The sequence below is a fragment of the Falco rusticolus genome, chromosome 12 (genome assembly GCF_015220075.1).
Source record: "Falco rusticolus isolate bFalRus1 chromosome 12, bFalRus1.pri, whole genome shotgun sequence".
NCBI classification, from domain to species: domain Eukaryota; kingdom Metazoa; phylum Chordata; class Aves; order Falconiformes; family Falconidae; genus Falco; species Falco rusticolus.
In genome coordinates, this window is record NC_051198.1 from 25,723,293 (window position 1) to 25,864,994 (window position 141,702).

Below are 141,702 nucleotides of genomic sequence, written 5' to 3' on the forward strand. Positions count from 1 at the left end.
CTTTATTATGTTTTTAATTTCTGATGAGCCAGCATTTTCCTACGCATTACTGACCAAAACATATTCAAATTCTAGGGCAGGAAGTGTTTCTAAGCTTTCTCTTAGTCATTGGTGCCATGAAACACGTTTAGAAGACATATGAGTTTATACTCCTTTCTCCTCCAACCACTAGCACGTACACAAATCCTTACCACGACGGGCTTGCATCAGTGGGAGTTTTGACCAAGTAAGGGTTGCAGAGTCAGGCCCCACGCAGAGCCCCAGACACAGCCTTGTTCTTATTTGGGATAAAAGTGAATGCACTTTGACGAGCTAAGCAACCAAACTGGGTTAATATCCAGTTTGTCAACAAACTTGTTTTGGCATGCTAGCTAGACCATGGCTGTTTACCCTGAGTAAACCAATTCTTGGATTATTTTGTTCCCAGAAGAATGAAGAACCCTGACATTCCCTCGCAGTCGGTAGTGCCAGCTGTGTGAGAAGAGAACTAGGAGCTCACAGAGGCCCTTGCAAGGATTTGGGAGGCTTTGAGCTGAGGACTAGCTGGGAACCTCTACCTTTCCAGACAGGCAAATCATGCATGCTCAGAGCAACGTGGTGCTGAATGTGCAAAGAGCGATTCCAGTCACACTGCTCATACAATGCAGGGATGTGCTCTGCATCAGCTACAGGGAAAGAGCTGCTTTCCCAAACATCTGGAAAACTCCACCATCAGCTGACCAGTGCTGAGGAGCTGGGGACACCTCTTGTATCACGCCAGCGCTAACACAGCCAGAACTAAATATACTCTATTTAGTGTGTTCACCTACAGATATAAGCACACATATGGAGATATATACATAACCTATAAATAAAAGAAATAAGAGCGCATGCCCTTTCACAAGCACATAAAGGCTTCCTGGAGACGAGACATACAACCCATCAAGTGCCTTCCAAAGTGTTTTTCGTAAGGAAGGTCTTTCAGAACAAGGACTGCATTCACAGCATTTCTGAAGATGTTCACAGCCCCAGCTACAAAAATCTGTCAAGGTATCGCAGTGGAAATCCAGGCACATTGCTTGTCTTCTGGTTTTGGTGCAGGGGAGGGTTTTTTTGTTAGGTTTGTTTTGTTTTTTTTACAGATTATTGAAGGGTTCGACTGGTTTTATAGCAAACACTGCTGCCATATAAACACTAGTAACTTCTCAAAGACAAAAATATGTGTATGGTTCTAATTTTAAGCACATGAGGTCATCGGTTTAAGTGTTCGAGGACTGTGTGCCGGTCAGGCACGGGCAGATGGACATGTCTCATAGTCTTGTTGATCCGCTCCCAGCTTTGAGCGGGTGAGGGAGGCTGGTGCGGGCCTGCAGATAAGCCATGCCATGTACGCTGGGCTCCGTGTACCCTGGGTTTCACCACTGTCCACCAGGTCTGAGGCCAGCGGCCTCCGCACTGTGACAGAGACAGGCTGGGCTGCCCCACCGCCCCTTCCAAGGCCGAGTCCCTGTGGTAACCCACTCGCCAAGATGGAGCAGGCCCCCACACGGGCCCCGTCCCGCGTCCCCTCATGCTGGGGGCTCCCCGGGCGACTGACTGACTGACCGCCCGAGCCCCGCCGGCCTCCGCCCAGGCCCGCCATCTCGGCAGCCTGAGGGATGCGGCCGGCCTCGCCGGCGGGCCCTGAGGCAGGGGCACCGGGCCGCCCGCCCCCCTCACGAAGCCGCACACCTGCCCCAGCCCGCTTCACCGCGGGCCCGGGCCCAGCGCGCCCTCCCGGCCGCCTCCCGCCCTCGCCGGGCCCGGCGCGGTGCCACCCGTCACGGGTGCCGCGGCGGGAGGGACGGCGGCACCGGCGGAGCCCGCCCGCCCGCGTTTGCCGCGCCCGCCCGCACCGCCCGGCGCTTCCTGCGGCGCGGGGCGGCGGAGCCTGGCCGGCGGGGCCGGGCCCGGCGCGGCTGGGCGGGGAGGGGGAGGAGGAGGGGAAAGACGGGGAAGGGAGCGCGGGGCAGCGGCGGCAGGAGGAGGAGTCGGTGCCGCCGGATGCTGCGAGGAGGCGCCGCGGCCCCCCTGCGCTGCCGGCCGCTCACCTGAGCGGGCAGGAGGGAGGAGGAGCCGGCGGCCGAGCTGCGCGGAGCCCGGCGGCGGCGAGGCGGGCGGAGGGGCGGCCGGGCGGGCGAGGCCATGGCGCCGGGCGCCTAGCGGGGCCGGCAGCGCGGCAGGAGGCCCGCGTCCCGCCGTGTGCGCCCGGCTGCCGGCGGGGGCGGCCGGCGGCCTCCGCCGCGGCCTAAACAGAGCGGGCGGCCTTCCCCTCAGCGCGCCGGGCGCGGCGCCGCCGCGGCCCACAAGATGTCCACTCGGACGCCGCTGCCCACCGTCAACGAGCGGGACACGGAGAACGTGAGTGCCGCGCCGGGCCTCCCTCCGCCGCGCCCCGTCCCCCGCCCCCCCCGCGGCCGCCTCTCCCCGGCACCTGGCGGCGGCCCGGCCTGCCCTGCCGCCCGGGCCAGGTACCCGAGGGGTGGGCGGGCCGCGGCCGTCCCCAGCGCCGGGCCGTCCCCGCCGCCTGCCCGCGCCTCAGGCTCCTCCGTGCGGCGCTGCCGGGGCGGGTCCGGCGCGCTGGGCTCCACGTCGCCCCAGCCCGCCCGCGGCCCGGGCCTCCCGCGGGGTCGGCGGCCGGGCAGCCCCTTCCCCGCGTTGCTGGGCGGGCCGGGCCGGGCTGCCCTTATATGTACTTGGCTGGAGCCGGCGGCTGCGGGCGCGCACGGGCGCTTGGCGTCGGGCCCCCGCGGGGAGAGGCCTCCGGCCCCCGCGGGCTGCGGGCCGGGCCCCCCAGCCCCCGCGCTGGCACCCCGGTGTCGGGGTCGGGGCACCCACCCCTGGGCTCTCTAGCTGCCTGGCACTCGACCCCGGCTCGCCGCCTGGGAGTCAGCCGTACTTGGCTCTTTGTTTGCACCTCGAAGGTGGTCCCCGGCGTTGCTGTTTTCCTCTGGTTTTGCTTTGTGTTGCGACTGAGCGGGGCTGTCGTCGTGTGCCCTTGGTGCCTCCCGAGTTGATTGTTTGTTTCTTCCTTTGTGCTGTTTAAACATCTTTCTGCTCTTCCTCTGCTCCACCCGGACTTGACGGAGTAGGAGCATGGCGGTGTTCTCCGTTGTGGTGGTCTTCCCGCAGAAAATAACCAGTCTTGGTGTACCTGAGAAATCTTAAGATCCTGGCCCGTATCTGGTCCTATCTGTCAGTGGTTTTTATTTAAAGAGAGGGTAGTATAGGAGGTGTGAAATTTTTGTTTTAGGTGAGGGGACCAGTATTAAGCGGTATGTTTGGAATGTGTGCTAGGTATCGTTAGTTGCCTTTGGGAAACTGGCAAAATGCACAGGAGGGGAAAAAAGTCATACGAGATTTGGCGCGTGCAGTCACACTCAGCTTCCACTTGGGTGGAAACTGATCAGTAAGAAACCTGGTGGGTTGAAATAGGTTGAAGAAGATGTATGCTTGCATTGCATCAATCTGAAGAGGTCAACAGTAGGAGCTCATAATGTTTGTTACTGTACGAGCCAAAGCAGCAGTGCCTGATGAATAGGTTACTGAATTATATGAAAAGTGGATATGAGAAGAGAATTTGGAAGACAAAGGTAACAAGTGAGATAATATAGTTAAAGAAGTGAAACCCTACCTTGGTGTCTTCATTGTAATGAGCTTTTAGTATCAGTCACTCAGTGGAAGTTTAATTGACAGCAATATCAGCCTGGGCACAAGTTAAAGCAAGTAGATGCATTTGGTCTGTCCTTACTCTTCGTGGACTGATGAGTCCTGTATTACTGTCAGAATGAAAACAAGTCCTTGAGATGAAAAAGAAAGTTTAGATGTAATTAAATGACAAAGGCCAGGTTTGAGCGATACATGTTACTCCTGAGTGTCCATTCAAGCATGTATAGGAATGTAGATGAGAGATAGAAGACAGGAAGGGAAATATTTATGCACATATCCAGTAATATAGTACATAAGACTCGCAAAGTACATTTACATAAGGCAAAAGGAAATATTCTCAAACATCACTAACTTCTGTAGAATGAAAACTTCAGCTACAGTGTTAGTAGTTCATTTAGCAAATGTTATGCTACTTTTGAATGCTCTATTTTGATACCTAGAAATAAGTAAGGATTCTTTTATTTTTATTATTTCAGAGAGTGTGTTGGGTATCTAAAAAAACAGGTTTGTACAGGATATCAAAATACTCTAAATTGTACATTTGCTTCTGAAAATCTTGGTATTAGTCTGTAACCGAATACTAATGAATATAATCCTCCGGTCAGATGAACAGTAAAGAGCTGTGCAGTAGTAAGTTCCCAAATCTGCACAAAGTAATTGTAGTGCTGCTATTAGTATGGCATCTGCTGGGTTTTGGAGCAGAGATCTGGAGGTTGTTGGTTCTGCCTGTCAGGGAGCCTCGGGAAGCCCCTCTTTGCTACCTGAGGTCTTCCTTACATCAGACCTTCTGCTAAAGTGGCAAAATGTGGGTGGAGGAGGTGGTCCGTTGTAGCGTTTGTTGATTTAAAATGGACTCTGTCAGGGTGAGGTGAGACTCTTAATTTACTTTTAATATGCTTCCTCCTGCTAATAAACGCTAATGGACTGGCAAGTGTTTATGCTGATGGGTCTTGATGCGCAGAGTGTAGCTAGTAAGCTCTGGGTAACTGGGGTGGTAAGAACTTGGAAATAAAGGGAGAAGTTATTGGAAGGAGTGAGGAGAGCAGAGTAAGTATGAGTGGTTTTGGCCTGGTAAGTAAATCTATCTTCATAGTGCATATTTGCAGTTCCTGAGTATGTATATTAGCAAAGCTCTCCCAAGTTCTACAGCTAATGGTGATCTTCAGGAGATCGCTCTTTTCTTCCATCTCATACGCGTGGCCATCTCAGCAATGTTGCTCCATTGTGTGACTCTCAAGGGACAGACTGTAGCTCTGTATCCCGGAGAGAGCTGATTGATGGTTCTGAGTACAAACCTACGTACGCGTCCAGCTGTGCTTTGCACGTGGCGTGAGGTCGTTGCATGAAATCATGGCAAACTAGCCTACCACCCCCCCTCCCCGTCTCTTGGCAGCTGCTTTCAGTGCTCTTTATAATAGAAAATAAAAAAAATGTCAGTGTGTGCTTTTCTCAGTGAGTATGCAAGCATATGTTCTGATTTTTTGAAAAAAAAATTACAATAATTGCATATATCACCTATTATAAGAATATACGTTCCTTGAGGAATTACAGGAGTTCCTGGTGGGATGGGTGAAAAACATGCTTATTTCCATAATTCTTTGTACCTTTTATCCCACAGGACCCTTTGAAAATAGTCTAGGAGGGGTAAGATCATGCAACAGATTACTTGATAAGTCTTATCAGAAAGCTGGATGAAAGGTACAGGGACTTTTTGCCGACAATGGACAAACAACAGGTGGAGGGAAACAGCAGTTGTGAAACAGTATGTGTATAACTGATAGGTCTGCGTTACAGAAATTCACACCCTTCTTTTTCTTTTCCTTTTTACTATTCTTTACATCTCCCAGTGCTATATTTAACTTTTCTAGCATACATCCGTAAATATTTTTCATTGAAAATGTTATTTCTCTTTCATGAAATTTATGTTTGGGGAAATGAAATAGAGTATGATTGTCAATCATTTATTCCTGTTGAATGGTTTATTAGGAAACTTGGGGAAATTAATGGGTGGAGGCAGTTTGGTAAAGATTATTTTCATGCTTGTTACTGGATTTATTTTTTTCAAGTGAGGGGTGAGAGTAATATTAAAAATAATAATTTTTCTGTGTTTTGATTTTGTACATGTAGCTATTTACAGCTTCCTCTTGATACATTGTAAGTAGGCTGCGGTAGGTATTGTTTCAGTGCATTCAAACACTTGCAGTTGGGGTGAGTTTAGGTAAACTGAGCTTCCCATTTCTTCTGAGGCTGGAGAAGGAGAGGGACACAAATCAAAAGCTTTGAGCTAGAGTAGCTCTTCTGTTTTCATTGAGTTGGTATTAATTGACGAAAGAGAGGCTTTTATGTTTTTCATACTGTGTTGTATCATGTCATTAAGTCGGGGAATGTTTTTTTCTGAATTAAGGGAAAAGAAAAGAAATAAGCTGGTAATACATTCTCTGTATAAGGAAAGACTAGAGATTCAACAGTCAGCTACATACAACTTTAGTAAAATTAATAAAAATGAGAATGTTGTAGTTAGCTTTTTGTGACATAAGGACCTCTTAGTCTGGCGTAAGAATACTATTTTTTTTTTCCCTACAGTGAGTGTAGTTTAATCTTTTGAAGGTATTACTATTATTTGTGAAGGTATTACTCTTTATTTGTGTTGTGATGTCACCCATTAGCTAAGTTTTAAGGAATTATTTTGCTTTGTACTTTTCAGACACATAAAAGTCTGTTAATTCCGTTGCAGAGATCTTGCATGTTTACAGCGGAAGAAAGACCAAACGAGGCAGGAGTGCTGGCTGGTAACACTGGCCAGGGCTGAGGAGGAATGTGGGAATTGTGGTTGGTCTTACCTAGCCAGTGCCGTATGAGAGTGATTAAGAGATGTCATGGCAAAGGGAGTTTTAAGGAAGGATAGTACAGTGACCGATGATCATGTGATTTGCTTAATTATCATACAAATAATTATAATTTTGACACACACACACCCATTTGCAAGCTAGCGAGGGAAGGGCGATGGCTGGGATGCCAGCTAAAGTAGGTGTGGTTAAAGATGACTTTCTGATAGGGGAGGCTACTGGACAGCTGCATTTTAAAGGGGAAAAAAATTGAACAGGGCAAGAGATGAGAGGATGGAATGGAGTGGTCAGGTCGGTGTAATAATTAAACTATGTTTAATTTCTTTCTCTCTTTTTCTTTTTTTTCTTTTTCTTCCTTCTGGATTTGCTTTTGCACAATAAGAACACATGGTTTTGATTTGGGCAGAGGGGGCGTGGGAGAAAGTATCTGACAAGAATTCTTTCGTTCAGTGCCTTAAGCAGAAGAATGGCCTAGTTTCCAAGCCTTATGGGTTCAAGAGTACAGCTGTATCTTTCTTATCCACAGGAGATGGGCCTTAGCAAAGTAGAGAATGCCTGGGTTTTTTCGTTGTAAGATTATTTTCTTTGATCATGAATACACCATTAGGTGTATGTTTGTTTGAATGGTGTGAACTGGGTATGTTCTTCTAATCTTTATTTTGAAGGTTTGTGTTTTCTCTGTGCAGACTTTTTGGTTTGGTTTGGTTCAGGTCTTGAGCAAGCTCCGATGTTGTGGGGAAAAACGCATTTAGCTAGAGTATTGTGCGCAGAGAGAGCAAGGTTCATTTTGTTATGAAGTATGTTATCCATTTTGAAGTTAATCTTCTGTGTGAATCATAGAGAGTCACGGAACAGGTGGCACAGATGTTTAGTTTCGTTTTCCTTCTGTAAAGAGAAATATTTCAGAACAAACAAGTGAAAATGTAGCTTCACATTTCAGTGTTCTTTCTAGGTGTCATAAAAGACTATAGTGTTGAAGTTCAGAAAGAGTTAATGCAGTTTGATTGTAGTACTTTTTAAATTTCATACTTCATGGGGTTTTTGAGGTTCATAGGTAAACATAGATTGTGGTTTGTGTTCTGAAAACTACTTACACGGTCAGTGGAGTTAAACGCTGAACTAGAACAAGGAGATTATGTTCCATGGAGCCTTGCTGCTATTGGTGGGGTCTCAGCTATCATTTTTCCAATGATGTGGATTTACTGTTTATATTAATATAGCTTTTAAAATTTTCTAAGTCTGCACTTAAAATGTTTTAAACATCAGTAAAGGCAGGATTCCCCCCCCCCCCCGCCCATGGCTCCCTATTATATTTTGAAATTAATGTTTCTGCTATAAATGTGGTAAGTTTCTATCATCACAATTGCGGTTGTTTAGCAGAGGGAACTCCTGCTAACTTCTAATTGACACCAATAGTTTAAACACAGAAAAAGTAGTTATTTAAGTGCAGATAGTGATTTCTGTTAAATTATGTTGTTGATCAATTATTTGTATTTGCAGTTGCAGAGGTTTTTTTCTTGTTCTCAGAATTCAGTATAGACCTAGCCTTTAATATCTTACTGATGTTTGAGAGAGAACTTCAGACACTATTGTCCAGATTCATTGAGAAACTATCCTTTAAAAAGGAGAGATTATTTTACTACTAATGTGGAGCTAGAAATCTGATGCAGCTAAAGCCCTAAGACATTTCTTACAAATCGACCTACTAACAACTTCAGAGTTTGAGCAAACTTTTCAGATTTTGTGATATCAGAGAGAAAGCATTTTATTGCTTCTGTTTAGAGATTATCTTTTAGTAGTGTCAACCTCTCTCTCTCTCATATGTGTTTATGCTCTGTTTTGCCCTCCAGGTTAAATATACTACTTGTAAACTGTTGCAGACAGTGACATGTTTCAAACTTAGCTTATTTGTGTTGTGGTCGTGAAATGATCTATTAAGTTGTTGTTGCTGTTGGAAATGTAATGCTTGCTTTTTGTGGCGTTCTTTGGGTTTGGGGTTTTTTTGACTTTCTGGAATTTCAGAATCACAAAAAAAAAAATCTTTTTTTTTCACAGTATTTTCTGGGTCTTCATCCTTGAATGTTTACTTACCTCTAGGTAGTGGTAAATTAAGAAATGTTCTCCACAGCTGAATGTTTCTGAAAACAGCTATGAAAACAGGAAAGTTCTATTGAAACATTCACATTGTTCAGTGTAATGGATATAATGCAACTCAATCATCTGAGTTTTAATAAGCTCTTTCTCAACATCAACTACCAAGCCTGTTTAATTGTTAACATTTTTCTCCTTTTTTCACATTGAAAATTAACATTTTTTTGTGTGCTCTCTCTGCTCAGTGCTAAATTAAACTTTAAATGGGCCAATTGTATCTCATTTAAGAAAGAAAATTTCTCCTTTTTTGTTTTTCTGTGAATAATTTAGTAAAATAGTAGAATCAAAGGATTGGTGAGATCTCGAGGTCCATTTAAGACTTCATAGCTGTATGTGGTGATACAGTTTAGTCTTGGTGAGCATCCTAGGAAATCTAAGGTTAAAAATTCCAAGGGGATAAGATGGTCCTTGTTAAGGCAAGTTTCCCTGTGCTTGTTTCAGCTTTTTTTTTCCCCCCTCTTCTCTCTAAGTACTGACCAAACACACTATAGCTATCGATGTAAAATAGTTTGAGGCAGAAGCACTGAAAGGCACTCTCTGTGCTTAACATAATCCTGCTGCTTTTTGAACTGATGGCAATTGGAAAAGTTTGGTTGTTTGTTTTTGGGGATTTTTTGGTTGGTTTTGGGTTTTTTTCAGATGAGCATTTTTCCAGGGATTTCTTTATGTATGCTTTCAAAGAAAACACCAACTTATGCTGAAAGACAGATGTTCGTAGTCACAGTAACTGTGTCTGCACAGTTAAATTCAGCTGGGCTACAATTAACCTTTAAAGCAATGAACTGGACGTGCTCATGGAGCAGTGCCATGGCTTAGGCTGTAATGATTGATCAATAGTGTGTATTTATGTAAAACCCAAAAGCACAGGTTTTCTGTGCATCTCTGTAGAATAGAAGATCATTACATTATTCTGAAATTCTCCATCTTAACAGGACAGCTGATTGACAGTCACTTTACATCACTTGAATCATTGTGGAAAGCAGGCACTCTTCTGTTGGAATGAATGAATGCATTGTCTGTGTGTTTTCAAGTTCTGGTATTCTGCAGTTTGTTGTATACGGATCCCAGGAAAAAGGAATTTTCCTTATCTTGCTGTTCCTATGCTTATGAGACACCTTACTACACTTGTTTGGTTAGCATTAACGTGGCTTACTATCAAGATGACTTTTGTAAAGACTCCTGCTGAGCTGTTCAAGATTTAAGTGCTCAATACCAATGACTCTTGGTCCTTTTGTGTGCAAACTATTTCAAGTTTGCAATGTTTTAGAAAAATGCAAGACGTGTTATAGAAACCTGTAATCATAGTACAGTAATAAAACATGGTTTGAAAGGGAAAAAAATGCGTTCTTTTTCTTTGCACTTGCATTCTTCAAAAGACTGGTGGCAATATGTCAGAAAGAGGACTCTTGGTTACAGTTTTTAGCTGTACAGGCTTTAGCCATTTTCATTGTTTAAATTTCTAATCTGTATACCAAATCTAAAGAAGCACTTGCAAAAAAGGGAGCAGTAAAACATTCTTTAAATTGTTCAGTCATTTTGAATGCCCAGTAGGTATAATACCTTGGTATGTGTTCATAGTTCAAATGATTTCTCAGATAAAGGTTGATAAACATAGTTAACTTAACCTGAGGAGAGAATGAAACATGTTCATGATTTCACGTCAAGTGTCTGCCTTGTTCACCATGACCCTAATGGTGTGTTGGCAGTAAGTACAGTAATAATCCTGTTTTACATTTAAACATGTGGCCTGTAGAATTCACAAAAGTAGAAAAACATAGAAAAGCAGAGGATGATATCCAAACTTATTGTATATTTTAATTGATTCAACATAAGGAGCTTTGTCCAGTTGTGTTGCTACATAGTTGTGATATGAATAGGTTGAATAATAGGACAGAACTTTATTTCACCTCTGATGAAAGCACTTGTGTAGTACATTGATGTTCACAAAACTGAACATACAGAGTTACTGGATAGCCCATGGCAATCTTTTGCAAGAACAGGTAATGATAATATTACTGGTGACAAAGTCTAATTGTTTTTGTATTATAAAGTAATAGTAGTGCATGATAACTTTTAAAATCTCAAGCAGAGACAAAATTAGGCAAGGTTGTTAGAGGGAAGTGGTACCTTTCATTAGGCAGATGTGGTTGGAGGAAATAGATTAGATTTTGATAGATTAGGCTTTAGCAGGGCTTGCTGTAAAGTCTCCTGCCCAAGGCTAACCTCATGGTAAAACCTGTAGTGCCTCTGCTCCACTGTGCTTCTGTAGGAGGACCCACGCCTTACTCATGATGCAGTAAAACATGCACCTTCTTGTAAGTGGAGGCACAGCCTTAGTCACTGTGATAGAGAGCTATTTTCAGCTCTCTTGGAAGCTTTCCTCCCAGCTTCCGCCTTTCCCTACTGTTAGTTCTTATCTTTGCCATCTTAACCCAATACTTGGGAAGAAAGTTAAAGAAAAATAAAGTAAAATATCTTTCACTTGTCTCCAGGCACCCCCCTTTTTCAGAGGGGAAAAAGGCCATTGATTTGTAATCTTAATGTTAAAGGTTATCACATAGACCATTTTTCTTACTTAGTCCTTCAAATATTTGACCAATTTCATTTTAAACCTGGTGATAGTCTATAACCTGCCTCCACACCAGCTTTATCCTTATATACGTAACAATATTCATCTTTCTGAGATTCCATTTACCCATTGTGAAGTTGCTGGCCATTTAATGTCTGTAATTTCCTGGCCTATCACATTCTTGCCCCTCTCCCCCTTATTTTCCCCCACATTTTGCTTACTAACATGCTTTTGTGCTTGTGCTTGCATACTTGTTGCCAGCTTCCTTATGCTTCTCACTCTTTCTGGGACCTTTTCCAGTTTTGCTCATTTAATGACATAAGCAAAACCAATACAAAGCTTTACTAAAGCTATGTAGTTGTAGCTTCTGTTTATCCTTCAAATAATACCCTTGTGTATGAATCCCAATGAACATTTTAGTATGGGAATAATCTGAACTGTAAAGCTAAAGAAAGTGAAGAAATGCTTTGCTGTGGGTGGGTTGAGCGGAGCTGTTTCTGTTTTGGAGGCTCTTCTTGAAATTATTAGCAAAAAGGATTGTTACAACTTTAAATAGTCATGTTAGATTATGTTTTCCTCACTCTACCTTTCCTTCCCTCCCCCAGTAAAGTTACTGTGCTTTCTTCTCTCAGATAACAGCAGAGAGTAACCAGAGCTTTATAATGTTTATTTAGAAAGGACATACAATTTTATAACGCTCTTTGTAGAGAGAGATTGTCTTAATAAACTCAGTAGATCCACAAGGAATTTAACGTGCAAGAATTGCAGAGTTAGGGAAGTGAGGTGTAGGGTGTACTGCAGTACGTGTAGCAACAGCGTAAATTACTTGCGCTTAAACAGTAAATATCTGAAATTCCTCCTGAGAGTGCGTGCTTGGCTTCAGTTGTATAGAAGTATCTTTCTAATTCTTAGATGTTTCTGTCATTACTTTAAAAAAGCAGAGGCATAGCTCAAAAATTTAGAGAATCATGTGTGTTAAGAAGAGTCCGATTTTTGCCATAGAAATTACCTTATCCTGTTAAATGCTACCTTGAGCTCTTGCAAAGGATATGGTTGTTCTCCACAAATGGATTACGTGTGTAATGTATTTACTCGTATCTCTATTCCAGATAATATCATCGATTGAAGGTAATAGAATTCCTTAAAGCATTTGGGGTTTTGTTTAGTAATTCTTCTTTTTCCCCAACAGTAATCAGATTTTCTTCCCCTTGCAATTATTACAATAAGGACTGTCTACTGGTCCTTAAAAAAAATCAGGAAAATGTCATTACTTGGTGAAGGACTAAAATAGCATTTTCTCCGTAAGATCAGACTTCAGAAGGAGTAACAATTGTAATCATTCAACACAAGGAGATATAACTAGAAAATATTAATAATACTGTCTCTGAGTAGTCTTTGCCAGGTGTACCTATGAATAATAGTTTTTCAAATTTTCTTTTCTTAATTTGATATTAAATGAACAAGGCTGGCTGATTTTAGAGTTCTTCCAGTGATGGACGTAAGATGCATAGGAACAAAGAACATTTATGAAAGCACTTCACAATGAAACTCTTGCTCCATCTACTGCATAGTGCAGAGAAATCTTACCTACAGAAAGTTGGTATGAGCAATGAGGGTCGATCTAATATAGATACTGGAATTAGTCAGTGGAAGACATAATTATTAGAGAATGTATGCCTACAGCAGTGTTTGTAGACAGGCTAAGGGAAATCTAATCCTTCAACCTGTGCAAAGTAGGCTGATAAAATAAAAACTGCATTTAAAGGTCTTAAGAAAATTATTCTTGCTTATCCAGTGATTGCAGAAGTATAGCACTTATATAAAAATAAAATTGGGGGGCTTATAAATACTACAAGATAAAATATTGATGATGATTATTAATATTATTATTGCTGCTGCTATTTGTGAGTGTGTGTGACCTTTTGTAAAACTTTATATTTCAGTACTGTGTACAAGGCTCTTCACCATTACTCATTAAACGTCTTTCTTAGTGGCATGTCATATATTGTTTTGATAGAATTATTTTCAAAGTGAGTGGTGTCAGGCATTCTGGAGTAGCATAGAAGAGAGAAACTGGATTCCTGTATCCATCTCTGTTGTTTTCATTCCCTTCACATAACAATTGTTAATTTGAAGCTGAATTAAATGTAGCGGTTGACTGTTACACTAAAGTTACTATGATAAAGTGAAATATTAATGGTGCATGAGCCATTTTCCTAATATTGTCTTAATTGAAAAGATTTCTAAGACTGGCTCAGTGGGTGACAAACAGGAAAAAAAGAAAGCAAACTGGGAGACTGTTGGAGTTAAGTTTACCTCCAGATAATTCTTGAGAAAGAGGAGAAAGCTGTGCCTGACTTCATGTCGGCTGTTGGGTGGTAGGAAAACAGTAGAAAATTAATTTATTCTTTGTTAGCTGCTTGGTGAAATGAGAAGGATATTTAATGCGATAGCTCTCATCCCCTGGGATCAGAAGGGTTCTAGTTAGTTTGGTAAATTAAGGAAAAATATTACAGACGGAGCTTCCAGTGAGCCTGTGATAATTCAGGGATCATAACATGGCACAAGGGGATATGTGATCGTCTCTCTTACAGTGCTGTGGATTTCCTCATCTCTTACGAGGCAGAGAGCAATCTGAGGACTGAGAGGGGCCCTTGGCAGGCTGATGGTGGAAGAAAGAACATAACACTGCTGTCTGACCCATCCTAAGACTTGGAATAATTCAGTGATGTCCATTTGAAGTCTGCATAAGGGTGACTTTCTTTTAAGGTTTTGAGGATGGATTCTCAGTTGCTGGTACAGAGATTGATAGTCCCTGTCACCTGCTGACATTGTCCTTGGGTTCCTGTGACTTCTCTGCTTTCCTGCCTTTTCTTTAAGGCTGAATCAAATTAATTCCTATTTTAATATGAGAGAGCATTGGATTAGGTAAGTCACCTCAATTTGAGATTTGCAGACTGTAAGACTTGTTGCTTTAGTGTTACCCAAACTGTTTTGATGTCCGGCTCAGGCCAGAACCAAATTACCACTGCTAATGGTGGGCTGGAGGCCACCATTGCTGCTACTGGTTATTTAAATCAAATTAATTTAAATGGAATTTAAACTGAAAGAGGGTAGACTTAGATTAGATTTGAGGAAGAAATTCTTTACTGTGAGGGTGGTGAGGCACTGGAACAGGTACCCAGAGAAGCTGTGGGTGCCCCATCCCTGCAGGGGTCAAGGCCAGTTTGAATGAGTCTTGCAACAACCTGGTCTAGTGGAAGGTGTCCCTGGCCACGGCAAGGGGGTTGGGACTAGGTGGTCTTTAAGGGCCCTTCCAACCCAAACCGTTCTGTGATTCTCTTTGCTGTACCTCACAGTGTAGGTAAAGAAGTCTGGAAATGCCTGACTTTGACAGCTTGCAGGCTGGGGTACTGTCTAAGGACCATAGCTGGGCATCTGGGATGCCTCACCCACTGATTGTCAAGGACTCAAGAGAGAAAGTCATACTTTTTGGTTTTATTATTTTTTTTACTTTCTGTTGGATTGGCTGCTTGTTTTAATGACTATATATTTTGAATACATGTTAGTTTTTGTTCAACCCTTTAATCATGAATTCTTTTGCTTGTATTCTTAAGCTTTATCTATATACATGTACATTATTTCTTCCATATTTTCTGACCTTTTTATTTTAATGGGCTGGGGAAATCCAGCATCTATTGTTTTTAGGATTTTCTTTGTATCCTGTGATGTTTTTTCTTTCAATTCCTTTGCTGATTTACATAACGTAGAGTATTTCATTTGTTCATTCTTTTTTTTGTGCTTGGCATTTACATCTCAGCTATACTCACACATGATTTCTGTTTATGGTTTGAATTCAGTACATTGACAGATATCTGCAGTATATGTGTGATTGTCAGTGTTAATTATCTACTGTATTACCGTGTTTGCCGGTGTAAAACATACAAAGAAATATATTCTTTTTTTCTAGCTATGTTACATACTTCGCAAAATCTTTGAGGCATGTTGCTGCTGTTTGCTTTTTCTTTTCCTTTTTTTCAATTTAGCTTCCCAGTTGCATATATTTCTGAAGTGCTAAATCATGGTAGTCTGTGATCATAAATAATTGAAGCTCAAAGGTTAAAATAGGTGGTTGAATAGGGCTCTGAGGAGACTGTAGTCTGAGCTCTCTGTAGAGCACACTCTTTGATCATAAGATATGAGCAGGTCCAAGGGGCATACAGTGTTTGGACAGCTTAAAGTTAAGCATAAATCTGTGCAAGGCTGGGAATGTGTTTGCTGAGTTGAAATGTGGTGTAGCATTATCCACATAAAGGTAAATAGTTACTACAGCCCAACTAAGGACATTTTATTTGTTCTGTTAATTAACACTTATATCAAAAACGGGGCAGAGAGCACTCAGCAGAAGACTGTCTTCATCTTGCTTTGGTTTTTTTCCTTTGAGTTCACCATGTCCCATTACATCAGCTTGCTTGGATACATCATCGTAATCTTGCTCTGTGTGTAAAACATGGGTTATGCTTTCAGAAGACCAAGTTTAGTGAGGTCCTTATAACTTACTTCACCTGTGGCTCCTGCTGTCAGATCAGACTCTGCTAGACTGTTCTTGGTAGACAAAACCATTGTAACTGAATGCTGCTTGAGTGCAGGCTCATCAGTAGAAGTGTCCTACACCATCTTAAGGTGTTTCTTCCTCTTACGAAGGTGGCTGGTTTTGTGTGCCAAAATATGTGTTACTACTCAGAGGCAGCCTTTGTATCTATGCTTATGAAAAAAAACCTAATGTCTGCAGAATGCTGAGTCTGATTGTATCCTGGCTTAAATATTAAATTGCATCTCCTTGGCAGATGGGGTCCAGTAGGCACTCTGCACTTCAGCCTTCTGAGGTAAGACTTGTTAATGACATGAGGAGGCCTTGCTGCAGAGAGATGGAACAGAAAATATTATCAGGCCTTGAAGGTGAAGAAACTAAGCTAGTATGCTCTAGTGCAAGAGGCCATCCCTGAAAGTGCTTTCCAGGTGAGGAAGAATTCCCTGCCCCTCCCTTGAAGGCCGTATCTCCTGTGGAAGGGATGAGAGAGGCCCTGGTAATTTACTGTAGGTCCATGCATTTTTTTTCCTCTTCTAATTCTCAAATTAACTGGTTGCCCAACTACTTTAAATACATTTGTGTTGTATGTACTGTATTGTATGAAGGGAAATATTAATTAAGATGAGTCTCCGTACCCTTTAGTTTAGACTTCCGAGATCCCTATGTCAAAAGAATACTGGAAAATCCTCCTGAATATTGGGTAACTTTGTTTGAAGCATAGCTTGACATGTTCCTCAGAGTCCTGTACTGCCCCACAGTTTCCTTTCTAGGACATGTGTGCATCAATTAGGTTATATTGCTATCAGGTTGGATATGTTAATTGATCATCTTATCACTTTTTAGAAGCAGGCTTTACTCCAGATAGTTAGTAAGACCTTGAGGTAAAATAGTCTGCAAAATAAGATGGTGATCTGTCTCGATGGATGTATCATTGGATGAATCCAGTAATGGGGCTGTAAAGACTTTGGAAATGCTGTCCACTTTGCTAAGTAGTAACTTCATTTTCTCTTTTATGTAGTGGAAATGTTACAGGTGCTTTGCCCATGCATGTCACTTCTAAAAGGTAGCTTCTTAAGCTCACATTGTCTGCTCTTCTGTCTCACACACCCAGTGCAGGTAAACAACACAAACAAGCAAGTCTGCTAACTTGTTTGTGGTATTTCTTTTGTTTGGTTTGAGGGTTGGTGGTTTTTGTTGGTTTTTTTTTCTGTCGTCTTTCTGGGGTTTTACCTTGTTTTAGAATGGGAATAAGTATCTCCTAGCTAAAGTTTCACTACTGGTGTCAATTTGCCTCTGGATTATCAAGAAAAGCGGTGTGATCAGTTTTCTTTCCCATGTTGTTCCTGTCCTGACAGTGTGGTTCCAGCAGAGCTTAACATGTGGCCCTCTCTTCCCAGTACTGGATGTTCCCCTTCCTCCTTGGGCCTGCACCGGTGCTTGGGAAACTGTCTGTGGGTACACATGCTCAGGGAGCTGGAGGTTACCCCGGCAGAGGAGTTGCTATGTTTTCTCTGGTTTGCCTTTCCGTCCTGCCACCCCAGTGGTAGTGTGCTTGTAAGTGGGTGCAGGCATGTGAGCAGTGTTGGGTTGGCTTCAGCAGCCAGCTGTCATGGATGGACTGATGCACTTCACTCAGAAGAGACAAGTAGCAATATATTTATTGGTATAAAACAGTGATTCAACAAAGTTTGATAGTAAATGCAACAGTGGTTTAACAAGATTTGCTGGCAAGGTATACTTGATTATTTACTGCACAGAGGACAGGGTCAGACAGAACTGTCAGGGAGGTCCTCCTGTTGAGTCCTGAGGTTCAGAAAGGACGCCCTTGTGTTCTAAACTCCTTCTCAGAGGGGAGTTTAGGTGTGGCTAGGTCCAGACTTAGTCTTAGACTTGGTCAACAGTTTATCAGTCCTCTATGTTACTTAGCTAGGATTTCAAAGTTTAGCATGCTGTTAATCACTTACAGAGAATCTGTTGCGGCAAGGAATCTCTCAGCCTCAAGGAGTAACCCTGGGAGGCGTCCCTACGCAAGGGGAGATCATGGCCTGCAGCCTGCTGCCATGCAGGAGTGCTCAATGGTCCCTGGGCTGTCCACTGTTCATGGAGTAATGGTCATCTTTGCATACTGACTACAGAAGTTAGTTTCTTTCAAACATGGCTTGAGTCAGACCTTGACCAGCACTGTTAAGTGGGCACACTGTTCAGATTAGCCCTTGGCTAGCTATCGTATCGTTATCTATGTCCCCCTGAATCCACTTTGAGTCAGATACAGCCATCCCAACCAGACACATCCATTTTGATGGCCGCAGGTGGTTATCATTTGAGCATTGTCACAGAAACAAAGGTCAGGATGGAGAGAGGGGGGGAGCACACCACCACACTCCACCCCATGACTATAGTCAACTCATCTTACCCTCACAGAGTGGTGGTGTGGTCACCTTTTGCCTCTGTGCCATAAGTAGTATATTCGTAGTTTGTACACTTACAGACCCACAGTAAGTAGATAGTCAAGCACTGCTCTTTGTAATGTGCTAATTTGCATGGTTTGGATGGTTGAAGTTGGATTATATGTTTTATGATGTAGCAGATCTTTATATATAATATATTTATAAGTAACAGACATACTAAAGTCAGAGTTAGTAAAATCATGGCTGAGTGAAACGTGAAATTAAAAAGTCCTGTTGCTGTCAGTGACCATCCAAGAAGCGTTTCCCACCAGTGTGCTCTCCATCCTTCTTCACTCTTTCCAAGACACAGTGTATCTCTTCTGTATCATGATGAATGTTGATTAGAATTTTGTGTCCGTTGTTTTGGACATGTTCTAGCAGTTTACACAGATCATCTTGTTGCAGTAGTTTCTTCATCGATGTAAGGTTCATTCTGATGGGGGTAGGCAATAAATCTTGACTCAGTGTATAGTTAGATTATAATAATTGATAAGAAGCAACAGGGGCTGAATAATTAAGTCACCCCCCATAATTTTAGTAAAGCTACAAACACAAATATTTACCCCCCATAATTTTAGTAAAGCTACAAACACAAATATTTGAGTGATTACTTGTATCTACAGTAATGTTATCTACAAGTATAAAATCACAAAGGGTTCTCATACAAGCACGTGTTTTTCCAATATATACAGGTACAGTTCCAGGGGTTTCATCAGGATGTATTTCTAAATGACACTTTGTTCAGTATGAAGACAAATGTCTTGGGCTTTGATAGTGTTGCTCTCACAAATAAATCCTTGTTGTTCTGTACAATGCGGGCATTAACATCAATAGTTTGCCATTTGTTTCTGTTTCATTGGGCCCATGGTCTGTGTTCTAATGGATGGAGTATAGCTCCATTGTGATTTAATCCTAGTGCAATGATTGCATACATGGTGTATACCAAAGCACTGTGTACTGTTAAGACAAAAGATATGGCCTTATTGTTGATGGGGTCATAAGTGAAAATGAACTAGATACCACCAAGACCATCATGCCACGTGTGGACTCTTCCAGAGTTGTTTTAGGTATGCAGTCGGCAAGGAAGAAATTCCCATTTCATAAACTTTGAGAGAAAGAATGAGTTAGAATTCAGAGCCTGGTCCCAATTAGCTGCATGTACGCTTTCCTTCTGTAGAAAGAACCTCAGCTGGCCCAGAAGACTGGTTGTTTGATCATGAGTGTCAGAGACACTTGGTGCTATAATCAGGTCACTCTTTTGTGAGTAAACCTTGCCTCTTGCTGCTGTTCTCGTCTGGAGGCAAGCCTCAGGTTTCCTGATTGTAGTCTCCAGACTGAAGAAACAGCTTTTCTTCCCTCTGTTTTGAAGTTTGATATTAAAGTAGTCTCCACTTCTTGTATTCCTGCAAATGTTTGAGAAGCTCTCTGAGCTTGACGTAATCCTGAACTGTAAATTTTTTCATGTCTCTCTTCTCCTGCCTTTCATCAGGCCAGTTGAAAAAATGACCTGGCTGCATCATTTGTAAGTGCAATAAAAACTCCTGCAAGCTTCCTTTGCCAGAAGTTTCGCTTTCTGGGTGTGTTCCTGTTCTTGTTTGGTTGGTTCAATTAACGATCAACACTAGCATTTCTTTTTTGTTGTTGTTGTTTTACTGTGGGTTTTTGAGAAAATTGTGAGTGCTGTGGCATTCAGCAGCAGCGCTCTGTAGCTGCCTGTGTTCCCGGGTGCTGGCAGGATGTCCTGGGTCAGTTGGGAACACGCACTGGGAGCTCTGTGCTGGCAGGTTTGAAGATGCAACAAAAAATAGTCAAAGACTGGTGAGGTTAAACTGATCACCTCTTGAGGAAAGGCAAAAAATATTGAAAGAACTCTCTCTTTGTGAAGGGCAGTGTTCAAATGCATGCAGGAGGCTGGAGCAGGAATAGCTTTTCTCCTTCCTTCCCCCCCTCCTGCAAGTGCTGTTCTTCAAAAACACAGGTTCATGTAGGTTTCATGGGTGAAGGATGTGAACTGTTTTATTTTGACAAGAAAGGAAATGTTTTACTCCTTTGCTTGGTAGGGCTGACTGTAGCTTCTAGTATTATAGCAAATGACAAAAGTGAGTAAATGGAAGAGGATTTTAGGAAAAAAATAAATATATTTTTTGCCCCCACGCAGTTCCGCCTGTGGTTTACTGCAGCAGCTTTTAGCTGGCCAGTTTCATTTTTCACCAGGGCTACAGGGAGGGTTCAGTTTTTGTTGTAGCAGTTAATGGAGATGATATGGGCTGACTGTCCTGAATTAGTCCTGGAAAATCTTGTTTGTGTGTTTGGGATGAGTCAGGAAGGAAAGTGCCAGGTTGAAAGAACTGTGCCAATTCCGAGTGAAATGGAACAAAGGCAGGAAGGTCCTGTTCTTCTGCACCTGCCCCCTGGCCAGGCTGAGGGCTGCGGGCCCAGCCAGAGGAGGAAGCGTGTTAGCTGAGTTCGGTGACCAGACCTGATTTAATGCTGTGAAGGCATTTGTTTTTCTGAAATGTTTTGACTGACTTTTCAGGAGAGGACCAGTGCCTTTTTTTGTTTGTGTTTTTATCCTTGAAATAAAAAGTATCTGTCATTCTATGTGATAATGAACTCCACCCTTCCATGAGACATCACTGCTGTGCTTTAAAAAAAAAAAAACAAACCAAAAAACAAAACCGGTGAGCAAGCTTACTACAACATGGACAGGATTTTTGACAGCTTAGTGTCACTGTATGGAAATTGCAAGTATTCTGAAGAACCTTGTGTGTAAACTCTTGAAACAATTAGCTGTGTCTGGCCCTGCACTGGTAGATCATGGGCTCAGTTTTCTGTCCTAGATTGCTTCAAGTACAGAGTTGTAAACACTGCATGCTGTGTAGTTTGTGATTAGAAAAATAATTCTGTCTCCAAGTTAGCAAACTTATTTCTGATATGTCAAAAAAAAAAAAAGCTATGTTCAGCACCTAAACAAACAAACCCCCCAAACGAAACAAACAAAAAAAAAACCCATCAAAACTTCTAAGGGGCTTAGGTACCATAGTAACAAGCACAGGATAAGATTTACTCGGTGCTCAGTGTAATTTTGCCTATCACAAGTGTGTATGTATGCTTTTAGAAAAGAATCTTCATTGTGTATTGACGTTAAGGGATTGTATTTCACCTTGCTATAGAAGTGTTTTACTATTAGCTTTGAAGATGTTTTGTTGTTTGTTTTTTTTTTAAATACAGGCTATTACAATTGGGAAGAAAAGGAAAGAGATTAAAAAAAAAAGGAAGAGTAAGGGGAAGTTAATTTGTTTAATAACTCACTTGATACTATATATTGAAGTCCATGGTTATAGTTTGGATTTTAAAAAAAGTTTTACAAAATGCTTTTCAGAGTTACAGCGTCAGTTAATTAAATGTTTCCATATGCTTGACTGAGGCCAGCTTTATTCAAAGTCTTTGTTTCTTATTGTTGATAGCTTCAAGCACTTTCAAAAGTTCATGCCTGGAATTCCTACATATTATGTAAATCTGATAGAAACAGCAAGATGCACATGCATGTGTGTGATTATTTTCTGTGTACACCTCTGGAAAGCCTCTGTGAATAGGTTCAGGGTATGCATGTAAGTTAAAGACAAACATCACGGTTTTGTCTGATTCTGTTCTGTCTGGCATGCGTTGACCTTGGTATCTGATTTAAAATCTATATATACTTTTTCCACTCACTCTGTGTGTTTGCTTGTTTCATGGGGTTTTCTGAGCCAAGTCCTTCATATTATCCTGTTTCAGTGGAGTAGGTTGATTGCTTTGGCTTTGGGGTTTTTTTTAATAACCAAGTTTCTATCACACGTTCCCAGTCTAACATGCTTTTAATTGCTGATAAAAATTATGAAAAGAATCACACGTACATGCATTCAGACTTTTAGTTGCCTCCTCCAAAGCACTTTTCACATGTCTCGGAGAGACAAAAAATTAGAGTAGATAGTGATCTATTAATGTTTTGATTGAGATCAGAGGGGCTTTAGTAATTGTAGTATGATGCAACGGGTACATGTGGCAAGGGTAAGCTGTGGGTTTGTGCAGATGTGAGGTTTACCTGGGAGAGGAGTGAATCCCCTTCTTCTGGCAGTAGCTGATGGATCACGTACCATCATCATCTTGTGCAGTTCAGAGTTGCATGATGCTTCATACCTGTAAACCTGACCCTCTGGGTGCTTTTGGTATGTGATGCAGAACAAGCTGATGTGAACATTTTTGTTGGTTCCTACATTGAGGTTTACTGAGATCATTCAAAAAATGTGGTGGTTCTACTTTACTTTGATTGTTACTTCAGAGGGGGAAAAAAAATATTTGTTTGAGGTGGTTTGCTAGAAGTTCCTGGGTCCTAAAGGAATAGTTAGGGATAGCAAGCAGTTAAAACATGAAAACAGCTGGACATCCAGGACATTACTTCTCATCTTTCTCCCCTTTCCTTCCCCTGAATTGTGAATCAAAGCTGTGGCAGATGAGAGCTGTTCAGAAGACTGTCTTCTAAACTCTTCAGCCTCCCTCTGTCTGGGCTAGCTGTTTTGATTACCTTGCAAAACATGACAGCTGTTACAAATGCTCATGTGTATGGCACATGCTTGAAAATGTTTGGAGCTATGAATATAAAAATTGGCTGTAAGAAGCATAAGTTCAGAACTGGAGATAATACTGAGAAGAGGAAGTGTGATGATGTGCTTTTTTTAGCACCTCATGTGCATACTTTGCTTCCATGGGCTGACTGTACCAAGGAATTTGCCTTGCAGTAATTCAAGAAGGGGAAAATTCAGGACTAAGATGTTTGCTTAATCATATGAGGTGTATTTGTAGGCAGGTCAATGTGTAGAAGTTATCCTATTACTCAGAAGGACTATAGAGGCGTTTGGTGTTGTTTGATTGAGAAAGGCTGTGTCGTTTGGTGGCCAGAATGGTTTGGGGGACTATTTCAGACTAAGCTGTAAGCGCAGTTAATATATGTGATGATATAAGTTTAATTATGGTGTATAATCTGTGAGAATACTACTCCAGTGGCTAGGTGAGTGACTAAAGGACGCTGAATAAGTAGTAGACCACACGTGTTGTATCTGCTTGGTGCGGGTATTTATTCTGCACTTTCTCAGAGATAATGTATTGGGCATTGGGTCATCTTGCTTTCGCAAAACTGCTTTGGGGAAGACGATAGCTTTGAGTCTTCGGGAAGCAATGGGTCAATCTCTTGTGATTTTAATGCCACTGACTTTCTGTAATAACACTAATGGAATGTGTCAGAAACAACCTTAGTTAGGAGTAATAACTGTTAATTGAGCTCTCTTCAGTCGCAATCTAAAATTGAATACTAGAATTACTCTTCTGAGATTTCTGAAAAGGTGGTAAATGTTTTGTATGTGCTCTTCCTTTATTTTTTTAAAAACACTTGACTAATGTGAAAAATACCTAAATTGCTGTTCTAATGTACTGTTTCAGCTCTAAACTTTTGTCACTACTGCACCTTTTTTTGTTTAAAATTGCATTTTATTTTAAGAAACATCTAATTTTTATGTGTTTATTTCTAGACATTTTATTTAACAGTGACATAAACAACATACAGGGAGTCATGTTTATGATATCCTAGTAAGACAGTGTTTCCCACTACATTACATATGTACATATAAAGATATATTATCAGTGTAGCTAGAGAAATATCAGAATCCCTAATTAAAATCCTGTGTAGGAAATGAAGGTTGTTAGCTGGAATTGGTTTAGATGGCAGTGAACTTCAAGGAGCATGTTGGTTTTTACAGCCCACTTGTTTCCAGCACCCTGAAAAACTTCTCAGAATTCAGAGTTTTTTCTTCTGAAATGGCGTTTTTAAATAGTCACGTAGTAGCTGATGTGTAATGAATGAATGTATTGTAATGGACCAGAAAGATCTTAAAACTACGTAGCCTGTCTTTCTAGGCAGTGTGGATATTGCATGCTTCTGTGGAATTCAGCTTTAACATTGTTTGGAAATAATCTCTGAGATACCGTTATTTGACCTAACTTGGTTGGTTTTTTCAACATCTTAACTTTGTTATGTTTGGATTTTGTTGAATGCTGATTTCTAGAAGTTCATGAGTTTCTAGTTTAAATTCCTCCGTACTTTCCAACAATAGCAAGCTGTTTATGTGCAAAAGGGAGGCCTGTTGCAAGACTTAAGAATAATAATTGGAATTTCATTCAGTGCTGTTCAAATTCAGAAATGCTATATATATGTGGCTCACAAACTAAGAAACTTGGCTGCCTTTATGCATATTTTCTGTCATCCTTGGGCATAGCTGGGGAGAATGGTTGACTCTGAAGATAAGTCTGTCTAAGAGGGAATAATTAAGAAACTATCCAGAGGGCTTCATTTTTTCTGTCCCGTAAAGACCAAAATCCAGAACTGTCATGACCATGAACCTTCTTTATTTTTTTTCTCTTTGGATTTTGTTCTGTGTTACATTGTCATCATGATTAAATAACTGCTTTCCCTGTTAAATCTGCGTGAAGATGATCTGTCCTGTGAAGCCATCTTTTGCTTTGCCTGTGGCATTGGTTTTGCTTGCCTATCCAACTGTTTATCTGAAAGATACCTTCAAGTATCTACTGGAAGTAGGCTAATCCTCTGAAATGTGTGAAACTGGCAATTGGTATTAGGGTTGCTAGTACTTCTGGTAGGCATTTTATTTCAAGTAGTGAAGATCTAATTCTGTGCATGAACAGGCTTAAAGACTTCTAAAACTTGTTTGTGTAGCATAGTGCTGTAGCTCTGGATGGGGTTCTAGGTACAGCTATAATATTCATTATTAGCACCATACAAATATTGATATTGCAGGGTGTTGTCTTAGGCAAGACTTCTACTTGGGCTCTGGTTTATTGCATGTACGACTAGTGTCCAATGTTGAAGGAATGTTTCAAAGCCTCTTTGCCTGGAGATGTCCTTCTGATCCTCTCTTTCCAAGCCCAAAGAAAGTATTTTAATTATGTGCTTCTAAAGGATAAATACTATTGCTAGCATGTTATTTCATGGTTGAATAAATTTGTCTGATATGCTGAATCTAAACATGCCTGGCTTGCTTGGTTCTGCAGTGATTTGGAAAACAGTTTATCAGTGGGGGTAAAGTAGTATTTTGCAGAGACGTGGGTAATGAAGACCAACAGAAAATTCTATTTAGGACCCTCCTTCTGGCATAGTGAATTAATAATGCTGGAGGTGATGTAAGCAGTGTTGTGCTACATTTGGGAAGAATATTCAGGTTGTGATATATTCCTTGTTTTTTCCGGTTGTGTTGCAGCTGTTTGCTAGTTTTCCCAACTCTACTAGTCCTTATGTCCTGAAATAACTCTGCTTGGCTCAGTGGGACTATCTGTAAGCATGGGTGTTTACAGGAGAGGATTGACTTTGGTCTATAATAAATACACATAGAAGTTGGAAGCAGTGCTTTAAAATGTGTTTTGTGTAAGAAAATAATTACTTGTCTAAGGAATGACAGGTGATATCAGCATAGACCAGCGTTAGGCTGGGGTACTGGGTGGAACAGTGGAACCTCCCAGTGCTGAGGCGCTGAGTGCTCCTCTGACTCTGCTCTCAGCTTAAGGTCAAAGATCTTGAAATCTTTGGTCTGTAAAGGAACAGGCTCAGTTAGTGCTCTGCACAGAGATATTGAGATACCCACTTTTTGATTGAAGCAGTGAATAATGGGAAAATATGAAGGTGCCTTGAGTTTTGTTGGTGCTTGATGCTTAGCAGGAACTGAGTGGCCTAGGAGTAAGCATGGCTTTCTGTTACAAATCTAAAAACTAGTCTGAGAAGACACTGTTTCTACCTACAGTTTTTGCCTGCCTTAAAATCTATAAGATTAGAGGCTAAATTTTACTTGTTAAACATTTGTACCCATCTGCCGCTAATCATAGAAAGCATTTGAAATACTGAAACACTTAACACCCCATTGACATCTTCCTTTACTTTGGTTTCTCCTTGGAACATTTCCAAGCCCCATCTCTATCTTGCCTCTTACATACTTGGAAGTTAAAAGAGTACAGAAGCACTGCTGATTTTGGTGACTAACATTTAATGTGGGATGATGGGTTGGCATGCATTAAAAATAACATCCTTTTAGTTCTTCAGACTTTTTGAGATTTAAAGTATGTTTTCAAGATATTGTGGAGTTTTCTTTTTAAGAATAAATTATTATTTTTAAATAAAGATGTAAGTTATTTGTCACTTGAATGAGAACTTCTGTGACTTCCAAGGTTTAGGGAGCAAAACTTACCTCAAAAAATCTTTCTCGTAATGTTGTTCAAGTGAAGAAAGTTAAGAAAAAAAATTTGAGTGAACCCTTGTTTCCAAATATGCCAAAGTACAAGTATTTTTTTGTACTGTGTATTTTTAAAACACTAAATTTGGTTATGATTAGACAAGTTTATTTGCAACATAGTGGTATAGTGTGTAGCTTGGCATAGTTCCATATTTAAAAAAAGTCTGCAATGGTTTGTTGATTACTGCCTAGATGTTCCTTGTTTTACTTTAGGAGCTGATAGAATCTTTCTGCAGACTTTTTTTTCTTGAGACATGCATCAAACTCAGCCCAAAGACAGCATATTCTGCTTAGGCTACCATCCAAAATTAGTAATTATATGGTGAAAGTAAATAAATTACTTCCCTTTACACCTTGTTATGCTTTTAGTCTATTCTGCTGCAACTGTCTAAAATCCAAGTAGCTAAATTTGCAACTGTTTTATCTGCTTTCCAGCATACCTCTGTGGATGGATACACTGAACCACATGTCCAGCCTATCAAGTCAAGTAGCAGACAGAACATTCCCCGATGTAGAAACTCCATTACGTCTACCAATGAAGAGCATCCTCACATTGGAAATTATCGCTTACTGAAAACAATAGGAAAAGGAAATTTTGCCAAAGTGAAACTGGCAAGACATGTACTTACTGGAAGAGAGGTAAGCCTTCCAAAAAAGAAAAAAAAAATACTGACAGTGTTTTTTATATTCTCTTTGGCTATCTTTATAATAAGTATTTCTGCTATTGTTTTACCTTTCTCTTCTGAATAGAAAAAGCACATTTTTTGTCATCATAAAGGAAGATGCAAAGAGGCTGTTTCAGGATATAGGAAAAGTTACCTGAGGTGCCCGAGTTTTCTCCCTCTAACCACTCGCCTCTTTTTTTAAAATGTAACCTCTTGGTGAAGAGAACAAAAAGTTTGATGCATATCAAGGGATATTTTGGGCCTGGGAGGGCACCTGTTCATCCCCAAGTATTTCCAAAACCAAAGAGAAATCTATTGATAGATAATTTCATTGATATTTATAATCTATAGAACCTTGATATTGAAATCTATTGATACATTGATCTTGTGTTTGGGGGGCCTGGTTTTGCAGTGGACAAGATAACATTGTTCTGTCCAAACACTGACAGAAGTATAAAACTGATTCCTTGGTGGTATCATTGGGTGGCAAAGTTCTGAGCTCCTGCTGGTAGATCCCAATAGGTGAGGAAATTTTGTGTGGTAAAATACATAAAAGCAGATATATATGCATGTCATAGAGGCACATCCATGCTTTTGCTTACAGAGGTGCAGTATATTTTTGTTCAAACTTTTTTCTGAGTTTAATAATCCATGGTTGGTTGTTTTTTTCCTCAAGGTTGCTGTGAAAATAATAGATAAAACCCAGCTAAATCCTACTAGTCTGCAAAAGGTAAGAAATACACCATAATATCTGAAATTCTATAAACAGTTGAACTGTGATCTTTTATTTACTTGACAAAAATATTTGGTCCCTTTACTTTGCTAAACACCCATCTTTGTGTACATATGGCCTTGGGAGACAGCAGTATGCTACTGTCTTTGCTGTAGTGTGCATGTGCAGTTTTTCTGAGAGCAGTTATTCTGTGTGGTTCCTGTCTAAGCATTGCTTCTTTGCTCTTCCTTCCTCCAAAAGCTTTACTTTTTGCAGACAATAAAATTTGTATCTAATTAGGAACATAAGTAGTTTGTCTTAATACTAAATCAAGATGTAATGCTGTTAAAGATAGTATTTTTCTTGGGTTTTTCTTTAATGTCGTAATTGTTTTTTGTGGACTTGTAAGAGTGACAGTTTTCATGGCTTTAATGTTTGGGGGTTTTTACCTTTGTTTTTATATTATTTCAACTTGAATAAAACATCTGTCAGACTCCAGGGACCTTTGGCATTACTTTTCATGTACTAAATTGACAAAATGACTGAATGTAATCAGAACATTCTTGTTCATGCCTGTAGATAGAAACTCAGAATCCTTCATAACCATTACAGTAACTGTTTTGACAAAACCTTGGGGGTTTTTTTGTTTGATTTGGAGTTTTTTACTATTTAACTATACATATGTTTGGTTTTAGCTGAAGCACAGAAATGTTATACTGGAGGGTGCCTATTGGAAAAATTTGGGATATTTTTTGTTTACAAATACTAGGCTGCTGCTGTCTGTAGCTGTAGAATGAGAGAAAGAGGCTAGGGCTTAATGCTGTTCTTTTATCTCTGCCTGCCATTGCATTTATTTTATTGTGTAACTTTGGTTATGGGGAGTTATAACCAACTTGGCTTTAATTTCTCTTCTGTAGAATTTTTGTTTGAGTATGGGTTCTTTAGGATTATTTTTTTAATTCAACCTGCTGTGCAGAGTCCATGCAAAAGCTTTGCTATCCTTAAGTCCTATATCCCGTATTAAGCAAATCTCTTTGCTAATATTTGAGCTAGTGAAGAGGGACCCACAGATGCAGTACGTGACAGAGCATATTGGGGAAATCCTTTGCTGCTCGTGTAGCTTGTTTCCTGCCTAGCTTGGTATTTACACTTGGAGAGCTGGGTGAGTTTGTCTCATTGGTGAGCAATGAGAGGGTAAAAAATAATAAAACTTTCTGGAAAACTAAGCATGAACACCTTACTTCTGGGATAATTGATTTAATGATAAATATATTGTATTTTACACAAAAATACTAAATAATTCAATAAATCAATCCAAGTATCAATGAAACTTTCATAGCCTGCAAAAGATGCTGTCACACTGTACAAGTAGCGCACAAAATACTCATGTAATAGGACATTGCTGCTGTTAACTTGTTTTTTGAGTGGGAAGTTGATAACGAGAAACGTTTTTAGGTACAGTTAGAAGTATCTTATGGCAGAACTAAGGACAGAAGTTAAATTTAGTCATTTAACCACAATTCCATTCTTCTTCAATAGCTAATAGAAATATTTATACCATGCATCTTCTGCTTACACTGGAAAGTGATAGTTTGTTGTACAAAGTTTTCCTTTGTAACATTTTGATTGTAATTTTCAGAAAAAATAATCTTTGTTTTGAAGCTTTAAATGTCTTCAGCTTCCTACAATTTTCTGAGAATTCTGAGTGAAGCTGAATATTGATTTCCTGAAAGCTTTTAAGTAAGCTTAAGCACAGTTTTTTGCACAGTCATTCAAGCAGCTGTAGTTTTTTAAAGCAAATAAGGGTGGGAGGGTGGTTCATCAGCATGCTTAAAATTACTTCTGCTAGTATTTTGATAGGTCATTTGTGTATTGTAAATAAAACAATAAAAAATTCTTATTCTGTTCTGTGAAAGCAGTCATCTGTTTTTCTTTCTGCACTGAGCTATTATATAAAGTTTGTGATCATGTTCTACATAGTATCACTGCAATGTGAAATTTTATAATTTTGTCATCAGGTTTAACTGTACATAGGATTGTTAAGTAGTCGATTATTTTTTTTTATTATTTCAAGAGGTAATGTTGAGAATACTACAATAGTAGTATTGTTTTAGTAGGAACAGACACTTTTCTAAGGAATGTCTGTAGGGGAATACTGGAGTGTGTTACTGCCACAAAAATACCACTCCTGAGTGTGAACCCATCTAAATTAGCATAGTTGAGAGGACAGTCTCTAGAACTTCAAAGCGGGTAAATTGTATGCAGGTCAGCAAAACGTTTAGGCTTTCAACCACTATTGGTTATTGTTAATCAAACAAGACAAATATAGGGATCTTTGGTACAGGGTCATTCACAAGACCATCCCCTTTCTGCTCACTACAATATAAAGGATGCCAAGTGCAAGTAGGTATCGCCATAGTACTTGCTACTGACCTAATTAAGTAAAATGAGTTGAGGCATCATAGCTTCTCATGCACTGTTCTGTTTTGTAAACAGAAATATTTGAGCACATACGTCAGTTGCTGCAAGTGTCATACAAGCTGGGTCTGTAGTTAGTCACGGGTATGAAAGCAAGGAAAGTGTTTAGTTTGTTCTTCACCACTCCAATGTTGTTTATGCCATATAGTATGGGCAGGGCACTTCACAGATGCAGTTATTTTAACTTAAACCATCAAATGTTAGGAGACAACACAAGTAAGCTGACCTCGTGAATTTTTAACTTTGCATCCTTGTGCATGCAATGCGATAGTCTTAAGTTATATTACATTTCTTGCTTCAGGACCTCTATCTATTTAAATAGATAAACAATGTTGAATTAAGGTCACTGCCTTTTATTTTGTTTTCAATTTGTTCAGTATGTGGTTCCCATCTTACTCGGTGAGCACCTGTTTAGAAGACAAAGCTGGCTTTTTTGTGAACTTGCTGTCTTGATAGTAACATACTGTACTGAGTTAGCTTTTTCCACTGTCATGATTGTAATTTTTACCCAAAGGTAAGTATTGGAGTTTTATCATAACTGGAATTTATATCAAAATAGCTGTTCTATTTTCTGCATGTCTGCTACTTTTACAGTGTCGTCTTGTACTGGCTTCACTAGGGATGTTTCTGAAATAGCATTCCGTTGGTCTTCTGCAGACTGCTAGTGGAATAGAAGGTGCTGCTTTCCTAATAGGTTTTATTAGCAAGTGGCATTTCAAATTTTCCCTTTTTAGGGGTCAGCAGGCTTCTTTTTATTCTTTAAACATATCCAAAGCCTCAAACTTTGGTTCTTTCTGTTGTTAAGAGAAGCAGAACAGAAACAAAGAAGTAGAAGGTTTGGAACAACTTCAATATGTTACCTATTGAAAGCTATGCTTTTTTTGCAACAGCCATTCTCAGTAATGACTTGGAAACTAGAGACATATTCAAGCACATCTTTCAAAGCAAGAAAAAACTTTGGTTAACTGAAGATTTTTATTTTGATTGTAGTGACTTAAAATAGTAAATCTTAAATGTAGATGTCAACCTGACAGCATTTAGAAGTGTTAGCAATGGTGTGACAGAAGGTCTTTGTATTTCTGCAGTCTGTGCCCTGGAAAATGAAACTGGAAAAGCAGGAATCAATTGTTCAAGCCTTGTGCCTTTTCCATAGGTCCAAGTTCTATGAATTGAGTATGGTGCTGGCGGTCCTCTACTGTTAAGTGAAGCTGAGGCTACAACCCATTTGCAACAAGGAGATACTTGTTCGAAAGCTTTTTTGAATGGTAGCACTTGGTTAAGAATGAAGAGCAGTCCTATAAGTGTGTGGTGGGATGGGGGGACAATAGTCAGGGAGCACTTGCCACCTTCAGAGAGAGAAGTATGCTGCTGCTCAAGAAAATAGAGGCATGTGAATTCTGAACACACTATTTTTTTATCAGTAAAATAGAGCATTTTATAATCCTATGGTTTGCCTTGTCGTGAAAGGAGAGCTAATCTCACTGTTCTGTCCAGATTTCTATAAAATTAACAAACTTTTGTAGGAGGTAGGCATGATCTTGTTTTAATACCACTGTACACAAAGGAAGAGATGTATCCTGGGTGTTATTGAGGGGTGTAGTGGCTATTGTGTAAAGATACATCTATTTGTAAATACATAGTTATTGACATAACCAGTGTTAATGACCAGCATGCTTCTACAAGAGGAAAGGTGGCAGCGGGTGATTTCCCAAAGCAGTGCTCCACGGAATGCAGAGTTGTAAAGTAAAATAATGTACTCTGACACCTGAACACCATTAATGCTTTTATTCAGGTGTTATCCATTGTTCAGGGATTTTCTAGATTGTTTCTCTGTTGTGAGAGAAAATTGGAGGACTGAATGCCGGCATTTTTTTAATTTGTATAAATGTGCATTTATACTGGACCAAATAAAATCCTGAATATACACCAGGACTCCAGAGCACAGTTTGCCCAATTTCCATCCCACTCCCCCTCTGCTGTCTGAACATCTGTACTGAAGTAGGCTTCTGTGATCTTTCTCCCCACTCTGCATTTTAGAGACCCTTACACATCCCCTTGGACTGTATGGGCCAGGAACTACACAAGGTGTAATGTGGCTGTGTTTGTGGTCTCTGCACAGTGCTGTTCCATTATTTCAGTTCTTTCAGCCTTTCAAGTAATTTCTTTCTTCCTGGGTTGGAAGGTATTTTGGAAGGTATTTGTTACACCAAGCAGCTTTAGCAAAACTGCTTGACTTAGTGATGTAGCAGTATTACGGAATACCTAAATTACATATGCCTAATTTGCAAGGTGCCTAGACCTGAGTTACTTCAGAAAAAGATCTGAAAATGTCGGTTTCAAAGTGAGCAGCTGCTGGGAACTTGTTAGAATCCAGTAACAACTGCAAAATACAAATTCTGAGGAACATAGGTCTCCCTGTGAAGGTGGCTGCCTTGTGTGCTGTAGTTTCAGCAGTGGGCAGACAGCTGGGAGACGAATTTTGTTTTACCTAAAAGACTTAGGGTCTTTTTTTTTAATCTTTTCTCAGGGCAAGGGATTTAGTCAGCCAGGTACCTGCAGGTAGATTCCAAGATTTCAACTATTCTTTCAATTCTTACTCTGCTGATTTCTTTATTGCCCTGCTCTTATATGTTTGTAGGGAGGCTGAAGCCATCCCCTCTGTAAAATAAAATAATCAGTTTCCATTCAGCTTATGATTGACATGATTTGTGTGGATGAGCATCACCTAAGATAACTTCAGCTATTTCAGCCTTGTCCAGTTCTTGCTCTAAGCATGCAAATGCATTTCGACCAGCATTAAAAGTGCCTTTGAGTCAAAAATCCCCAAAGCAGCAGCTCACCTCTGAGCTGCTAACCAGCAAGAAAATACCCAAATTCACCTCATGACTTCGAGTTCGTTTAGAATTTGCCTTAAAATAGCTGCTCTCTTTCGAAAGACTGACGAACAACTTCCTCTTGATGTACCCATGGTGACCACCATGACTGCGTACCTGCTTTTATATGAGAACATACACTTCAGCTTTCTGAAAAATGTCTGTTCAACAAGATATATAATACAAGATGTTGTAAAGAATTTTATTGGCATTTGTGCAAAATAAACCTAAGCCCATACTTTGGGTCTTGGTGATGACTTCTATTCAGAACCAGAGCAAGTAAGTATTTTTTTCATATAACAAAGTATCTGCATCAGGCTAGAGGTCAGTATTGTTCTGTCTTGAGGAAAATAGACTTATGTCCATTTCCTAGTAGATTTTTTTCCTTTATGGAGGAAAGAATTTGCATACTGTGTGGAACAAACTATATCACTGTGAAATCAACTTGAATCTTAAACCAATAGTAAACTTAAAAATCTGTGAGAATATTGATTACAGTAACGCACTTTTTTATTTACTATGTGCTTCACATTACACGTAAAATTGCTTCTTAAATGATCTTTTTTCTAAATATGAAATTATTTTTTATAGAAGTCTAATATTTTAAGCCTGCTTATGAAGACACATACTCATTGCTGTAACTTTTATACCAGCATTAATACTGTTAATTTATGAAATAACTTTCCAGTCCTCTGCAGAAATTGCAGTTTTCCCCACACCTGCTTAGAAGCTGTTCTGAAGCTGTGCCATCTATTGGTTTGAATTTGTTAGTTTCTGACTAACTGATACTGATTTAGCTGAGAAACTTTTTCTTGTGCAAGACTTTCATATATTTAGCAAAAAAAGGAAAAAAAATGCACAAAGAACAGCCTGGTATGATGTTTTTTTCCTGGAAATAACTGACTTTATGAGGCAACAAGAATTTGCTGAAGTTAATTCTAGTGCACAGTATTACATACCCATGTGTTACATTTTGAACAAACTGCATCATACTGTTCATGTTTTCTCAGAAAAATGCTTTTGTAGTCTTTGCTTCCCTCTGAAATTGTTTTAGTGGCAATTATAAGGTGAGTAGTTAGTAACTATCTTGAAATAATTAAATAATGTAAAACAATAACTGCAATATTACTCTATCAAAAGCTGGATTTCAAAAAGGTTTTGCTCTATAATCTTGTAGAATAACCACAGAATTTTAGAACTGTTATGACCAAGTTGTACAAATGGAGTAAAAAACCATCAATGTTGTCTAAACAAGAGTTTTAATTACTTGTTTAGACAAGTAGGCTTGTAGCCTCAGCTGTCATAAAATAGAAACTAAAGTGCTAGTCTTTGAGGAGGTGTTTGCTCTCTGGCTTGCATCATTGTTTTGCAAAGGTAGCATCCAAACAAATGGGACTGATTTTGAAAATGGAGAGAGTTGTCTCTGAGACATCATTTCTGCATTGAGCCTTTTCTCTCTAAGGAGGACTGTAGTGCTAAAATGTTTCCAAAATGTAAGCATTACGTGGAAGCCAGTGGGCTTTTCTTCCTTCCTTTCAGCATCTTCCTTCAGCCCAATGCGGGACTAAAGAGCATGCAGCAGAGTAAATAGATTTGATGATGGGGATATGCTGTTCACTTGAAGTAAAACAGTGCAAGCTTATCAGTATTGACAGCCTTAAGTATAGAGTAACAGAACTATATAGTCATTTTGGATTCCTTTTGTTTGCCTTCTTCCCTCTGAGCACCTAGGTTAGTCTTGCTTCACCTCTTATTTAATCAATAAACCCAGGAGTACTAGAAATTTAAGAGCAAAGACCTCTTGTTTCTGGTTTAAAAAAAAAAAAGTAAACCCACCATTGTCTTAAGTATATACACTTAAAACTATAAGTTTGTCCAGTTGTTCTTAATTATGTGACTTGGGATCATAAAATGGTCTTTCATCAATCATAAATCTTCAGGACATCACTGTGAGAGACCCAGTATAAAATCTGGTATTTGTGAGAAAAGCGAACTTGCCTGCTTCACCTCTGTGGAGTGGTAGGACGGGGGGACATCAGGGTTCCTGATACCCCATTCTGTTTTAACAACTGTGCATTTGACTTTTTTGTAGTACTACACCTTGTATTTTCACCCACAGTTATGTTTGTGTTCAGGAGTAGTTAGTTAGCTGAACTTGCAAGTCACCAAAGAAATTGAAGCAGAGATATAACAAAAACTTACGTGGATGATCTGTTGGGTTTGGTCAATGTGAAATTCCAGAAGGGGCTATAAAACTTACCTGTGTCTATGTAAAGCTTAAAGATCGGTGTGGTTTTGATACGCAGTTGGTAGTGGTTATTTTTATGTGACATATAAGATGCAGATTAAGTTTTCTGAAGTTCATTGCACTCTATTTATCTGTATTTTATGCTAATGCCATTTTCTGTGGGGTTATGTTGCTTCTTTTTGCCATCTAAAATAGCATATCTTGTGTAACTTTTCCTTAATAAACACACTAAGAAAATTGTCTTGCTTCCTTGACAGTTGTTTCGAGAAGTACGAATAATGAAGATACTGAATCATCCCAATATTGGTAGGGACCTTACATTTCTGCAAAGTCTTTTTTTTTTTTTCTTCTTTTTTTTTTTTAATTATCCTGTTTACATTTTATTCTCTTTGGCTTTATTTGAATGTACTTTACTGTTATGCTTTTGTTCGTTAAACTTTTTTGAGATAATAGGACAATGAGCATTCAGTAAATACTTCATTGTCACTCACCTCTTTTTATTGACTGTGCTTGAAACAAGAATTTTGCTCAGAGGAGATAAACTGCTCAGTCCGAAAAAGCTTTAAAGTAGGAGATGCTGAGCAGTCCAGTCTGTTGAGGGCCCCAACTCCCCTCTTCCATTTAAGTTACTCTGGAGGCCAAAAAGCATGAGTTTCTTGGGTGAAAGTAGCAAAACTCCATTAGTTCAGTCTAGGAAAGACTCCCGTTGACTGATATTTCCAGAAAATTAGAATTACAAAGTATGTAATTTTCCCTTTCTGCTTTAGTTCTTTCACCTACCCCACAGCTTCAGGGCCCTACTTTGTGATGACAATTCTTCTGGCTGAGGAGGGCTGGACAGTCTTGTTCCAGAGACAGTTAATGGTCCTGAATTGGCCAGAGGGCTTGTTGCATACAAGGTATGGATGAGGTGTACAAGTTATTACATGCTAGGCACTCCCTTCTCATCCCTTGAATTGTTTGTTGCTTTTCCAGCATTCTTAGCTTCCGCTGTTTTTTGTTTTCTTGGGGGTGGCGGTGGGCGTGTGTGTGTTTTTAAATGAGTGGTTACTATTACAATCTGAGGAAAGTCTTTCAGACTTAACGTTTCTGGTATCCACTCAGTTTTCAGTTGGTCAGAATCTCAGATTTCTAACTGGGAGCAGTTTACTAGTGAATCCGGGAAGGTTTGTATAATCTTAAAGATGTCTGTGTCAAATTAAACCCTAATTTCAGCATGACCTTGTTTGTACAGTATGCATAAACTTTTGAGAAAATGATGAATTAATGTGCCTTATTGTCAACCGTGATTTAGAAATTAATTTTGTTTTTTTCCCCCTCAAAAGAATGCTAACCTAAAGGATTAAAAGTTTTCCTATGGTTTAGTGTTATCACTGGCCATAAAGTATACTCACTTAATGAGTATAGGGGTTTTGTGCTGTGCTTTTGCTCCCTGCTGCAATCTCTCTCTCATTCATTTTTCTTACAGTAAAATTATTTGAAGTTATTGAAACTGAAAAGACGTTGTATTTGGTAATGGAGTATGCCAGTGGTGGTAAGTAGATTGTTAATTCTGATTTAAGGATAAACTGCAATATAGAAAACTGTGCTAGTTGCATGCCTAGGAATACATGATTTAAGGATTTTATGGTTAAACAGTTATTCCTGTCTGGCCTTCACAACAGTCCTAGCAGACCTCCCAGGGCACACTTGCTTGCTTGCATCACGTTCTGTAACCTATTAGGCTTGTGCTTAAGGGTAGTTCATATTCTGTACTGGAATGCTGGGAGGTAATCTGGTACTGATTCCGGCAAAAACTTGGCTCAGTATTAATCTGCTACATTTAGGCAAGCACCGATGCCCTGTTTTATTTTGAAAATGTGTGCCAAAGCACTTGGAGAGGCAGGCTCGAGGAATGAGAATAAGGAACACTGGAAGGGGGACCAGCAGGATCATAAGAGTGTAAAGGATAGTGGGTGCCCGCTTGAGAAGCAGCTTAGCATCTGAATGGGGAATGTTTGAGTGTGGGAAGGGAATCCACCACAGGGCTAGTGACCAGCTAGGAAAGGCTACTCATCAGACAGTACAAAGATGGGGATCTGAAGGGCATATGAGCAGCTTTGTTAGAAAGAGAAGAAGCAGGAAAAAACAAAAGTAATACAGTTAATTTTGTTAAGTGAAGCCACTAGAGAGATGTGAAACAAATCTGGTACATAAGAAGTTGCCTGTTTCCCAGTGTGTCTTATGCAGTATGAATGGGTTTTTGTGATTAAAGTAAATTATTTTTTTGTTTCGCAGTGTTAAGTAATTTTAAAAATTGAAGAAGCCTTAGTAGGGAGGGTTCCATTTTTATATTTCTTGACATGTCTGAAAAATTTAATGCAGTGCAAACAGTAAAAAGGAATTTTTCCTGGCTGCTTCTATTTCCTTTCTGTTGAAAAAGGGGGTTGGGGGTGGGGGGTGTTTTCAAGCATGATACAGTTGTGCATGACAGTCAAAAATAAAATAGGACAATAGGACTGATGTTTTGTCCTTGTCGTGGTCAGGAGAAGTGTTTGACTACCTAGTTGCACATGGAAGAATGAAAGAGAAAGAGGCTCGTGCAAAATTCAGGCAGGTATGGAATTAACATTCAATCTTCCTTTTGTTTCTATTTATGGTGTTTTCAGATAGAGATGAGTGTGAGCATACTTCTTTTACTTTTAAAAAAATATTCATTGTTGTGATAATGTTTATTAAAGCTAGAATGGAAAAAATCCCTGAAGGGAAAAATAACTGCTTCCTACGTACTATCTAAAAATAGTAACACTGTTGTACATTCTTTTTTAGTGGATGTTCCTAAGAGCCACGTTTTTTATTGTGACTCACTTGAGGTTTTAATCCTTTTCTGAGTATTTTAGAATTTTAACAGATGTTCTATCTAGAGATGTTGATACAATGACATGTATTGCTGTGTCATGTCACACTTTTTATATGAAGGGAATTCTGTAACAAGTTTTCATGTTCTTATTACAAACTTTCTCATCTTAATCTTTTTCTTACCCTGTTTTTAGTGATTATTCTGTGAAAAGCTTTAATTAGATAAATAAACAAAATTGGGTATTTTTCAGAATTAAGTTATGTAATTAGCATGTAAAGAAACTGCTTTTAACTTGCTGTTTCGGACTTGTTTTTTGTTATATATATGCAATGCATGTATAGGAAAATGTTGAAGGAACTGTTCTGTTAAGGATGAATTGCAGAGGTATGCTGCAAATGTTTCAGAAGATAAAATCTGAGACAGTACATCTGGCTGTTGGGTTGGGATGGAATAATTTTCTTCTATAGTTATTGGTATTGGGTGATCCGTATTTAAAATAGATGTTTCTCCTATTACCTTGAGGAGTATGTATTAAACTTTTTTTTAATAAGAAAATAAGCTGCTTTTAGGGACTTCTTAATTTTATTATTTGGGCTTTAATGAAACTTCCATGAATATTTTTCTAAAATGCAAGCTGTTTTTATTAATTCCTTATGTCCTATTGGATCGTATCAGGACCAAAATTACTAAATTATGTATGAAAACTTGTACCGAGATTGAAATAAAGTATTTCACTGATCATCTTGGTGTTTCAGATTGTATCTGCTGTGCAGTACTGTCATCAGAAATGCATAGTTCATCGTGATCTTAAGGTAGGCTGTTACTTATTTTTCGTTTTTCTATTTGGCAGAAATTAATGACTTAATTTCATTCTATATACTTGTCCTTGCTACTGTCTGAATGCCTCAAACATGTGAATGAGGGAATTATGACTTATATTTTATTCTCAGTTTTCTGAAGCACAAAAATGGTGTAGTTTGCCTGGTAGAGCAGGGGAGACAAGAATAGAACATGTGTTACTTTCATTCCAGTTTTGGCTTTAAGAAAAAGACTTGCTCTCCAGAGAATTATAACTGCTGGCATGCAGATATCTACACTGCGAAGCTACAGAAGTTCGGTGATACCAGTCAGCACTACTTAATTAAAATATTTTCAGTTAAAATATATTGCAAGATACTTAAAATGATCTTTTCTTCATGATTCGTAAGAAATATATTAGGTTTTTAATCCATTTGAACTTCTGGTTTATGCTCTAGTGTTTAATTCAGACAGAAAATAAATCAAATGTAAACAGAAATAAGTTGGACTTCCTGGCTGGTTTTTCTTTTTTTGATGCTTTCTGATATATCTATCTGTATAAATGTACCAGACCCTGTTAAAGAGTTCAGCCATTGCAGGTACAACCTAAGCCTTCAACCTGAAGTTGTCTTAGTGCCAGGTTTAGAAACCATGGGACGTGGACACAAGAGCTTCACCTGCTTAAAAGTTGGCTTGTGCTCTTGCTTTCGTCTTGTACATTTACAAAGAAGATATTGGTGTAGGTTCTTTTTTTACTGATGTATCTAAATACTTGTGAAAAACTGAGGTTGAATAATTCCTAAGGGAGTTTTTTTTCACTAGTATCTTTTGTCTTAACTTGCTTTTAATAAACTGCAGCATGCTTACAACCTCTTTCTCACAAATCTGTTCCCTAATACCTGTCAATCTGCCAGCTCCTGCGTGTGCATATGGTGCTGGATAATGCATCTTTTTCTGCGGAGTCCTACCTGCCCCACGACCATTGTCATCTGACAATGAAGGAGGTGCCTGGCCACTCTGAAGTCAGAATGCAAGGAAGGAAAGGGCTGGATCTCATTGAAATCTTAATTAAAAAAATTCCTCCCCAACTTGCATGGTGGTTTGAAGCCCATGAATGTTTTGTCAAGCTCCCTGGAGCTTACTGCAGCCACTGTTGTTGAGCTTTCCAGAAGGCTGCGCCTAGGGACCTATTGGCTTGGCTGGATAAGCCGCTTTCACTGGTTGTCTCAGCCCTGTGCTTGGCTGGCAGTAGGGAGCTAGCCCTCTCTGCCTGCTTATCTGGCATCGGCTTGCTCAGCCCAGCTATGTTAGTGAGCCTTACTGCACTAAACCCTGCAGTTATTTAGCATCCTGCATCTCGCTCTTCCTCCCAGAGCCCGTTACAACCTCCAACCCTTCTCTCATTTCTTAGTTCCATAGCACGCGTACAGCTCACCGCGTTGGTCACAGGACTATCCAAAACCGCTTCGCAGTGTTCGCACAGGATCCCTTTTACCATCTGTCACGAGTCCTCTGCTGCTGAACTCCTTCCTATTTGCAAGACAGGCAGGCAGGCTCCAAAATAATGTCTTTGCCTGCTTTTCTCTCTCTGTCCTCTCTTGGATGGAGTTGTGCTAGACTAATTTGAAAAGTTAAGCGTGGTGCTGTGATGTGATTGAGAGCCATTCAGCCTAGCCAATGAAAAATACATTACCCAAAGAAAAAAGGCCTAAACATCTGGCTTTGAGGAGGTGTTCTCACTTTCTCTTCTTTTCAAATGTTATGTGTTATCTCTGTTTTACTTAAAACTCTTCTCATGGAGCTGCAGAGAAGGCAGAAGCAACTTTAAAGTTGTGTCTGCTTTTGTATCTGCCTCTGTTGACTTTCTCAATGCTATCAGCATGCCGACCAATTGACACTGTTGGTATCGCAGGGCGGATGTCTGGCAGCACTTTGGAGATTTTTGATAAGCCTTTTTGGCCTTAATATCAGAAAGGGTAAATTCTATCAAATGTAAGTTACTTTAAACTAGGAAGAAGCACAAGAAATTGTGGAAGCTTGTCCAGGCTATTCTGGCAGAAGAGGAGTGAGTGCAAGGCCTGTGGGTACTTAAACTGTGTCCTTTTAATTTTCTGTGATGATAAACAGCTTGCATAGAAAGGCCTACAACCAATTCCAACTTGGCTTATCCTGTGATGCACAGAACTTATCTTACCTTTTCAGTGACTGTTAATATTTTTTGCTCTGAGCATGTAACCAACAAAAGCACAGTCTTTGTATTTGGCATATTAAAAAGGGGGTTTTGGTATGTGTGTTTGAAGTAAGAAACCTAAAAGCATGGGGTACTTGGGTAGCAGAGTACTGTTGAACTGGGAGGACTATTGTAATCGCAGAGCAGCTGCACTGACAGTTATGTTTTCACCACAAGGAGAATGAAGTCTTTGTGCAGTAATGTAGAAGGCTGTCAAATCTGGAAAATATCTCTGTGAGTCTGTCTGCAGGCACATCAGCTGGAACCAGCTGAGATTACAGGTCATGAATTGAGAAAATAAAATATTTTCCAGGAAAGTTAGTTTGTAAAAATGGGCTGTGTTTTTTTTCCTGATAAAGGCTGAATTCTCACGTAGCTATTGCCTTGATATACTGGTAGCCAATTGTCTCCTGTTCTGTTCATTGAGTGCAAGTGAAATTTTTAAAAATAAAAACAAAATTTTAAAAAAAATGCATGCAAACAAGATTGTTTACCCTTTTAATAAAAGCAACTAACAAATTTATTGCTGCTTCTCCGATCCTGACCTAAGACTTTTTTTATTTTGTGAGCTCAATTCTGAGTGCAACATCCAATGACAGGTGTCTGTGTTTGCTATAAAACTGATGTTTGGCAATTAGGTGAGTCCTCTGCTCTGGTTAAATGTCTCTGTCCTCTTGCTGAAAAAGAAGGATTCCTGCACTGCTCAGTGCTGCTCCTGTGTTGCTGATAAGCAGATCGGGAGCTGGGTCCCAGTTATACGAGTGAACATGGCCCAGTTCTGCTGCGCTCCTTGCATAGCATCCTTGCGCTGTGAGAAATGCACTTTGGTTTTTTCCGGTAATGTATCAGTATTTCTCTGACCTAGCTCTTTTAATCATCTGACCTACCTTTGATACTAAGTATAAGATTCTGTTTACTGATTCTCCAGGTTCCGGAATACTTGCATCTGTGTGACGCATTGCATTCACATGGTGATTGCTGCACAGGCATTAATATTCTTAGATGTATAATACGTGCATTTTTTCATACACAATGTAATACTTGCGTGTTAAACACCTTGGTGGTGTTACTGCTAAAGCAAACATTGATAACAAAGGGGAGAGAATTTTCTGGTACAGAATGCTAAGATACAGCACGTAGCTTGAAGTGTTTCATCTTGTAAGCAGAAGAGATTTTCTTTCAAAGTCTTAAATCCCTTCTAACGTTTACCCCACCAAAATGGTAGGTGGTGTTTGGGATTAGATTTATGCTCCTTGGCATCAGAAATTGGCATGAACCTGTCAAAATCTGAAACTGCTATTCTGAGATGCCTAGATACTTCTGTCTAAAGCTGAACTAAGTTACTTCTTCCAGAAAAGAAAATCTTCCTAGTTGACTCACTAGCTGACTTAAGTCTGTTTAGCTGCTTTTAACACTTACATTTTCCTGAGTAAACATAGTCATTTTCAATCTTTGTAATGTATTCAGGGGGATTAATTTCTTTTGTTCTGCAAGAAGGATACAGATGTGAACCACTTTAGAAGAAGAAACATCTTTGCATTTAGTGGTAAATGATACACTGTAATATATTGATGTTATTCTGATACATAAATTGTCCTTTTCCTCTTTTGTTTTTCTCTTAGGCAGAAAACCTTCTGCTTGATGCAGACATGAACATTAAAATTGCAGACTTTGGTTTTAGTAATGAATTTACAGTTGGTAATAAACTGGACACGTTTTGTGGAAGCCCGCCTTATGCCGCTCCTGAACTTTTCCAAGGAAAGAAATACGATGGTCCTGAAGTGGATGTGTGGAGCCTTGGGGTGATTTTGTACACGCTAGTGAGTGGATCATTGCCATTTGATGGTCAGAATTTAAAGGTACAGTTACAATATGAAAGCTTGGCTTTTACTCTCTTTAAAACTTCTATGTCATTAGAAGGCTCACCTTTTAAAACTTTGTTTTAAAGGAACTGAGGGAGCGAGTACTGAGGGGGAAGTACCGCATTCCATTCTATATGTCCACAGACTGTGAAAATCTACTTAAGAAGCTACTAGTACTGAACCCAATAAAACGAGGCAGCTTGGAAGTAAGTAATTTCATCTTGGAAAAAAAGGGGGTTCAGATTAAGAAAGGACAAAACAGGATAATTGCTTAAGACTTCTTTATTTTTCACAATAGGTACCTTCTTCCTGTTTTAAGGGCCCACAAGTCTTGTTGAAAAAAATTGAGGAAATGTCCCAGAAACAGTGCAGCTTGAAAATAGAAAGTGTTAATGAATGAAAGTCTAACCTTAATTGCAGCTCACTAAAGACTATCATTTAAGAGTGTTTCAAAGTGCAAACTTCTCCCACTTGTTTCAGTCAGATAATGAAGCTAGTTCAAAATATGTGGAAAGTAGGACAAGATTGTAAATACCTTCTTGGAGTTTTTCAGAAAAACAAAAACCAGCAGCAGGCAGTACCATAGGCATTTATGAATTAACTTACCACTTCCAGCATGACTTCTTAAAAAGGATAGATGCAAGAAGAACAGCTGTGATAGAAAACTATGTGGGGGTTTTTGTGAGTGTTTATCTGTATTATGGCACTAAAACAAAGAACTCTTTGAATGATAAGCTAATAACTGCTAGTTATTTCTGTTCAGTCCTTTCTTTTCCCCCTTCTGGTATCTGTTTTGAGGATTTCTAGGGAGTTACAGTTATTATTAATTTTTTTTGTTAGTAAATTGGGTTTTCTTTTTGTGGTATGCAGAGAAGATCTGTGCATAACTTGTGAGGTGTCTGAAAGGTTCAGTGTTTTTAAGGGGCTGTTTTGTTCAGGATTGCTGTAGTGGTATATACTTGCCGGATAACTCTGAAGCTGATAACAAATATTTTGTGTAGAGTTCACTCTAAATGCTGCTGTGTTCTATTTTCTGAATTCTTTCATGAAGAGAGACTTTTAAATAACATCTATTTACCATAGAGATGAAAGTAGAGCAGAAGATAAATAGAACGGTTTTAAAATAGTATTTGCATGAGTTAATCACCAGTGACTTTTGTTTCATCTTTCTGTGCATACTTGCGCAGCAGTGGATGGTGTTCCAGAGAATAAATCCCATTTAAGCAGCTTTTTATTTGTAGTGGCATGACTTATGCTTCCTGGCATGGATGCTACCTGTGCAAGGAAGCATGCATTCACTGAGCTCTGTCTGCGTGTAACATTTCGAGCTGATGCTGATTTGTTACTTGTTATAAATAGTCTTAACTTGGATAAAATCTGTGCTGAAGAGAATAGTGAATGGTGGCTTCTACTTTACTGATATTCACTAGTTATGTTGCATTTATTACTGTCTAGAGGTCAAAACGGTAAGAGCGTAGTCACTCAAAGATGGTGAAAGATCACTTGTTTCCTGTGGTGTGTTTAAGTTTTAGGAAAATAGATTTTCCTTTTATTGACCTTTCCTCTGGATTTTCAGCAGTTTCTCTTCAGACCTGATTTCACTTTCATTATAGATATTACAGTGTTATCCAGTTCTTCTAAAATTCCTTCCCATCCCTGGAAAAAGGTGTTGGATAGCAGCTTCACTGGAACGGTGTAGTTGTCAGATTGAGAGGAACTAAGTGTTATGTGTAACAGGGGGTCTTGAGCCAGTACCAAAATGCTGATGATAACGGGTATTGATCAGTATGCTAATCTGAGGAAGAGAAGCATCATAAACTTTTTTTAAACTAATGTTCCTGAAATCACGTTTCTTGTATTAGAATGCTATGATGCATGCTTTAGAAAGAAATTACTATTTCTTCTGTCTGAGCACTTCCTAAAAACGCATATTTACAATGAAAGTTCATATTTATTAAGTTTCTAAAGGTAGAAAGACAACATCACCTTAGGTAGGGGGACTTTTGTGCTTTGTCTTTTAATTACTTGCTCAGTCCCAGCCATACACCTGCCCAGTTCCCATTCATGTTTTTCGCAGACCAATACAATGTTTGTCAGTCACATTAGCCTCAAAGCTGAGACTGACACAGGATCAGTACCGTATGAGTTAGGCTTGGCACTTTTCCTCTGGTAAGGACCAGGCAAATCTTATTTAAATGGTTTGCCTAGTCTTTTTCATGGTTGTAACAGAGACAAAACATTTCAGAAGCAAGAGAATGTTGTTGTAAAACAGTCAATCTTCACAGGAAGAGATGGGAAAAATGCATTGACAGAAAATATGTGGACCTCTCTTAATTATCAGCATTTCAACAAATTCCTCCCTGCCCGCCCCCGCCCCAGTCTTCTGAAGCAACACAATGTGAAATACCTACAGAGCAGATTTACGCTTACAAAGAGTAGTAAAGCGGGTAATACTGAGACAGACAGGTCTTGAGCAAGTCCAGGTCTTTATTAGACAGTTTTCCTGAGAATTGAAGGAAACCTCATCAATAATATCTGGTTGGTTGAAATTCAGTTTGGGTTGATCATTAAGGAATACAGTTTGGGTCGGACCTTTTAATACCCTGACCAAGGCTGCTAGGCTACTACTTTTTGATCTGCTGACTGGAAGCCCAGCTGAACTTACACAGACGTAGTAGTGAACCTGGAATGGGATCATTTCTGTCACTTCAAAACGCTTGATTGTAAGAGCCTGTTGTAGGAGTTGTACAGTAACTTAGTATGCCTATGAGATCATGTATTTAAAAGACAGAAGCTAGCAAAAGTTCAGATGTTTAGCAGGTGGAATGCTAGAGCAGATTACATTGAATTATAAATCCACCTACCGAAGAGACATGAAAAACTCTTAAGTGGGAGCTGTTGGGTTAACCTATTAGTTCCAGAAGGATCAAGAAAGGGTGGCAGGATTTGAGCAGTGTGATTCCTGTCATCCAAACACCTCATTGTGCTTAAACTTCAGATTTAACAGTATCTTTAAAAAAATTTGTAATTGTAGATACTATATAGTACTCTTTGGTTACGGATTTGTAGCCTTGCAGTAACATGATAGATTCCCCCAAAGTCTATTGTTAAATAGATTCGTACTCTGTGTGTCAGAAATGCAATATAGCAATGTGTATTCACCATCCCTTCCCCTTTAGCCTCCTCAAGAGCCAAAAAACTCAGTTCTGTGGCAGAACTTTGAACAAATCTTGAAGTCTTACAGTCAGCAAAATGTTAACTGGGCGGAGCGCAAAATTCTGTATTGTTCTTGTAAGGATACAGCTATTTGGGTCTGTAATTTGGCAGCAGCACTACATACAAAGAATTTGGTTATATCAGTGGAAAACTGAGTCTTTTGCTCTTTGTGAGAAATAACTTAATTCAGTGTTTGCGAGGCATATTTGGAGCCTGTGGGAAACTTGACTTGCTGGCACTTGTTTCACTGTTCTGTCAATCTAGTGAGCAATATTAGCATCTGTCCCTAAAGAGGCATGTGTTCCTGTTGCTGTAGGAGGGAAATTGGTTTTAGCTGTTTTAAAGATGAATATGTCCTTAAGGAGAAATTCTGGTGGTCAGAGATTCCAGCTGATCAGTCTTGCAGGCATATAAAAGATCCAGGCCACAGCAGAAGGGAAACTTTGCAAAGAATGCGGGAGAAAATTTTAAAGTAAATATCTGCACGGCATAGATAGAGTTAAGAGGCCTTTCTCCCTCCAGCCAGACTGTGAACGTATTTAGGTCAGGTGCAGTGAGAAGATCCATAGGAAAAAATGACCAGTTGGCATCACAGTCTTGAAATTAATGACTGTAGGAAGCATTGGCACACTCCTGAAATATTCCTTAGTTTCTAAATACTTCCTTTGTTATTATTTGAAGGAGTTATTTATTGTGATAGAGTTGGTATTGCAGTTACATCTATGGATCTTAACCAAGATTAGGGCATGAGTGTCAGGCACTCGGCAAGACAAGATTAAGAGATAGTGGAAGTGGAAGAGTACAAAATGAAAAAAAATTTGTGTGCTGGAGCTGCAAGTTTTTTCTCTCAGTAGTTTGGGTTTTTTATATTTTTGGTGGAGGGCTTGTATTGTAAAGGGTAAATAGTAGGGGGGAATGAACTAATGGCAACATAATTATGTGAAAGATAAGAGGAAACTGTAAGATGTGAGGAGAGGAGCAGCATTCAGATCATTGTGAATTTTAAATTGGTTTTCCCCAGACCAGCTAGTACAGATCTAATCAGGTATGGTAAATGGCACATCAACCTAAAGCTCATTTCTTCTCTTAGCAAATTATGAAGGATCGGTGGATGAATGTTGGCCATGAAGAAGAAGAACTAAAGCCATATACTGAGCCTGAACCAGATTTTAATGACACCAAGAGAATAGGTAAGACTTTAACAAGGATGTTGCATCTGATGTACTTACACAATTTTATCTTCTAAGTCAAACTAAACTCTTTTCTCGAATTAGAGATACAAACTCATTGTACAAGTAAAAGGTTTTCTTTTTATTTAAATGAGAAATTTCATTACAGTGCCCTCCTTATAACTATTGTTGTGACTTCACTGAGCTGACGTGAATCTACAAGCACAGAAAAAGGCAAATAAGATTACAGAATGCAACAGGCAGAAGGAAACAGATTTTTTTTTCGAGGGCAACAGTTTTTATCTGCCGTGGCCAGAGAAAGATCCTGTGTTGGCCCTGTAGCTATTCATAATTCTATTTGCCAGTGTTTTACTTGTTGAACTGTGTTGAAAAACACAGTTGAGAGCTTTCAAAAAGAAAATAACAATGAGAGGAGTTGTAGCCTTTTTGCTTTTGCACAGCAAAGATGATGCTGGTTGAGTTGAATCCTAGTTACCTGTTAACTTACAAGTTTTTCTCTGTTTTCATTGTTCTGAAGTTGTCAGTAAACCCAAGCAATTATTCTGCTAAATTATCTAGCTCTTTTTATTTTTAGACATTATGGTCACAATGGGCTTTTCAAGAGAAGAAATCCATGAATCTTTAGTAAACCAAAAGTACGATGAAGTCATGGCTACTTACCTGCTTCTAGGTAGAAAACCACCTGAAGTAAGTGCTGCCTAATTTACATCTTCTATTTTGGACTCTGTATCTGGCTGAGTTGAATATTCTGGTTGTCAATGTTTTTATGAACTATTCTGTAACACCTCTTTTTAAAAAATTGTGATTGATAACTTATTAATGCCTTTCTCTTCTCACATCTTCTTGGATATGTAAATGCTGAGTGTTCTTCCTGTCACGTGTGTTTACAGTTAAAATCTGAAGTAGTGAATTTGACGAGAGCAGTTACTCTTCTCAGATGTGACATCCTTTATTTCCCAGAAATGTACTCACCCTTTCTCACTCGTGTACTGTTTTATAGTATATTGCATTATTTAATAAATAATTGCATCATAGTCACTAATAAATTTGTGATAGAAAATCTTTTGACTGGTTTGGAACGAGAGGGACCTGTAGATTTTGGGGGGGGAACCACAACGTTTTTTCAAGGAATCAAGCAGAGACCAAGGGATTTATTTTTATTAAGGACTTTTTTTTCCTGCTGCTTCCTTGCCCTTCCTTCATTTCCAGGATAGTGTAGATCTGATATGTGCGTCCTTGAGTGCATTTTCCCACAACATCTCTGAACCAGAATTCCCTTGTGATGGCAGAGCATGAAGGAAATTGGTCTAAAATTATTTCTGACTCAAACTTCTTGGAAGAGGATATTTGTCTTTTCCACTGCTCTTGCTTACAGCTTAGGCTTCTTAGATATCAGCAAACTGGTGGCTGAGTTACATCTTATAAATATGTGTTCAAGGCAGTAAAGAATACTTGAATCAGTAGCACTTGATTTTTTTAACCCTTTTAACTCAATGCAATGCATTTTGAAATTGTTCTGAAACTATAAATGCTCTTTAAGCTTTTTGAATAAAAAAGGCAAAAGGAGACATTCTTTGGCTTAGGTTTTAAAATAGGCTTTTGTCATGGTCAAGATTCTTCTAATTTTATTTTGAGCATTTATTAACTTCTTAGCTTTAGCTGCGTGTTTTTAAAGCACATTAAACAGAGATGAAGTGATAAAGTTAATCCTGAAGAAAATTAAACTCTAGAGACAATTTTAAATTTAAAAAATAAAAGGCCTTTGATTGGAACTCTGGGCTTTATTTTGCTGTGAAAGTACCAATAATGTTGAATTACTTTTTTTTTTTTTTTTTAATGCTTTGAAAAACTTTTTCTTGCAGTTTGAAGGAGGTGAGTCCTTGTCCAGCAGCAACTTGGGTCAAAGGTCTCGTCCTAGCAGTGACCTTAACAACAGTTCTGTGCAGTCTCCTGCTCACCTGAAGGTCCAACGGAGTATATCAACTAATCAAAAACAACGGCGGTTCAGTGATCATGGTGGGGATGACATTCCAACAAGTAAAGTAACATACACAAATTAAGTCTGAATGTGCAGTGTTTTGTGAACCTGGCAGGTCCACCACTCTGTGCATTTGTTGTGTATCTCATCATGCTCCGCTGTGATGCTTTTATTTGTATGAATGCTTCAATGTAATTTACAGATTTGATTTTTCAGACTTGTTACTTGATTGGCTCACTAAATAAGAGCTTGAAGATGTTTCCTGTTTAGGAAGTAATAGCAAAATACTGGTCTGGATAAACTCAAAAGAGCAAACCCTTATGTTTATCAGTATATTTGGAGTTGGGGCCAAATTGTTGGTTTCCAAGAGACAACAGTTTTACCAAGTATTCAGGAAGCATTTTCAGGTGAAAGTGGTTACATCAAAAAAGAGTGCCTATTTAAAACACTGAGGGGAAAAAAATCACCTGTCATTTAAAGAAAATTATCAAATTACTAGAAATACTTCTAAAATCTTTGGCCCTTTTCTTTGCCTAATTTACACTGTTATTTGTAATTCTCTCCCCCCCCTTTTTTTTTTACTATTCTCTGTGTTAGTGTGGTGGTGTTTTTTCCAAAAAAGTAACCAATATTGTGAAGATCAATAGCTGATTTGATTTTATTTCAAGGGAATGTAAAAATCTACTGATGGAGGATTTGCCTCAGTGCATTTTAAAAAATGAGGGGGAAAGAACTGTTGTTTTTCCAAGTATAAACATGCTTTTAAACAAAGTAGTTCTAGGGTTTTCAGGGGAAAAGGATCTTTCATAGTGTTCAGAGAAAAAAAAATGCAGCAAAAAGTACTGAAAAAAATTGAAAAGTATCGATGAATTCCTTTATTCTTAATATTGCACAAATAGCATGAGCTTAAAATGAGGATGAAGATACTATTTCAGGTTTTACATATTGATGTAATATGGGAACTAGTTCTGAACTGCAAATTGGTAATGAAGAGAGAGTGGGTAAAAAGAACGTAGGCCATCAAAGCTCAATTTAATAGGTTGGTATATGTGCTGAGTTTGCAGTCATAGCTATTCAAATGCTTTTTTTGGACTCGGGGAATTATATTTAGACTATTTTGGCCAAGGAAAATGCAGTGATTATTTTTAGGTATTTATTAATACTGTTTTTATTTGGCAGTTGGTCCCTCAATTCCTCCTGCTGTGTCATACACAAAAAGGGCTCAGGCAAACAGCGTGGAAAGTGAACAGAAAGAAGACTGGGACAAGGATGTCTCACGCAAACTCAGCAGCACTACAGTGGGATCCAAAGGAGAAATGGCTGCAAGTCCACTTGTGGGTCCAGAAAGAAAGAAATCAACTACAGTTCCCAGCGTGAGTGTGTGTGCTTTTGGCTTGTTATATTTATTTTTCCCTATTTAAACAAAATCTGCCACATAAGGTTACTATAGACATAACGGTTACTGAATAAGCCACTAAGTCTATTTCTGGCAACTTTTACTGACGGACAGAAATAGGTTACAGTGGATGTCTTTTAAAATAAACCTTTCCCTTCCCCCCACAACTTTACTTTTTCTAACACTGACATAACAGTAAGCAGGAGAATGTCTGCACTTGGGCAGACTGAAGATCTCTCAAGACAAACTGTGGATATTTAGGGAAAGAATGAAAGAACAGAACCAATGTAGAGTCCTCTTTTTCTGGTTTCTGATGTATGTCTATCTACAAGGAAGTCGAGGGACTTCCTGAATCAGAGATTTCATCTTGAATAATCCTGCATAATATCCCACATGCAGTTTTTCTCTGTAAATTTGTCTGTTTACCCTTCTGAAACCAGTTCATTTTTTTGGACTTCAGAAATGGGGTGAGGGAGAACAGCACACTTGTTCCCTCGTGTGTATGCGTCTTGACGGTATTAGTTACAACCTAGCTCTTGTATTAAGAAATCATTAATTTGCTAGTTCTTCTGTTATAATATAATTTGTAATAATGTTACAATATCATTTGTAGTTTTGTAAACTGCTATAGTATTACTGCCTCAGACATCTTTTTTCCACATAGAGGAATCTCTCTCTTCTGATGTGAAAGTATCTATTTTGCCTTGTGGAAGTTCGTGTGCAGTAGTATCAGTATTTAGGATACACAATGGAAAAATATTTTTTTAAGTGTTTGGGTTTTTTTTTTAAGTTTTAAGGTTTTTAAAGACCTACCTGGGAGCAAGGTTCAAGGGGGGGTGGGTCTGGGCAGAAATATGAATGAATCATAATTTAAGATTCAAGTATACTGTTTGCTATTTAAGAGACATGCTGTATTAAATACAAAAGTTCTGGCTATCTTATAGTACAGTTGACAGGCAGTAGGAATTCTCATTGTCCTTTGGGATTCTATGTGCTGGCTCCCATCTTGAATGTTCTCTGAAGACAATATGCGTTTCTGCTAGAATTCTCTTTAAACAAATTAAATGCTGAAGTTCATTTAACTCTTAATGTTCTGCAGGCTGTGTTCGCAACACATCCACAGATGCAAAAAACATTTTTTTTTTCCTAATTTTAAATGTTTTTTCCCCCCAACAAAGAGTCTTCAAAACTATGGCTGTGTGGGTTGCTTGCAGAAACTTCTAAGATTAGATTTCATATCTGAGCCTTTCTAAAACTATATTGCCCCAAAGCTGATAACAGTCATGTATGGCACAAGCTGATATGTCAAAAATATTTCTCTGCTTTGTGAGAACTAACTAAATGGAGTATCCTTGCTATGAAGAATGAGAAGTGGATTTACTTGCCAATAGCAACTTCAGTATTTGTACATTTTGGTTCTGTTACTATTTTGGGAACTTTGTGAAAGGAAGGCTTTGTATGGGCACAATTAAGCAATAGTGGCGTCTGATGTTACACCAGTAGTTAAGGTTGAGCAGCTTCCACAGAAAAAAAGTTAGTATTTTTAAAACTCAGACATTTTAAATGAACAAAACTAATTTAATGTGGATAATATTTTAAAATACTTCTGTGCAACTTTGGGGGTAACTATGATGTTAGTGAAGGCAGGACTTCTTAAGAACATATTTATCATCTTCAGTCATACTAGTCTAACTTACGAGAGTTCAATTTCAAAAACAGTTACTGCAGTTGTTAACCTTCCTTATTATTTGGCTTTGAAACAGTTTATTCAGTAGTCTCTGCAGGACAATACTAATGCCAAAAAGCTGTAGCTATGGGGAACCTAAACACACAGTAAATCTTGTGTAGTTCATGATGCCCTACAGTACCCAAGTTAAGAGTATTTGAACTCTTTTGCCAGCGTGCATCACTATGTAATGTTAGCCCTTTGCAAACTTCTCCCAGCCCAAATCCAGTATGTACTGTATTAAAAACTGAGAACTGTACATCATGTACTCGAAGTAAATCTTCAGCAGCTAGTCTGTGCATGGCAGGTGGCAGAGGAGAATGTTTGTAGGTATTTTATGAAGTCTGTGCCAACTGAAATTTGTAACAGAAAGAAAGTCCCATCAGTATTTCTTGCTACAAGAGCTATTTGCCATGTTATCTGCATCATAATTTCTGGCTTGACTGACACAGATCAATAATATTTTCATTTTTCTCTTGAAAACTCTTTTGACAGGGGGCAACAAACTGTAAGGCTGCACAGGGAAGCTTTTGATAGATGTGTTCTCTGGGATTCCAGTTTGTTCCTTCAATCCCAGAGACCAATAATTCAGTAACGCAGTATGTGGGAATTGGATAATAATAATTAGTAAAGCAAGTGTCAGCAAAATTAAATTTCTCTGATTTCTTTTAGCGTGCTGTCACTGGTACAGTAATGAGATGATGAATGAGCTACCGGAAGATAATAGCTGATGATATATATCATTTGTGTCAATAGATTAACCTAGTACATTTGAAGGCATTAAGCATATACATCAATGGCTAAAACTCTGTCTTGATTTGTTTCCAATGCTTGCATTTTTTAACAACGTAATATACAGTATAAGAAAGTATTTAATTTTAGTCTTAATTTTCTTCTAGAGTAATGTATTTTCTGGTAGTGGAATGACAAGGAGGAACACTTACGTTTGTGAACGTTCTTCAGATCGCTATTCTGCAATACAGAATGGGAAGGACAACAGGTATTCTTCAACTTCCCCTGCTTATTAATTTGGGTGCAATAACTGCGGCACGGAAGCAGCAGGTTATGCAGTCAGTCAATACCATTGTAAAGCTGAAGCATGGTGTGAAATACATGAAGTCTGACTGTATGTTTTCATCTCATTTTCCACCACAATTTCTATGTTTGTGATGAAATATCATAACTAATGGTGTAGATCTGCCTTTGCCTCTTTTTATGGAATCACATTTATTACCAAGGGTTGTCCTCCAACACAAAGTAACTATGCTCACAACTAAGTAGGCAATAACTTGAGATGGATCACCCTAACAGTGTAGCCTGATCCTTTTTTACTTCTCCTAGTAGTCACTCAAAAAGTTTAAATTGTTAAGACTTGTCAATCCTTTTTGATACATTTTTTTTGGCCTAAATAGTATTTTAGTAGTGATGGTAACCATTTTGTATCTGTATGTGGGATGATACTTACACTCAGTTTAGTATATTTTGTTAAATACTATCTTATTTAAGACTGCCACAGTTACAGTTTTTAAAAATATGTTCTTTGTTCATCCTTGGTGTTAGTTAACCCCTATACCTGACTGAAAAAATAAAAAATTGGGTTTAATGGAGAGTAACAAAACCTGGATTTTTTTTTAGTTTAAAGCAATAGATCTTACTCTGTTGGGGGTTTAGGTACTTAAATAAAACAGTTAAGATAAAATGAACCAAAAAATCCCTAGCATGAAATAACATAATCTAGTAAACTAGTTTGGGGTTTTTTTTCTGTCTTAGTGTTAATCTTCTAATGACGCCTTTAATTTTGGAAATAGGAAGAGCATAGGGCTGTTGATCTATAGTAAAATGATGAGCTATGGAACACGTAAAGTACAGCACAGCTATTTAAAGTGCTTTAAGGAGGTATGTTAAAAAACAGGAGACTAATTTTCAGTATTTATTTCAAGTTATTAAATGGGTGTTTTAAAAAGCATCTTTCCAAATTTTTGTGTATAGTTTAAAATATTTGAACAAAGTTTGTAACAATCCTTTTTCAAAAAGAAGGAACATATGCTTTTTAGATTTAGGGTTAAAATACATACTAAAACAATTCTTATGATCTCAAAGATTGATAAAGTTTTTCTTTCGATAGATTTAATACAAAAAACTAATGAGAAGGGATCTTATTTTGAAGTTTTTCATTTTAATGTTTATTTTTTTTAATATTGAAGAGACAGACAACTCTTAATCCCTATTCCTTTCATGAGTGCAATGAATATGCTCAGCTGTCTGAGTATATTTGGAAAAGTGAAGGATAACTTTCTTCTGAGTTGTCTATTTGCCTTTCCTACAACACATTGTGTTGCAGTTGAATTTGGGTTTGATGTAGCTGAACTGCTTGTGTCATCGGATCATTCACCCGAAATCTTTACCTCTTTGCTACAGATATTTTTTAGCTTTGGGACTGTTGTTGCTAATACATTATTAATGCAATTTTGTTTATGCTGGTAGAGGCAAAGCTTTAGTTTGGCTTAAGTCATTTGACTTTTGTTTGAAAAAAATCAGTAACACAGTAGTTTTTGCCACTACTTTCATCTCTTCCTCGCCACTTAGACAAAGCAGAAATAACAGTACCAGTAGAAGGAACTGTATTTTGAAAGGGTTGGCTCAGCCTAGCAGTGGCTGGGACAGTCCAGAGAAGTACAACTTGGTCTTTTAAAAGCACAGTCACTTTCAAGTGGTAATGTGACAGCAGTTCCAAATGTTTCAGCTTTTAGGTGTTCGAGTTTGAACTGAAAATAAGGATGTTCACTTCACAAAAGGAGAATCTATTTAATCAATCTATTCAAATCGTTTGTGAATTTCTTTTTCAGTAGTTTTTACTATTTCCATGTACTCTTTGTAGTCTTCCTTTATTATTTTGAATAATGTGTCTGTAAGCTTTAATCTTGGGAGGAATGAAAAGGCCTAATTTAACACACATGGTGATTTGATTTATGGATGAACATAATTTTCTCAGAATTCTCTATTCTTCACTTTAGCTGACTAAGGCAGCCTGGTCGCTCAGCATTCTGGTTATTTAAACAGTACTTGCTATGTTCAAAAAGAAGAAATTAGTTGTTATTTTCCCTGTTTTCTGTGGGGTTTTACATTAACTTTTCTCTTCCCTTTTCATTTGCCTGTCCCTCCTGCCTTGCTGCCATGGTAAAAGCCTAACAGAAATGTCTGCGAGCAGCACATCTTCTGCAGGCTCTGCAGTAGCTTCTGCTGTATCAGCACGGCCTCGACATCAAAAGTCTATGTCTGCCTCTGGTCATCCTATAAAAGTTACACTGCCAACCATCAAAGATGGCACTGAAGCTTACAGACCAAGGTAATGAATTGATTATTATTTCTTTAATGTTGTACACTTCAAAAATCTTATTGTTCAGTTCATGATAAGCTCCAGTAATCTATTCAAAACTGTCACGTTGTGTTCTGCTTCGAAACAGTAGCTTACTTAAGTGGTGTAGGTATTTAAGCCTGAATTTGTTCATCACGCATGTTTGCATACAGTTAAAGAAGTTCCTTGACTGCCTCCCTCTGGAAGCTTCTGCAAAACTGAACTAGTTGAGTTTTAACTGATACAGCAGGACCGTACAACGCAGACGATCATAAATTCAAATGAAATACTGAAATGTTAACATCTTGGTTTTGTAGATTGCTAGGCTTGTTTCTGTCTAAAAGCACAATAGTATAGTTGCTTTTACTATTAACTGCCCAAACAGCCTTACACATTGTTTTGTGCCAGATAATTACTTATTAAGAAATATCTGTTAAGTTTTTGGAGTGCTTGTGTGTTAAAAAGTTTTGAACATACTTTTCTGGAAGAGGGCTGGGAACACTTTCAGATCTTACTACAGGCTTTTCTACCTTTTTCCTGTGTTCTATTATCTGTGTATATTTTTTTAACTGCTCTTACTACTTGAGATAATTTGATTTTGCAATGAAAATATCTCTTGATTATTTCTAAGTATGAATCATAAAAGCAAATCAGCAGATTCAGGTTTAAAAAAAAAAAGAAAAAAGAATCAAAAGTGGTGTTTCTTTCCTGTCTTTGAGAAATGGTTATCATGTAGGAGGGTTTCTAGCATAGTCTTTCTCTTTATTTATGCTTCTGTTTTCCCAGCAGTGCAACTCAAAGAGTGCCTGCTGCTTCCCCGTCTGCTCATAGTATTAGCACTACCACTCCAGACCGAACCCGCTTTCCTCGGGGGAGTTCAAGTCGAAGCACTTTCCATGGTGAGCAGCTAAGGGAGCGGCGTAATGCCACTTACAATGGACCGCCCGCCTCACCATCACATGAAACCGGTGCTTTTGCACATGCTAGAAGAGGGACATCAACTGGTATAATAAGCAAGATAACTTCCAAGTTTGTTCGCAGGTTAGTACCTCGATTTTTAAGAGAAAAAAATAAAAGCCCAGCTTATAACTAGGGCCATAATTGCAAAGTCATTGAGAATTTCCAGTTCAAGTCTGAAGTACATGTAAATTTAGCTAGAATGCTGCTTGTTTTGTGTCTACCTTCTAGAACCTGCTTTGTTTTACTTCTCTGTGTGCATTGTAACCATTATGTTTGATGAGCTGTTCTGCTGCTTTATGTTAAAGGAGCCAGAGAACACTACTCAAAAGATTTTTTTGCTCATGCTTTACAGCTAAAATACAAAGATGCTACAATTACGTTAAAATCGAATTAACTTAAATACTGAAAGCAGTGACTTAAAAATCAGTCATTATTTAATGTTAATAATACTTCACTTTTTTAATGGGATTTAGTTTTTGGCAAGGGCTATATTTACGACTTTATTGCTGTGCTTAGAGGGAATTGGTATTAACAGATTATTTCAGGGAATTCTAAAATCTGAATAAAAGTTTAGAAGTGGGCAGAAGTCTGGATGTCTGGAAATACTAGTATTTCAATCTCATGCAGCCTCATATCGGGTTATCAGGTTCTTCAAGTGTAAGTTCAGGATTCTGAAAGGAGAAAACCCACACATCCTGGACCTGCGTTCATTCCTGTGATGATGCTAACAGTAATAATACTGTGAGGAGAGGTGCTGGGAAAGATTTTCAAATACATTGTTTAATATCAAGTGACTCTTGACTTAGCAGTTACAATCGCTTTCCCAAAAGGGGACTTAATTTTCAGTTTGCCTCTTTCTAACAGTGATATACCTATAATTTTTAACCCCACTTGTGGATGTGTCCATACTGCATTATTGTGTTTTATAACAGAATTGTATCTGGAAAACCTCTATTTTCTTTGTAGAATCATGCTGTTATGTACTGAACTCTTGTTATTTCTGTGTATTAAAAAAAAAAAAAAAAGACAAATTCAAAGCTAAGTTGAGCTAGTAGTCATAAACTTGTAAGTAAAATATCATGAATTTCATAAGGTGGTATTACAAGGGAAAAAAAGAGAGAAAAAGAGTTAGAAAGCTAGAAATGCAGTGATGTTCTTCATAAAATTCATTTTACCTGGTGAGCTGTTAGTGTGTCAGTGTGTGTCTAAGTAATACCTCCTATGATAAACTAAAAAAAAAAAAAAGTATGTGAATTATTTTCTTTTTTCAGAAACCTGAAGATACAGGACTATGATCCTCCATTATTGGTACCTCCAGCATTTACATAGTTGGGGGGGTAGAGAGCTTATTCTCTGGTTTTAAAAAGAAAAAAAAGTTACCATTAAGTTAGTCAACTGTGTTGTCAGTGTAGATTTCCAGATGGCAAGCAAGGTATTTTCTGTTAAGTAACTAACCAATTTCAAGAGCACAGGCTGGTTTTTTGCGTTGTAGCTCATTGTGATTTACAGGGAATGGTATCTTGAACTTTTTTTTTTGAAGAGTGAGGCCAAAGAATTAATTCTTTCACTATGTTAAACTACAGTATTAAAATAATATTGTAAACTATGTATTTAGAATTAACAATGTAAATTGATGTCTTTTAAAATGACCTCTACTATAGAACATTTTTATACAATTTCCTGTTATGTTTTATACTGCTAAAAATACATTTTCCTATAGTGAAGGACATGTAGAGGTTTTTGTTTGCTTTGTTGCTGGTGGATTCTTTTTGTTGTTGTTTTGTTGTGTGTTTATTTTTTTAAAACTTTGGGTTGTTTGAGACTTTGAGTGGCTGGGATTATATGGGTGGAGCTTCAGGGCAGGGGGTTGCTGTTCTTTTAGTTGGTCACATAACTGCATGCTTTTTAACTTCTTACTGTTCAGGAAATTATTGTTTAAAGCACACTTTGATTAGAAGGTGTCATGAAAGAGTTTTTTACTATCTTTTGGCAAAGGTAAATGCCTCTTCTGGTAAGTATTTAAATAAAAACATAATGACAATGCTTTAATGAATAGGGTAATGAGGTATTTTGTATTAACAGTTTATGTCAAATGATACACCTCTGATGTTAGTTACTAAAGTGTTTGTGTTTTGAAAGTATTAATTGAAAATGGGTGCTAAAATGTTTGTACAGCAACACTAGGAATGTACTAGGTTGGCTTATACAATCTATGGATGTTTTTCAAGTTGCTTCAGACTAAAAAGGCATAATACAGAACAGTTACTTGGTAAAGTACAGCTCTAATTCAACAAGACAAAAAAATGGTATGTGTAACCTAAAGCTCACTGATAATCTTACCCAAGTCAGTGTTAACAGCTGATTTGCTTAAAGTTAAGCAGACGTTGAAGTCGCCTTTCTGAACTGGGCTCCAAACATTTGGTCTCGCAAATTCTTAGGCACGTCTTTAATTACTTGAACATCTTTAATTACTTGAACGTGCTTAAGCTTGGGCACGGACCAAGGCCTAAAGGTCTGGCCCAGAAGGGTGCAGAGTGGAGCCCCCCTGCACCACCCTGAGCCGCTGCTCCTCTGTGCTGCTGGAATTACATGTGGCCATTGCTCCGTCTGCAGTAGGTCGACAGCGTGTTAATTTTACCATCAGTTAAAAACACCAACACTAAACAATTACATGTCAGAGTGGAAAGAAGCAAAGGTATTCATAAAGGGAAATTAAAATTACAGCTGTGCAAAAATACTATTAAACAGTATTAGGCTTGACAATATTTTACTGGTTTTATTTTATTTTTTTTTGGTTCAGTAGCTATTTAACATTGCTTTAGATGTAGGTTTTCTTAACTTTTATTTTTCACCTTTATCATTGAATCTCAACCTTAACTTTGTTTTGAGGGATCCAAGTGAAGGCGAAGCCAGTGGCAGAACTGACACCTCAAGGTGAGGAGCCACTATTAATACTTCGCTCCTAGGTCTTTCGCATCAAGGTTTAACTGATTTCTTAAACATTTTTTTAATCAGGATGTAAAATAGAATAGTGCTTAAGTAATGTGCATTTCAAAAATGTTTTTTATTTGAGGGGGGGAGGGGGAGGGGGTTTTGGTGAGGTCCTTTATCCCTCATTTTTGCTTTCTTGCGAAGTATTTAATACAAAATTTTATTTAAGCATATTCCTTTGAATAATAAAGCCCCCTGTAGGAGTTAACCAATCGTTCAGGCACTTAAAACCATGTTTTGGCTTATAAATATTTAATGGTGTTTACTTTTGGTTTCAGTGGAAAATGCAGTATACTGTGTGTGTGTCTGTGTATATATGTATATATTAAATTTTTACTATAGTTACATACTCTGTTCATTACTAAAGCTGCTGTTTGCCAGAAGTAAACACCTTATAGTCCCTGAGAAATGAATGTCACTTTGCACCGAGACATAAGTGACACTCAGACAAAAAGGGTGGTGACTGCTAAATACTGAATTTGTATGGCAACTGCTGTACATAACTCTATAGGTGCTTTGTTAGTAATCAAGCATTCCTTCATATGCTCATTTTCCAGTATATCTGCTCTTTTGCCATGTTTCAGCATTTGGTTCTGCATTTTTGGTGTGCTTAGCACAGTGCATAATTTTTTATTTTTATGCTCTCTAATGAACAGGCATTGTAGTTTGCATTCTAAACTGGTCACTTACAGAAAGTACCAACTTAGTTTTCAAAACAGAAGGCCTTTATTTTAAAAAAAAAAACCCAGCACATTCTTAACAGGATACATTGTATAATACACAATGCGTTCTATCTATGTTAGCCCTTTGCAATTCAAAGTCTATTAGCTGTCGAATTCTTGACATGGAAAGGGAAAAGAGATTAATCAAATGTTCAAATGAAATGAAGTGTGAAGTTGCTTTCAGCTCTTGCTTTCATTCTCTAGCTTCCTCTACTTTTTGTCATCCTACAGTGTCTGTTTTGGGCTAAAAGTCGTTTGAGATCTTATCCCTGCCATGCTCTATCCCTTAATATTGTTGTGGTTCTCTGGGGATCACTCTGAAAGTTAAATTAAAAATGCTTGTTTTGACTCCTCTCTGAATAGCGATGGCTTATAGACTACCAAAATGAGAACAGCACCTTTCCCCTTGTGACGGATGGGGAGGCATTAGGCATCTCAAGTACTTGGGACAAAAACAGAAGTAGCTGGCTGTGGAATCACTTTAAAATAATTAGTGCTGTTTCTCAAAATGATTTCTACAATGGAATAAGTAATCTATTTGGTAGGGAAGCATCAGAGTAAGAATATTCATTGGAAATCACTCCCTTGAAATTTTGTCCAAGTCATTGTGTCAACTGAAAATACTTTGTGTCTACATGTCACTGTTTGTTCTGTGAAAAAGCTGCTGGCTGTGTGCTCAACTGGTTGACAGACAAGCTGTTCACAACCAAATTACAGCGCAAAATTCTGCTTCATCAATTAAACGAAAGCATGTTATCATAAGGTCTTTTTACACAGAGAGAGGTCAAAAATACGTGATAAATGCAAAAGGGGAAAAGGTGGAAAAGAGGGGAGGGAATTAACTGAGGACTTGTGAATTGCAGGGTGGGATTTCTTCTGCTGCTGCTTTTATAGTATGATTTATGCTTCAGGATTGTGTCCCTCAACTTCAGTTCTGTTGGTGTATGGCATGCTCCAGATCATGAAATCAGCAGAAACTCAGTCATGCTTTCACATAGATTCCACTTTCTTTGGAGCAGTACGGAGTAACGTGTGTCTGCTGCAATTACCATTGCACATGTCATCAGAACGTTTTGGAGCAGGGGTTTCCAAACATGCTTTGCTCCTGTGCCGCTACTGGGAGCTGCGCCGGTGCTCTAGCAGCTCCCAGCACTGTGCCAGAGCACGCGCACATGCAGGAGATGGTGCACAGCCGTTCCAGCAGTATCCATCTGACTCTTTGAATTCGCTTTCCTGTGACTAGCGGTGTGCCAATTGCAGTTTAGAAACCTCTGTTCAAGAGCTGTATTTCTCTTCTGTGTCGTGGTTATACCCCTTGTATCTTTGACTGTTCTGTATGTCACTTCTTCCAGGAGTGCTTCTGGGGAGCCAAAAGACAGAGAGAAGGAGGACAGCAAAGATTCGAAGCCGCGCTCCTTGCGGTTCACGTGGAGTATGAAGACCACTAGTTCTATGGACCCCAACGATATGATGAGAGAGATTCGGAAAGTGTTAGATGCTAATAACTGTGATTACGAACAAAAAGAGAGGTTTTTGCTCTTCTGTGTGCACGGTGATGCACGACAAGATAGCCTTGTTCAGTGGGAGATGGAAGTCTGCAAACTGCCGCGATTGTCACTCAATGGAGTTCGTTTCAAGAGAATATCTGGGACTTCTATCGCATTTAAGAACATTGCATCCAAGATAGCAAACGAGCTTAAGCTGTAAAGAGAACCTAAATTTTTTGGGATCAGGGAAGATTCATACATGATCTACACTTTGAATGTACTGGTTGCGCCTAATGTGATTGGCCTGTGAAACCCCCATGTAGAAATTGTCCTTATTGCAATAAGGTTATACATAGTTATTCAGAATTGTAAAGTTAAATCCAGTATGACCTATATTAAATAACTGTAGCTAAAGAAGTTATGTTCACATGTACAGGTAAGTATATAGAGCATTCTGTTCATTTTATGTTCATAGAGTTGTATAATAAAAAGATGACTGCTTAAATTCAGATCTTGTATAGTTGTCTAGATTTCTGCACAGAAATGTATGTTTGATGCTTTGAGTTGGAAAAGTTCTTCCCTATCATTTACATTTTTGGTGGGTTTTATAAGTCTTACCTCTATTGTGCGTTTTTTAAAAAACTTGTGTCCTGAGTCAAATGCACAAAAATAGTTTTCACAACTGTAGCATGACCATTTTTAATTATTTAAAGATCGTTCATGATTTGAACCAGAAGCCGATGAATAATTGGCTTTTGTTCTACACGAGACTGTTCCTGCTTATCTTTGGCTCTTCTCCTTGTTATTGGACAGTGTTTAGTTGAAAAAATACAAACATGTTTACAGTGTTGGCACTTACAGTTTAAAAACGTTGTTCTGCCTTGGGCCAGCTCAGAGCTGTGGGGGAACAGAAACCAGGCGTAGGTGACGTTCTGTCTGCAAATTACAGTGCTCACTCCCATGGCCCGTTAACAAATGTAGCACCAAAATGGAGAACCGTAATTATTTCATTTGAATATCATGGTGTAAAATATCACTTGTTTGCTGCCTTCAGAATACTCGAAATTCCATTTTATGGAAATATATTAATATTGGGACTGTTTAATAGCACAAGATAATCTGAAGTGTTGACCAATTGTATGAGTTAATAATACCACCTCAGGAATTAGCTTGGCTTTTGGAACATGTGCCCCCAAAGAGTACATGCAATTCCACGTAATATTTTACAGCTAAACATACATTGTTTATAATGATAAATTGTTGATTTATGCTTTCGTGGTTGTACAGTTTGTTCCCATGTAACCTGTTTGTGTTTAATATTTTACCAGATTTCTTGTATTTATTCCACATCATTATGCCTGTAATGTGCAGCTTTGTAATTAGGCACTTGCCTACAGAAAAGACAAAAAAGAAAAAAAGAAAAAACACCCACATTTTTTTCCTTCATAATGAATGATTATAAACTATGTAAAACCACTAGTACTGGTACATTTTAATACTTGTTATTTTGTACTGAATTAACCATAGAGGTTGGTTGTGCAATGTTATTTAATGTCGTAATTACTGTAATATCAACATATGGGCCCCATCTGCACACTCTTGTGAAGAATAGAAAGTTCATTAAGAAACTGTCACTTTAAAAAATAAAAATTAAAAAAAAAAAAAAGATGTGGTAAACTCTGTAACCCTAAGTTAGAAGGCTGTAAGTGTAGTAAATGTGCCATTCTCTAATGGCTTCTTGACCGAGATGGACTTTTACATACTGTACTGTGATGTAGCTTTCCTATGTAACAGTTATGTTCGGAAATGGACGTGTATTGTTGCCTTAGAAAAAGGGTGGTGTTGGAAAGAAAGAACTGTAGCCCCTTTTCTTTTTTCATCTGATGTTCATTGAAACAAAATCTGATGCAAGTCATCTTGATTCACTGGTGCACTCTATTAAAACTTACTTGAACAGTTCTCATACTAAAATACTTGTTGTTTGCCCTTTATAAAAGCGCAGTAATTACTGCAGGTAGCAAAATAGGCTGAAGGAGGCCAGGCTTCATCTTCAGCATCGTGCGAACTCGGGATTAGCATTGCATTGGTTCTGTGGTCCTGTGCTGTCCAGAAACTATCGGTGGTTTAGCACTCAGAAATGGATGTCCACGAGCTTCTCCAGAAATTCACCAAAAGCCAGCCTCAGGAAGGGTTTGTGTGTCTGCTCAATTTACCCGTAAACGTCCATGAATGTTTAGTTATCCTTGAAAACACACCGCTGGAACGTAACAGTGAGGTTAATCCAAGATCACATACGAACTTAGTCATGAAACAAAACCCTTTGCCTTTTCGGAGCGTTCAGTAGCAAAAATATAGGTCATGCCGAGACGGTAGATTAAGCGCTTAGGATAGCGCCCTGCTTTACGTGCCCCGTGCCTACCTAGCTAACTTTGCCCTAGATTGTTGCTGGGTTTCGGCACTTTGTGTAACTGGAGATGTATTAATGTTCCACAAAACACAGATAGCGTTTCCAAAGAACAGGCTACAAATTTTACTTCCACTCTCCCATGAAACGCTGCGCCCCAAAGTGCCGGTGTAATGTTTCTGTATACAGACAGCTTGCTAATGGCAATATTTCCAGCACCTGCCAGCGATTTGAAATTGCCGTGATTCCCCAACCCTGCTGACCTCCTTCCTTCTGCCCTCTTGGAAGATGAGCTGTGAACCACCTTATGCTCTCCCTAGCAAATACACTAAGGAGTATGATCTGTGTGAAGGGTGTAGCTGCACCCAAACTCATCATTTGGCTTTCCAAATCTCCTGTGCCTGGCAGGAATAAGACGGGAGGATCTGAGAAAGGAGCTTTTTCAGAATTGCTGGCTTTATTGGCAAGCAGAGCGTACTTTGTGTGGAAATCAGTGACATGTTGCATAGTGAATCCTCAGTGCCTGTTTTTTGGGTCCCTCAACTGCTGCCTTGTTACATACCTGTTTCGTGTAAGTTACTCCTTGGGTAAGAATGAGATAAGAACATTTGGATCAGAAATGCAGCTTGACTTTCACATGGGAGGGATCAGTGCAGCATTATGTCAGCGTGGCGTTATCCTGAGAAATCCAAAAGACAGTCAAATGCCACGTCATGTTCCACGGCTCTGGGAAGTGATGGGTCTCTGATGGATCTTCAGGGGGCTTATGTGTTTGATCGTAACTTCTTGGCAGCATTTCGGGGTGGGGGGGAGCAGTTGGAATACCACATGGTTCTGCTGGTTTGGTTGGGGTTGGTTTTTTGCTTGCTTTCTTTAAGGTACGCAGACACTTCCAAACTAAGTAGATCCCTTTTCATGCAGTCCAGTTTAAAACATTAACACGGATATGGGTGAATGAAAGGACTATAAACATTTGCTTCTGCTTCTCTGGATGAAAAATAATGCTTGAGCACCAAGTGGCATCATTAATGCTAATTAGTTATGATGATGCTAAGATTCCATGAGCTGTTAAGACACGTGGCTTTGGATACCCAGTGTCACACACCCAAGAGGTGCTCTGGACCTCTGAATCCAAGAACTTGTGGTTCCCCTGGTGCCATGCAAATGGAGACAGTAAATCCCAGCTGAGAGACATATTCCCTGAGGTTTTGACAGTTGAACTCTGGAAAATGAAACAAACTCATGAGGTACAAACCCAGTCTGTGGGGAAAGGTACAAACCCGTCTTGAGAAGACCGCTTACCTTTGACTATCTTTGCAATTCTTGTTTAGGGGCAAAGTATACATGCAGTAATGGATCTATAAATAGAAACCTAGATGCGAACACTTTTTAAAGTCCCAGAAAAAATACTTAATGCATTTTTCCCTTCAAAATTTTTCAGGAGACCTTGAGGCTAACAAGATGAAGGATCCCGTTCAACAGCTGCTTACAGATTACCGATCTTTTATTTCTTGATGCTACTACTTAATCAGAATCTAGCAATTATTTCATCCCTCAAACCATTTAAGGAAGTATCGCGTGCACATCTACAGCAACGCAGCAGAGCATGCGAAGTGTAACTCCTGTCCTTTGCTGCTTCAGGCTGCCGGCCACGGGGTTATCAACAGGCACTCGGGACAGGACCCGTGGTGCTCCTCTGTTTCACTGTCTCCGTGGTGTCGAGGACACACCTGCAGGTGCAGGACATAGGCAAGTTCGGCATCTGGCTCCAGCAGGTTTGGGGAAAGAACTTGGGTGGCTCAGAAAGGGGCCCTGCGGGTGCTGCCGCAGCCGGAGCCTGGAGGAGGGAGCCCGGGGGAAGGAGAGTGCCGAGGGCCGCACGTGGCCTGTGGAAGGTGTCTGGGACAGGTGCACTGAGCATGACACCCTCTCCTGGGTTTAGGTCTCCACTCGACCTCCTGGAGATGTAACTTAAAAAACCTGGTGAGGGTAACAGGAATGCCGATGCCTTTAATATAAAACAGGGGAAAGGATGAAGCACTTTTCCTACGATGACAGACCCGAGACTCGGCCCATGCCTTCTACCCTTCCGAGGAGCGGCCGAGCCGCCCGTTGCAGCTCTCCGGTTGGAGCGGCGGTGGCCAAGCGCTGTCCCCGGGGCAGGTCACAACGCCAGGCACCGGAGGCACTGGCTGAGCCTTAAGGCTGCGTCTCGGGGAAGGGGGGGGACGACACACACACACACACAGACACACACACACGACACCAGCTCGAGGCTTTGTTCCTCGGTAAGAAAAATCCACGGGAAAGGATTAGTCTGAACCCTTATTGCATCTGCTTAGCTGAAGTATTTGCACGTCTATCAAAGGTCGATAAAGTTCGATAAATGACATCGATGCTCCCGACACCGCTCTGCTTTCTTGGCCCGCACCAGCGCCGGGCACGGCCCGCACCCGGGCAGAACCCACGGCGGAGGCTGCCCGTGGGGTGGCGGCTGCGGCACCCCAGGGGTGGCCGAACGGCCACCCGGGGCTGCGGCGGGGACACCGCCACTGCGGGGCTGCCAGGAGCCGGGGCTGCGGGGGGAAGGCAGCGACCCGGGCCGGGGCGGTCTCGGTGTCCCCCCGCGGTGGCGGCAGCCGGGCTGCCCCTCCCCTGGGCCGCCGGCGGAGCGAGCCCCGGCTGCCCCAGCGGCTCCCCGCCGCCCCAGCGAGGCGAGGTGCTCCGCGCCGGCGGCCCGGGGGTGCCGGAGCCCACCCGCCACCCGCCCGCCGCCGCGGCTCCGCCGGCCGCACCCGCCCGCCCCGGCCCGGCTTCCTCGGGCAGGGCCGGCAGCGCCGCTTCCCGCCGCCGTCCCGCCCCGGGGAGGGGGCAGCGGCCGCCTCCAGCCACACCTGCGGCGCGGCGGCGGGCGGCGGCACCATGGCGGTGGGTGCGCGGCTGGGCGCCAAGGCCAGGGGCCGCTACTCCCGCCGCGGGGCCGGCGACGACCAGGTCTCCATCCTGCCCGGCGAGGAGGCGGCGGGGCAGGGGCAGGAGCAGCAGCAGCAGCAGCAGGAGCAGGAGCAGGAGCAGGGCGCTGCCGCCAGGAGGGTGCGCTTCGCCCTCCTGCCCGACTCCTACGAGCCGCTGCACCCGCCGCGGGCCGCCCGCAAGCGGCCCTACGGGCAGCGCCTGAGGAAGTACGGCAAGGTGAGGGCAGGGGGCGGGGGTGGGCACCGGGGGTCTCGGCACGGGCTTTTCCGAGGGGCTGTCGGAAGGGCCTCTGCGTCCTGGGGCGCCGAGCTCAGCCGGGACGGGCAGGCAGCCCCCCGGGCAGGACAGGACAAGACAAGATAGTCCCCCGGGCAGGACAGGACAGGACAGCCCCCCGGGCGGGACGGGACAGTCCCCCGGGCAGGACAGGACAGGACAAGATAGTCCCCCGGGCAGGACGGGACAGGACAGGACAGCCCCCCGGGCGGGACGGGACAGCCCCCCGGGCCGGGATCAGCGCAGGGAAAAGCTGCCGGTTGGGAGCAAAAATGACACTAAGCCGATCCATGTGATGAGTGCTTTGCCCGGCTTTGTTCAGCGTTTCCCCCGGCGTCATTGCTTTGACACTGTTCCTTAAAACTTCCCACGAATTGCCCTGGTTTGGGGCGGATTTTTCCTTCTGCCCAAGTGCCCGCAGGGAAGGGCACCACCATCCCTCCCCACTCCATTGCCACCTCACCCGTTGGGTGTCCCCTGAAAATCACTGGTAGGTGTTAAAAGAAAAAAAAAATGCAACATGTTCTTCCTTGTGTGGCACCTGGTTGGGACCGAAATGGTTCTGTGGCTTTGCGGTGCGGAGCCGCCAGCCCTGCAGCGTGGTGGGTTGTGTGTGGCCCCCCCGGGCAGGTGCCTTTGGTTACAAAAGTGCTGTTGGGAAGCATTTGATTATTTTCCACTTGTTCGTGTCACTCAAATACAGTTAAAGTATGTCTTGGATATCTAGCAAAAAAGAGTTTTGGTGTTAGTAGGAAAAAATCCGTCTGGTGTCAGGAATCCTTTTCCTACCAGAGAGATCACAGATACCAGTACGAGACATGATTTTCTATGCATTCTTTTAAAAAACGATGATACGCTTGTGATGTCCGACACGCAGAAAATGCTGGTTAGGCTGGCAAAGTTACTCCGAAATTCACAGTGTTTACAGGTGTAAGACATACTCATGAGCTGCCTGACCAACACTACTGTTTCATAAAGAGATGAATATTTCCTCTTTCCTGATGGATTTGATGCTTCGAGTTCCCAGCACTGTGATTTCCAGTAAACCACAGCTTACACCAGTAAACCCCCATCAGCCTCCAGTCCGCCGGCTGATGGGTGCTGCTGCGTCGCAGCCATGCGTCAGTGCGCCCTCGCTGCTGTTGCTGTGTGTGCTGGTGGCATGAGGGCGTCGGGACGGCGTTTAGAGCCCAGGCCGGTTCTTGGACGCCGCGTATTCCCCTCCGTATTGCTCAGGCCACATCCCCCCGGGGCAGGTTTGCCAGTTTGGCTCCGGCGGTGAGGAACGACAGGTGCGGGCCGGGTGGGTGAGCTGCGTGCGGGGCGGGAGGGAGGAAAGGGGTCGCTGGTGTGGCGCAGTGGGACGGGGGCAGGTGTGGGAAGGGAAGGCCCCGCGTCCCCTTCTCCGTCCTCAGGCTCGAGCTGCCTTTTGATTTTGCCATCTTAACTCACATCAAGCCAGTTTCCATAGGAGTAAATACAGTGCAGTTCAGCTATGTAATGGCATGCAGTACTACTGTAATCCAGCTACCCCAGTAATCCCAGTAATATAACAGATATTGACTGGATTTCACCCATTTAAAAGTATATTCTCTGTTTCAGTGTTTTCCATATTACAAGAGATGATTTTGATCTAGTCCCCCACAATCAGCGAGTGTTACTAACAGTTAATTCCAATATTCCTCCCAAACTGACCACATTGTATTAATTCCCCAGTCACGAGCAGCCATATGAGCAAAAACGATCAAGAGTGAAACTAAAATTGGATTAAGGTTTTTAGTTTAAGTAATCTGTAGTGAGTTGTCTCTAACACAGTATACGGATGAGTTCTTAAACACATACAGACATGGAACTGGGTCAAAACATTCTTATTTTGACCAAAAAAATCTTGTTTTGACAAAGAACAAGGAAATTTCCGCAGAAGTATTCTCAGTGGTTTACTGCTGCCTTGTTCAGGACCAGTTTTAACAGCTTACATGCTTTTAGGAGATACTAACAATCTTAGAACGTGTGTGTGGGAAACATGTACCTCTACAGACTAGGTATGAACTTAAACTAATTTTATTCTTGAATAGAAGCCCATGTGAAAGCCTGGCTTCCTGTGGAGGCTGCATCCGTTCGGTCTAACTATACTCTGTGGGGGTGTGTTTCTGTATAAAAATAGATGGTAAAATGTTATTCCATGCTCAAGCCCTCATTAGCTACAGGAGAAATTAATTTTCTGGGTCAGTGACGCTGGCTGTCAGAACGATTTTATGTGAAGGTATTTTCCATCACCACTTTTTTCTTTCTTTTTTTTTTTTTTTTTTTTTTAATCCCCTTCTCCCATCTCTCTCTGCAGAACGTCGGCAAAGCTCTGCAGAAGGGATGCCACTACTTGGTGGTCGGCCTGCAAGGATTGGCGACGGCCTATTCTGCTCCCTTCGGAGTGGCGGCTCAGGTGGCATCCTTCGTCCGCTAGCGCAGCTCCACGCACCCCACGGGGGAGGACCTGAGGACATTGCTGCTTTCTTAGGATTAAATCTGAAACCCGCACCTGAGAAACCTCTTGGACAAACATTCCCAGCCCGGAGCCCCTCCACCAGCCCCTTCTCCAGGACTGGGGGCTCTTCTCTGCAAAAACTTCCAGCGCTTTATGAAATCAGATCAGGTCTAAGAAATGCAAGGATAAGGAAATAATCTTCAATTCATTGAGCTGAAGTTTGTTCTCAGATATGAGTTGGCTTTCTAGAGCTTTGCGCTGTGTGTGGAAGGGAGCCAAGGATGGATGGAAAAGCAAGTAGATGAGGGGGAGAGAAATGAAAGAAAACAGAGGATGCAGGAGCAGGTGGGGAGGTGGAGGTCTGAGTCTGGCTAGTGAGAGGAACTGTCAGAGCAGTGGAGGAAACGGGTAACAGGGGATCAGGAAAAGATAAGTCTTTGGGGTTCTGAAGTATTTTTTTTTTTTCCTTCAGAGGGTTAAGATTATGAGTATACTTAAAAATGTACCTGGATAGAGATGGATTGTGGTCTGAGACGCAGAGAGCTTTGCTGCATTGCAGCTGTTCAGTTCAAACACTAGGCATAATGAGTTTGTGTCTTAAGACTGATGCAAAAATCCAGAAAGAAAATGAGGTGTGTTTGTCTTCTGATTTGGGGGCATTAAAGGTTCACTGTGATTAGTATTTCAAACTTTTCCTCTGCTGCTGTGCAATCTGCATGTATTTTTTTGACAGAGCTGGTTTTATATCTGATATACCTGATTCTGGAAGCTGGGGCATAAGAACACCCAGTTCTGTGATGTTCGCCAGGAAAAAAAATGAATGATTAACTACGTCTGCAAAAAAAGTACATACAGCGTTTGGTATGAGAATGTACAACTGTTTGGTGTAAGAATGGGGCCACATAACCTGCCAGCTCCATCTTTGTTTCCATTTGTGGAAGTTTAGCTAGAGGATGTCAACATCAGACGGCTCGGCTCCATGGTGCGGATGGAGCAGCTTCCATGTCACACCTCCAGGGTTATAAATTTTGTATTGATGACACAGAAACAAGGGGGTTGATGTGCCTTCAAAATTTTGGGGGTTTGGGGTTTTTTTCTGTCTTTTGTGGTAGGAGGAAATTATTTATTTCTCTGCTACCACTTTCTCTATTATAGATCTTTCTAGTTTTGATACTGGGTTTTGTAATCAAGGCGTTGATTTATCTGGAAAAAAATGCTGTTTGCTTTCTTTGCCTTTTTTGAACAAAGAGGTTTGCACGTCTTTGCAAGCCTCACTAATTCTTTTCAATGTAGCAGATGAAACAAAGGTGGGTTTTTTATTGCTCTTTTCTAACTGGACTGTAAATAAAAGTAAAGTGGTCCATGTCATGTGTTTACCTACGTGTACGAGTAGGCGCACAAAGGAGTTTCTCGGTGGTGGTCCAGGCAGCGAGGGGAAGCTGCAGTGTAAACATCCCCATGGCATTCTGCCGTGCCCTGCTGGAAGGAGCCAGTTGTAGCCCAGGCTGCATGGAAACGCACAGGAAAGGCAGGGTGGGGAGATGAGGCTGCAGAGGATCTAGGGTTGGGGTAGGAATAGCCACAAAGGGATTTCAGTCATTGATTTCATGCCTTTGGTTGTTCCTCTCGAGCTTCCTGGTGGGGACAGATTCTATCCCTTCAATCTGCCCCACCAGCATGCCAGAGGGTGTTGATAACTGCTGTGTCTTGCAATAAGAACAGGGCTGTCCTAACATCCCCGTGCCACACCAGCCTGTATATTTTGGGATTCACTACAGATTTTTTTACAACACTCTATGTTTTACAGTGCTTTTACAACATGAATCATTAGAGCTTTTTTTTAAATGACTAAAGCAGTGCAGGGGGAGATTTGTGTCTCCATTCTTCTGTGAGAAAGGAGTGTCCGTCTATTTGTCCCTGTGTCCTCCAAGTGGAAAGGCTGCTCCCTTGTTGCAATTGCAACACCCAGGGTCCAACCCATTCAATGCAGGGACTTTCCACAAAGGTAAACATGAACTTCAGCTCATGAACCGCTTGCTCAGCACAATTGTTGCCACTGATTTTTGCCTGCTAACCTACGGTCTCTGCCTACCGGGAGCAACTTTAAGGGAGTAACGCGGTTGCTACCTATGCAGAACCCAAATGATATGTAAATGGTGCTTCTGTGTGAGCCTGAGAAAAGAAAAGCTAGATGCATACTGGTGAGTCAGCTTCTGCTGAACAGTGTTTCTAAATAGACCAAAAACGAAGAGGAGAAAGATAAAGTAGGCAAGTAACCTATGCTGTTGCTATAAAACAGCTGGTGATTTGTGCCAGCCTATTTTCCTTCCTCAGAATGAATTGATGGTTCTCACTGAGGCTACCAATTAGTGCTGCTTATCAGTTCTCCTTGAGCAGTAATTTACTCCTCAGCTGGTGGAGTGAATTTGTGAGGCCAAACCTTGGCCTGAGGGTTTGCTGCTCTCTTCAGCAGCCCCAGCTGACAACAGCAGTGTCTAGAAAATCTGAATCGGGGCAGAGGCCTGAGGTTTGATTTTCATTCAGCGGGGTAGATGGCAGAGGGCTGTAGTTCCTGTCAATCACGGCAGCATCCCTGCTGCGCCAGGTCTGGCTTAGCCATCACGCAAACAGGTGGGACAGGGCAGGTCCTGCAGCGCTGTTGCTAAATGTTGTCTCAGTGACGTAATAGGTGAGGAAATATACCCCACCTAGCTCAGCATCGGGCGGCAATCCTGCTGAGCTAGCAAGAGATGGCAACCTCCACCTGAAGTAGAGCTGTTGTGCTAGGAGTTTGCAGGTGACCCGGAGGAGAGGCTGGTGCCGGCGTGGAGGCTGGGCTCGCCGGGGCAGCCCTGACGGCGTGCCAAGCCAGGAGGGCAGCCCAGGATTCACCTGCAGCTTCTGCACGGGCTTCACGTGCTCTTGATGAGGCTGGCTTTGGAGGAGCCACCCCAGCGGAGAGAGCTGTCAACCCACAGGCACAGGCCGGCTCCTTATTAAAATGGGTTCGCCTGGTGCCTTTGAGGAACAAACCAGGCGTTTGACCCTCTAGTAGACAAAGGTGGGATGTGGCAGATATTACGGTACAGCGGGCACGAGGGGAAGCTTTGATGTTTGAGCTGGATGAAATACGTTCCTCCCTTCAGGCACTTGCTTGGCACCTCTGCCCACCACTTCACCTTGCAAGTTTTTGTTTTCAGCGGTGTGCTGTTGTGCTACCCAGTGTGTGTCCCCAGGTTTCCACCCGCCTTTCACCATGTCCTATAACAAACAACAGGATAAATAAGTTCAGGAAGTTGACTACATGCAAGCGTGGCAAGAAGCAGTCAACTGGTCCAGGCTTCTCTCAGGAATGAACTCCACTAACGTGACAGCCTAGCAAGTCGCTTTTAAATTAAATCCCTGGCCATTCCTAGTGCCTGTTCGGTGAGTCACAGAGCAGTATAAAGCTTATTTCTGTTGGTTTTCCAGGGCATTCAATTACTATCGGGCTTACCGTAGGCTCTGAGGAAATGGCAGAGCTATTGTCCTTTGTCCTGCGAGGTTAGCACAAGGAAGCCCTCTTGCACAGCTTGCTTTTGAAGTGCTGTAACTGAAGAGAGCCGTACCACGCCACACCGCGTCACTTCGGTGCTTTGCCAGTCCCCGGCCAAGGTTCCCTTCAGGGATGAACGACCTTTCTGTCTTCTGCCGGTCTGCAAGACTGGCAAGAGGGCAGGTTTTGCACTGGGGTGCTGTAAAACCAGTTCTCTCTTTTTCTGTACCCCGAGCCCCTTGTTAGCTAGGCACTGGCCTCTTCTGAGACAAAACTGCTCCTAAAATGTGTACCAAGCTGCTGCAGTTAGCTGTACAGAGTGCGCTTTGGAAATAGTTTTTCTTCAAAAAGCAACAGAGACCCTAAAAAGGTTGTAGATTAATGAAGATAATTAAATTAAAAGAAAGTAAAGGAATAAAATTCTCCTTTCATTCTCTTCATAGGAAGTAGTATCAGGCTGCCGGGCCTGTTTGGGGGTGAAGTCTAGCCTGAGCTCAGGGAGGGCAATGCTCCTTCCTAAATCCCGCGTCGCCTGCAAGGAGAGGCTCAGGGCTCCGGCTTTGTTCAGCTGCAGGAGGGAAGACTTTGGAGGGACCCAACAGCAGCTTTTCAAGACCTAAGAAGGCATTGCCAACAAGATGGAGCCAGGCTCTTTGCTGAGGTCTGCAGCCAGACAGCAAGAGGCCATGGCCATAAATTGAAACTGGGGAGTTTCCAGCCAGATACGAGGTGGGGAAAACCCAGTAACACGGTAATTATGCATGAGAAGAGGTTAGTTCAGGAGCCTGGGGAGCGTCCGGCCCTGGGGGCTCTCACGGCACATGACTGCAGAAAGTGGAGAGCAGCCTGGTGTGAATTCCATGTTGACCCTGCTGTGAGCAGGGGGCTGGAGGATAAACCTCCTGGGTCCTTGGTCCGGTGGGTGGATTCTGCCAGGAGAGGCAGAAAGCTTATATTTACCTACTGTATGGAGATGTAAGAGACTGACATCCTCACTCTTGCTAAAAACCCAGACACTAAGAGTAAAGCTTTGCTAGGAGCGCCTTGGGAAGGTGGCAGCGCGAAGCACCTGAGGAGCAGTCTGGCCCCCAGCAAAGTTTCCACCGCATCGCACTTTACCGGCTGAAAGGCGATTGTCCTTTAGTGCCATCTCCTGGGAAAAAATCAGATTTCCAGCCTTGTCAGCTTGCCTCCTTGCTGTGATTCATCTCCTGCAGGGACTTCCCGTCCTCCCGGAGGCTGGCCTCCCGGTTTGTCCACACCCATCGTCGGGATGCTGGGTCCCAGCAGTGGCATGTGCGTCTCCATATACCAGTGTTTTCTACCCAGAGCCTCCTGTAAGCACGTGTTTCAATAAAGCCGTAGAACACTGTTCTTGAGCTGGTTTTTTTTCCCTTCAACACATGAAACTGCATTACGCTTTGTCCTGAGGTTCTTGCTGTACCTTAGAAACGTTCATTAAGGATGCTTCAGTGGAGGGACAGGGATGAACCACGGCCACTTCTCGCTTCTGAAGGTCATCCTCCACTGGAGGGATCACAACTGCTTGAGGCAGGACATGTGATTTCAAATGCAGGAGGAATGGAGGTCGGCAGGCTGGAATGACCTCCCCCAGGAGCTGCCTTGGACCCCAGCTCCAGCACGCCGTGCGTACTTGCCTCCTAATACTTTGGAATCCCCCTGTCTGTGCTGCCCATGAAGGAATCCTTGTTCCTTGCTTTCCTGGGACGCTAAGCTAGCATCAGACTGTTTTTTCAGCTGTGGCTGAATCACGGCATGGACTTGCCTGCCCTTGGTGAATCCCATCCTTCCCCGTGATGGCTGCTGAACCATAGCTGCAAAAGTGCTTGTGCTGCAGAATAAATGCACTGCTCCCCGGTAAAGCCTCTCCTCTCATCCTTACCTGCTCTCCCAGATGACATGCAGCTCTACCCTGACTATTCAGACTCCTGAAGCTGCCTGGCGGGTATTATATTCACCTGGAGAATTGCATTTACAGAACATTGGGAGAACTTGTAATGCTAAATTAAAATTAAAATGGTAATTTAATTTTATTGATTAAAATTTTAATGAAATCTAAAAAAATTAAATTAGCCTGTGTTAGTTAATACTGGGACGAACATTTGCCTGGAATAACCATTTCTGTATTGTCTTGGTGAATTTAAAGAGACTGAAGTTTCCCATTTGACTGGAGGAAAAAGAAAAATTTCAATTCATCTTCCTATATGACTGGACAGTGAACAAAGCAGTCTACCAACCTGCCTGGGTTTTTGGTATTATGCTTCTCTGTGTAGAAAAAATCACACACACACACAAAATCCCTTTATCTCATTGCTCTGGCTCCATTAAAAGGCATTTATCATTAATGGCTCTATTTTAAATTCTATCATCGCCAATTATTCATCTGAGATTTTTCCATACATGAATTTCACTTGGCTCATTTCTAGTGCATGACTCACTGAACTCTGATTTCTTTGAAGATTTTAAGAGGAAACAGCAATGCTTTTATCCTCCTCTCCTCTCTATGAAGATCTTTTGAATTTATTGTTTGTTCTAAGTTTGGAAGAAGGATATAACTTGTGTGGGTGTAATATAATTTTCATCATATCTTGTTAAAATCAGCATAGGATGACTGCATGCTTGGCCACGTCATCTCCGCATCCCTGCCTTTTGCTGAACTATCAGATTCACTGGAAAAATAACTGGCATATCCCTGGTGTGGTCATTTAACCCTATTCCTTCACTGAGACAAGCCCAGCCTGCATTTAGCTCCGTCCTAACACTCTGTCACCTATTCTAGGCAAGCATTTTGCTGTCTTTGTTACTGGATTTTTATTTATTTTTTTTTTTAATGCCCATCCAAATCTCCACCTCAGGGTGATATTTTATGCCTTTCCAAAGTACAGCACTGTGCACATACTGACAACCTACAAGACCCTAGTCACTTGTCTTTTTTTTAGTGAAAGCAAGTAAGATCTTTCAACTCCTTCCTCATCATTCATCTTAGACCTCTGGTTGAGCCGCTGCTACAAGAGAGTCCAGGTTTAACTCTAGAAGAATTATCTCCAATTGCCTACTGCATCTGAAGGCAGGGATGTCACTACTTTCCCCATAGTATTTGTTCCACCTGAAAATGTGTCATGTGGATGCTTCTGAGCAGACACCATGGGTTTTTTTCAAGATAGGCCAGCATCTCCCGCTTTCATGACTGAGAGTGCCCAGCCCCAGTTTGCTGTGGGACCGACACTGCAAATCCTTCATCTGATCAGACACATTTTAAGGAGCCTGAGGCAAGAACCTGGTCCAGAGAATTTGAGCATAACTGTCCTGAAGTCTGATGAAGTTCTAAGCAGTTGAAAACACAGTCACTTCCTTTTACCCTGCCCGCTCTGGCTACAGCAAACAGAATTCTGTCACACGAGATGCTGCGTTTGGACTGTAGCAAAAGCAATACCTGCATTTTGTCTGCATGGCTCTGTTCACATTGCTTTACAGCAGCAGGAGTTGGTGGCTGCTAGATAAGCACAGGTGTACCTGGGATGGAGGATTAAACAAACCTGCGGGTCAAGCTATTTACTGGAGGCTTTCTGAGGTGCCTGGTGTATGGATGAACAGGGCTTTCTTCCAAGGCTGCAGCCTTAGACCTGAAATGCTAAGCCACAACCGTGCTCTCTGCAGCTATTTTTGATTTTACATTCCTTGTATCACAGCAGGAGAGGAGAGATTATGCAGATGCTGCCGCCTTCTGTTACTCCTCTTTAAGCTCTTTCACACCATAGTCTCCAAGAAAAGTCAGGGCTGAATGTGACAGCTGCTTCTTGGGCCTGGGCTGAACAAAATCTCACTAGGCTCCAAGCTGGTAGATTTAGAGAATGAAAATGTAAGGTCCTTCTTGGATTTGGAAAGAAATTTTTCTCTAAATTAATATGCAATTGTTAGCAAAGCTGTTATTTCTGAATTTAGCTAGTCCTTAACTAGTCAGTTTAGTCCTTCAAACTGAAAGAATCTGGTTTTGTATACCATTGTGCTGCCTGTAATGTGTAACTAGGGAGGAGCTGTAGCAATTCACACCACCATCACACTATATAGGTCCATACTTCTCCAAATTCTCATGCCAGCAAAATATGTATACACTCCAGATCTATTTTCTCTCGCACCCAGAAGAAGGGAGCAAGCAATAAATCACCCTAATTTTTTTCCTTTATTCCAAATCCTGTCATTCTGATGCCTTGTAGACCAAAGTTCAGAGGGCAAAGGCTTTCTGCATTTTGTGATTTGCACAGCAGAGCAACACCAGTACTTGAGAAATCAGAGGAGACAGTTACTTACTTTTGCCTTAAGCTTGTGAAAATAAGCATGAATGTTCATCAGGAGTGCCCATGCTTTTTAAAAACCTTGTGGCCAACATAAATAATATTTTTTTTTTTCATTTCTTGCATTTGATGCATTGCTTTTATTGTTAGATTCTAAAACCAGTTTGTGGTTTTGTGCTTTTATCCCTTTAGTACTTACGTTAATTTGTTTTGATTCATGCTTGTAAACACTGCTTATCAGGCGGTGCTTACTAATTAGGCAGTCACTGCAGTTTTGTTGAACATTTGCTAATACATTAGATGCCTGGCTCTCCTTACAGTGTTTTTCTGCTCCTGCGGGTGCAGTTGCAGATTAAAGATCTCCATGTGAATTAAATTAAATTACAAAATATTGACTCCATATTAAATGAGAAGATTAACAGTTATCAAAGAGCGCAAGGGGCTCTCAAAGCGGCGTTAAGAAGGGGTTTCAAATTATGTGGAAGGTGAGCAGGTGGCACACTGTCTCTGCACGTGCCTCCCATGCAGTCCAACAGCAGCACAAGGCTCTGCTCATCAATAATCTCCAGAACAAACTGGGCTTGTTCAGGGGGAAATTCAAAATAAACACCAGTCCTGCTTATTCTTAGTGTTGTGTCCTACTTGTAGAAACAGAAAGGTCTCAAAAACAATGACTGGCATTTAGGGCATGATTTAAACAGCAAAGTGTTGAGCAAGAGGGCACAAGGGTTGCCCTCTCTCCTGTCCTTTCCCAAAGCTAATGTTATCAGAAACCTTCACCCCCAAATCAGTCAGTAAAATGGGAATAACAGGGAGCAATTACCCAAGGTGGCCAGGAGACCACTCAAGTAATACTGAGCATCCTGATGTGGAATGTTCATTTCACTCCCTGCTGCACCACAGGTGGTCTGGTAGACTGCTGGTGTCCCTGCACTGCTGCCGGCCCAGCACACCCTCCCCAAAAGAAGCAGGCAAAGACATCTGCAACAAAATCAGGTTTATCTCCATTCTGGCCTACAGCAATGACTGTGCCCCCCCGCTCGGGCAGATGATGTCTGTCTCTTTTGTGCTGTTTGCTTCATGCTTTCATGTCCACAATCATATCGTGAACCTTTTGATTGAGGGCTCCTCCATGGACTCCCTTCTCACCCATGAGTAAGATCAGGGCTCTGGGGGTCTTGCCAATACAGATGGATCTGCTGTCACTGCCTTTGCTTCTGACATCCAGCACGTTGCCTTCATCCACCAGCAGGCTGTCACAAATCACACCACACTTTTTGCCAGCTACAGTGATTCCCGTTAGCAGGAACATTTTCTGATCCTGACTTGTGATCAAGCCCCCTTCTTGAGGCGAGATGGCTGCGAGGAGCCCCCCTGGCTTGGCCACCCACACACACTTGCTGCCAGAGGCCCCAAACAGCCCCATCATCAGCGTTCCTGCCCGCCGGGATGCCACTGACATAGTACTTCCAGCAACCCATGGCAGCTGGGCTGTCCGAACCGCTCAGGAACGCCCAGCGCCAAGCTTCCCCATCTTCTGCCTGCCAGGGCTTTGGTCTCAGCACACTGATCCTAAAATTTTAGATGCGTGAGTTTGGCCAGATTCCTGCAAGGGGGAGCTGGGGGAAACCAACAGCCCAGGCTCTTGCTTTGCCTGTGAGGTGGGATGTGTGATGGCAGCGGCGTTCGCCGCTCCCGCCCGCGCCATGGCCTCCCACTGGCCTGGCATGACTCCCACCCGCGCCACGGCATCCCCCCGGCCTGGCGTGACTCCCACCCGCGCCACGGCATCCCCCCAGCCTGGCGTGACTCCCGCCCGCGCCACGGCATCCCCCCAGCCTGGCGTGACTCCCACCCGCGCCACGGCATCCCCCCGGCCTGGCATGACTCCCACCCGCGCCACGGCATCCCCCCGGCCTGGCATGACTCCCACCCACACCACGGCATCCCCCCAGCCTGGCGTGACTCCCACCCGCGCCACGGCATCCCCCCAGCCTGGCGTGACTCCCACCCGCGCCACGGCATCCCCCCAGCCTGGCGTGACTCCCACCCGCACCACGGCATCCCCCCAGCCTGGCGTGACTCCCACCCGCGCCACGGCATCCCCCCAGCCTGGCGTGACTCCCACCCGCGCCACGGCCTCCCACTGGCCTGGCGTGACTCCCACCCACACCATGGCGTCCCCCCGGCCTGTCATGCCTCCTGCCGCGACCCTGCGATGGGGGGACCCTCTCGGCAGGGCCTGGCGAGTTTGCAGGGAGGCGCCGGCGCAGGGGGCACCCCGGGGCGGCCAAACCCCACGGGACCCCCCAGCCTCGGCGCTGCCCCCCGCGCCGGCCCTTCGCCACCCCTTCCCCCTTCTCCCCGCCGAGCCCGCCCTCTCCCGGCGACGCTGCTCCGAGCGACCGCCCGGCCGCCAGGAACGCGCGGCTGCGGCCTCCCTGCTGCCGTGCCGGGCGCCGCCAGCGCGGCCTTTCTCCCACCGGAGGCCGCGGAGGCCGGGGCGGGCGCGGCCCGCTCGGCGCGTTGGGCCGCGGGGGGGCGGCCGCCAGCCCTCGACCCGCCTCCGCCCGGCCCCTCCGGCCCCGCGCCGCCGCCGCGGCCCAGTCGCCATGAGCGGGGCGCGGGGCGCGCTGGGCCCCTGGCTGCGGCCGCGGCCGGGCTGGCTGTGGGGGGCGGCGGCGCTGGCGGCGCTGGGCGCCTTGCTGGGGGCCTGGCGCTGGGCCGGCGGGCGGAGGCGGGCGCGCCGCCGCCTGCAGCGGGTGGGGACGGTGTTGAACCTCTTCGTGTACCCGGTGAAGTCGTGCCGGGGGATGGCGGTGGCGCGGGCGCAGGTGACGCCGATGGGGCTGCGCAGCGGGGAGCTGCGGGACAGGTACGGCGGGGAGGCGGGGGGCCCGGGCCGGCCCGTGGCGGGGGCAGGCCCCCACCGGCCGGGCTGCGGCATCGCCAGCGCTTCCCTTCAGCCCCCTGAAGGGGCACCTGCGGTGTCCGGCCCGGCCTGTGACGGTGCGGCGTGTTTCTGTCCCCCGGCGCCCTCAGGTTTTGGCTTGTGACGAAGGAAGATGGGCACATGGTCACCGCTCGCCAGGAGCCGCGGCTGGTCCTCGTTTCTGTCGGCTGTGAAGATGGGCACTTGACCTTGGAGGCCCCCGAAATGCAGAGGCTGTGCGTGCCCGTGAAGGTCCCCAGGAAGAATCGCGTGCTGAACTGCAGGTACTGAAGAAGGGGGGTTTCTCTCCCTTCTCTCTAAATACTGCCTCGCATACACGCTTTGCTTTTCAAGATCGTGTGCTAGTTTGCGTTTTCTTACACAGAAATTAGAGGGTGAAAGTTGGGTGGTGCTGCTGCTTCTCTGCATGGGTCTGTGTCCCCATCTGCGTGATGGGGGGAGGCTTCGGAGCAGGGCCTGTACTGGCAGGACAAGGGGTAATGGCTTTAAACTAAAAGAGGGTAGGTTTAGATTAGACATAAGGGGAAATTTTTTACGATGACAGCGGTGAGGCACTGGCACAGGTTGCCCAGAGGAGCTGTGGATGCCCGATCCCTGGAAGTGCTCATGAGGCAGGTTGGACAGGGCCTTGGGCAACCTGGTCTCATGAAAGGTGTCCCTGCCTGTGGCAGGGGGTTGGAACTAAGTATCTTTAAAGGTCCCTTCCAATCCAAACCACTGTGTGATTCTGTGGAATTCTCTGCAGCGTGTTATACAGGAGGCCAGAGCTGATTGTTGCAACAAAAGAGCTGGTCTTAATCTGCTAAACACTGGTGGAAACAAATCTTGAGAAAAGATGACACAGTATTCAAAGACCATATGTTATACATCAGCCAAATGAACAGTGATCTTGGGTGGGCAACTGCATCTCAGCCTGAGTCATGCATATTGGTAATTCTTGATCACCACTAGTATATGCACCAGCATTATTTGGATACATGCTGGCCATTTGGAATTAGTGAGATATCAGAGTTTGGATTCCCTCACCTCTGTGTGCAGGCGTTTAACTGAGGTGCCTAAATTAAAAACTTGATTGCCCAAGGCTCGCTCTGTGGTCAAGGGGAAGGACAGGCATCCCCAGAGAGCCGGTCATTCCCTGTAGGTGCTATCTCAAAGGGGTTTCAGGTGAACAGGTTGCAAACATAGTCATTTAGCTGTGTGCTTAGAGCTTCGGTGTGTAAATGCAGGCCTAGTTATTTTATCCATGTATTGAAATCCATATGGGAAAATTGCCAGGGAGAAGCAGGAAGCCTTTTCTCTGCTGAAATGTCAATTAGCATGTAAAACTAGTAACTGTTAATGGTGTTAGCCCCTACAAAGATACCGATAAGTGTTTTTTCTTTGGGTAGCAGAGAAGGTTAATGTGTCAGCTGCTATTAAGAGACTGCTGGAAAGGAACTGTGTTTGCTAGCTTTTAGCATAAATGTGTTGCTGTGGAAATCCATGGTCAGCATAGCTTAGTATCTCTGTTTATACAAGGCAGGTGCAAGTTACAAATTATAGCATTTCCTATGGAGAAATAGGACTTAAAGTCTTAAAGATCTGCTTATAATGCCTACATGTTAACCAATGGCGTAGACTACAAAAACATACGGTTTTCAAGCTGTTATTTTTCTAAAATTTTTTGTGCCGTTAGAAAAATATTTAGGGTAAATAAATTTCAGTAATGAAAAATTGTCTTGGATTTTCCAACTTCAAATCTCAGTGATTTGTTTTTCTTTTTTATTATTTTTTTCCTTTCTTTGTTTTAAAATTGCTAGAATTTGGGAATGCAAATAAGCAGAAGTTAGATGCGTGTAAATGGACTTTAAAAATAACCGAGTCGTCTGGTTTTGTAGGGAGTGTCATAGGATGTGGAATTAGTAATACCCATAGTTAAACATTGCTTTGTACTTCACAGGAAGAATCCTGAGATTTTGTGTGACTGCCGTGCTTAAACAATTTACCATTTGTCAGCTCAAGGCAGATTCTTTCTGATCCATTCAGCCATTTGTAAGAATGAGGTTTGAGAGTAGTACTATGTTCAGCCAGACGAAGATTTGGCTTTTGCTCCTAGTTTCTTGCCTTCCAGCTTGGGAGTGGGAGTAGCTCTCTTACTGCACAGTACGCTCTGCCAGCAAGGCCCTCTGCATGGACTTGTATTTGCCTTCAGACTGGTGCCAGCTCGTGCCCCGGAGTTCGGAGCTAAGGCAGTGCAATAGCGTGTCTGGCTCCAAAGGCTGTGCAGATGCTGGTCTTTAAAGCTGTCAAGTCCGGTTGCAGATTTTAATGTGGATATTGAAAAAGCCTGTGTTTGAGGAGGTCAAATGTAGGACTGAAGCCATTGTGTAGGTACAGTTTCTATCTGTGCAGATGTTAGAGGGTTTCTGTAGCCCTCTGGTTAAGAAGCCTCATGTTCATTTGTGCCCTTTGTCTGTATGTGTTGCAATACTTAAATCACATTATCCCTATTCCACCGAGTGCTCAGGGTAGATCTGCTTCATGGGTAGAAAACAGTAGTGTTGGAAGCTCTAAGACTCTCACCTCTGTTGTCCTGCCAGCCAGAAGGCACACAGGGAATGAGAGAATGGAGGGAAGAGAAAGGCGGTTGAATGTTGTCTGGGGCAATGGCACTTAATCCCAACCTGTGACACAAGAGTTGATACAGGGATCCCAACAAACAGAGCAGGGACATTGCTGCCAGCACCCTTATGATTCATCTCTCTGCCAGCTGAGTGAAGGAGGGCTCCTAGGAGCTGGGCTCAGGCTAGATGGACTGCCAGGGCATCTCTGTGCTTTAAACTGTCCCGGATATGATTGCAGAGGTAAACTGCAGTGCTTCTGGGTCAAAATTGCTACTGTGAAAAGAGTAGTAAAACTACTCATGATTGGTGTTGAAGTTTAATAAAAGGATGAGTTGAGGTTTACCTTTTCTTGCCAAGAAAGTGTTCGTTGTGTAAACTTGTTTGTATTCCACTGCCGTTGGCTTTTTGTGCCTCGTGGACTTTGCTTCCATTATAAACCTTTGACCACGCTTAAGGTACTAAGCTATTCTGTATGCTAAGTTTGGGCTTAAGAGTTTCAGCTCTGGCTAAATTTTTACAGCAGTAAAGTCTGGAGGAAAGTTTCCTTAACAGCTGGGGACATGCACAATTAATAACATTTACAAATGTCAGTTACAGTAACTAACCTCATCCTTTCAAACTGTCATTCGTTTTCTGAAATTAGTTACCTTTCAGTTGATTTCTGGGTAGAAATCTTTTGGTGTTGCAATCACATGCAAACAAACACAAGAGTAGACCCTTTTTTTGCTGAAAGTGTGGCCAGCAAGTAGGTTTGTGACTGGTCATTGATGTGGCAGTTAGCTCTGGGTACCTAAAGGCTACTTCTTGGCTCATTCGTTCACCAACTGGCGTCGTCCAGCCATGTCCATGTTACTTAGCTTTCAAAACAAGGTGGCCACATTTGCAGGTTGCACGCTGGGAATGATTCTCGTGCCAAATTCGTAGACCTGACTTTCACCTCATTATAATCCAGGTGGTTTGTTTACTGTGTCTTGCTACTGCTATTAAAACAAGTTGTTTGCCTTTGAATAATAAGCATCCTTGACCCTTTGGCTTTCAAGCTAACTCGCTGATGCATCTTGTGACTCTTCAGGGTGTTTGGACTGGATATCCAAGGCAGGGACTGCGGAGATGAAGTGGCTCAGTGGATCACCACTTTCCTGAATTCAGAGCCGTATCGACTGGTGCACTTTGAGCCCTCCATGGTGCCAAGAAAGTCAAAGGACATAATAAAACTTTTCCGAAACACAGATGAGGTAATGAATGTTCTTTTTCTCGGAAGTACTTTCTTTTAACCATTTCCCAGCCACCCACTGAAACCTGTCCATTCTGTCATTGGTGAATGACCCCAGTTTAGCAAAGTTTAGTAGGTGTGTAGTCATGTGCTTAAATCACATGAATATTCTCCTTTTCTATGATGAGATGACTTGCTTAAATTTTACTTTAAATCTGTTGTAAGCTTTTGACCATTCACAACTAAAGAGCCTGATACTAATATTTAAAGAGTGACTATTATATTGCAGAACAGCATTCCTGTTGTGCCACAGCAAATAGAAAAAAAAGTTACATTTTTAAAGATGTTTTGATGGTTTAATCTGTGTTGCATGGAAATACTCCATTCCTTATCCCTTGTTAGGTCTAGGAGTACACTGATATAAATTGTCACCTCATATTTAAAGGAACAATGCTTAACCCAGGGGCCTGTAGTTGTGGGCCTAGGAATTAAAGTCCAGAGAAGGTTACAGATGTTTCCTCTCTCTCTTTTTTGTGGGAAAAGGCTTGAAGGTGTGATATTAGAGAAAGTTAATGGAGGTAGGGAAAGCAGGTGCTGTGCTCAGGCATCCTCGTATCACTGGAGCCACTGATGCCCTTCTTTCTGTCTGAACAACTCTCTCATGTGAAGGTGGTTTGAACTGTACCTGATGAGTATAAGCTTTTTAAGCAAATGCAAACTGTGAGTACCTTGCCTTACCGATGTGATGGTATTATCTATAGGACATCGATGTTTTGCTTGCTGTTGCACAAAGAATTCAATTAATGGACTTTTATAGATATGCATTTATTGTGTGAGGACACTGAGACCAATACAGAAGACCAGGTTTCAGCAAAAGGGATGTCAGATTAGGAGGGGTGACGTTCAGGGATCCCAGCAGGAAAAGAGGGCAGAATTATTTGTGTAATTATTTCAACACTCAACTTCTTGTGGTTGTAAAGGCATGTACAGGGGGGTAGAGGGAAGGATAATATAATAGAAAGACAGGAGGAGGGCTGTATACTAACATTATTGCCAAATTTAATTTTTTTTTGTCTGTGGAACTAGCATATTTAGTAGTTTTCTTTTAATACTGTTCGTTGGCCTTCTTTGCTACAATGGCAGCCCTCCTGCTTCCAAGCAAATTTAGACTGACGAATGGACAGTTGCAATTTAGTATTGCTATTCTGCATGTGAAACTCCCTCTGGTGTTGTGATAGGATAGATTAATCATATAGAAAAATCCAGTTAGTTTGTTATGGTCAACCAGGTAAATTCAGCAGGTCCATAAACATCTTAAGTACATTTCATGACGTGTTCTACTGATATACTAGTTCTGTCTGTAACATCCAGAATAAATATCTGGGACATGCATACAGTATTATTTTGTAAGAAGTTGTGGTAGCTTAAATAATTTTGGTTAAGTTCTCTTAAGTAGAAGATTACTTTTACAATTTGAGCAAATGAAACTTGCCGTGGTTACTGAAATAGGAAGGGGTATGTTATTTTACTTGTTAACCTACTTCCAGGAAAATTAAAACGTGAATGAAGCAGCCTAACGGGCAGGCTCATATGTGGCCACTGGTTCCAACATATCAGCCCTTTTGCCATTTAGTAACTTTCCTCGCGTGTTCTTACAGCAGCATTAGGATTTGTTTGTGTTTGTTTATGCAGGTTGCCTATCCTGACTGTAGCCCAGTCTTGATCCTCTCAGAAGCTTCACTGGACGATTTAAATGCCAGGCTGGAGAAGAAGGTTAAGATACAGAACTTCAGGCCAAATATTCTTGTGACAGATTGCAGTGCTTTTGAGGAGGTAAAATAATGGTCTTAAATGTCTTTTTGAAGGCTTGGTTGTGTTTCTTTGTAACTCAGTTTCCTTGTGTGATGGTGCCTACAAGGGTGAGGAAAGCTGCCAGCCTGTGATTTTTACAGCTGTATTCCAGAGAGATACAGCTGCTGCTCACATCAGTGCATATAAAAGATTGAGGGAGGAGACGGGTCTGCGAATGCTTATTTAGCTTAGCAAAGGATAAAATATGTGTATTTAAATGACAGGCTTGTTACTGAAAACTCGTCTTTTAAGTGTAAAGTAGGGAAAGCTGTGCATGCTGTAATTGATCGATTAGTGATATCACACTGTCAATTTACAAATTGTTAATTTATATTTTATAGCCTTTGGCACAGGAGTAAAACCGACCTTTGCAATACTGCAGTCTATCACTGCATCTCTGACAATATGCTAGTAGTTCAAAAAACGCTACCTAGGAAGGTATCTGGTGATGAAGTGAACTTGTAATGCTGGTGTTTACGTGTTTTTATGTCATGTTGCTATTTTTCCAAAGAATTTGCTCTGGATATATTTGATAATTTCCCAAATCTAAGAAGTTCCTAAAGTCAGAATGGGTTTTTGTCTTCCAAGAGAGGTTGCAATAGAAAGCTTGTGTAGACAAGAAGTGAAAAGTTACTTCTACTAAAAATTTTCTACCTGCAAAACTGGTGACTTAACAGACGTCACAGTTCAGATTATCATACATACAGTAAGAATAAGCTTGCTTTAGGTTCAGACAAGTGCACACTGCAGAACGGGATTTATTATTTGCATATCTTTCTTTCCAGATATAATTACTAGCTGTTCCTGAGTTGGATGAATGCAGTAACCGTAGGGTTTTCATTAGAATAGTGCCGTAATAGAACTGTACTTACTTTGAAGGTACAAGTAAAGGTACTCGTCTGGAATGATACTGCTTCTAGGAATGACTGTGGTACCCTGGCAAAAATGGTTGCATGTGGCTATGCCTAATCTCTGCATGTTTACCTTCCTTCAGGATACCTGGGAGGACATTCTCATTGGTGATGTGGAGATGAAAGGGACGGTGTGTTGTGCCAGGTAGACATTTGAGACCATTATTTTATATAGATGTATAGAGATTTATGATAAGAAGCTGTTACTGATTTGGTGCTGTCTGTCATTGCAGGTGTATTTTAACAACTGTTAACCCAGACACTGGGGTCCTGGACAGGAAGGAGCCTCTGGAAACACTGAAAAGGTTGTAAAAATACCAGTGCTTCTTAGGCTGTGGGAGTGGATTTAGGCTAGATCCCAACAGATGTTAGACTAGTGTTTTAAAAGTGGTTTGAGGTATGTGTGGGACATAATAATGCAGTGTAAAGGTCTGTGTGTATTGGCTTCCATTCTACTTTCTGCAATTCTATATAGTAAGAAAATTCAGGAAGTTTTCTCTTTTTTCTCTCAAACCTTACATTCCTTGTCTCTTTCATCTCTGCTACGATGAATGCCTGGGGTAACAGTTGTTTAAGGTATTTAAAGGTCTGACTTTGCAACTTTGGCAATTCTTTTTAGAATGTCTCTTGTATGTGTATTATAGACAGATGTGTGCATACAGACAGGCTTTTCTTCCTCTATTTGAACTGCTGGGTTCTCTTAATTACAATATTTATTTGATTTTTAGTCTAGCGTAGTGGCCAAAACAGGGCATCACTGCTCATATGTCCTCTCGCTCATCACTGATATTTTGATGTTTAAAATTTGCTACCACTGATTCTAAAGGGGTGCTCTCTCTCTGCAGTTACCGCTTATGTGATCCATCTGAGCAACACATATACAAATCCAGCCCTCTCTTTGGGAGGTACTTTGCTGTTGACAGAACTGGAACGATTCGAGTTGGCGACCCTGTGTACAAGATGGTCCAGTAATGAGAGAGACTTTGATCGGAAGATGCCTTTTCACTTTGATATGCAAATTGTTTTCCCATGAACATAGTCACCAGCATAACTTTTTCTTATTCTTTGCAGTATTTTTTGTGCTACGTTCCTAAGGTGCAGGGTGGTCTTTGAGGTTGGGAACTGCCAGTCATTTCAGATCATGTAATCTACTAGCACGCGGGTAGCAACCATGTCTTTAGTTTTTCTGGAGGCTGTGATAGAGGAAACTGATCCAAGACAGACTTCACAGCACTACTGTGGGTATCATGCCTCCTAAAATTTTATGTCAGGCTCAATATCAGAATCCAAAATCATGTACAAGGGCATGTATTACATACGTTCAGTGCCTATGAAGAACCACCGAACCAGTCATGCCAAGCATTAAGTAAATGCGTTGGTTACGGAACTGCCTTTACAAGTGAATGTGGAGTGCAGGTGGCAAGTCTCTGTGTTAGATTCCACCCTTCTTTGATCCTAATCATCTTAACCCTATCTATGTATGGAGATACTTTTTTGCAATGTTTCTTACCCTGCAATTGTTTTCTGAAGATTGCTACTGTCTTTCAAGCTTGGAGCAAATCAGAAGGAGGATTGCGAGCTGACTGAATGCTGCTCTAGTCTAGAGGTGGAAACACTGGCTAATGATGTGTAAGGCTGTGGGTTTGTTTAGTTTATGACCTCTGCTTGATGGAGTTTGAACCGTTGATCTTTTTTCTCCTGTGAAGCATACTGTAACACCGAGGGTGTAGGGGAGTGATGCATTTGGTAACGTATCAGTAGAACTTCCAGTTTGACTGAAAGAATTAGGTGTTCGCTGTGTCAGACACTTCACGCACATTGGAGGGGAAGAAAAGCTATTGGGATGGATCTAATTCTGAGCCTGCCCCACTGAAGCTGATGCCCAGGCCAATATTGTGTGGCTCTGTGTTCATGCATAGTTCCTCTCTGGCTCAGTGCATCTCTTGCTATAGTAAGGCAGGCTGCTAAGCAGATAGTTGGAAAGCTGCAGTTTTAGGCTGAGCGTGTGGACCTCCTTGCTGGTTATGCATTTAGATCTCTGGTTGCCCCCTCCCCTGCCCCATTACAACTAAAATGTCAGGCATTTGTAGGAGGCTGATAATTATATTTTCTGCTATATTTTATACTGCATAAAACAGAGAGGGCAGGAAACTAGTTGGATTATGGCAGCAGTACTTTAAATATTATATGACTTTTTATAAAAAAATAAGTGAACTCCAAGACAAAAGCCAGCCATCTTTCAAATGCCTGTTGCTTTGTTGTGGATTACTAGATCTAGGAAGTGTGTTAACTAGACAAAAAGAGGAATCTAATTAAGTGTGAAGAGGGATAAATAAGACACAATTTGGTGTCTAGAGTCTTTGTTTTCTGTTATGAATATGAAACTGCAATTCTGCGGCATGTTCAGAACTCAGACCTATAAAATGAAAAGCTGTTAAGCCTTTGAGCAAATTCAGACAGAGGTATGAAGCATGAAGAAGGCATATGAGGAAGGTAGTTTTATTTGTGAGCTCAGTGTTGCTTCGAATATTCTTTTATTAGCAGAGTGCTCTGTAAGTGTTAAGTTTTTCTGTGACAGATAAGTGCCCAGTTCAGACTGCACGATGCATCTTTGTGTATTGTTATGCCTGATGCAGAAACTAGTGGGAGGAAGTAAGAGAAAAAGTGTCTTCTGAAAAGGAAATAATCCTGAAGTTCAGTTTTGAAAAGCGTATGTTAAAGATCCTTAATATTAGAAGCTGAAACCTTGGGGAATTCCTAATGGCATTATTAAGTAAAGACAGCCTGCTTAAGTGTGAGTCTCTTCATTAAGTCAAAGAAGCAGAAGGAAAAGAAAGAAGAAAAGAGCTGAAGTTTTGCCTCTAGCCAGAAAGTTTTTTTTCACTGTTGTTTTAGCACCACATTAAAATTTATGTAACCTAAATTGTGTGGAATAGGCTATTGTCAATTGGACTAATTTGGAAACGGAACTGTCTTTCCAATGAGAAACTGCATCTGCGTGCCTGTTAAGAAAGTGCCATGGATCTAAAACTGATTTATCCCTGTAAAAGCACCTTAGAAGCTAGAATCCTAAATCAGGTATGCCTCTAGTGTACACCACCTGCCACAATGACACTTAAATCAATTATGTGATGAAAGAGGGCTGTTCTGGGAAGTGGAGAGCATAACTTACAAACATTACAGTATAAATGTATTCGTATAAATGTTGAACTGCTGTAACTGTAGGAATTGTATTTGATTTTCCTAAGCTGTTCAGGAAATCGACTGAAAACATGTCAATCATCAAACACTTTTTAAAATTGTCTACTTAAAAAATGTTAATTGCTTTTTTAACTCTGGAGGGAGAAAACAAAAAGTATCAACTTCTATGAATCCAAACTCTTCTAAGGTGTAAAATTTGTGAATCTTCTTTTTTCTTTTGTTTTCTGTTTCTGTTTCATATTTAACTTCTGCTGTTTCCAGGTCCTCATATATAATTAACAGTGATGATTTATTTTTATTTTTTTAATTCTTATTTCTAAGTTCAGGAAAATACACAGTTAACCAGAGGAAGCTATATGCATAAGAGAACCATCAGATTTAAGTAGTCTGTTTGCAGGCTATCTTCTTTTTTCCACAGACACATGAAACTAGGTCAAAATGGGTTTGAAAGCAGAAAAGTTTTGCACACTCAAGTCAACAGAAGGTCGTGTTTCCTATCTCAGGTCTCTTAAGTATAAAGCTAGAACTTTTTTTTACAGCACTTAATTGCACCAACATAATTCTTGCAGAAGACCATCAGAGAAGACAGTCCTTGCAGGCAGAAATTTCCTGTTTGGTTTAGATTTGAGGTGGGTACATCTTCAGGCATGTCTGCCCCCCACCCCAAAAAAAAAAAAATACTGAGAAATATCTATGCTTCTGCATCTTAAGGAGGAAAAAAAACCTTCCAAAGCCATTGCTGCACTTCTCCCTAAGAAGAAAAGGGATTCCTGGCCCTTGCCACTACCAGTGGAAAAGGTTTCAAACAGGGCTGCCACAGATTGATCATTTCTGGTCTGTTCTAGCACTTTAAATTGCCTTATTCTCATTTGAGATCTGTAAGAAATGCCCTGTGCTGGGCCACTGCAGGGCTGAGGACTACAGCCTTTGTTTCTTTTGGACAAGGTTCTTAAAAGATAATGCAGGCATCAAACCCACATGTTTCAGTCTTCCCTTCAACTGGAAGAGAAGCAGCACTGATACCTCATAAAGGTTATTGTTTCTATATATTCTACATAGCCGTTGTGTTAATATTAACAATCTCTACTTTGAGTGTCACTGTTGCTAGTAATTATTTTTGCATTTTACCTGGAGAAATTGGTGAAGTCGGTAAGGGTTTCAGACCTGGGCCGCCTCTGAAACAAATCTGCTTACTCAGCATGATGATAGTTGGATTCTGGAGCCAGAATCTTCACTTGTATTGAGTTTCCAGGTATGGGACAAGAGGTTTCACCTATAGATGTACTTATAATTTTCCTCGCTTTTATTTGTTGGTGTTTCTTTTCAAGTATCTTGCAACAGTGCCATGCCAGTCTGCTAGCAGAGCTGCTGCCTGGGCAGTGTATGGAGGTGCCGAGGGGAGTGCTGGATGTTGCAGCGTGACTGCATTGTGTTGTGTGGAAGCACACGGTACTGGTCAGTGCTGGTGAAGCAGGGGTTAATACCTCTTGGCTCATTAGCTGGGAAATGCCTCTTTGGGACGGTTACAACCAGGATGTGGGCAGTCAAGCCTAGCAATGAAGCTTGGACTGAACTTGTGGTGAAAGCGGGTATCATCTGCCACGGCTGAGACTGGCATGGAGCCATGAAGCAGAGAGCTGCGGAGGTGCCCATCTACAGCGAAGGGAAGGGTGGTGTCAGCATGGCAAGTGGCAGTTTGTTGGTCAGGCAGGCCATGGAACAGGGCTGGGTGGAAGGGTGGGTGAGGCTCAGGTGTGTAGAGGGGGGGTGTCAGGGCTGGAGCTGCAAGAGACGGGGCTGCGAACCAAGGCAGGGAACAGGGTGGTTGCACGTTCTCAAGGTGTGTCTGTGCAGACAAACTGAGAATGAGCCTTAGTTGTGGGGTAGGTCAGCTTCCGATATGCATCACAATGGCTTGTAGCCTGGCCTGAGGAATGCCATGCTCCCAGTGGGCAATGGCTCATCACATTGACTTCAGGAGATCAAAACACAAGTGAGTAATTGAGCTAAACAGCAGGTGGGGACTGTCTCCTACCTGTGCAGACAATAGACCCGCAGAAGGCTGTGGTACGTCATCGTGAAGAGTTTGGGTGAGAACTTCTCATTTTTCTGCCCCTATGTAAAGCTAAAGCATCTCTCCTTCACCCTTGGACCATTATGCACTAGGCACCTAGCCGAGTGAAACTTTGCTTTTCTCCAGGGTCGGTGTTGTAGAGAAGAACTGTATCTGCTCTAGTGCACAAAATTGCTCTGACAGTTTATCACTGCTTGTTTACCAGCTGACTGTTCTCACTCTCTTTAGGGGCGAGATAATAAGCACGGTGAAGCAATTACCAAGCTTCATTGATGCACTAACCCTTATAACCTCTTTGCTGTTAACTCCAAAAACCAGCTGCATTCACTGTTAATTGAGGTTTGGATTCCAGAGATTATGAAGAATGATGATTCTTCAGTCATAGCAGGAACCATTATATGCACTGACTCGTGGACAGTTATTTTTGACAGACCTACTTGTATCACCTTGGCGCGAGTAAGAGGTGATCGCTAAATCTCTTCTCTTACCAAGATTTCACTCATGGAAGTGTAGGACTGAAAGAAACTAGACAGATCACAGAATGCAGTCTTCTCTTAACTGCAGAAAACAAAGCAATAGACATTAAATTCAGGCTTGGAGAATTCCTGCTTCATCTGGCTTCACTTATCATGGGCCACAGGGCATTGCCTGTAGTGCTTTGGAAACTTTAGGTTTTTAGTGAAAGATCAAATGCTACAGGAATAATTGGACTGCAAGCAGATCATGGGAGAGATTAATAAGAGTACCAGCAATGTCCTACATGCTTTCAAAGGTAAAGACTGAGCTCAAAATACAAATTTTCCACTGTGTTTGCAGTTGTGTGGTTTGATGGTCAATATTAACTCTCCATTCCTTGGGTTTATGTAAGGTAGAGCAGAATATCAACCTTTTTGCAATTAGCTCAAGGGACAGGTGATACAAAGTTTTTGTTAGAGTAAATAAAAAGATTAGTGTGCTTATTTAAAAAAAAAACAAGTTCCCCTTCTTTTATTCTGTTGCACTTGCCAGCTGTAGAGAAACTGCAAACACAGATGGCATAGGTAAATGTTCTTGCACGGAGAGCAGAAGTGGTTAGCTCCTGCACCCAGAGAGGTCCGAGGTAGCAGTGTATCCAAAGCGCTGTGCTTCCAAAGCCTGCTTGCAACTCTGCTGCTGCTAAAAGTACTCTGGGACCTGGGCATCCGTGGCCCTGGCTGAGAGCTTCTGAGCCCCAAATGCCACCGGATCTGCGGGCAGGGTGTGAGGCAGATGGCAGCTGGGATTTATTCGAACACTCCAGTACAGCAGGTTTCCTCCAGCATGGCAGGAGGCTGAGCTCCAACTGTACTCTGAAAGTGGTGCTGCACAGGTATGTTAAAATATCATTCATTTTACTTAAAAAAGAAAAAACAAACTTTAACAAAACACCCCCCCAAAAAAAAACACCAACACCCCAACCCCCCAAGAAAAAACAAACCCCAACCCCTAAAACCAAAAAATCCTGGGGGGTTGGTTTGTTTGTTGTGAAAAGGATTCCCAACAACACAGCTCCAAACAGTAGAAAAGACCTATCGCTGATCGACAAGTAGAGTCCTTAATACATGTAATCATCATCAAGCTATCAACCAGCATCTTTTTACTAAAGATGCGTTTTCCTAAAAAGCCCTGTCAAGTTTAGCGTCCTCACAAGAGCTTTGGAACACCAATGCTTAGCTTGCATTCCTCTGACATTTCTGCAACCCAAAAATAGCTGTTCCTACCCTGCTGAACTTTCTACATACATAAATATATTTGATGCCAGCTACGATTGAAGAAAATAGAGTATATTTAAAGCTATTAGCATCACGGATAGTTCCTGCCCTCCCCGGTCCCCTTGGGATTGTTTGCCCTTTTTAAAAGGAGTAGGTTTGGGTAAAGTATGTGTCTCTGGCCCATTCTGAAGGGGCCTCCCACAGGTGCTGTTTAATATATCCTCTGTTAATTCAAGTAGGAGAGGTCAGTGTATTTTATCTGTTCATCTAGGTGGAGCTGTCAATGTGGATTTGGAGCTGGATTTGAAGACATCAAGATGCAAATTTAAAAGGGGGGAAGGGAAGCATGCCCACAGGTGAGTCTGAATACAACCACACTTAACCAAGCTCGTTTATTCCTTTGAAAAAATAAAATTTGATTGTGCATTATTTATAATAGGCTTCAGATAATGCTTTTGGTTTTGTTTAGGTTTTATTTGTGGAGTGTCAACGTTTAATCTGCATATTCCCCCTAAAATCACAAAAACCTGAAGTTCTCCGCAAAAATCATACAACACAGATGTGGGTTTGAGAAAGCAATTCAATTCTTCCAAATTCTCACTTTCTTTAGGGGGTAATGCAATATGGACATTGCATTTGCATCCCTTTTAAACCCTTACTGTGGTCAGCTGTTTGCAGAGTGTGTGTGTCTAGGTGTATATATGCATGCATGCATATTTATCGTTGAATGCATAAGAAACCAACCTTTGTTTCAAAATGGCATGGTTTGCATTCATACTCAAATACTTCATTTTGTCAGGCTCCCCTGCCCCAAACACATGTTGGAAGGCATCTCAAGTTGGCAAGATAATCAGCTCTGACCACTTTATTTCCATTCCTGATTGCTTACTTTTTCCCATGAGAAAATCCTTTTGAATGACATATTTAACTTGTGTAAGGGAATGGAAGCTCCGTTCCTGCAAAATGTGAAGGTTCCCTGGCTTGCTATTCTGGTTTCATGTTCACCACAACCTATTATAGATGTTTGCATGGATTTTTTTGTTCTTTTTCCTGGCAGGTTTCCACTAAAAAAAAAATAAAAATGGAGGCGTCACTTTTGGTACATCCTTTGGATTAAAAGTCTCCTGGCATCAGTGAAATAAAGCAAGATGGTACGTAGTGTCCCAGCCCTGGATGAAGTTGTGATTCTTGGCTGAGTTTTCTTTCTCCTTTCTCCATCTTTAGTGACTGGGAAGTTACCTAGTGTCAGGGATCTTAAAGGAAGCTTTTTCTAAATGTCTGGCCTCGGTGCTTCCCTGCTGCACTTCATATCCCTCTCTGTCATACAGATGGTGCATCCCTTAGTGTATTTGAGTACTCAGTCACCTTTTCTGCAAGTTGAAAATCTTTCCTAGACCTACAGTGGCTCTTGGTGCGGTTGCTCACATATTCTCTCAGGGTGTAGTGCAGTCGGGTGGGAAGCAGGTGGTGGGATGGCACTGGGACTCCGCTCACCTTAGTGTGTAGTGAGGTTAGGGGAAGGAAAGGGAGAAGAACAATGATCATAATTCATTAGAATGGGAAATAGTTTGATATAAGGCCCAGGAGGTAATGTGTTTCTGCTGGATAAGGGCATGTTCTGCCGAGAACACAGGACCCTCACCATTGCTGGCTGGTTTCCATGTTTTACCCCGGTGTGCCTGGCAGGTTCCGAAAGAGATGAGCACATGGTCGTAAATGCAGCCCCATCCTGGAAACACCAACCCCCAGTGCCTGGTGGGCTGCACCTGGCTGCGTCGCAGGTGTACGTGCTTGTGAGGGAGTCTGTGATGCTGGGGTGAGCTGGGGTTTCCACCAGCCATCCCAGTGGCATCTGCGGGGGTAACTGTGCACGGAGACAAGGAACTGGTCCTGCAGCCTTCCCCTGTGCTGTGGAGCCGAGTGACAGCTCCAACATGTGCAGATCTGTGCAGCCTTGTAAAAGAAGCCTCTGCATGCTGGATGGCAACGGGTGGCATCCCCAGAGGTATCCAGTGGAACTGGAAACCGGCCTGGTGGGTGCTAATGGCCAGTTGCAGTGTGTAGTCTGCTTTAGCTTTTGCTGTGACTGGGAGGTGCTCTCTGCGGAAGGCTGTCTTCTGGCCTTCTCTGGAGAATGACGTTGCTTATCTAGGTTTTGCAGCTTCAGTAAATCTTTCCCTGTCTTTCCCAAGTGATCTCTTAGGTGCACTGTGCTGGGACGTGGGGTTTTCCAGTGCGATACGCTTTCCTACATGTTGATTGTACCTGTGCTGTCACAGAAGCTTTTGATTAATGTTATCACCTGGCTTTACTGTAGACGCGTGCCAAATAGCTACCTCTTGAGGATGATATATACTGAGAAAGAAAGATGCAAAATCAGTTTGGGATGTAAGATGTCCCAGGCTTACTGGGTTAGAGTGAATGTATTTATGTGTAATCCCATTGGTGTCAGGGGTTCTGCTTCTCTGCTTTGAATCTCCACACCATATTGAAATTAAAAAATCTTGGCAATCAGCAGCACCAAGAAATAAATAACGGACTGAGATTCTCTCTTCAGAGCTGTCCCAAGTGAAGTTTTGTGCATGATTATTTTTGTTTCGGTTGGATCTGTGACTGGAACCAGTGCTTTAGGGAGCCTTCCTTCAACTGCATGGGACAAGCCAGGCAGAAACACAAGGGTGAGAATAAATGCATGAAGATTTCACACAGATCAGCTTCTTGGGGGGAAAAAAAAAAAAGCTGTGCACACTGTCAGTCTCTGAAAAGGAATAACTACTTTAGGCAATATCTTGCAAGCTGCTTTTCTGCTTTAAGATACCCTCACAAATTCTGCAACAGGGACTAAACAAGTGGGAAAGCAATCATCTAGATCTCTGGGAGCTGCTCTCAAGGCAGGCCTAAGTGACATTGCAGAAATGACGCTTCGTTCGACAAAGCAGTTCTTTCAGGGAGTCTTTCCTGGAGTCAGGGGGGCAGGATTTATCTGCAGTAACCTATGGTTGCTGAATTGACATGTGAATAGTTGCAATAACTGAGAAGTTATCTGTGGACACGTGGGTGCGTAATGACTGGGCAGCGCACCCTGAGCAAGGGTGCTGGGGTACTGGTGTTCCTGGGGTGTGCAGTACTGGAGAGGGGCATGGCTTCCTGGAAGTGGTTTGCCTTCTCACATGCCTTCCTTTTGGCCAGAAGTTCGGTGTTTTTAACATCATTCTTTTAACATCCTTTTGATGGATCGGAAGACGTGGAAGAAAGCACTCTGTGCATGTTACAAAAAAATAAATGGACTTCCACTACATTTTGGAAGAGCCCTAGGGAAATCCCTCCTCTGGGCACCAGGATGCATGACTCAGCCCCGGGTACCATCCTGCTTGGCACTGCTGCCCAGCAGTGCTGTGCTGCCTGTGTGTGCTGGAGGTGGCACCAGCGGGGGGTGGAGGGATAAGAGTCTCCAGTCTCTCTTGGTTTTTATCTTGGTGGTAACAAGCTCGTGAAAATGTTGTTGAGTGGGCAGGAGACCCCTTCTGAATTAGAGCCAGGAGTCACGTAAAATACTCCAGCGGCTGCCCCGCAAAGGGCTTGCAGCACCGCGGGCATGTTAATTCTGCACCTGGCAGCCGTTGGGCTTCTTGCGGCCCCCAAGGGGCACGGGCAACCGTCCTCTCTTGCTCGGAGAGGGGCAGGGTGAAACACGAGCGGCAAAGTGCTCTGGTAATGACAGCCCGGCTCCTGCCAGCATTTCACAGTCAGAAAGCAGTGGCTTCTGGAGGGCTGCCAGGCGATTTTTGGGCACCGGCAGTGCATGGGGTGTGTGCAGTGAGCCGGCAGCATCCAGGAGCCCCCGGCGTGCTGGGGGGCACCCTGCGCCAGACCTGGGTCCGGGAGCCCCGTGGTGGTGCGGGGTGGACCTGGCACCCAGGGTTGGCTGGGTTGAATGCAGCATGGACATAACGTGAATCCTGCTGAAGGTGTCTGCTTGGTGCTTGGCTGTGCCGTGAGACTGGGTTGGTGCTACAGAGGACATTTTTGCCTTGTACTTGGCTTCCTGGGGTAGAAACACCTTTAGCTCCTCTTCCCGTGAGGTGTAGGCTGTAGTTGTCTCCCTTTCTGAAGCAAAGACTGGTGATAATGGTGTGTCACCGTCATGGGTTGTCAAGGCTGATCCACAGCTGCAGTGGATCCAGCATTTTGTTCCTTCAGGGAGGAGGGCAGAAGGCTTCTGTGCAAGATGTCCCATCTTCCTCATTTTGCTGCAGCCCAAGCAGCCTGCCCTGATAAATTTAGGGCGTAAAAGGATTTAAGGAGACTTGCAGGTATGGCAGCCCTAGGTCTGTGGGTAGCCGAGCAGCAGAGCTCATCCAGGTTAGGCATGGGGAGAACGTTTCTGAGTGGCAAAGGGGGAGAAGCTGGACTGGATTTTGCTATTGGAGATTTTTAAGGACAAGTTGGACAAACCTTGCCCAGAAATATCATAGTAACCAATCCTGCCTTAGAGCAGGGATGAAATTGGATGATTTATCACAGTCCTTTCCATCCCCTTGTTCTATTTTTTTGCGTTGCTGGTTTAATTTGTAAATTCTTTCTGGATGTGTAAGTGCAGCACTTACAGCAGTGATGTCCTTTCCCAAGGGTGCTGGCAGCACAGATGTGTTTTATGACGTCCCTCTTCCCTGCTTACGAAAACACGCTGGCCTGTGCTGATGCGTTCTTCCAACTGTAGAAGTGGTCTTTGGGCGATGTAAGTAAGAAGTATGCATAGGTAGGTATGGCCCAGCAGGCATGGCCTGGAATGGTGTTTAAAACAGTGTATCCTATGGGTTTAGCCACTTACAGTATAGATCTGGCATTTTAAATCATTAAAAACAAATGCTAATTCCTGCCTATGCTGGAATAGATAACTTTGGATAGAAAACTCCGTACAAAGAATAGACAGGCTAGAAGTGATTTAGATTGTTATTGAACTCTTGCACCTTCTGGGCAAAACAAAATAAAACAAAAAATAACCCAACCTAGAGCATATGTCATCTGTGGACACAATGAAAAGCTGAATGAGCCTTGCTTATCCAGAGAGCGCAACAAACTGACATGGTTTCATTTCAGCTTTCATATATATTTGTCAAATCGCACAGCACAATATAGTACGTTTTCACCCTCCCTTTCCACTGGAAATTGCTTCTAGACTGACTCATTCCTTATTTGTGTTCTTTTTGTGGTTCCTGACATGTTCCACAGTTCAGTAGCTCTTCATTTGAATACACACAGGCTGAATCACAGGCATTTTTAGCACAGGCATTTTTAGTTATCTTATTTGAACTGTTAAGGTTTTGTAAGCCCTAAGAAGCCATACATCCAGCATCTCCAAGAGTGAGCATCTCCAAGACCTGAAACTGAAGACTGATTTCACCTGAGTAAGGTGAGTAGGATTGGACTTGAGATCTCAGTGTGCTACAGATGCTCTTTGCCTTTCCCCTTTCTTCGAGATGTTTTTGTTGAACAATATCTCAGGGATTTGTGCTGTTTCTTCAGAGCTCTGGTTTTTTGTGAGCTGTTTAGCCTGATAAACTTCCCACGCAGGAGCATCCCTGGTTTTGTTACTGTGTTATTTATATTAAAAAATGGAGCACTGGAAACATAGCACTTTTGCTGTGAGACCTGTTCTAGCTGACGTCCACACTCCAAGAAGTCCTGATGTGTTGCGCTGCTGTGTACCTGCTCACTAGAGTGTCTGTGTGGATAAATAAGGACTGTGTCTGTAAGGGACTTCAATGAAAATAAACTGAACTCTGCCCATTTTCAACCATCTTAAAAAACTCATAAACTTCTCCCAGATAAAAGAATTCACCCTGAGCTCTCTAGCCTCCCTTAGGACTGTGCATGAACTTTAAGCTCCCATAAATACAACAAAGCGTAGGTTTCTAGGAAAGGGAATCATTAATTTGAGGGACTGATGTCCTTTGCTGCATCCCAGATGACAGATTCAGCTGAGGATTCTTCGCTTTTGCCTGGAGAGGTTTTGCGTTTGGCAATGCGGGGTCCTAAATCTGTGCTAGCTCTGCAGTTGTCAGCAAACAGTTCTCCTACCCCTATCCTTTTCCAGATGTTCAAGAGGTAAAGCTGCATTTTACTCTTATTGTCAGCTGTTTGACAGTGCTGCTGCTTTTTAAATAAATAAAAAAGTTAAGATCTTAAATCACTGGTAAAGTATAAATTCACTTTAAACCCACATTTGAATCGAGTCGCTCTTGCTCACCTGTCAGGGCTCTGTTGCCGTTACTGGAGCTCAGATCACCCTGGGCTGAATGTTTCAGGGAGCTTTGCTTCCCTTAGTGTATTTGGGGGTGTTGGTATTACTGGAAATGAAACTCTTCTGGCTGGGATCCTAGGAGAGATCTTCCTCTCCCATGTGCTGCTTGTTTGGGGTGTGTCTGCAAACACCCCGCTGGTTGTTTTACTGTTGAATTGCCTGCCCAGTGTATCAGTGGAAGTTTTGCCATTGTTTTCAATAGGAAGAGGATCAGACCTTTAACAGTTTGATTTTATGTGCTTTCCTTGTTTCAGAGCATTTCAATTCACTCACTGAATGAAAAATGTATAATAAAAGCGGGGAACAAGGCCACCCATACTAGGCAACCTGTGGCCTTTCAGGTTCTCCCAGATACACTTCTCTGCTCCTTGCAAATTCCGAAAGCACCCAACTCTTCTGGCAGCAGATGAGGGGTTTCTAATGATGAGCTGGGAGAGAAAGCAAAGCTTTGCACATCCACAAGCAGGCATTGCCAACACATTATGCTGCAGTATATTTTGCCCTCTTATCACGGGGGGAGGAAAAGTGCCAGCTAAAAACTGTGTTTAAGAAACAGTGTTTCTGCTTTTCTGCTGATGAGTTTAACTTTTAGTGGTACTCAAGGTACAGCTTAAATGATCCTTCTCTGAATCATCTTAATAAACTGGTTTCGCTTCCAGTGAGGAGGCTCTTTCTGAAAGCATCAGCTGCTTGGTGATGCACTTCAGCATAGACATGCCTTCCAGAAAACTTCCCACCTAGCTGCAGCGTCTGGAGGAGGAATCTGGAGTTACCAGGGCCAAACCATCCTCAAGAGGTGCCTCTGTCTTTCCGGTTTGAAGAAAGCAAAGATAATCTCATACATGGAGTTGGCTGGAGGGAATCCAGGCTCCCACTTAAAAACTGAGCAAGGGAATACATTTCTCTTGAAAGCTATCTGCAAATATTTTTTTCCAAACTGTATTTCTGAAATAACTACCATATTCCCTTCTCATTTGGGTTTTGCATCACATAGACTTCTGGCAAAGTATTATCCATACACAGATCTTAGGACTTGACAAACTTTATTTATTCTTTCCTCTCATGTCACCAGGTGATATATCCGTGTTCAATCTTCAGGTTTTCTTTACAGCATGAGCTTGCTCCTTCTAATAAAAGAACAGTCCTGAAATGAATATGAATTTTATTTCAGAGTGTATTTTTATCTGGTCGGTGGGGGAGTGAAACAGAAGGAATATGACAAAGAAGGCAGTTCTTGTTTACGGTACTTTTTCTAGCAGACCAATTCACTAGAACACAGGTTAGATGAGAGAAATTTGCTTTCTTTTCTGTGCAGTTACAACTTGGGCAATGGCCTGAAAAAATATTCTCAACCAAAAAGAATGCTGTTAAATGGTTGTGGCAAGTCACTTAGTCATGAGCATCATTATCTGTATTGTGATAGTCTTTATTAATTTCCTTTCCTTGCCACCTGTCTGCTTCCCCTGTGCTAATCTGTCCTTGTGGCTTTACTTTGTCTTTGCTTGCCGGTGCTCGTGTGGTTGTTCCTTGCCTTTGCTGTCTCTCCATAACACCCATGAGCTACCGACGTGCCTGGTGATGGATAATCCCTGCTCAGCCTCCCACTGACTTCCACAAGACCTTGTTTTCCCCTGCTTTTCCGAAAGGCACAGATACTCCAGCCAGCGCTAAAGTGACAGAGGGTGAGTGCCACAGCGCTGGGCTCTGCTGCTCCCAGAGCGGGGCTGAGCATCTCGGGCAGGATGCGGCCAGTGCTGAGCTGGAGCTCGCTGTGCCTCTGGGCAGGTGCCGGGAGGAGATGCAACCTCCTGCAGCCCGTACCCATCGCTGCCTGTTTGTGAAACCCTAAAGCACTGAAGGTGGCTCTTTCCATGAGCGTGGTGGTGTGCAGGACAAAGGAGGGAAGGGGCAGGGTGGTTTAGCAATGGGATATTTAAACAAGCAGTGCTGTGTCAGCGTTTGAAACCTAGCGATTCTGCTGCAGTGATTATAAGATCAGCTTTTATCAAAAAGGGGCTGGAAACTGTTCTGAGAAGGATGTCCAAAATTAGGCCACGGATTTAGGATCTCCCAGAGCCAGGAACCAGCCACATGGTAGCTGGGTGGGTGTCGGGGCTGGTTTCCAAATGAAGAATATATTGGGGCAGCAGCTGGCTACCACTGTATTGCTGATGTGCCACCTGTAGTCAACCCTTCCTCAAACTGGGCTGCTGGAGAAGAGTAGTCAGAGTGCCAGGGAAGGTTTAATCATCTGTGACAAAAATGGCTTTGGGAAAAGTGAAAGAAATCAGAAGATGGGGATTTCATTTGCATTGCTCCCAGTTAGCAGTTTGGGGCAAAGAAGGTGAAGGTGGCAACTTTACATTCACCCTAGCGCAGCTCCATTAGTGTAGCATTATTTGTTTCCATTAACTTATTAGAACTGTATAGAAATAATGTCATGTCGTGTCATTATTTCCATGGAAAATTAATTAATATGTAGTGTAGGGGCCCTTTCTGAGAAAAGGCTTTTTTCATTGTCTGGGTGCCAGGTTGCAGAGTGATTACACCTGAAAATGTAGTGAGGAAACAACCAACACTAAACGTGGCGCTCTCAGCTCACCTGCAAATTAATTCTGTGCACACCTGTGTGCAGTGAGGGGCTGCCCAAAGCCTCCCACAGCTTAAGTATCGGGGAAGAAGAGATCTCCTCAGATGAGCAGGGAGGGAGTAAACAGCTTGGTGGAGTGTGAACTGGCTGCAAAGGTGCTTTGCTGCAGGTAGGTATATTCTAGAGCAAAACTTGGGTGGATAAGTGATTATATATCTGTATGCAATTGGGGGGTCTCACTTGGGGTCTGTGCCTTCATATGTCACAATGTGGGATTGATTTTCCAACTAACTGCATGAAGTATTATACTACCTGTTGCAGATAGGACTGTAACTCAGATATTCTGAAGGTGGAGACCCTTTTGAGGAGAGGTGGCCTTGGGAATGTTCAACCTTTTGTGAGTGATAACTCTCACTCTTTACTCGTGACTTCTTCATTCTTTGATCTGAATAAGCAGCTCAGACCTCATGCAAATGAACAGTGTGTATACTTAGAGTGCATTTCACGTATAGGAGCTCAAATCAACTGAAATGCTAAAAAGTTTGTTTAAATGCAGTATTTATTTTTTTTAAAAGCAATCTAGATATACATGGCTTCATGTTATGCGTTCTCATTTTTATCAGCTCCTGGTCTTTGTTACGTGTGTTTTGTACACCTCCATCCCTAAACTCATATATGCACAAAAAAACCCCAAACCAAACCACAATTCTCAGGTGACAGTCACACGTTTGACAGAAGAGGCAATTGCTTTTCAAGGCGGGTCTATCGAAAGCAACGTTGACTCTTCCTTCTACACAGACTTTTGTATTAGATGGTTAAATACCTTGAGAAGTAGCCCATGGTGTAGAGATAAATGTATTGGAAGGGTGGTGATACACATTTCATCCATCTGTTTTCTGGCTGTAGCTTCATGATTGGAACCAGGATTTCCCTATTCTCCTGAATTTCCTCTTTGTAGTGGCTAATGCAGAAAGGCAGCTATTCTCATTCGCTTTTTGTTTGTTCACAGTGTATCTCTTCATTTTTCTGTTAGTGAAAGTAGACGGGGTGGGATTTTACCTATAGACAGCCTATAGCTCACAGGACTGGCATAATCATTTAGAGGAGAGTAGTGGGGTGAAACAGCTGAGACTTTTGTTTAGGCAGGGATTCTGTTCCTAGCTCAGCCTAAAGTGACCCTGCGCAGCCTTTCTGAGCCTCCTGCATTTTAGCTTTGACGTAGGTGGATTGATACTCACTTTCCTCATAAAGCAGGAAGACGGAGCTGTGCTTAGTAATAAACTATCTGAAGTGTCAGTATCGTTAAGCATAATTGGGGGAAGAAGTAAAAGTAGGACTCCTGGGTCCTCTCCAAGCTTTTCCCTGGCTACCGAGGCACTCTAGCAATCCCAGCTGCTCTTCCAGTAAGTGCAAGATTTTGCTGATTTTTGTTCAGTTGTTTTTATAAATGATGGAGGAGGGACACTGGGTTCGAGCAACATGTGTAGGGTGGGTAGGTAAAACACTTAGAAATGCTAAAAGAGCCTATGAAAAGTGAGATTCTTCTTTATTCAGCAAGCGGGTTTCACAGCAGCGCCTCGTCACCGCTCAAATCCTGCTGGAGGCTCTTCTTGACAAATTCTGAATTCTTGCTACAAATGCTAGGAATATAACAGGCTTTTTAAAGAACCATAGAATAATCTAGGTTGGGAAGGACCTTTAAGATTATCGAGTCCAACCAATAAGGTATGCTGTTAAAACAGTGTACTTTCTACTGCCCTTATTGCTAGAGGTGGATGCAATGTAAAGGGTTAAACGTTTCCTAAAGTGTGCACACATTTTTGTGTGTTCTGTCTGAAAAAGAAAACAAAATTAAGCTGAGGCTGATTGATCAGGGTAAATATCAAAAGGTTAAGGTAGGATTTTTGATTTGCTAGCAATTTTGAAAAACTGAAATCCCCAACTCCATAATAATTTCTCTTTGGTCTCACAGATGGCATCTTGAGAATCTACCCTGGACGTGATGGGCACGTTCAGCATGAAAGACTTTACTGTTCCAGGTTTTTCTCAGTTTTGTTTCATCTAGAAATATTAATGGAGTTCAGATGTAATGTGGTAGAGTCCCATGTATAAACATTTTTCTGCTCTCTGCATTTATCCAAAGCTTTAGCGTTCCTCATAGCTTTAGCATGTAGAAGTAACTGTTTAAAAAAAAAAAAAAATTTAACTCCACTCAGATCAGCTCTTTTAATGTGCTTGCTTTGCACTTGATTGCGCTGTGTTTATGTCCAGATTTTCTCAGTTCCTTTCATGTGGCAGTTTTCCCTGGTTTGGATGGGTCGTTCGAACCAAAAAAGGTAAAAAGAACATAGATTAAAGAGAGTTGAAGGTGCGTTATTTAAACCTCTTTAAATCTTACTCATTTGTGGTTGAAAAAGATTTCAGTGTAACAACTTTGATAGGATCTAGGGTAAACAGTCACTACAAAATGAGAAAAAAGTAACTTAATCAGAGTGGATTATTTATGTGTATTAATGCAACCAAGATGTATCCCTGTATCCTCAACATGCCACGTACAGGACAGCTCACTTGGGATTTTGTGTACTGCGTTTTGAGCAAGAGCTAGAGTTTTGGTTGCTTAAACCATCCTTTTCTCTGCCCTGGTCTCCCATCTTACCGTCACCCCAGCCCTGGGTCTTTGATATTTTGACACCTGCTGGGTCTCAGGTTGAACCCACTCAATTAATCCATATATTGTTGTTTATTTCAATAAAAATACCAGATTACTTACAGAGAAATTAAGCAATCTTTTCAGCCTCTGAGTGCAGCCTCATGGGACAGCCAAGGACAGCTGTAAAGTTCTTCTTTTTAAGAAGTTCTGGTTAATGTCAGCTGAGAAAGCTCTTGGTAAACAATTGAATAATTGATTGCTCAGCTTTCACATAGCTACTGCGTTTCTGGGCTCACATGACTCATTTGTGAACCATTCCTGTCGTCCTAATGCCATAACATTGGAGAAATGATGATTGTTTCTTGGAGGATTCTTCTGTGGACATAGTTGCCAAGACCAAAGCTGTAATGGTTTGTTATTATGACCTCTGTTATTCCATTAGGCTCAATAGCTTTAAAAAAAATGATGTGTGCATACTTTAGGAAAGTTTTTACCCTTTACATTGACCTGACATCATAGTTTATGCTACAAAATGTATTAATGACAAAATAGTGTTTTCATGTCAGGAGGACAAATTTTAACAACTATAATCTGCCCTTAGTCATCATAAATACAAATGTATTGGTAAAACAGACCTTGTTAATGCAGCCAAGACAAATGCTAGACCATATTTCAAATCAATTGAAGCACTAGTCTATACACTCCGCAATTTTTTGTGTCTCTTCAAATACATTATTGTCAAACCACTGTTAACATGCATTTTCCAATGGGTATTGTAGAACAGTAATGACCCATTAGATGCAAACAATCTCGGTCGTTTTTCTGGATTACTTGAAGATGTGTAAATGTCTTTGAGGATATGGAAGGGCATAGGGAGCATTCAATTAATACTGTTTCGATGGGGTTTTAATACTTGAAAAGTCAACAGTAAAAAAACTTGTGAGCGTGACAGTGCTTGCAAATTGCTTTGTACAGTAAACAGATTAATTTGCAATAAATTCTGCGCGTTATTGTTAACTGAAGTGCACCTTATTCGGTGCCCCCTGCTCACTGCAGTGATGATATAAAATAGGCTCGCTGTTTTCAATTGCTGGAGCACTTCAGAGCTGATACACTGTCCGCAAGCACTCCTTTCTGGTTCTGTTGCCATAAATTCATTAACTCTATGCAAAAGGCAGGTTTGCTTTCTTCCTTGGCTTACACCCTTTCTTGGGGACACAGGTCACTTGCGGGGCATGATGGGACCCTGGAAGAAGCTTTGAAGCAGGAGGGCTACCTGTTTTCTTCCAGCTCCTGTCCATGTTTCCAAGCTGGCACTTGAAGGGCTCTTGTCATGTGGATAGACCTGGTCTGAGAGGTCCTGGGGCAGTGTGTAAGAAACTTGTGGTCTCTGTTTTTCCAGTGCCTTTCTGGGGGGGTGGGGGGGGAACTGTCACCATACCTATCTCTGACGCCAGCGTGCTGCCAGTGCAATTGAATCTCCCCTCCTGGACACGTTGCTGCAAGGTGTTCATGCAGAGCAAGGAAAAGAATGAACTTCCAAAATGCCGTCACAGATTTGCAAGGAAGCAGAATGGAGGCAAATTTGGGTATCTGTGCATAGGGTTGGGGCAAAGGGAAGTTTCTGGACTCTGCTTGCAGATGTTGAGCTCGGGAGAAATGCACCGGAAGGTCTCATTCCTGTTAACTGAAGAAATATTTCTGTCACTTAAAATGACACTGCAGTAAGTCAAGTTTGAGAATACTTGTTAGGACAAGTATCCAGAATGTACACTGAGGAACAGGTATTGTACAAAGTGATGAGGAGTTCTTACTGCCAGAGAGCAAGAAGAAACTTTGCTCAGCATCTCTCTGCAAGGAGAAAATATCCAGTGTGTGTTGTTATCCCATGCAAATGGGTAAGAGCATATTTAGAAACTCATCTTTCTGGTTTTAGACCTAAATCCTTGCAGAAAACAGTATGTGTCTTAGGAATCCTGGATGCAAAATTATCAAGCTTCTGCTTGGTGCCATTTAACTGCTGAATTAATCAAGTACAATTGCTTCAGGCCCTGGAAGGAAGGATGTAATAAATCTTGGGAGTATTTGTTCTGGTTTATGGCTGGGAGAAGCTGCATAACATTAAATCAGATGTTATAAACATTTGCAATGGCACATTTTCCTTACTCGGGGCGTTGTGGCATGAGTCTTGAGAAAATAAAGAGGGTATGTCCTAAGGGCTGGATGCATTTCTTTTTTTTTTTTTTTTTTTTTTTTATAATTGATGGCATTGCTTGGCGAGGGGTGGGCTTGGGCTGGGCTGCTCCAGCCGCGCTGTACGTCCCACGCCGCCGGGTAGAGGGCAGTGGGATACAGCGGACGGTGCGGGGAGCCCTGGGGCTGAGCCTGCTGTCCTGCCCGGGGGCTAGGCAGTACCCCCATCCCCCAAACCCTTCCACTTAACGAGAGAGACAGGGAGATTGACTCCTTGTCCCTGGCCTCTGATGTTCCTCTGAAACTGGACAAATTGCTGATGGTTCGTGGAGCTTCTTCAAGCTGGGAGCGGGAACTGCAGAGACGTGAAACAACCGACTGGAAAAATTGTTCTCCCTTAAATATGCATCTTCCCAAGTTTCAAATGGAGCTGCCTTCAGCTGCTTGCCTCGCTGCGGTGGGGGACAGCCTCAGAGCGCTGTGCTGAGCAGAATGTGTGCTGTTCTCATGCTCGGCACGTCCTGCCCTCGGGGACCGCGGTCACTGGAAGCAGAGTGAGCAGGCCAGTCTTTCCCCAGAAAAGACACGTGCCTGCCATTCTGGCAAAGGGAGCCTTGTTCACGCTGTGGGGGATAATGTCCAGAGATGACAACCATGGGGGGGGGGGGGGTTCTCCTAATTTACAAGTACCTGAACAGGCTGGTTGTACCGTGCTTGCTCGCTGCGTGCTTTGCTCTGAGCCCTTCAAGGCTGCTTAGGACCTTAGGAAAGTGTAAATGGCGTCAGCCTGGGTAAGGGGCCAAGGCCGGAGTCCTCTTGTTCCAGGGAGGAGAGGGTGAGCTCAGGTGTCTGGGTTGAGCCCTGGAGGACCAGCCCTGCTCTTTCTGCTCCAGCCAGGGATGGGTGAGCTGCTGCTTCTGACCCTGTGCCCTGGCCACCCTGCGGGAGCCCCTTGCCGACCTGCTGGGTGAAGCAGGCGGACGGGCGGTGCTGTGCTGACCGCATTGCCCTGGCGCTCCGTGGCCCTGGACCTGGTGCCAGGAGCTGTTGGTGGTTGTATTCACGCGGAACTCTGAAGGCCTGGGCTGTTCCTCAGGGAATATCAGGCCCCTGTGGTACAGGGTCGTCTTGCTCAGAGGTTTGAGAGCCTCTGGATGCTGGGAGGATGCAGCTGCTGGAATGGCTGGAAGGGGTCACTTGTGCGATGGCTGCAGAACCTGCACTGCAGAATTTGAGCTTTTATTGTTCCGCTTGTTTGAAGGAAGGCAGAAGGTGAAAGGCAACCAGGTTTTTGTGGTGGGGCAGAGCACGGTGATCCCAGTATAAATCCGTGTGTCGTCCTAAGTCTTGAGTCTGTGGCCAGCCTGGAACAAGGAGCGAGCAGCCCTGTTTACCTCAGGGCTATTTAAAAAATGTCAGTGCTGTCTCTTGGCTTACTGCTGGGAGGAGTAGCTGTTACTTCAGCATTTTGGTATTTCACGGCCACATTGTTGGCCACAAGGTGGATGGTGGGCTGGGCAACCAGGGACACGTGTCTGCTGCCGAGGCTGAGCAGCTACTCATCAACTTGGACTGTGAAGGCCCAGCAGGGGACTGGTGGGATCACCTTGCTTGCACCCATATTGAGTCTGGTCCCAGTGCTCCTGCGTGTGATGGGCCATCTCACCCAGTTTCCATGGGCTCCCCAGACCTTCCCAATAGGAGCTGCATAGTCACTGGGCAGTGTATCAATGGAGAAAGCCACGCTTTCAAAATGCAGCTGAAAACATAATAAACAATGCGGGATGGAGCTGTGCCTGGGGAGGGGGCCAGGGGCTCTTCTGCTTCACACCTTGCAGTGGCTGCAACATAAAGCACATCCCCAGAGCTGCTCGGAGCAGGAGCCGCCTGCTGCAGCGACCTTGCAAACACCCTGGCCAGCCGACTGCGCCCAGCTGGTATTTGAAATCTCATTAGGAAAGTGCTCCCAGTCGAGGGGCTTTAACTCGTCAGAGTGATATTTGTGTTGTTCCTGCTGGGTTGGTGAGAGCGTGGTTCTCGAGCATCTGGACCTGGTTGGGCACCGGAGGGACCTTCCCCTCTTGGCAGCAACAGCCGGGTGGGAGCTGCGCTGCTGAAGTGCCTCAGGGTTTGCCTCAAAATCAAACAAACACGTTCCCAGCTCTGTGCCAGCAGTGCTGGGGATGCTGCCAGTGCTCGTGGGCGCAGCCTCGGCTGGTGCCTCCATCGCTCTGCTCCCGGTGCCTGCCCTCCTTGTGCCGGTGCACCTGGGCTGCCTGGACCATGCGTGAGCATCTCATGTGTGGTGCCTTAGTCCTGACAGCTCAACACCACACCAGTTTTGTTTGCAACAGCTGTAGAGAGCAGCAAGGCCACACCATGAAGTATAATCATTTTTTTATTAGTACAATTTCCTGGGGAGCACTTTTTTTTCTTTTTTTTTTTTCTCCCCCCTCTTTTTTTTCCTTCTGTAATGTTGCTTCAGGTTTTAAGAGGGGAAGGAAAATAATAAATAGTCTCGAGAAAAATAGATTGACGGGATCCTGTCGTATAACACTGGAACAAAGGGGCATTCAATGAAATTAGAAGGTGACAAATTCAAAACGGATCAGAGGAAGTATTTTTATCTGATGTGTCCAGGCTGAGGAGCTCGCCCTGCTGCAGGAGACAGCAACGGCCAGCAATGTGGAGGGTTTTGGAAAGGGCTGGTGGGTGTTTGGATGGACAGTGTGGATGCTGAGACACTGAAGTCAAGAGAGGGCACCTTGTATTAATTGGGTAGAAATGCTAAACTTTCAGGCAAATATGACCTCTGATCATTGCAGGCTGGGATCTGAAGTGGCATGGGTTACTTTGGCACTTGGTAGGACTCCAGGAGCGGATCTGAACTTCACCAGGTCAAACCAGTGGTGCGGAGAAGGTCATGCAGGGAGCCTGCAGCGGCATCAAGATACAAGCACAGGTCCCCTGGGTGCCAGCCAAGGGCCACCCTTCCTCTCGCAGCCAGGCTCTGGCTTTCAGAGGTGCTCTCCACGTGAACAAGGTGAGCAGGGCTTGGCCACGGATACTCTGGACTTGCCTCTGGTGAGAAATCGTAATTGCGAGGGTCAAGAAACCTGGGTTTTATACTTCTGCTTCCATGTTATAAAAATAAATCTCTTTGGAGATATTCATAAAAGTTAATGGAAGTCTTGAATAGAGCTTTTTTTGCCTCCTACCAACCTAATAAAATGTATTGCTTTTTCTCCCAAGTATTTTTATATTAGCAGGCGGTGGCTGCTGCTGGAGGAGAACCGTTCTAGTGCTATAAAATGACTCCAGATGGAGACCCTCTGGCCGGCCACTGACTTCAGGCCCAAGCAAAGCTGAAATGTAATGCTTGCCCTGATGGTCACCATCCTTGGCCAGGAAATACAGAATGTGTTTGGCTCGAGGAACAGCAGTGTTCTCCCCTTACAAAGTCTGATTTATTGCGTGTCTGTTAAAACAATAGTTTTGGAATAATTTTTAGATTTGCTTTAAGAAAAAGGAAGAAAATGAAGATGAATGAAATGGGACTGGTGCTCTGGTCTTGACAGCTGTAGCACAGAAATCAGTCCCTGCAGACTTGGTGCTGAAAGTCACACTGAATGTCTGGATCCAGTGTTCCTGGGAGATCATTTTTCCATCTGCTTGGGAAAGTCACCACCGCTCTCTCCCAACAGCTGATGCAGGAATGCAGCCAAAGCTTCCTCCTGAGCTGAGCTGGCCAGGGCTGTGGGTGCCTGCCACCATGGGGACCAAATGCCATCAAAAAAATTAAGAATATAAAACTTGAGTGGCACCCACTGTGCAGGGAAGGAAAAGAAACCTTTTCCCTGTGTGCAGAGGTGCATCACTGCTGCAGGGCAAGGGGCCGAGCAAGCCCAGGGAGGGGCTCAGCCCTGCTCAGGATATCTCTGCAGAGCATCTGATGCCTGAACGAGCTGCTGCAGCGCCAGGAGGGCATCCAGGCTGGAAAGACAATACCTCTGCCAGGGTACGTAGCAGCAGTAAGGGAATAAGGATTTTCTGTGCTTTAGTGCTGACATGGTTCATGATTTACCTATCACAGTCTTAAATCGAAACAAAGAAATTCCTGGCTGTGGTGAAGCAGCAAACAGATGCTGCTTCTTGTTCCTCCTGCTCTGGAGAAGGCAAGGGAAGTTATCCATTAGCTGATCTGAGCTCAGGGTATAGCACAAAGGATCTTTGCGTCATCCCCGGCTTCTGCTCTTGCAGAAAACCCACCCTTTCTCATCTGTTTGTGCACATTGTGTGTTTTCTTTGGAAATGACCTGCAAACACAATTTTGATTCTCTTTCTCTATAGTCTGCCAGGTTATTTGCACTTCTCTAAGTGACCCACACTTAAACAGCCTGCCCTGGCTGCAGTACCATCGCTCTGCACACGTGTGCGGGCGCTGCGATTGCTGCTGGACTGTTGGTCTTTTGATGGTGTGTGGCTTGAAGATGAAGCCTCAATGAGCCAGCACCGCTGGCTCCACGTGGGTTTCCCTCTCCTGCAGCAGCTCAGCCTGGCAGGGGACTTTGGCATCGTTGCGCTGTGTAGGGCTATGTGCACACATAGGAGATTCACAGGAGGGATTTTCTAGGCTTTCCTTTCCCGGTGAGTGATCTGTAAACACGCTGTCAAAGCCAAGTATTTGATTTTTCTGTCGTCCTCGTGGCCACGTGCTGAGGATCAACTGTGTGCCGTGGGGTTTACGCCCTTCAGAAACCCAGGAGATTTTAAGGAGGTGAATTGTAATCCATTGTTGGATACCAGTTCTGTTAGGTTTCCTTCTCTGCCGAAAACAGCCGACAGGAAAGTACTTACAGGAGCAGATGTGACTTGTGACGTAAATGTTACTTCTGGTTTAGTTTTTATTTAAAAAAAGTAATCCAGTGGGGTGATTCCAAAGCAACAGTCTTTGTGAGTATGTGAGACATGTGGGCCTGTGGTGGTCGTTGCAAGCTTTTCCTTGACTCAGTCAGGTCCAGGGACAATTGCCAATACCTTACAAGTCATCTTTTCAAATGGAATTAGCAAGTAAGACAAATTTTCGGAGCAGCTTCAGTATATGTATCCTGTGTAACTGCCTGCGTGAACCCCACTGCTCTGCCTGTCAACTTACTGGTGTCTCTGTCCTGAGCAAGATACTGAAGTATTTCTTGTAACGGTTTTGGAGTAATAAATCAGTAAGTATTTTGCATCTCATGTTTTTCTTAAGGACAAGTGAATTCCATAGTCTAAAGTCTGGAAATCAAGCTGGATCAAACTATTTAGGTCTTTTAAATCACCTCAGTTTCAGGATATCGTGTAATTTCTTCTGAATCAGATGCAGCTGTAACAGTGTAAGTGTTTGTCACCTTTCCAGACGCACACTTGCCCGGGTTTTTTGTAAGGATGAGCACAGTGAGATGTCACACTCGATGTCCCTGTGTGCCCATGCAGAGGCCAGCAGTCCAGCTGACTGCTGGCACCTTGGCACAGCCCCTCCCCCGAGCGGTCTGCTGTCAGTGGGTCACTCTGGGGCTGCGAACCATCCCCCCAGGCAGCTGCAGCTTGTGTCTTCCTGCACCAACAGCTGGATGCGTCCCTGAGATTCTTCGGTGCCAAGGCAGCAGCGTCTTGGTGCTGTCCTGGGAGGCTCAGAGAGCGGTAACCACAGCTGCTGGAGCCCCAGGAGCTGGGCGCTGAGGATGCTCCTCTCTTTATGCACAAGGCTTCAGTCCTTCCCAAACTCACCTGGCAGCATCTTCCCAAAGCTCATGTGTCAGCTGGGAAACAGCTGCACAGGCTATCACCGACCGGAGGACCAGCAGCCGGTGGCAGAGCCGGCAGTAATGGGCACACATCTCACGTGGGGGCTCGTATCACTGCGTGTCCTGGAGACGGGGGGGAGAGCATGCCCGCTGCCCTCCTCGCTGCTGCCCGGCGCCGCAGGGTCCCTCTCCCTGCCCACCGCCCCAGAGCACTGCACCCATCCAGAGACAGGAGAAATAGTAGTGGACATTATGCTGTCTCATGAAATAGGGCACTTGGAAGCTTAATTTATTTCATGCCCTTCGTTGGCAAAGGTTCTGCTTTCATGTTCTGGAGGGGTGGCCAAGGGAAGGAGGTTGGCAGCCACAGCTGGCAGGGGCAGCCACCAGCGCGCTGCAGCTCCAAGTGGCACCTGTTTATACGAGGGTTGACTTCATCTCACGTGAAGTTATTCATACGCTCTTATTTCTGGCCAGAAAAACGTTCTTCCAAAATGTGCCCTGCCTCATTAACAGTCCCCACCCAGGGACCTCCTTTCAACCTCGCCAAGCTTCCCAGCACCTCGCCGCAGGGACCGGTTGGGGACACAATAGCTCCGGCATGTTTATTTCATTTCACTTTTCCTCTCCACTTGGCCGGCAGCCAGCAGAGATGTTCTTTGCAAAGATAATAGTTTCAACTTAATCATTCACCTCTTATGTGTCTAAAAGAAGTTAAGGAGACTGGAAGTTTCCAAGAAAAATAAATGAACAGAACTCATTTGAGGGGGCCTCTTTAAGGCTGTTTTATTAAAAAAAAAAAAAAAAAAAAAAAAGAGAAGCAGCAAGCTGTTCCGGCACATCACCCATGCCCTATTTATTTTTTAAATGTGTGTTTAAATTTGGAGGGACAATCACAAATAGAAGGATTTTGAAGTGTTTCTCTTTGCAAAGGGATTTGCAGCATGTTTGGAGAGATGCCTCCAGCTTGAAGTTCTAGTTGTGTTTTTTCTGGGGGTTGTAGAGCTGGATCTGGACCTTGGGGGACTCCTTCGTAGGCCTGCGTGTGGGTGACAGGCAAAACCTGACCCATTTATTTGGGTTGGTTTGTTTGTTTTTAAGGGGACTGTGGTTCTGTCTGGTTCCTTTTGTCACACCCCAGAGGTCCGATGTTTCAGAAAGCTGGAGGACCCCGTCCCTTAATGATGCATCCCACTGTGTTGCCTGGAGTTAAGCAGCCACTGTCACCAATTTCTTTTGGAAATAAGGCCTTTGTTTAAGGCATAGAAAAAAACATCTTCCTTCCACCTGGCCTGGCTGAGGGACAGTGATTAAACCCTCGTCTTTCTCACTCACATATCTTGTCCACAGAGCTGCTGAGAAACCTTGTGTCCTTGGGAACTGTTGATAAAAATGAAAGGTTTCTCTTTCAACAGTGTTTAACATGCACGGACACTTCCCAGTTTTACTGAAAACCTGAAAAATGGGATGTTTTTGGTGAAGAAGCAAGAGAAATCCCTGCTCGCTTGTAGCTGGGGGTGGATGAAGACACCAGCAGTAAGCCTGAAGCTGAGGAATGAGCTCCTAAACGGGCCAGCTGCAGCGGAATTCAGGCTTTCATCTGACCCTCAGACCAACAGCAGCGTTACAGTCGACCCAAGTCACAGGAACGTGCCCTGGGAGAAACGGCTGCTGGCTGGGAAGGCTGGGAGGACCCTGGGCTCAGGGTAGGCAGCCCGGCACGGGGGCTGCTCGGCTCCCTGCTCGGCTTTCCTGGCTCTCTGGAGCGAGGTGGGGGGTGGCTTCTCCCCAGCATCTCCAAGAGGAGAGATGGCTCCTGCCATTACTGTCGTTTCAGCCAGGGGTGGGAGAGGCAGAGCCTGCCCCTGCATAGCCGCGGTGGGAGCAGCCTGCAATCCACAGCAGGGATCTACTGTAAGCCAGTTGAACTGGTAAGGTGGACAGATCCCTTTTCCACCGCCGTGTCTCTGTGTTCTGGCGTACCTTCAAAGAAGCTTCTTTCTGGAAAAGAGTGAAATACCACAATCCCTTCCTCCATTTTCATTGCCCTGGCTCTGTCCTCCCAGCTGTGTCTTTGCGGTGCTGCCCTTTGCCCGTGCATGCGTATGTGAACATATATGTACTTAGCACCCTCTCCCCACAGGTGCGGAGGGTCTCTGCCCGATCACACCTTTGGCAAGCGGGCTTTCTTGTGGGTACAGACTGGAGGACTCACTTAAATCTCCATAAAACAGTGGAAAAGGAATAAAGTTGTAACTGTCATCGCCTATTCAGAAAAATTCCTACAGCACAGACACCCATTTTCCAGCCTTTGGTGACTAGGGGGGAAAATTATCTTGCCAGGTGGAGTGTGATTTTTAAGTTCTTCAGCACATGAAGGGCTGAATTTAGCAAGTTTGGAGTGAGATGGAAGCGAAAAATCCCTCCTTCTCCTCCCCCTCTTCTTCCCCTGGGCAAGCAGCACCCTTCTGGGTAGAGGACACATCTTCACAGACGTGTTAATTTTCGTAAGGCCATGATGAGGCTCCGGACTAGCCTCGTGTTTCCCTTCCCCCTCACCAAGTGCTCCAGTAACCACATTACCCAAGCCAAGCACTTTCTGCATGACTCAGATATTTTTTTTTTAAGAACTAGAATCCAATGGACGTTTTCCTCACTGATACCACTGGGACTAGAAGGTCTTTTTTTTCCCACCAACCTTAAAAACATGCTGATACACTGCAATTTTTTTTTCCTTTTCAATATTTTGTTGTTATTTAAACAGCACCAAGTCCCACAGCACCAAAGGATGGGATGTCTCCTGCACTTTTCTCCCTTCCTCAACAGCTAAGGGGAAAAAAAAAAAGGTAATTATCCATAAAAGAAAACATTGGACCATCCCTGATGGCTGGGCTGAACTGGGGGTGCTGGGGGTGCAGGATGGGGCCATGGTACAGGTCCCCATCTCCTGCAGCTGAACCACCCCCACCCTGAAGTGCCACTGTGAGATGGAGGAACAGCCAAGGATTAGCATCACACCACCACCACCACCATCCTGACGATGGGTCACGCTGGACACAGCCTGTGCTCCCCTTAGACCTGTAGCATGCGACTGAGCCTGAGCACGTGTCAGCCAATGCCGGGTGAAGAGTGGAAGATGCCTTAGGCAAGGCAAAGGCAGTGACCTGCAGTCCCTCTGCAATCCAGGACCTCAGCCCTGTATCCAAACAAAAGCGCCGAGGGGATGAATAGATTGAACCACAGGGCAGTGAACTCCCATACAGAGGTGTCTGAAGCCAAGGAGAGGGGTTTTACAAGGGCAGGCACCAGTTTTGGTTGCAACATAAGGCAGCACGTACAACTCACATGACCTGCTGCGCTGGAGACGTCGCTCTGTGGTGGGTGCCCAGGCGGGCACACGCTCGTGGGGGCTCGCAGCAGGGATGGGGTGACCCGGCCCTGAGCTTACCCTGAAGCCACATGTGGAGTCAATGTGGATTTTCTCATGTGAATCTTGACAAGTTCAAATGAACAGGTTTGGGGCCACAGTTCCCATCTGACGTTGACTGCTTGACGTGATTATTCAACCCTGAATTCCTTCAATTGACAGCCGCGCTATTTCCAGTCTCTTAGTCAGCATATACCACTCCGCTTCCCAGTCTGATGAGACCTGGATTTTCCCACACTCCCCCTTAAATGGAAACACATTGTTCATCTTCATTTTATTTATTTATTTGGTACAAAAAACCAAGATACTGCTATAACTTTGAAGTGCTGGCTCTACAATGGTTGGTTCCTTTTCGGAGCAATGGGTTTTCCTAAAAGCCACTCTCAGCAAGATCCTTATCAAACTTTCCTTAGCGGGAGACAATGAACATTTCACAGCATGAAGAGAAAAAAAAATAAAAAGGTTGGTGAGAAGACAAATGCTCTATGTGAAGAGAGACCAGGGTACAGATGAGCTCCCCTGGCCTTGTAAACACAGATTATTTTCTGTCTAATCTACAACTTTGGAACGTTTCTCTGGTTGAGTCAGCTCCAGAGTTTATTGAGGGGTGAAAACAGGGACCTGAGCATCATCTGGACACTTCCACCTGGGACCCATAAACCTCAGCCCGATGGTCCAAACACCAAAGGCCTCCCTGCCTGCAGCTGCCAGCGGTGGCAGTTAGGATGGGGTCTGGGGGGACACATGCCTCTGCAAGCTGCTGGGGGTGACCTTCCGCGACAGGTCACATCGGGACCAGTTTGTTCCTTATGGGCTGTGAAACCAGTGGGTGACCTGTGTGGTGGCACCGCACTTTCCTGCGGCTTGGGATGGTGGGGAAAGAAAGAGACCTAGGAAATCTCCCAGAGAAGCCCAGTTACCAGATCCCATGGGGAAGGGGCAGCGTCTTCTCCCACAGACCACCCAAAACCTCTCCTGTGTCAGGCAGGTGCCAAAGGATGCTCTGAGCAGGGACAGCCTGGGGTCAGCTTCAGACCTGACCTTTCCTAAAAATGCCTGCAGCACTGGACAGTGGATCTGGGAGATGAGCAAGGACGGGAAGGGGTCATCCTCACCCAGGACCTGCCAAATTCGAGCCGTGCCTGCCAGCCCAGCTCACAGGAGCCTCCGTGGGGGCAGGCACTGGGGTGGCTGGTGCTTTGGGTCTATCCAGGGGCTCGGGTGGTGGTCTTGCTGGGGGCGATCACCGCTTTGCTCTGGCTAAGCTGAAGCAGCTCCGTGCCGGCGGGTGGCAGCTTGGTGTGTCTCGGCTGGCGTCTTCCATGTTTGGGGTTTTTTTTTTTCTTTTAGCCTAATTGTATTTTTAATTATTTGGCGGATGGTTGCGAGCCAAGAGTATGCAATCAGTGGATGTTTGCGGGTTAAAATAGAAGTAAACACTAGGTTGTATAAACACAAGAGCGCTCTGGTTTATTGCCCAGGGATAGCGCCGGCATTGTGGTGTGAATCCTCAGCTGAAGGCTTTGAAGATTGCTGGCTCTATTTATTTTTCTAAAGATGGCTAACTTTGTTCTATTTGCTCAGCTTCTTACAGGCTTGAGTAGACAAGAGGTAAAGTGCGGTAAAGGTGGGTCTGGCTCCAAAGGGGCCTGGAGGGAAAATGTGTTTTTGGATTCTGATCTCATCCAAAAAATGTCCCACATTTCAATACCCTTAGATAGCTTACATGTTGGAAATGCCAAGGAACCGGAAACTTTCGCTCCAAAATCAACTCTACTTTCATTAATAATTATTTTAAGACGGCGTTCAGAGAACAAAACAGTACTATATGGACCAGAAAGAGCCCCATGGGGAATTCAGCTCGAGCTCAGCCCACCAGCCCCACTCTGGCACTGAACGTCAAGGATTAGCGTCCTGAGATGCAGGCGAGGCATTCGGGCGAGGTGACGGCCAAGGGGGGAAGGAGAGCTGCCCTGCGAGTGGTGACAGCGACAGCAGAGCCTGGCCGCTGCCGGGGGAAGGTGGCTGGTGGGATGGCAGGGCTGTGCACCCGGGGCTGGGGGTGGGCTGAGCCTGGCTCAGAAGACCCCTGGCACGCACAAAGGCAGTCCAGGGCGCACGTGTCCTCCTGATTTCTTCAGCTGGTGGGGATGTGGGCTTGACCCCATTCTACAGATGGGAAAACCCAGCCACAGAACATGAAGATGCCCATTTTGTTGACAAACATGGGACTCGACTTTTTCCTTTTGGCCTGACCTGGGATCATCCCTCGCTTCATTTTCCTGTCGTAAAGTCACCATCCCTGCCTGTAATCTGCATCTACAAGTCCCGTGGATCATTACAAATAGTATCAGATTTATCACTTCTGTACATAACGCGCCAATCCTGGCAGCACATTTTGAAAGCACAACAGCAACAAGAAGCATATGTTCTGAGACTCAAGTTAGTGGGATTTTTTTTTTCTGCCAAGGACAATAATTTTTTTCCTTTTTTTTTTTTTTTTTCAAAATAAACATCACGCTGGAATGTGCTGCAGCAAATGGCTTGGGCTCTATTATATTTCATGCAGCTTTCTAAACAATTTTCAACCCTGCTGGCCCGGTGTCAAACAGAAGGCAACCAACAATAGCAAAATCCCATTAAAGCTGAGAAGGTTCCTTCCTGAGGTGAACACGGCCAGAAATAGTAATCTTGGCTCTCTTTTCAGTTTGGCATTGGGGACTAATAATGCCTGTTCTCCTAATGGAAATTATCTAATTTCATCCAAGTGCAGCTCCAGAGAGAGCTAGGCTGACGCACAAACAGTCAATATAACAACATTCTTCTTGAAGAGCTGAACAATGGGGCTTTGGTGGGACCGTGATTAACAACGTCAAACTAAGAACAAACAGAAGGTGTAAAAATAGGCATCTGAGGAGTTGACACAACGGACTATTTTTCATCTGTAAGGCCAGAGGAGAATAGCTTGTTAAATTGTATGCTTGGAGCACTTCATCAGATGTTGTGTGGAAGGACAAAAAAAAATAATAATATCCCATTTCCCATCTGGGTCTGAGTGTACTAAGGAACTGCACATGCTGTATTAATATAAATCACGCTAGGAGTCTAATTCCCATTAGCATTAAAGAACCATTTTTCAATGAAATACTCTTGCAACAGGAACACCTAACGGGAAATAATGATGTTTGCTTCATTTAAAGAGAATAGTAAAACACAGTGTGGAGATGGAGAAGGTAGAGAACCGTTTCTTCTCTCCAGCGCTATGGGTTTTTGCATCTGTTGTAAGATATCCCCTCTCCTGCGCAGCAGGGACGTATCCGGCCACGGTGCAGACGCCCCCGGAGGTGGTAGGGAATGGGGATGGGGGCAAAGGGCTGCTCTGCAAAATTGGAGCATCACTACAAAACGCTGCTGCCCTGTTTCCCACAGGCCTCCATGGCTGCTCGGGCTGGGCAAGGGAAGGGGTCCAGCCTCCCTCCACCCGCCCCTGCTTCCTCCCCAGTGCAGCCTTACATCTGGAGAGTGCTGAGATGGCTTCAGGCCACCTCCACCCCCTTACCCGCACAGTCCAACCTCACCCTGGAACTCCTTGTCGTCCACCTAAAAATAGCGCTACCCAAAACCAAATTGCAGCCCCAGCCGTTATTTATCACATCTCGAGAAAAAGCGTCGCTCCCCACACTTCCCTTTGGTGCTGAAGCCACAGCTGGACTCACAGCATGCCCGGTACATTAAAAAAGAAGCGGCATTAGAAGTAGGTAACGCCACCGCATAGCTCATTAGGTCTGGTGCCTTGCCTGCTCTCCCCGGGGGCTCTGGCTTTGGTATGTCCCTGTGAGGAGCCACATGTGCCCACAGTGTACGCTCGCCCCAGCTGTGTGTGGGCACACGCCGGCTCCCGACCCTCAGCATCACCTTGGCTTGACACCGAGGGATTTACTCTCCTTCCCTGGCTTAAGCGCTGCAGCTCCCTCCTAGTTCTTAATGAAAGGAAGGTCTAGCCTTGAAATGCTAGAGAAAATTTCCACCTCTGGTTAACCAGGTATGTTTTTTTTTAATTTTTGCAAAATCTTGAGTAGCCATTTACTCACTGTTATTTTTAGAGCGTGAGAGAGGAGCTCTGTGTTTTTATAAAATCCCTAGATGCGTGCCTGGGCGATGGGATTTTGTGCAGGACACAACACAGTTACCCTGCCTCCGTGTTGTGGCCGATGGCATCCAGGAATGACCCCGCGCTCCCCCTCGCTCACCCCACAGGCCACCCCCTGCTCGGGGTCTGCCAGAATTGTGTCGTTTTCTTGTTCTCCTTCCTCCTAACGACAATAAAACTGATGAAACCTATGGAAAGAGCTAGTAATGAACGAAAAGTGCACCAGAAGTAATACAACACCGTGTTGCCCTCAGTCTTTGCTTTCACACCCAGTTAGTCCCCAGCTTTAGCACAGACTTTCCCAGCACCTTTCTCTGTGTGCAAGTCCCAGTCCCCCCTCCCCACGCCAGCCCTAGGCTCAGCCCCCTCCCTGCATCAGCTGACCCCTTGTTCACCCTCTCTTTTGCCCCCAGTCCTTTCCAACCAGGTAGGATCCCTCTCACAGCTCTCAAAACACCCAAGATGTGACACAGACTCCTGGCAAGGAAAATTTCTCACCTCCAGGCTCCGGCAGGCAGCAGCATCCCATAGAAAGGAAAGCAGCATGGCGCGATGGTGAGTCCATGCCTCCTGCCTGCGGGCGCTGCTGCTGCCTGGGTCTGCCAGACACCTGGGCCATGTTCAGCATCCGACGGGTGCCCAGAGCACCCGTTGGGGGTCCTAGGGAGGAAATCTGTGAAAGATTCAGAGGGCAGGAGGGAGAAGCCCTGTGGCTGAGCTCATCCTCAGCGGTCCCAGTGGTGAAGCACCAAGACTGAATTTGACCCGGGAGAGTTGTTGTTGTTGTTGTTGAGGATTTCATTGTTAGCTTGCACTAGAGGGTGCTGCTTCGTTAGTGTTGGGGAAAGGGCGCAGTAATGAGACCGTCTTCGATGTCTTTATTCCTTGCAAAAGTGAGGCTGAGGCTTTGTGTTGAGATTTGTGTTACCGTTCAGCGTGGCCTCAAAATGAAACAGATTGCTTAGCTGGGAAAATGAGAATGTCTTGGCTTGGAAAGGAGTTTATACATCTGGGGGGCGAGGGTAAACATTTGGGTTAGACACAGTGACAAATGAAAGGAAAAACTAGTCAGCCTTGCCTTTTTTCTCTCCGTTTCACAATTCCAGGATGAATGGATGCCTCAAGGAGCTGAGAAATTAGGAAAAAAGCTGAGGACAGGACAGTGAAGGCAGACATGGGAGATAATGAACCTTTGGGATTCACTGCTGCAGGACAGATAATCAAAATCTCATGATAAAGTTTTCTAGAAGAAGTAAAAGCAAAATACATTTTATGACCACTACAGCCTTTTGGCTAAGATAAAGGTAACCAGATCCCAGGCATCGAGATACAAAATGATGTGTTAGAGGTATCAGTAGGAAATTACTTCCCCTGTGTGCTGTGTTGCTCCGTTGACTGTGCCTCCTTTGTTTTCGTTTCCATTTGCCAAAGGCGTGGAGGAATGGCTATTGCTGTAGGCAGCATCCCAGACCCGCAGCGGGGAAGGGGATACCTTACGCCACGCTGCTCAGCTCCGGGAGCATCTCCTCACCCTCCCGGGTATTTCACAGGGAGGGGACCTGGGTCTTCCAAGGCCTGGCACAGGGAAGCCGTGAGCTGCCCACGGGGCTGAGAAGTGATGGCTGGGCTTCATCTACGGCAGATTCGGTCCTGGTGTGGGAGGCAGGTCCGCAGGGTGTGATGTATGTGCTGTATAATCTGGCATGCTTGCTTATGGGACTGTAAAACTTCCCTGGCTGGCACTTGCATTTGGCATCCACCAGAAAGCACCTCTCTTGGGCAAAAACGGTTAAAATGAGATGTTTTTTTAAGGGCTCTGATGGCATTATTCTGCTGGGATTCTATATATGCTAATAGTAAGGAAGGAGCTGGTTTTAAAGCTGGACTGATGTATACTTACTGCATTTAAGTCCACTTAGAACATGAAAGGAGGGTTGGAAGAAAAACAGTAACTGTTCTCAAATCCAGATGAATTTTACAGAGTAATTTTCTTCTAGAAACCTGACTTCCTTCAGGGGTTGATTTTGCCTTTCACGCGACTGCATTCTGATAGCTTTATTTCCAGCTTCCCCACATTTTTGACCACGGTTGGCAAGAAGGAGGAAACTGTTTCTTACTAAAACTTTTATTAGGCAGTTATTAGTATTTCCTTCTTCAATAATGAACAGCTTTTCTGCACTGTGACTTCGATGTGCTGCTGCTGGAGGGTGGGCCTAAAGCATTAGCCTGGTTTTGTGGAAATAGATGGGGTTGCTCTAACAAGATCATAGGGGTAGTGACCCACTATAGGAATAGAAAATCCCTCCTTCAGTTTCCATCTGTACTTGCACCTAAATATGCAACTTGAACCAAGTTACACTGAGCCTGTCCTCAACAGAGCAGTTTGCCTCGGTTAAAGAGCTGCCCCTTTGGGTCTCAGCTGAAAACAGGTGTAATTATACTCGCCTGTTGGATTTAGGAAATAACCTGTGGCTGATCTTTCTGCATTGAGAGTCGAATCGCCATCATTTTATGCGACGATGCTTGTTTTCAGTCACTGCCGACTGTGCAAACTAAATGTGGAGCGTGCATACAAATGCTTCTCTCATTGGCGGTTGCACATTAGAGCAGTGGGTCAGCACTTCTGCACATCACCTTTAATCAGCTACTGGGGGTTAATTGCAGACCAGCTCTCTGCAGCCCTCTCTGTTGGTGTGGTCCGAAGAATCGCAACTAGCCTGCAACTAGCCCGCAATAACTCCGTCTGCAAGCAGATTACAGTCTGACCGCAGTGTAAAAGTGGAGTAACCTGTGAAGTCAGTGATGCTGATGGAAATGAAAGCAAACTTGGGGTCGTTCCAGGTGAGAAGGACCCATATAGACTGCAGAAAGCAGTTCCAAGAGGCAGCACTTTAATTAATGGGTGACTGTCCTGTCACCCCCCCTCCCCAAATATGTGTTTTCCCCAGCTCCCTCACCCTGGCTGGCCACATGATAAAAAAGTTGCTTTGGGGAACTATGACAGCAGAAAAGCTTTTCTTACTGGCAGAGTTAATTTTCTGCAGTTTGACATTCCTGGGTACAGGAGCAGCCAGGCAAGGATGGAGCAAGTGTGGGAGACTTGGCACTTCAACCTCGAGCACCTTAAACCTTTACAGCGTTGCAGGCTCACAGTGCCTGGCTCCCGGCACAGCACCAGATGCCTAAAAATGGGCTTCACAAAAGCCAGGACAGCAGGCAGGACCTGCCTGCTCTAACTCGTAGGAAACCCCGAGGAAGGGACCGTCCTGACCCTTCCGCTCCTCAGAACGCAGCCTGCGTTCCCGGGGCTGTGCAGAGGCACTTCTTTCCAACTGCTATTTATTACCCTGACCCTTCTTTAAGATTTATGTATCTGCAGCTTTTCTTGGGGGGAAAAAAAAAAAAAAAAAAAAGGAAAAAGAAAGGAAGGAAAGGTCACCCCTTTCTCTTGTAAACATGGCTGTGGAAAGGTGCGGTGTCCTCCCACATCCCAGATCTCCCAGCCAGGCACTCAGGGACAGAGAGGAGTCCGTGTTTTCAGGTCCCCTCTGAAGGGACTTGAGGGACTACACAGCATTTGAAGGAATGCAAAAAGTCTCTCCACTCGAAACCCGTCAGCTTCACGTGATCTGATGCGTTTCATCAGACCAGCAGTTGAAAGAAAGACACGGAGTGCCCATGTGCAAGTGTGAGGACCAGGCTCCAGCTCAGGGGCTGCCGTGCTGTCCCTGGAGCTGGGTGCCTTGGGGTTTCATCCACTCCAACATACAGACTTATATCCAGTGGGACCTATTCTGCCATATCACATGGACAATTCTCAGGGCTGCTTATGTGCAGAAAACCCCGTGGAGCTTTCAGACATCTACAATATACACATTTCAGAGATATTTTTGTGTCAGAGTCATTTTAGCATGCTGCATGGACTCAGTTCTCATCAAGGATACCTGCTTGTGCATCCCGAGACCTCCCTGTGATGCAAAGCTGCAGGTGATCAGGATCAGGTGATTCCCTCCAAAAGCACACTCTGACCCAGACTCCAATCCTGGTGCAAATGCACCTGCAGGAGACTTGAAATCCCACCGTACCGCATGGAAACCGGGATGCTGCCTGTTTTCGGGCACCTTCCACTCACGCTCGGCGGATGACATAACACGAGTGGTTACTCACTGACACAGGTATTCGACTAAGTAACGCGTGAAACAATAGAAAGGAAACGTCGAGTTGCTGCGCCACTTCGTCACTGCATTCACTTGCGGTGGCGGGCAGGTCCCGCCTGCCGCGCCGGGGCTGCTGTGCAGCCTTGCAGGTACCGAGCCCGCATCCAGCCGCGGCCCCAGTGCTGGGGCGGGGGGGCACCGGCAGCAGCTGCCAGCCCCCCCGCACCCACCCCCGCCAGTCTGCAAAACGCTCCTGCCCACCCTGCACGCTTTGGGCGGCTGGAGCTGTGTTTGGGTTTGGGGGTTTTTTTGCGCTTGGCTCGCAAAATTTGCTCGCTGCCTGCTCGCACGGGGGCGGGGGGAGTTGGGGGGGGCAGGCAGGTCCCGGGGGTGCCGGGCGTGGGGGGGGCCGTGTCGGCAGGTGGCGACAGAGAACGGGCTTTGGGGCGGGCCGGGCGCTCGGCGCAGCGCGGCCGCGGGCGGGGCGGGGCGGGGGGGCGCGGCGGGACCCCGGCGGCGGGCGGGGGGCGGCAGCCAGCCCAGTAACGCCACCCCAGCAAACCGCCTCCCCGAAGGACTTGCCACGAGGTGTAAATGGTTGCTTTTAAAAGGACTGCTAGGGAGAGAGAGTAGGAATTGTAAAAAATATTTGCCTTGTGCTTTTATATATTGCAGATATATGTGCGGCTATACAGATAGAGGTATGAGCAACGCCTACAGGAGCCTGAGAGCCGCCGGGCAGGGCGGAGGCGGGGGGCACCCCGCAGCAGCCTGGGCAGGCTCGGAGGGGCGCCCGTGGCTCCCCGCCCCCCCGGCAGGGAGCGCGGCCGGGCCGCCCAGCGCTGCTTGCAGCCAAGGGAAGGCCCCGACCCCGCGGGGGCCGTGCGGCGGGGCGACAGCCCCCGTCGGGGACCGGCACCGCTCGGGGCTGGCAGCCGCGGGGAGGCGGTCGGGGGGCTCCGGCTGCCCCGGCAGGGTCGACGGGCTCGGCCTGCTCAGCATGGGGAGCTCGGAGGGGCTGGGGCGGCCGAAGGAGCGGCCCGTCCCCCCGGTGGGGCGCGGGCGGGCAGGGCCCGGCCCTTTCCGGGATGCTCCCGGCCGGCTGCCCGCCGGTGGGGCCGCCGAGCTACAGCGCCTCGGGGTTAGCGCTGCTATTTTCCCCTCGTAAGGCTCGTATAATTTTTTTTCCACCTCCTTTGTCGGCCTCGGGGAAGGAAAAAAAAAAAAAAGGGGTCCTTCGAGACTCCATTCCTCAAAAAAAAAAAAAAAAAAAAAAAGGCATCGCTCCCGCCTGCACAGTTTATTCGCCGCCTCCTCGAGTCCCTCGGAAAGCAAGATTAAAGGGGAAAGTCGCAGCTGTATATTTATGTTTTCATTGCTAGAAGGGAATTGATTTCCTTGCATTTATTTTTGTAGTTGCAATACACAAGGGCGGATTTGCGTCACCAAAGCAACTTGCTGGTCGAGATAAAGTTGCACAAATATTGAAAAGGGAAGTGCTCGCGCTCATTATGAAGTTTTTCTCCGGAAGAAATAAGGATTTCTGCTGTATCCTAAAATACTAAAGCCGCTTCTATTTTGGGACAAATCTCGCAGGCACATCCGCTCATTTAGTCCGAGTTGGAACCTCTCAAAAAACAGGAGATGACCTGGACTGCAGCGAGCCCCGGGTTTCCTGCAGCCTTCTCCCTCCTTGCGCGGGGAGGAGGGGCGGCCGCCCCCCCGGCCAGCGCGGCCGCGCAGCCCTGCTCCTCCCCGGCCGCCGAGGAGGAAGGTGCGCGGGCAGGGAGGCCTGCGGGGGCCTTTGGGACAGCCCTGTCCCCCGGGAGAGGCCCGGGGGGGGGAAAGGCAGGTGCGCCTCGGTGCGCCGGCGGGGGATGCGCAGGGGCGCAGCACAGCGCGGCCGGGCGTGGAGCGAGCGGGCCCCGGGGAGGCACCTGCCCCCCGGCTCGGGGTCCCCCACTGCCTCGTCCTCCCCAGGCCCTGCCCGGGGGGGCAAGTGCTTTGCTGCGACGGGTTCAGTGTTCCCTTTGGTGGCATTTCGGTCCCCGCGGGGGGACAGCGCGGAAGGAGCGCTTCTCTGCGCGCCAAGCACCGGGACCAGCGCGCTCCCGGGCACCGGCAGCGCCGGGGCAGCGCAGCTGTGGCCGTGCCCCGGCTTGGGGCTGCCCGGGGACCCCGCAAACGGGCGCTGCCCTCCGGTGCTGCTCACCGCCGGGCGCCGCACGGCAGCGAGGCGAGCGGATCTCTGAAATAAGCTCCTAAAATAATAACAACCATAATAATAATAATAATAATAATAATAGCCAACACAAAACGCCGTGGTGTGGTTTTCCTCCCTGGCGAGCAGCCCCGGTGCCGGTGGCAGTGCCGGGGCGGGCTCGGGAGGCGGCGGGCGGGCGGCTTCGTTGCGAGGGGGAAACGCGGGGGAAACTGGAGTCGTTCGATCCGGTTTGAGAGCAAGAGGCTGGCTCTCGGGTCATAAATAAAGGGCCGGGGGATGCAAGGAAAAGGGGCTTTCCGCTGTCGAAGCAGGAAAAGTTCAAACCTAATCAAGCCTTTCTCTAGCCGCCGTCGGTTTCGGGACGCGCTGCGGCAAGCCAGCCCGTCTTTATTTTTCGGTTTCGTCTCGTTAATAAAAACCGAAGCGAAGCGGTGCCTGGCTTGTCCGGGGGAACCAGCCTCACCTTTGCCCCTGCGCGGGATTATGGCTGAGGACCGCGTTCCCCTCGCTCGCAGGTGGTTTCAATATTCGCACAGGAGCTACGTCTTCATACCTGGCGAAAGAAAAATACTTTGCCTTTCTGGCGGTTCCCCGACAACCTTCAGAAGTCGGGAAGCTATTTAAAAATATATTATTTTTTAAAAAACAAAATCAAAGCCAACCTGCAATCGTCCGACCCGCGAGCCTGCTCAAAACGGCAGCGACTCGTTTACGTATATGAAAACAAAAATTAAATACACGTGTTTATTAATTAAACGTGTTTTTTCAGAGTCAGGTCGGGACAAATGTGGGTGTTAGAGGGGAGAAAAACAGGGCAAAAGACGCTTTGATAAATCTGTCCCTGAACTACTGCAGTGAATAGATTGTGTTCTTAAAAAAATGGGGGTAATTCGGTTGTCAAAGGCTTGTAAAATGCAAACTAGTTTTTAATTTGAAATTGGTGTGGAAGCAGATGCAGCCACCAGGCTGGAGAACACGGTAAAAATCTATAAAATTACACTATCGACAAAATAAAATTAATTAGTCGCTGCTAATACAGGATCCAACGTGCCCTGGGCCCAGAAAAACTCAGAGCTCTCATCAATACGTATGTTGCGTGCATGGAAGAAAAAGAAAAGATGATTTTCTTCCAGGCTATCCAAGGCTCATTTATCCGGGAAGGAAACACATTTCCTTGGGAATAATTTCTAAGAGGGCGACCCTGCTTGCAACGGCCAAGAATTTTCTTGCGCGTTTCTTTCAAACGCTTGGAAACAGCGGCGGCAAGAGCATGGAGGTGTTTTGGTGTTGGTTTTTTTTTTTGGGGGGGGGGGGTTAATAGTCGAGGGGGGAATTTAAGGAGGTGGGGGGAGGTGGGTACCTTGTGGGGCACATCGGGTGGGGCCGGGTCGCGGGTACGGGCCACCGCGCCGCCAGCGCGCAAATTGCGCGCTGGCGGCGCGGTGGCCCGTACCCGCGACCCGGCCCTTGCGTGGGCGTGTCGGCGGGCGGTGCATCCCGGCCCCGCGGATCGTGGATTGGGCGTAGGGAGGGAGCAAGGGCTGCTCCGGAGCCGGGAGTGTCGCTGCCAGAGAAAGTTTTGGGGAGGGGTGGATATTTTTTTTTCCCCCAGTACGAGGAAAGGGGGTTTGGTTTGGGTTTGTTTTGCTTGCGCCGCTCCGCTCCTCGCCCGCTCGCTCTTTCTCGCCGTGGGTTTCTGGGGACTTTTTCCTTTTTTTATATTTTTTTTTCTTTTTTTTGTTGGTGGCGGTTGGGTTTACCCCCTTCTTGCCCATCCGGCAAGTGCTCCGCCAGCCGCCTCTCGCCCCGCCATCCCTCCCCATGCGCCCGGGGCAGCGGGCAGCCCCGCGGCGCGCACCCGGGAGCTGAGCAGCGGCAGCGGCGCGTCCCCTCCCCGGGCAGGATGTACACGGCCGGGCTGGCTCCTTTCTACGCCTCCAACTTCAGCTTGTGGTCAGCGGCGTATTGCTCGGCATCGGGGCCGGCAGCCGGCGGCTGCTTCCCTCTGGACGCCGCGGCGGCGAAGAAGCCGTCTTTCTGCATCGCCGACATCCTCCACGCCGGCGGCGAGGCGGCGGGAGGACCCGCCGACAGCCTGCCCGGAGGTCCCGGCACCGGGATGCCGGCGGCGCTGGGAGCCGTCCACCACGGCGCTCCTTTCCACGCCGCCGCCTCGCCGCTCCGGCCCACGCCCGTCGTGGCCCCCGACTCCCCCGCCGCCGCCTTCCCGCCGCGCCTCTCGCCGCTCTCCGCCGCCTACCACTCCCACCACCACCGCCCCCCGCAGCACCGGTCCCCCGCGGCGGCGGCGGCGGCGGCTGCGGGCGGCGGAGGCGCCCCGGCCCCCGCCCGGCTGCCGGGCGGCCATACGCACGGCTCGGCGCCGGCGCCCGCCAGCAAGGACCTGAAATTCGGCATCGACCGCATTTTATCGGCGGAGTTTGACCCCAAAGTCAAGGAAGGCAACACGCTGAGAGGTAGAGAACGTGGCTTGCCCGCTTTGCGCGCTCTTGGGGCTCTCTGATTTCTGCTGTCGGTGCTGGTAGCGAGTAGAACCGCGGTGTGAACGCTGCCCCAGCTAGCCGGGAGAAAGAGTTACTCACCAAAGCCTTAGAAAGCCGAGTCTCTAACAGCGCTCCCTAAAACAGCCCCCCCGGCCCCGAGCAGGGCAGCAGCCCGCGGCACAGGACTTGCGCCGCTGGGGAAAATAGCGATAGCGTAAAAATAGCGAGTGAAACGGCCCCCGCGTCCCAGAGCGGGCCGCGGCTCTGTGCCCCGAGGGCGCAGCCCGTTTGAAAGGCGTTCGCTGCAAGCCATCTCCCCCCGCGGCGTATAAACACCCTCACCAAGGGAGCGAATCCAGCGGGGATGCCCGACGGCCGGGGCGCGGCCACCTCCCCCGAGCAGAGCCCTGGGGCGAGGAGGCGATGCCCGGTGTCGTCTCGTCCCGTCCTCCCGCCCAGCCCCTCCGGCCGGGGACCTGCTCCCCCCCGGCCCCGTCGCCCGGAACGGACCGCGGTGTAACAGAGCTCTCCTTGTTCCTGTGCTCACAGATCTGACCTCCTTATTAACTACCAGCCGCCAAACTGGGGTTCATCTCCCCAACTTGCAGCCTTCCGCCGGCCAGTTCTTCGCGTCTCTAGAGCCCATTAACGAGGCCTCTGCTATCCTGGGTCCCTTAAACACAAACCCAAGGAGCTCAGTTCAGCACCAGTTTCAAGACACTTTTCCAGGTACATCTCGTCCCTCGTCGACCCTCCCGTGGAGCAGGGCCCTCCGTCCCGGAGCAGCCCCCCCGGCCCCGGCGCTCTCCTCCCGGAGGGGCTCGCCAGACTCTTTTGAAAGGCCAGGGCGTACGTTTTCTAGCGAGGCTCAGATTTTGGGCGAAAGTCGGGCTGCGAGGGGGGGGAAGGAAGAGCTGGCTAGGGCCTGACCCAGAGGACCGTCCCGTCTAGGTCAAAAATAATAGCTGGGCCCTGAGAGCAGGGGCGGGCGGGGGGCGAGGAAGGGACGCGGGGGCCGAGCGGCTCCATCCCTGCCCCAGGAGGCGCGGGCTGGCGGGGCGGGCAGGCAACGGGCCCGGGCCTTCCCCGCACGCCGCCGGTATTTCCATCGATTTAAGGCTCCCTTTCAGGCATCGGTATTAATAACGCCGTCTCCCTCTCTCTCCCCCACCCCCCCCACCCCCCCCACCCCCAGGTCCATATGCAGTTTTAACCAAGGACACGCTGCCCCAGACGTACAAGAGGAAACGCTCCTGGTCCAGGGCTGTTTTTTCCAACCTGCAGAGGAAAGGTTTAGAAAAACGGTTCGAAATCCAGAAATATGTCACCAAACCGGACAGAAAGCAACTGGCGGCGATGCTGGGGCTGACAGATGCTCAAGTAAGAACGGCTTCGGGTTTATTTCAAATCTTACTTCCAGTTCGGAGGCGTACGGCCGGGGGGGGGAGGGAGTGGGGGGTGCGGGTGGGCTGCGAAGCCTTTTCACTTCCTTAACCTCCGCCGGGGCTGGCTGAGGAGCGGCACCTCGGCCCGGCCGCCGCCTGCGCGCAGGTTCTCCGGCGTTCCGCGGCCCGGCGCGGAGCTTTCGCCTTCGTTTGGGCCAGCGCGGAGCAGCCCGAGCAGGGCCGGGGCGGATCAGCTGTGTGCGCTTTGCTGAAGTGCAACTCGCTGTAGGAGGCAGTTTAGGTCAAAGGAAGTAGAAAAGAAGACACTATTTTTAATGTCCCTTATTTTTTCTTCTATTCTGTTTTTTTGGTTTGTTTTTTTTTTTTTTTCTAAATCTCTCCCCGCGTTGTGAAATCCTTAGTTCTGGGGAAGTGAAAATTCTTCTTCAAACGGAATCATTAAACGCCACTCTGTAATGATTCCACTATTGAGGGCCCGCAGCGCACAGAATTGTATAACGCTGTGGTTTCTTGAGCAAGATTTGGTTTCCTGGAAGAAGAAGCAGAAGGGGGGGGGGGGGGGGGGGGAAGAAAACGGCGGGTGGAAGGGGGTGTGCGTTTGGTATTTAAACACACGACCTAGAAGAAGAAAAAAATTAAAAGCCACCTTGGTCGCGGTGTGGGCAGGGGGAGGTGAGGCCGGCGCCTCCTTTTCTCCCCGCGCTGCGCGTCCCCGGCGGAAGGCGGTGCGGTGCGCGGTGCGGAGCGGTGCGGTGCGCGGTGGGGGCCATGCCGCCCGTCTGAGGGCGGCGCGGCCGCAGGTGAAGGTGTGGTTCCAGAACCGGCGGATGAAGTGGCGGCACTCCAAGGAGGCGCAGGCCCAGAAGGACAAGGAGCCGCCGCCGGAGCCGGAGCCGGAGGCCCAACGAGCCGCCGCACCGCCCGCCGCCGCCGGGGAGCCCGAGCACAGCCCCAGCCGCTCCGAGGGCGACAGCGACAGCAGCGACGCCGAATCCCTCGACATGGCCCCCAGCGACACGGAACGGACTGAGGGCGCCGAGCGGAGCCTGCAAGCCGCCGGGCTCGGCAAGCCCTCCGCCAGCACCGGCCTCCCCTCGCCGCCGCCCGCCGCCGCCGCCGCCAGCCCCGAGCCGCGGAGCGGCCTATAGACGGGGCGGCCCCGCGCCCGGGACCTGCGCGCTAATTTATCTCCCTTCCTCCGCCCCGGGAGCGCGGCGGGGCCGGCCCGGCACCGGCCCGGGGCGAGGGGCCGGGGCCGCGGGCGGAGCGGGGAGCCCCGGCTCCGGGATGGCTGTGCGTGAGGCGGCCGCCTGCCCCTCCACGCTGCTCGCAGGAGAGCGGGATTTCTCTTTTTTTTTTTTTTTAATTTTTATTTTTAATTTTATTTTGTTCTCCATTTCCCGCCCCTTGTCCTCTCCAGGAAAACCTGAGCGAGGGACTTCGAGACCTTGCTCCGAAATCCCTCCCTCCCCTCCCCGCCCCCCCAACAATTTACAATGTGAAGTATTTTGCCAACGTCCTCATCGGTTGCAACGTGTTGCTTCGAATAATCTGGCCAAGAAATACTGCACTGACAAAATATATAAATATATATCTATCTATCTCCTGTAAATAAAATGTTTGCTATGGTTTGTAACCACGTCAGTCTGTTGACCAGGGCCGAGGGCTGGTGAGGCTGCCCCAGCTGCCCTCGCCCCGCTCACAGGCAGCCGCTGTCTCTCCTCGCCTCGAAAAGCCTCCCGAGGCAGCCTCCTCCTTTTTTTTTTTTTTTTTTTTTTTTCTTCTTTCCCCCTTCCTTTTCTAATGGAGGCGATGACAACGACCGGATTTGATTACGCAAAATTGTGCCTCGCTGAGAAAGTTGCCAATTACATCTGTAGATGCACATATATGTCCCTCGCGGGGCGGCTGCCGGGCTGCGGTGCCCCCCGGGCCGGGGCTGCCCGGCTCGCCGCCACTCGCAGGGGCGCTGCCACCAGCTGGCGGGGCCGCGCTGGGGTGCGGGGGGGGTGCGGGGGAGGGGTGCGAGGGGGTGTTTGCATGTTGGCTTGGCTTTGCTTTGGTGTCGCTCCGATTTGCCGCGCATCCCTCCGCAAACCGCCGCGGCGGGGTGGGGAGGTCGTGCTGTGACGTCACAGCGTGACTGTGCGGCCCGGGGGGGCGCGCTGTGACGTCACGCAGGCGCTACGCGCGCGCGGCGCGGTGCCCGAGCGCAGGATCGGGCCGCGGCGGTGGGCGGGAGCGCGGCGCTGCGCCGGCGGATGGGGGAGGGTCGCGGCGGCCCCTTTTCCCCCTCGGCGGGCGCTGCCGGGCTGGCTGCCCTCCCCAGGAGGGAGCGTGCGGCCGGGCGGCTCTGCCGGGGCTGCCCTGGGGTCCAGGCCGGCGCCCGCCGGCTCCGCTCGGGTTCATCTCCCGCTTCGCTCCTCGGAAGTGTGTAAAGCGCCGGGGTGCTCGGCGCTGGCGGCTGCCGGGGCTCGGGGGAGGGCGAGGAGCCGCTTCTCGGCCTGGCTGCTTCCCCCTCCTTCCAGCCCCAGCAGCGTCGGTTAAAGCCGCAGCGGTGAGGAGCCCCCGGCCTCGGCGCTCCCGGTGGGGCCCCCGTCGGAGCAATCCCGTTGCCAATGCGCGCGGGGCCGGGGCAGGCCCGGTCCTGCCCAGGGGCGTTAGGGCTCGGGCAGGCGAAGCGAAGCCCTCTACTAGGCCGACGGGCGCTGAGCCTGTGACACCGCCAGAAAGGAAGGGGAGAAGGAGAAATAAGGCGAAAGACCGAAAAATCCCCAGTGTCCTCCGGCGATGCGGTGGCGAGGGAGCGCCTGGCCCTCGCCTGCTGCTTCCCTGAGGGCTTGGGCGAGAAATCCTCTGGGGCCGGGGTGTGTGTGTGTCTGCTGGGGAGGACACGCTCCTCGAGGCCACCCCTGCTAGCAGGGGGACACTGGCACGAGCCAACACCTGAGGAGGGAGGAGGCAATGCCGGCAGCATCCCCCCGCCACAAGCGCTAGGGGGAAAAGAGCTGGGGCCAGCGGCGAGCCCAGGGGCCGTCTGGCTGGGCGAAGAGGGGACGGGTGAAATGGTAAATTAGGCATAACGGAGCGGGCAGCGGCTCCGCCAGAGCCACGACGGGCTGGGACATTTCCAGGAGGGGCGCGCACGAAGCTCTGCTGCGCCCCTGGACGCACCCGGGGCGCCGTCCCCGGCCGAGCCCTGCTGGGACAGGGAAGCGGCGGGAAGGATCTGGAAGGGGCCTGTAAATCGGTTCTGCCTTGAAGACACCGTCAGGGAGGAAAAGGGGGGTGTCACGGCTTTTCGGGCGCGGAGCGGGCCCTGCAGTTCGCTTCCAGCCCCAGAAAGCGGCTGTTCCCGGGGAGCAGCGCGGGGATTGCGGCGGGCCGTGCCCCCCCGCCAGCACGGGAAGCTGGGGACAGATGTCCAGCGAAACGTGACTCTTTGGCCTCCGATAAACCGCCGTGGTGCGGCTTGGGGACACGCAGGGATTTATTTGCCTCTTGGTTTTGCTTCCTAAAGACTAAGCCGTGCGGAGAGAGGGGTGTAAGGTGGCTCTTGTCAGATGAGAAAGGAAAATCGAGTCGGGAAAGTGGTTTTTCCCTTTGGGTTAGAGGAATCCGCACCTCCAAGCGAAGGGGGCAGGCTGTACACCCACCGTCCCGCCGGGCTCCCTAAATAACGGGAGAGCAATGCCCGCCTGGCCCCCGGATCGGGGAGAAAGCAGAAACAGCGCCTTTATGGCACCTTTTTAAGATAACGCGGTGAAATGGGGAAAAAAACATTGTTGGGACTCAGGCTACCAAGAAAGATGCTCAGATCCGAATGAAAGGCTGGAGTAAATTTCCTTCGCTCTGCCCCTGAATTTGCCTCCGTGCACCCCCGCCCCACCCCCGCACCCCTGCCCCCGCCCCCCGACTTTGGTGCTCCGCGCACCTCGGGCTGCTGCTCTGGCCAAGCGGCGGGGCCGGGAGGGAATTTTTTTTTCCTTTCTCCCACCGATAGGGAAAAAATAATCTCTCTCCACCCATTGCTCCCGTTGTGCACTTCTTCGGGCAGGTAGAGCAAACCCACGAAAACGAGTTTAGTGAAAGATGAACGGGTGGAGGGATTTGTGCCCGTCGCGCCAGGGAAGGGAGTTTGCCCGGTCCTGCGAGGCTGCAGTTGCTGCTCCGTTTCTGCGGAGAAAAGTCTGGATAGTGTCGTGATTGCAGGCAGCCCGGCCGCCGGTCGTCGGCGAAGTCGACCTGTCCGTAGCTCAATGCACCACCACCCCCCCCAGACAGGTCCAAAAAAAATTCGGGGGGTACCCCTTTTTTGTTTGCTTTATTATCGCTGGTAACACGGAAGGATTTTGATGCTGGTTATTTCTGAAGGCGAAATGCCCGAGCCCGCGGTTCCCCCGCCGATCCGGTTCCTCGACGATCTTTCAACTGGGGGTCGCAGCTTTTCGGGCGGTCTCTTTACCCCCCCTAAATCCGTTGTGACTCTGTTCAGACCTGTGCCAGCCGAACCCAAATCCCATGGGCTACACCCAACCCGCAACGGGTCTGTGCTGGCGCGGCTCCCCCCGCCTGGCCGGGGCCGGGGTCCCCTCGGAGGGGCCTGGGGGGCTTCCCCCGCGCTGCCGCCCGTCCCCGCGGCCAGGACAGGCTCTTCAGCACACGCTTCCCCTCCCCGGTGCCCGGCAGAGATTTTTCGGGCTTATTTCAGATGAGAGCTTGTACGGGAGATCAAGACACGGGAACGATACGCATTGCCGAGCGGAGGTTTCCCTGCCTCCTCCCTGCGTGGCATGTGTGGGAAATCGGATTAATAACGAAGCGGGAGGCCTCTCCGTGCCCCTCCGGCATCCCAGCCCCGTCTACGAGCATCCACACCCGCAGAGGTGCGCAGCCGGGCTGCTCAGAGCCAGCTCCTGCTGAGCTCTTTCCCGGGGAGCACCTTACCAATAATCACCACCTTCCCCGGGCGCTGTATTAAGTCCAACGAGATCCTTTCCTTCTCGCCCGTTTTCTTACCAAAAACCTCCCATCTCCAAAGAGACTCGAGTCAATCTGGGAAATAACAGCCGCGTTAGAAGAAGACGAGAGAAATAACAATAATAAACCAAAACAGACGGAATGCTTCAAGCGAGTGATTTACGGTACGAAAAGGGCCAGGCGAGGAGCTCGCCTTGGGGTCCACCGCTGCCCCGCCCGGGGGGGGTGGGTGTCCGCCGCAGCCCCCCGGGTCGGCGCTGCCCCCCCCGCAGAGCCCGCGGGCGCGGGGCCGGCGGCAGCGAAACCTGAGTTCGCCTCCCTCGTTAGCTGAGCGAGACCGGCCCCGCTCCTTAGGAAAATATTTTTATTTTATTTTAATGTCGGGCTTAAGCTGATGTCTTAAAAAATAATTGTTTTCAGACCCCGGCTCGCTCGGCATCGCCGTTTCACACTCACAGGCACACACAGCTTTCCCTGCAGCTCATGCCTCGGGACTGCCTGGCGTCGGCAAGACAAACTGCAATCTCCGAAATGTCAACTTTTGCCACAATCTCGACTAAAAAAACCACCCCCTTCTTATTGCTGTTGAGCGCTCATCAGAAATAATGGCTGTTTACACAAAACCTTTATTCACTTTCTTAAATAAACACTAGTGAATTCAAATAAAGCAAACCCTCAGCTATAATTCAAGCACAACGTTTGCTGTGTGTATTCTCGGCTGCGGACCTGGAGAGACTCCTCGGAGAGAAATATGAAGTCTCCTTTCATCGTCCACCTCCATTAGCTAAATATTCTAGCTCACCTCGGCCGAGCTTACCCTACCCCAGCTTTCCTTCCTTCCTCCTTTTTTCTCTTTTTTTTTCCCTTTTTTTTCCCTGTTTTTTGTTTTCCCCTAGCAGAAGCGGAAATATTTCTTCCCTTCTCCCCTTTTACAGAGGTGAGGTCTGGACGCTGCTCTTCCTAAATCGATGTGCAGAGCCCCTTCCCTCCCCTTGCACAGCCGCGGCGGGGGCTGCTGTGCTCGCGGCAAGGCGTTCCCCCCTCAACCACCCCCCTTCCCCCCCCCGCCACCTCCCGCTGCCTGACCTCCCGGGGATGCTCGGGGCTTGGCGGGCCGGGAGTGCTCGGATCAAGGGGAAAGGGGCGGTGGTGGTGGTGGTGGTGGTGTGTGAGCCCGGCGAGGCGACGGCAAGGTCTTCTTGATTCGAAAGAGGCGGCTGAAAATGGGTTTTGCTCGAACCCACGGGCTCGGACAGGTAGGGGGAGAGCCAGGTACCTGCGGGGGGTACCCGCCCCGCCCGGTCGTCGCCCCCCGGGGAAGGCAGCCCGTCGCTCCGCGGGGGGAGTGCTGCCCCCCTGCTCCGCTCAGCCCCCCTGCTCCCAGGCCGGGACCAGCGGCCCCAGCCCTAATGAGATCCATTAAGCGTATTATTGATGTGGAGGTTTGCTGTGAGGTCCTGGCTGGAGGGAAGCGGAGCTCTGCTGCAGATACAGGCGCTCTGATCTGCACCACCTGGCTGAAACCAGAGAGCCGCCACTTCATTAATGGGTTTAGCCTTTGCTAATTGGTGTCTTTAGGAGCCTTGCCAAATTCTGCTCCGGGATCTTTGGAGGCAGCTTTTGTTTTTCCTTCTGCCGGTGACATTCGTTGACGGCAATTAGACCCGATACCACTCCTGCGCCGGCGGACAGCCCGAAAGCCCCCGAAGGGGCGGGCTGCGCTGCCGCTCCGGACACCCCCCGCCCGCTGCTGCCTCCTTCACCACACCACCACCACCATCATCATCATCAAAAATGGGACCGCCGTAGCTAAACCTCGAGGTAGGGCGAGCTAACCCACCCTCCTCTCGCCTCGGTGACGGCTGCAGCAGGTGACACGGGTGGAGGTGGGGCGAAAGGCTCCCTGCGCCCCACGGCCTCCCTGCAGAAAGCCAGCGCAGGGGCCGGGGCTGCCCCTGCCCGCCGGGGCAGCGGGGAAAGCGGCCGCCCCCCGCCCTCCCTTCCACCCGGGCTATGCCCTGGGGGCTGCGGGAGGCCGAGGCGAGGGACCCGCAGGGCAGTGCCCGCGGCTGTGCCAGCCCCGCAGCCGTCGCGGGTCTCCCCGGCCCGGAGAACCGGCGCCGCGGCCGAGCCCCTTTCGCCAACCGCCCTCGGGGTCAGCTTCGTCCCTGGCCCCGCGGGCCTGACCGGGTTTTCCGAGACTCAAACGGCCGTAGTTAATGAAATCCGCTCACCGCAAATCACAGACCTCTGCCGTACGCTATAATCAAATTTCTGCTTGCCTTAAAAAACCCAGGCCACCCTCCTCCACCCCTGTTCTCCAGGCAAACCCCAAATCAAAGGTTTGCAGCCATCACACCCCTCCAGCTATGCCTGATCCCAGGCCATCTCTCCCGGCCTTCGTTGCCATCGCCTGTTCCCCCCCCCTCCACTGCGATAACCAGCGCCTAGAGGAGGAGGCTGCCCGGGACCACCCCGTCGGCCGGGCCGGGCCCGTGGGGGTTACCCCGGCTGCCTGCATGCGGGGATGGGGGTGATGGAGGGGACGGGGATGCTGGGCGGGACGGAGAGGCAGGAGGTTTCCTGCGCCCAGCAGCAGAAAAGAGGGGAGGGGGTTGGGGAGGGGAGGGGGTTGGGGGGGGGGAGGGGGGGCACAGACACTCCACAAATCACGCCAGCCCCATTTCCTGGGTAATGTGTCACCAACCATGTAAGTCAACTATTCAGGGGTCAGAGACGGCTGATAAATCACGACAAGCGGGGATTTAACCCTCCTCGCGGCACCGCTGTCCCCGGGCTCTGCTGCCCAGCTCCGCCAGCCGTGCCCCGGCACCGGCCCCGGGCGAGGCGGCAGCGCAGATGCCAAAGCCGGAGGCACTTTCTCCACGCCCCCCCCCGCGCCTCCTTTCCCGTTTGCTGGCCCGAGCGGCAGCCCAAAGCCGTTTTCCCTGGAAAAACGCCGCCTGCCACGGCGACTCGCGGGCAGCGGGCGCTGCGCGGTGCCCCGGCCCGGGAAGCGGCGGCGGGGTTACCGGGAAGGCTGCAGCCGGGGCTCCCCCTTTCCCCCTTCCCTCTCCCCTCGCCTCAGGCATTCTCTCCCTTAGCCCTTCGGCGGGCGGGCTGCTGCAGGCGGAGGGGCCCGCCCGGCCCTGCCCGAGCCACGCCGGGCTGCGGAGGGCGCTGACCCGTGCGGGAGCGGGACAGACCCCCAGCCGCGCCGGGACTCCCGAGCCTCCAGCCCGTGCCTGGCCCCAGCCTCGGAAAGCGGGAAGGAGGAGGATGGGATGCTGCACGGCGCCGGCCCGTCTCCCCGAAATTTTCGCTCGCCACACTGTGTTTCCAGGGGCAGATCCCGGTGCGGACGGTTTGGCCCGAGTGGCCCCTTCCCCCGCCCTGGAGACCCCCTTCCCGCCCCCCACCCGCTGGTGTCTGTCAGCGCAGCCGTGGCCAGTTAGCCGTCGGCGGGTGCGGGCTGGAGGGTCTCTGCTTCCTTCTCAAGCAAGCCCTTGGGGACGCCTCCGGGGGGTGGGAGGGGTACAGCCCCGATGGCTTTCCCCGGGCTGCGGGGTGCCTCGGCCCCCCCGCCCCTCGCTCCCGCAACCCGCCCTGGGCAGGGAGGGAGGCCCCGGCCGGATCGGGCCCCTCTCGCCGGCTACAGTAGACGTGTTTATTTGTGCGAGCACCCCTCCTCATGAATCCCATCATCTATAATCATTATCTACATGGAAACTTTTGCCCCCTGCAGCCCCAGCCCCGACCCCCCCCCCCCCCCCGCCCTACCCCCAGTTAGCGGTGATGATTTTAAAAGCATGCGATGATCTAAGCCCTAATACTAATATTATGCATCATTTGGACAGGATAACCATGCCACCTTGTCAAACGCTGCCTCTTTACACAACCCATTTGCTGCATCGCAGAGTCATAACGGCGGTGATGGATGGGCCGGGGACCCCCCCGGCGCCCCCCCCGGCGCGGGCAGGAATGCGGGCGGGCAGAGCCCCCGCGCCCGCGGCCGGCCCGCACCCCGCCGGCGACAATTTATAGTCTGTATATATTTGCTGGCTCCAGATATCGGCAGCGTAATGGATGGTTATATTTTATGAACCCGGGGCTCGGATGCAGGGACTCGGGAGTCCCTTCCTTGTATGGTGCACTCCCGTCTCGCCCTTAAGCCGCCCGGCAAGCAATAAACTTCCCCGCTAAATGCGCCGGGAGATAACAGCCAACTTTTATTGATTACCAGAAAATGCTCGAAACTAAATAAAGGGGCTTTTATGAGGATCCCTGCGAACAGCCTTTTCTGCGCAAGCATTAAGCGTAATATCGGCGTTTTACTGTGTGTAAACTGTGAACTTGTTTAGCTATAAACGTTGGAGCGGGTGAAAGGCAGATGAAGAGCAAAACGCACCAGCGGTGTTTGCCGAGGGGAGCCGGGGCTGCAAACCCACAGGGTGCCCGGCCA

The 141,702-nt window shown here is 45.2% G+C and overlaps 5 protein-coding genes across 14 annotated transcripts; 4 read left to right on the forward strand and 1 right to left on the reverse strand.

Moving 5' to 3' along the window:
* The first annotated feature begins 1,951 nt into the window (after positions 1-1,951).
* Positions 1,952-64,318, forward strand: MARK1 (microtubule affinity regulating kinase 1). Of its 9 annotated transcripts, none has more exons than XM_037405563.1 (18): positions 1,958-2,379; positions 27,057-27,260; positions 27,963-28,016; positions 35,855-35,903; positions 37,066-37,131; positions 38,123-38,193; positions 39,192-39,248; positions 43,087-43,323; positions 43,413-43,532; positions 47,633-47,732; positions 48,307-48,419; positions 49,595-49,769; positions 50,890-51,083; positions 53,732-53,832; positions 56,017-56,178; positions 56,974-57,228; positions 60,037-60,081; positions 62,213-64,318. In XM_037405563.1, exons 1-18 carry the CDS (start codon positions 2,329-2,331, stop codon positions 62,565-62,567), a joined length of 2,409 nt encoding a protein of 802 aa, XP_037261460.1. In that variant the 5' UTR covers positions 1,958-2,328; the 3' UTR covers positions 62,568-64,318. The 9 variants fall into 9 exon arrangements, 8 of the variants coding, with proteins under 8 accessions (XP_037261464.1, XP_037261460.1, XP_037261461.1 ...); XM_037405564.1 differs by having other exon boundaries at positions 56,977-57,228; XM_037405565.1 differs by having other exon boundaries at positions 49,595-49,748.
* A 3,313-nt stretch (positions 64,319-67,631) lies between these two features.
* C12H1orf115 (chromosome 12 C1orf115 homolog) lies at positions 67,632-71,853 on the forward strand. The gene is made up of 2 exons (XM_037405898.1): positions 67,632-67,943; positions 70,345-71,853. The coding sequence occupies exons 1-2, from the start codon at positions 67,674-67,676 to the stop codon at positions 70,462-70,464; spliced, it is 390 nt and encodes a 129-aa protein (XP_037261795.1). The 5' UTR covers positions 67,632-67,673; the 3' UTR covers positions 70,465-71,853.
* A 7,488-nt stretch (positions 71,854-79,341) lies between these two features.
* On the reverse strand, positions 79,342-79,814 carry PFN3 (profilin 3). Its single transcript, XM_037404985.1, is given in 2 exon segments — positions 79,342-79,748; positions 79,750-79,814. Coding segments are annotated over 2 exon segments (402 nt in total). The 3' UTR covers positions 79,342-79,411.
* Positions 79,815-80,930: 1,116 nt separating this feature from the next.
* LOC119156098 (mitochondrial amidoxime reducing component 2-like) lies at positions 80,931-91,350 on the forward strand. Its single transcript, XM_037405486.1, has 7 exons — positions 80,931-81,208; positions 81,376-81,549; positions 84,962-85,124; positions 86,795-86,935; positions 87,948-88,009; positions 88,098-88,169; positions 88,710-91,350. The coding sequence occupies exons 1-7, from the start codon at positions 80,946-80,948 to the stop codon at positions 88,834-88,836; spliced, it is 1,002 nt and encodes a 333-aa protein (XP_037261383.1). The 5' UTR covers positions 80,931-80,945; the 3' UTR covers positions 88,837-91,350.
* A 38,485-nt stretch (positions 91,351-129,835) lies between these two features.
* On the forward strand, positions 129,836-133,872 carry HLX (H2.0 like homeobox). 2 transcript variants are annotated; one of them, XM_037405999.1, is made up of 4 exons: positions 129,836-130,827; positions 131,404-131,583; positions 132,050-132,234; positions 133,061-133,872. In XM_037405999.1, the coding sequence occupies exons 1-4, from the start codon at positions 130,254-130,256 to the stop codon at positions 133,406-133,408; spliced, it is 1,287 nt and encodes a 428-aa protein (XP_037261896.1). In that variant the 5' UTR covers positions 129,836-130,253; the 3' UTR covers positions 133,409-133,872. The 2 variants fall into 2 exon arrangements, with proteins under 2 accessions (XP_037261896.1, XP_037261897.1); XM_037406000.1 differs by lacking the exon at positions 131,404-131,583.
* Positions 133,873-141,702: the final 7,830 nt, after the last annotated feature.

Bases quoted from the DNA above. Each gene is read 5' to 3' on its own strand.
- MARK1 (XM_037405563.1), top strand. From the start codon at position 2,329: ATGTCCACTCGGACGCCGCTGCCCACCGTCAACGAGCGGGACACGGAG. The intron at 49,770-50,889 runs GTAAAGTAACAT...TTTATTTGGCAG, and splicing joins TGGGGATGACATTCCAACAA to TTGGTCCCTCAATTCCTCCT. The intron at 57,229-60,036 runs GTTAGTACCTCG...CTTTGTTTTGAG, and splicing joins ACTTCCAAGTTTGTTCGCAG to GGATCCAAGTGAAGGCGAAG.
- C12H1orf115 (XM_037405898.1), top strand. From the start codon at position 67,674: ATGGCGGTGGGTGCGCGGCTGGGCGCCAAGGCCAGGGGCCGCTACTCC. The intron at 67,944-70,344 runs GTGAGGGCAGGG...CTCTCTCTGCAG, and splicing joins GCCTGAGGAAGTACGGCAAG to AACGTCGGCAAAGCTCTGCA.
- LOC119156098 (XM_037405486.1), top strand. From the start codon at position 80,946: ATGAGCGGGGCGCGGGGCGCGCTGGGCCCCTGGCTGCGGCCGCGGCCG. The intron at 81,209-81,375 runs GTACGGCGGGGA...CGGCGCCCTCAG, and splicing joins AGCGGGGAGCTGCGGGACAG to GTTTTGGCTTGTGACGAAGG. The intron at 81,550-84,961 runs GTACTGAAGAAG...GTGACTCTTCAG, and splicing joins AATCGCGTGCTGAACTGCAG to GGTGTTTGGACTGGATATCC.
- HLX (XM_037405999.1), top strand. From the start codon at position 130,254: ATGTACACGGCCGGGCTGGCTCCTTTCTACGCCTCCAACTTCAGCTTG. The intron at 130,828-131,403 runs GTAGAGAACGTG...CTGTGCTCACAG, and splicing joins GGAAGGCAACACGCTGAGAG to ATCTGACCTCCTTATTAACT. The intron at 131,584-132,049 runs GTACATCTCGTC...CCCCACCCCCAG, and splicing joins GTTTCAAGACACTTTTCCAG to GTCCATATGCAGTTTTAACC.